This window comes from Thamnophis elegans, chromosome 2, assembly GCF_009769535.1.
Source record: "Thamnophis elegans isolate rThaEle1 chromosome 2, rThaEle1.pri, whole genome shotgun sequence".
Lineage (NCBI taxonomy): Eukaryota > Metazoa > Chordata > Lepidosauria > Squamata > Colubridae > Thamnophis > Thamnophis elegans.
The window spans coordinates 147,254,818-147,385,307 of NC_045542.1; the positions used below are offsets into that span (position 1 = coordinate 147,254,818).

At 43.9% G+C, this 130,490-nt stretch overlaps 6 protein-coding genes across 19 annotated transcripts; 3 read left to right on the forward strand and 3 right to left on the reverse strand.

Annotated features, from left to right (window-relative positions):
• Window positions 1-10,345: 10,345 nt before the first annotated feature.
• LOC116502901 (cholinesterase-like) lies at window positions 10,346-19,689 on the forward strand. The gene is made up of 4 exons (XM_032208905.1): window positions 10,346-10,539; window positions 14,583-16,047; window positions 17,410-17,573; window positions 18,911-19,689. Coding segments are annotated over exons 2-4 (1,620 nt in total). The 5' UTR covers window positions 10,346-10,539; window positions 14,583-14,593; the 3' UTR covers window positions 18,913-19,689.
• An 11,562-nt stretch (window positions 19,690-31,251) lies between these two features.
• Window positions 31,252-40,028, reverse strand: LOC116502900 (cholinesterase-like). The gene is made up of 4 exons (XM_032208903.1): window positions 39,921-40,028; window positions 33,367-34,831; window positions 32,662-32,825; window positions 31,252-32,128 (listed from the first exon to the last, which is right to left on the reverse strand). Coding segments are annotated over exons 2-4 (1,620 nt in total). The 5' UTR covers window positions 34,821-34,831; window positions 39,921-40,028; the 3' UTR covers window positions 31,252-32,126.
• A 4,498-nt stretch (window positions 40,029-44,526) lies between these two features.
• LOC116524046 (cholinesterase-like) lies at window positions 44,527-47,092 on the reverse strand. Its single transcript, XM_032239143.1, has 3 exons — window positions 46,177-47,092; window positions 45,010-45,107; window positions 44,527-44,568 (listed from the first exon to the last, which is right to left on the reverse strand). Exons 1-3 carry the CDS (start codon window positions 47,075-47,077, stop codon window positions 44,527-44,529), a joined length of 1,041 nt encoding a protein of 346 aa, XP_032095034.1. The 5' UTR covers window positions 47,078-47,092.
• A 6,422-nt stretch (window positions 47,093-53,514) lies between these two features.
• Window positions 53,515-90,435, reverse strand: LOC116502897 (cholinesterase-like). Of its 12 annotated transcripts, XM_032208892.1 has the most exons (7): window positions 90,295-90,420; window positions 87,796-89,326; window positions 79,699-79,861; window positions 77,981-78,039; window positions 60,682-60,836; window positions 56,919-56,968; window positions 53,515-53,829 (listed from the first exon to the last, which is right to left on the reverse strand). In XM_032208892.1, exons 2-6 carry the CDS (start codon window positions 89,298-89,300, stop codon window positions 56,958-56,960), a joined length of 1,893 nt encoding a protein of 630 aa, XP_032064783.1. In that variant the 5' UTR covers window positions 89,301-89,326; window positions 90,295-90,420; the 3' UTR covers window positions 53,515-53,829; window positions 56,919-56,957. The 12 variants fall into 12 exon arrangements, 10 of the variants coding, with proteins under 10 accessions (XP_032064783.1, XP_032064792.1, XP_032064787.1 ...); XR_004254617.1 differs by lacking the exons at window positions 53,515-53,829; window positions 56,919-56,968 and adding an exon at window positions 69,794-70,228 and having other exon boundaries at window positions 60,779-60,836; window positions 90,295-90,435; XM_032208901.1 differs by lacking the exons at window positions 77,981-78,039; window positions 79,699-79,861; window positions 87,796-89,326; window positions 90,295-90,420 and adding exons at window positions 65,186-66,701; window positions 69,794-70,111.
• On the forward strand, window positions 84,117-113,259 carry RPP21 (ribonuclease P/MRP subunit p21). 3 transcript variants are annotated; one of them, XM_032208942.1, is made up of 8 exons: window positions 84,117-84,269; window positions 93,396-93,477; window positions 95,630-95,727; window positions 101,686-101,734; window positions 102,926-103,026; window positions 104,877-104,959; window positions 107,713-107,859; window positions 111,810-113,259. In XM_032208942.1, the coding sequence occupies exons 4-8, from the start codon at window positions 101,687-101,689 to the stop codon at window positions 111,953-111,955; spliced, it is 525 nt and encodes a 174-aa protein (XP_032064833.1). In that variant the 5' UTR covers window positions 84,117-84,269; window positions 93,396-93,477; window positions 95,630-95,727; window position 101,686; the 3' UTR covers window positions 111,956-113,259. The 3 variants fall into 3 exon arrangements, with proteins under 3 accessions (XP_032064833.1, XP_032064834.1, XP_032064832.1); XM_032208943.1 differs by lacking the exons at window positions 84,117-84,269; window positions 93,396-93,477 and adding an exon at window positions 93,847-93,916; XM_032208941.1 differs by lacking the exons at window positions 84,117-84,269; window positions 93,396-93,477 and adding an exon at window positions 95,227-95,465.
• LOC116502899 (SCAN domain-containing protein 3-like) lies at window positions 98,839-100,936 on the forward strand. Its single transcript, XM_032208902.1, has one exon. It carries the CDS (start codon window positions 99,077-99,079, stop codon window positions 100,925-100,927), a length of 1,851 nt encoding a protein of 616 aa, XP_032064793.1. The 5' UTR covers window positions 98,839-99,076; the 3' UTR covers window positions 100,928-100,936.
• Window positions 113,260-130,490: the final 17,231 nt, after the last annotated feature.

The window sequence follows — 130,490 nt, forward strand, 5'->3', positions numbered from 1 at the left end:
GACAATTAAATTAGTTAAAAATATTGTCCCTGTACTCCCAGAAGCATAATTTGTAACATTGGATTTTCCCCCTTACCAGAGAGAGACTCCTTGTGGAGTACTGTGAAGCCGTTACCACGACAACTCCACTGCACTGTACAGTAGAATCCATTTTAAGGCAGTACAGTAGAAGCCATTTTAAGGCACAACAGACTGTAACTTAACAGAACACACACTCCGAGGCGTGTTAGGGGTGTCTCATCTCCACAGTATTTTTTTCCAGAGAATAAGTTATCTGTGTACTAAGTTTCGTTGAAATTGCTTGTGGCGTTCCAGAATTATGCTGGAACACACACACATACAGCCATTTATATAAAGAGAGAGATGGAAATAGTGACTTATGACAATTTTTCAACCTTGTGACTGTTGCAATATCCCCATCATCATGTCATCAAAATTCACATGCTTGGCAACTGGTGTGTATTTAAAATGGTTGCAATGTTTCAAAATGAATCCATGCTGCTGTAGCCAGCTTTTCATTTGTCAGCTTGCCTAAGGTGACCAGATGTCCCGATTTCAGCGGGACAGTCACAATTTATAACAGTTTGTTCCGTGTCCCGGGGCGTTTTTAAAAAGTCCCGATTTTCTGGCTTCATGTTGAAAGCCCAGTGGATTTGCTTAAGAAATCCTAACCGGGGCAAGACAAAAGACACTCTGTCTAACTAACCTCTCTCTCTGTCTCAGTACTTCCATTGAAGATATTAAAACGTTAAAGCAACAAAACGGACCCCCCCGCCCCTTTTACCTCATTTTATAAGAAAAAATGACCATGTACCATAGAGCTGCAGGAAATACTTGGCTAGAGAAGCCACGAGTGTTACTTCCTGGATTTTCCGGAGGGGAGGGGCACGGAGGTTGGAGGTCGGCTCGTGTGGCAAAGTTTCTTTGAAAAATATTTCCCTGACTAATTTCACCATTTTAATTTGCTCAGTTCTTTGTATTAACATCTATATAATTCTGGATTGACTTGGAGTGCTCACTTGTGCCTGCTGGTAAGTGAGCTGGGTTTTTTCTTTTATTTTTTAATGTATTTTAAAATAATATTTTATTTATTGTCCATAGGATTTTTTAAAAGTTTTATTCTGTGTGGATTCTTTTTTTAAATTGTCTTAGACTATTTTAAAAAAGATTCTATCCAAAATAAATTGAAGTGAAACCATTTTTAAAAATTCTATGCACAATACTTTGAAATGTTTTACTTCAATTTGTTCTGTGTGGATTCTATTTTTAAATTGTCTTAGACTATTTAAAAAAAGATTCTGTCCAAAATACAAAATACCAGCTGCAGTTATTCACTTAAGAACTGTGGCAAGAAAGGTGGTATAGTGACCAAAGTTACAATGGCATTGAAAAAAGTGACTGATGACCATTTTTCACACTTAGCAACCATTTTCACATTTAGCAACCATTGCAGCATCCTCATGGTCACGTGATCAAAATGTTGATGTTTGGCAAGAGTTACAATTTATATTTGTAAATTGTAGTTATGTTGAAATAAAAAAAATTACAATACTATTTTTGCGTTATATGAAAATTTTTGTTGCTCCGTATAAAATTTTTAATCAAGCCCCCCCCCTAGGTCAAAGGTGTCCCTCTTTACCAATCTGAAAATCTGGTCACCTTAAGCTTGCCACACACTATTGGAGGTAGGGGTGGGGGGGGAAGAAGCTTGGAATGTGGGACCAGACAATAACAACAGATCATCCCATGGGAGCCAAGTTCATCCCAACAGGTGCTGGTCAAAGATGTGAAGGAATTACCAGAGAGACACCAGAATGCCTAATTCAGGGATATCAAACTCAAGGCCTGGGGGCCAAATGCGGCCTGGGGGTATTTAGATCTAGCCATGGAACTGCCCTGGAAACAGCAAAAGACCAGCCCACACTGCTTCTGCCTGTAAAAACAGGTTCCCAAGCTCCATTTTCAGTTGCCACAGCCTCCTGCGACCATTTACCAGTGAAAAAGGAGCATACTTGGCTCTCCCAAGTTCCGTTTTCACTGGCAGAGGGTTGTAGGGGGCCGTGGCAGCCAAAAACAGAGCTTGGGAACCTGTTTTTGCTGGCAAAGTGCTGGGGTCACCACAGGGACCATTGACAGGAGTGTCGTTGAACTGGCCACACCCACTCTGGCCACGCTCACCCTGGCCCCCCGAGGTCAAACAAACCCTGATGCGGCCTTCAACAAAATCAAGTTTGACACCCTGGCCTAATTGGACAATGTGACCTGTGACACGGAGGAAGGGAGAATAGCTATTTTTTAATTATACGAAAACCATGGGAAATAAGAGTTAGCTTTGGTTTCATATGTGCCGAAATTATGTACTCAGTAAAATTGTTCTTAGAGAAAGATCTGATCGTTTCAGAGTGCTGACTTGGTTGGGTTTATCAGTAGGAATCTTTTTTTTAACAGCTTATTTATATGTTTTTGCATTACATACACAAATGCTTAGTGAACAGCGTATTATCTGGATCAATTTATTTTTATACAATTACACATTTCCCACTCCTAATTTCTACCTCTGCTATCCTCTGCCATGCGCAAGATGGTGTCCTGTCGCGTTTGAGGAGAGCTTCGGGGAGATGATTGTCCTTCTCGTGGGCTTGTAGGGGTACCCTATCCCATCGTTGGTTCCAGGTCTAGCTATGAGAACTTCCTGGGACCTCGGGGATACCCTTGAGCTGCGATTTACTGCTTCGTAGCCAGAACATCGTGAGTGAAAGTGGGTGGCTGGTGGTGAGAGGAGAATGAAGATCATCAGCGGATGCCGGTGTGGGTGTGGTCAGCGGCTGCGGTGGGACGCCTGGCTTGGGATCTCTGCAGCCAGCGTTGATGTGCTAATTTCTACCTCTGCTATCCAACCATGTATAAAACAAGTCCCATGTTTGAAAATACTCTGTATATTCTTTTTCTTTAATTTTTAGTGTCAGTCTGTCCATTTCTACGCAATCTAATTTTTAAAAAAAATTATATCATCCTCTGTAGGTGCTTCTTCATTTTTCCAGTACTGTGCAAATATAATTCTTGCTACTGCGAAGACATATAGCATTTTTAACATGTAACATATATATTTTTAATTACATCATCCTCTGCAGACGTTTCCTCATGTTTCTAGTACTGTGCAAATAGAATTCTTGCTGCTGCCAAGACATATAACAATAAGTATAAGTTAGGTATTATGACTAGCAAAATATTTTTGGCTTCAAATCTATGTGTTGTTTTAACATTATCTCCAACCAGACATGTATTTTATCCACTATTTTTTGCTTTTACACATGTCCACCATATATCCCCGGTGTCTGGTTACATTTCCAACATCTAGCGGACATGTTTTTAAACATCTTTGCCAATCTTGCCAGTGGTAAATGACACCTATAAAACATTTTATATACATTTTCCTTATTGGCAGTTGCCATTGTCAATTTACAATCCCCTCCCCCAAAGTTTTTGCCATTTGTCACCAACAACTAGACTAATGTGACCAGACGTCCCGCTTTTGGCGGGACAATCATGATTTTTCAAAATTTGTCCCGTGTCCCACTGTGTGTTCAAAAAGTCCCGATTTAAAAAGGACGCCGTTAAATTTTTTTTATTATTTCTCTGAAGTGTCGTTCCCGATGTGGCCTTTAGAGGGCAGTGGTTTCCCTCCCTCCCTCCCTCCGCTCAGCTTGCTCGCAGCCTTCCCTCCTCTCCTGCTCTTCCGATCATATCTCCCTTCCTTTCGATCTGGTTGCTTTTCTCCGGTCTCCTTTGGTGAGGGGGGGAGGGGGGAGAAGATCTGTCATTTTTCTTCCTTTAAAAAAAGGGGGGGAAACCCAGGATTTATTGCAAATAAAGAAATCCACCTCAAATGGATTGGGAGGCGGGATGGGGGGATTCTGCCTTCATGTTGAAAGCCCAGTGGATTTGCTTAAGAAATCTAACCAGGGCAAGACAAAAGACTCTCTCTGTCTCATTACTTTCATTGAAGATATTAAAATGTTAAAGCAAAACGGACCCCCCACATGCCCCCTTTACCTCATTTTATAAGAAAAAATGACCCAGTACCATAGAGCTGCAGGAAACACTTTGCCTAGAGTAGTAGCAACTGTTCCTTCCTGGATTTCCCAAATGGGAGGGGCACAGAGGTTGGAGGTCGGCTCGTGTGGGAAAAAATGGTGGCTCCTCATTTTTCTTTGAAAAATATTTCCCTGGGACTATTTCACCATTTTAATTTGCTCAGTTCTTTGTATTAACATCTACCTCATTCTGGATTGACTTGGAGTTCCTGCCTGCTGGTAAGTGGGCTGGCTTTTTTCTTTTCTTTTTTTAATGTATTTTGAAATATTGTAGGTTTTTAAGAATGTGCACCTGCTGTTTTTTATTGAAAACAATATGTGTAACACTATGATGTGCCATGGAAAAATCATTGAATTGATATTTACCAGGAAAGCAAATATGAAGCCTTCCTGTGGAGCAAAAGTTACAATGGTATTGAAAAAAGTGACTGATTACCATTTTTCACACTTAGCGACCATTTTCACACTTAGTGACCATTGCAGCATCCTCATGGTCACGTGATCAAAATTTTGATGTTTGGCAACAGGTACAATTTATATTTGTAAATTGTAGTTATGTTGAAATAAAAAAAATATTACAATACTATTTTTGCGTTGTATGAAAAGTTTTGTTGCTCCGTATAAAATTTTTAATCAAGCCCCCCCCCCCCGGTCAAAGGTGTCCCTCTTTACCAATCTGAAAATCTGGTCACCTTATTGATATATCTCCCAATCTTTTTACAGTAATGGCAGAAGACTTTACTATCTACATAGGGAAATCCCTAAACTAAATTCCATGTGATGTTTTAAATAAAAATGTACTACATTCCTCACATATTGGATATTGGACCACTGCTATCATGTCACCCCTAATCCTTTTTATTAAAGTAGACCAGGGACGTGCAGTCACTAGAGGCAAGGGAGGCGTGGCCTCACCAGTCATGTGGAAAAGGAAAGAATTTTAAAGAATTTTTTAAAAATAAAGCCAAGGTAGTTGCTGCCAGATTCACAGTGACTTGGACCAGTGCTTTGTGTTAACCATAGGAGGAGGCCAGAGAACTAGGGCCTCTTGTGCATAAGGAATTTTTCACCTTTTAAGAGTTAAGCAAGGGTTAACAAGCAAAAAATTCCTTATGCAAATGAGGCACGTATTCTCTCGCCTCCTGTAGAGGGCATTTTTAGAGGCTTTTTAGAGTTCTCTGGGAGCAACTAGCTCAGTCTGACAGAGCTCTGGCCTTTCATGAGGGCAGGGCAGGGCAGGGCAGGCAGAAGCAGAGTTGAAATCATCTCTGAAACAGCTGGAAAAGGTGCGTGTATGGGGAGGGGGGAGGAATTCAAAAAGTTTGATTGGAAGGCAGCAGGGGAAGGGGGGGTATGGCAGAGGAGCTGGTTTCAAGCCTTTGGAAAATATATCCAATCCAACTTCTGTGTTTGTGTTTGAGAGTGAGTGAATGAGAGAGGGATCCAAGTTCTCTGTGTGTGTGTGTCTGTTTGAGAGAGGGGGGAGGGAGGGAGAGAGGGAGGAAGGAGGGGGAGGGAGAAGAAAAAGAATGGGAAAACTTATTTTGCAAGGGGGAAAAAATGCTGTCGCTTTAAATCAGAACTGAGCATGCCTGGCTGTGGAATTCTGGGAGTTGAAGTCCACAAGTCTAAAAAGTGCCTCACCAGCTCTAAAGCTGACCGCATGTCACTGAAGTAGACATACCCAGTTCCTACAACCGTTTTTTTATTAAATTTTTTATTTATTTATTTATTTTCAAAACAAACATATTGTAAAAAGTATATCAGCTGGTTACAAAAAGCTTTTGTGCATCTCCTCCACCGTCATCAAATGTAATTCATATTAATTCAAATATCTTAACTCAAAAAATTTACTATATTAACATCATCATACCTCCACTTTTATTTGACTACAGTTATTTAAACATCCTTCATCCTTAAGTATACCAAGATTCAACCCATAACCATATGCTGGCATTTCATTTACTTATTTATAAAATCCTCCATTAACATTAAGTCCTCATATCCTGTTTTAGCTAAACATCCATAATATTTAATACCAAAGTTTTATAATCCTCCATGTATATAATTTATTATCATTATCCTTTCTTTATTTAACTATATCCTATATCATAGCATTTTCCCCCTAATAGTTAAGATTTAACTGTATATAGTTTTGTTTTTTTATTATAATTATTATTGTTATTAATAATCTTTATATATAGTCCAAAAATATTTCTAACCTTCCCTTCTCATATCCAATTATTACTTATCATAACAGCTCAACATTGTATACATTACTATCGTTATCAATTTTTATTTAACTATACCTATTACCAATGGATTTAACTAAGTTTAGCTAATTTTGAATTATACTCTTCCATCTATCAACCTGTATCTCTCCAATAACAGAACAGTCTTATATCTGCTGCCATTTGTGGATCCAATTATCCAAACATCTTTTTGAACGAGTCCATACGAAGAAATCTTTGCACCTTCTTGTTTGTGGTATTCTCATATAATGTTGACGCCCTCTTTTTGTTTCCTTTATCAGCTTGTCTTTAATTCTCAGCAGTGGTATCAAATGTTTTGCAAATAGTATTTCATAGTCCATAAATTCTTTGATATTTTCTTCTCCTTCTATGCCCTGTCCTTTGAAGTAAATTTTCTCTCCATTTAACACCTCTTCAAATATTCCATTCTTTCCTCCCTCAGAAATAAACCAATTGTCACGAATATCAACAAGCTCAAATTCTTTATCTGTTTTCCATTTCAATTTTTTGAATTTCCATCTTATTTTGTATTTGATAAACATCCTCAGTTTTTTCCTCACAATTTGTTGCCAAAAAAACCAAATAATCCAATTTTCTCTGAATTCTGTCCTCTGTATCAAATACCCTCTTCAAAGCTGAAAGGGGGCGGAGCCTGGATGCCATGACGAGACAACGTGCGATTTCAAAGTTCTGAGATCGTACTCGATACTTTTATTGTTGGGGGGTTTCTAATGAACCTAAATCATCCCGAAGAGATGGTGAACAGGAAGATTACATCTTGCTGATCTCGGGGATATCGCAAAATCTCTGAGAAAAGCAGGTTTAAAGTCTTCGTCTGGAAGTAAAAATTCCAGTCTTTTAAGGCTGACAAAGTCAGGGCAATTTGAAGGAGAAGTTTTTTAGCTGGTAAGAAACTTTTATTGTTTAAAGAAAAACGGACTGCCTAAAAATTTTTAAAACTAATTTAAATTAAAGAATAGAAGAACTTAGCGGCAATTTTGATCTTTCTAATGGTTTTGGACAGTGGTTATCTTATTTTTAAAATGTTATTCACATGGATTGATTCTAAGTAAACCTTTTCAAACGGATAGATTACTCCAACATTTCTTCTGACTCTCTGTAAGTTAATTCACTACAATTTGACTGATCACATCTTGACACTTTTATTGCTTGGCTATTCTGGCTTAAGATCTGATAAGATTGTACAGCTATTCCCTTTGTAGTCTGCTTTCACTTGCAAATGGTTCAGAGCTTTTAAGGAAAAAATACAACTGCATATAAACATGGCGTCTCTGCCTGCAACGGTTTTTTATATGTTTTTGCCGCCAATCCCCAATCATCTTTGTTGCTCTTCTCTGCACTCTTTCTAGAGTCTCCACATCTTTTCTACATCGTGGTGACCAAAACTGGATGCAGTATTCCAAGTGTGGCCTTACCAAGGCATTATAAAGTGGTATTAACACTTCACGTGATCTTGATTCTATCCCTCTGTTTATGCAGCCTAGCACTGTGTTCGCTTTTTTGGCAGCTGCTGCACACTGCTGGCTCATATTTAAATGTTTGTCCACTAGGATTCCAAGATCCTTCTCACAGTTACTACTGTGAAGCAAGTTATCACATATACTGTAGCTGTGAATGTTCTTTTCTTGCCTAAATGTAGAGCCTTACCTTTTTCACCATTGAATTTCATTTTGTTAGATAGAGCCCAATGTCCAAGTCTGTCAAGATCCTTCTGTATCTTAAGCCTATCTTCTGGAGTGTTGACTATTCCTGCTAACTTGGTATTGTCTGCAAATTTTATAAGTTCCCCATTTATCCCCTCATCCAAATCATTGATGAAGATGTTGAAGAGTACTGGGCCCAAAACAGAGCCTTGGGGTACTCCACTGCATACTTCCCTCCATGTAGATGCAGTTCCATTGAGATCTACACGTTGAGTGTGGTTGGTCAGCCAGTTACTGGGTACTTATGTGGCCACCATCTTCACTTTAAAAAACAAAAAACAAATTCCCTTCTCTTAATGACTGTGTGATTCACTTAACAAATGCAGGGATTCATTTAACAACCTTGGCAAAAAAAGGTCATAAAAGACAGCCCCTTTGCTTAGCAATGGAAACTCTGGAGCCAATTGTGGTCATAAGTTGAGGACGTTCTGTTTTCTGAAGGTAGTTCTGCTTGGAAAAGAACACTTTTCTTTTCTAGGAAATATGGACATGGGGTGTATTTGAAAAAGGCTGGCCATAGGTGGAGGACAACACAGTGGTGAAATTCAATTTTTTTCTGTGGGCGTGGCTTGGTGGGCGTGGCAGGGGAAGGATACTTCAAAATCCCCATTCCCTTCACACTCAGAGGCCAGCCAGAGGTGGTATTTGCTGGTTCTCCTAACTACTCAAAATTTCTGCTGCCGGTTCTCCAGAACCTGTCAGAACCTGCTGAATTTCACCCTGGGACAACATCATCTTTTTCTGCATTCAAGAAGCATGTTCCGCTCTTCCTTTTATAGTAGTGAGTGTGCAAGCAGAAAGTGCACACCTGTCCAGTGCCTCTTCAATTCCTTGCATCCTTGCAAATCATTCTTGCTTCCACCCTATGGCTCCACTTCTTCCACCAATTATTTTTACTTTTTAAACTCTCTCTTTTTCAGAATATCATCAATTCTATCCAGTCAAGATCTTCCTCTCAGAGCATCTACTTCTCTTTTATGTATTCATTTTGCAGTTTGATCCCCATTCATATGACCAAGCTCAAACACATTAAAACTTTGCTTGGAATTGCCAAAAATGAGCCCTAACATTTCTAATTTATTTTTTATGTAACAAAAAGGAGTTTTTACATAATTAAAGACAACATAGAATTCCGCAGAAGCCAAAATCCACACTGGGGAATGGTTGGAGAATGTTTACAGAAGGAAAGTAAATAGACTTGAACTTTTGGACAGAGCAGGATCTGATTTGAGCAGATTGATTGTGAAAGTAGGACAAGATTCCATTCTTTATAGAAGAAGAAGAAAAGAGAGACGTACAGAATTACAAGCAGAAAATCAGAATCAGTTGTTTGAATTTGGTTGTGGCTGGAATTCCCATAGACAATTTATCGTTACCTCTAGGGTGATTCAAATGTACAGGTAGTCCTTGACTTACAGCCATTCATTTAGTGGCAGTTCAAAGTTACAACAGCACTGAAAAAAGTGACTTATGACCATTTCCCCACTTATGACCGTTGAAGCATCCCCATGATCATGTGATCAAAATTCAGATGCTTGGCAACTGGCTCATCTTCATGACAGTTGCTGCGTCCTGGGATCATGCGATCTCCTTTTGCGACCTTCTCTGAGAAGGAAAGGCAAAGGCAAGCCATGTTCACTTAACAACCATGTTGCTAAGTTAATAAATGCAGTGATTCACTTAACAACTGTTGCAGAATAACAGAGTTGAAAGGGACCTTGGAGGTCTTTTAGTCCAATCCCCTGCTTAAGCAGGAAATCCTACACCACTTCAGTCAAATGGCTATCCAACATCTTCTTTAAAACTTCCAGTGTTGGAGCACTCACAACTTCTGGAGGCAAGCTGTTCCACTGATTAATTGTTCTGTCAGGAAATTTCTCCTCAGTTCTAAGTTGCTTCTCTCCTTGATTAGTTTCTACCCATTGCTTCTTGTTCTGCCCTCAGGCGCTTTGGGACCGTGACAAGAAAAGTTGAAGAAGGGGGAGGTGGCAAAGTTCAGTTAACAACTTTCTCATTTAGCAACATAACTTTTGGGCTCCACTGTGGTCACAAATCGAGGACTACTTGTAACCCCCGCCCCTTTTATTTGGAGCGTCTTTTGAAGATGATGAAAAGACACTTCCACTTGTATATTTGTGGAGATTGTGTGTCCTGATCTCTTTGTGCTGGGCTGCCTTTTGCCCTGCAGTGTCTGGTCTTGGTGATTCACTAACTTTGGAAATTAGCAGCTTGGCTTGTTAGGGGAGAGGCTTGCACACATCCACCCCACCCCCTCACCCCCATGCAGCCTGAAGGGGAGGAGAGCAAGCAGAAGATAAGGAAGAGGAGAAGAGGAGGCAACAGGTTCTTTCCCTGACAGACACTCTGGCAGGAGAACACCAAGGAGCAAGGACAAGGACAGTCTTATTTTCCTGGACGGACCGACCATCAGCTAATATCCAGTCCCAGCTAGTGCCGATGAGAAAGCAGGTATGATACGGCAAGAATGAGTATGTTCTAATTACTCACCGGTCAGAGTTGAAGTTGGGAAAGCAGCTGGGAAATAAAAGCAGAGAAAGATATAAATATAATAAAATGAAAGTAATAACAAGAGAAAATGTGGAATGTTTGAACAATTCTGATAGATTGCAACCTAATGAGCATTATTGTTAGAAATACAAGTTGAATGAATGAATGAATGACTAGCTATGATTGACTTTACTAGTTTCATTTGTATTAGAATGAATCAAACCCAGGTGCCACACTGTTCACACATTGATTTGATATATTTATAAAAGAAATTAAAGACTTGAAGAAATGAAAGCAGAGAAAGAAAAGAGGTGTTATTCTAGATTTGTGTTTGGCAGACATCATTAGGTAGGCTACAGTGGTGAAATTCATTTTTTTTTACTACCGGTTCTGTGGGCGTGGCTTGGTGGGCATGGCAGGGGAAGGATACTGCAAAATCACCATTCCTTCCCCACTCCTGGGGGAAGGATATTGCAAACTCTCCATTCCCTCCCCACTGGGACGAACCAGAGGTGCTATTTACCGGTTCTCTGAACTACTCAAAATTTCCGCTACTGGTTCTTCAGAACATGTCAGAACCTACTGGATTTCACCCCTGGTAGACTATCTCCTCAGACAGCAAGGATTTGGCCAGGTGGGAGACAGCAATGGCAACCATCTGGCTATTTGTTTTGGGCGAATCACATGATCTTAAGGCCCCTTCCAATTCTGTTAATCTGTATCTGTATCAATCTAATGAATCTTGCTACCTCATGTAGAGGACACTCTCTTCTAAATGCTAAGGTTACACTAGCATTGAAGAGAGATGGTAGAGAAAGAGAGAGTAGAACTGCATAATTTTAGTGCTTGATTACTTAACCCATTTTCTAAAAAAAAAGAAGACCTGGTAAGAAGATCACTTACCTGGAACATTTCCTTGTTTGGATGGTGAAGAACCGAAAGGCACACAATCTCTTTGAGCTTGTGGGTACAAATGAATGGGCAATATTAGTGCACGGAGAGCCAGGAGAATGCAGGTAGTCCTCAGCTTCGGACCACAATGCATCCCAAAATTTCCACTGATAAGCAAGAGAGTTGCTAAGTGAGTTCTGCTCCATTTTGTGACTTTTCCGCCACAATTGTTAAGTGAACAGTTGCTCAGTTAGTAACCTGGTTGTTAAGTGAATCTGGTATCCTAGTGACTTTGTTTGTCAGATGGTCACAAAAGGTGATCACATGACCCCGGGACACTGCCACTGTCATAAATATATTCCAGTGGCCAAGCGGACGAATTCTGACCAAATGACCATGGAGATGCTGCAACGGTTGTAAGTGTGAAAAATGGTCATAGGCCACTGTTTTCAGTGCTGTTGTAACTGCAAATGATCAATAAACAAATAGCCGAAAGCCAAGGACTGCTTGTATCTCCTTTATACCGATTTCTCCTGGCATCGTTGAAATATCTGGGTCTTCCAGAATGCTTACATTAGGTTTCCATAATGCAGGATGGATTAGGAGGGATAAAGGGAAGAGGAAACAAACTTTAGGCAAGTTCTGTGAAAGGCGTTTTTATCTGGTCTTGAACTTGTCCATGATCAGTTACAAAATGGAAAAGACTTGTATGGAAGTAAATGATAACAAGACACAAAGTGTTACAAACAGTCCGGAGATCCTTAAACACAAATGGAATCTCCTCTTATTTATTGTATTCATTACATGTTTATTCCACCCATCTCCCCTACAAGGTGACTCTGGGTGGCATAATTTTATTGAGACAGATGTTTACTCTTGACACAACCAAGGAAAGGGTTTTGAAATGCTATGAGAATAGGATAGAGTGAGAAAAGGCAGAACCAGGAATTAATAAGAGGAAGAACCCGGATCATTAAGCAACCGTACTTTATTTGCCAAGAGTTGGACACAATTGAATGAATACCATCATTAGCATCGTCACTTTATTTGCCAGAGTTCATATTTGCCACTGAGACAAATTGACTTGATTGAATGTTGGCAGGTTGAAAATGTCAAGTGGAAAATTGGTGCCCTTGTATCCTTGATAAGCTAATCTTTACACTGCCATTGTCAAAGAACCTTTTGTTCTCTTCATTCCCCAACTCTTCTGGTTCTTTGAGGGTTTTTTTTTTTAAAACCTGAGCCACGAATTTCTTCCTCCCTGTTTCTCTCCCTCTGGTTGAAAGTTCACAATATCACAGAATTTTATTGATTGATTGGTTTTCTCAATTTATATAGTCCCTCATCACTTTATGTGGCTCTAGATGGCTTATAATCAGATGATTAAAAGCACAAAATACACCATGGAACCCCAAAATAAAAACACATTGCAGGTGAGCATCATCTAATCTATCATCCATACAACCAGAAGATGACCACAGCCACAGGCTTGAGCATAATGTGATACTTTGTAATCAATATCACAAAAGGCAATGGGGCCCATCTGACCTCTGCGGGAAGGTATTGATTGGATGAGTGCCATTGTGGTCCGGGACCAAGACTAGTTGAAGCCCAATTGAACACACCAAGGTGGAGTTTGAAACAACACAACTTTGGTAATGAAACATCGGCAAGAAAACCACCAAGCTCAGAGAGCACCAAACACCCCACAACACAACTCCATTCTGTGCAGGAGAACATACACTTACTGCTCCATTGCGCTTTATAGGACTCTCTGAGTGGTTTACAATATTGGCATATGGCCCACCCCCAACAATCTGGGTCCTCATTTTACCAATCGCTAAAGGATAGAAGGCTGAGTAAAACTTGAACCTGTCAGATTCGAACTGGGCAAAGTTACTGCATTCTAACCACTGCGCCACCACAGTTGTTAACATAGGAAGGTTTCCTTAAAAACCTGTGTAACCTCATTGTTTACAGCTAAGTCTTTTATGCCCCTAAACCACAAAACCCACAACCGAGATGCCACCGTTTCATTTTATGACTAAGACTCCTATAGCACTTGTTTTTTTTATTAATTAAATTTGTTTGCCATCCATCTCTCTGTGTGCACACATCTAGCTGTAAGTGCGCATAGGTTAACCACAAATTTTTACAATATAACTGTCATTCTGGAAATTCTTATGTTCTCTTTCAGTAATGCTTTAGCAATATTTGCAAGCCTGTGGTTTTACTTCCTCCTGCATGCCATGTCCTAAAGTAGACCTGGGAGTCACACCAAGCAAGCCAGAATATTAAGCAAAGCCAGATTATTTCACCAATGCAAATCTATTATGTCAACATGTATTCCACAAGGCTTATTGATTAATAATATATATCCATGGTTGCGAATTGTTCTTAGTTTAGCACCAAGGCAGACAAAGCTCTTCTTGTAGGCTTTGCCAGCTGACACTCCCTAGTTAACAGTAGCCAAATCATGTGTTTCCTGCTAGATCAGACAGGCCAGAGAAACCACTGCGGGGAGGTGCTCTCATAAGTAACCACTGGGGAGACCATTGGAGAGAGATGGTCTTATAAGTAACCAAGTCTTAAATAACCCGTCGACAACCTGTGCTTTGAATTGTACCCAGAAGCACACAAGAAACCAATACAGCTCGGAAACCAGTGATGTCTCAGATGTTCTGGGTAATTGGCACCAGTAATTGCTTGCACCAAGATCAGCCTGAGGTTAAAGCATGTTGCAGTAGTCCAATCTGGAAATCACAAGGGCATGTGAGCAGGTCCAGGAATGGGTACACTTGACACACAGCCCCAAGTTCCGCAAAGGTCCTTCTAGCAATGACTATTGTCTGCTCTTATCTGTCCAACATGACCTCCAGATTGTGTACTGGGTCTTTCTGAGTCAAAGCCACCCATCTCAAACCGAAGATAGAAGGTATCTTGAACAAACCCACAGCTGCTCAGTCTGGCTTGGGTTGAGGTGCATCAAAACCAATTTAAGCTTTCCAAAATATATATTCAAATGGATTTCTGTATTCATATACTCAAATTAGGTTGCGTGACACAGGAAGAGTTATATCCAGTTAACCATTTTGTGTTTCTGATTCTTGCAGATATAGCTACTATGCTTTGTTTCCTCTGGTCACGTTTGAGCTTTTTCTTCTTCCTCTCATTGGTTTGCAAATGTGCTTCCGATAATGACGCTCCAGTAGTGACCAGCAGTGGCCCTATTAAAGGCAAAACGGTCTTGACTAGATCTGGTTCCGCGAGTGCCTATCTGGGAATCCCCTATGCGGAACCTCCAGTGGGGAAACTCCGTTTTCAAAAGCCAGTCCCACGTCAGCCATGGAGCGAAGTATTGGAGGCCACCCGTTTTGGCAACTCTTGTCCTCAGACTGATATTCCTGGCCTTCCTGATAAAGACATATGGGTCGCCAACACACCTCTGTCAGAGGACTGTCTCTTTCTTAACATCTGGGCACCCCACCCTCGACCTTCAAGACCAGTGCCTGTCCTTGTATGGTTCCAAGGCATGGGCTTTATCACTGGCACAGCCTCGCTAGACATGTACAATGGAGCGATCTTGTCTGCCACAGAGAATGTCATAGTGGCTTCCATGAATTATCGCTTGGGGGGTCTAGGCTTTTTGTACTTGCCCCCCTACGCCCCGGGAAACATAGGCTTGTGGGACCAGCATTTGGCCCTCAAGTGGCTGAAGGAAAACATAGCTCTCTTTGGGGGAGATCCAGCTCAGTTGACTCTGGTTGGGCAAAGTGCAGGAGCAGCTTTGGTGGGTTGCCATCTCCTTTCCCCACTGAGCCAACCCCTTTTTGCCCGTGCTGTGCTTCAGAGTGGCGTTCCCAATGCCATTTGGCCCTGGAAGAGCCCCCAAGAGGCCCACAATGATGCGATCATGCTCAGCAAACAAGTGGGGTGCGCAAGAGATAATGACAGGGCTGTGGTGAGCTGCCTACAGGAGATAGACTTTGGACACGAGAACTTTACACATTTGACCTTGTTCAGTTCATTGACCACAGATGGCGTTTTCCTCCCAGGCAAAGTCCCAAATCTGCTGGACACTGCAATTCTTCAGGGAAAGCCAATTCTTACTGGGGTCACTGATGATGAAGGTTCCAGTTTTGTATTGCTTATGTATCCGAGCACAAAAACAAACGGAGGAATATTAACATGGGAGCAGCTTCTCCAAGGTGTGGCAGTAACTATGCGAAGAGGGACGACAAAAGAAGTTGCGAACACCGTCGCCCAGAAATTCAGTGATGCTAATCAAGGGCAATACCGTTTGGCATTTTCTCAGTATATGCGAGATTATTTCATGGTGTGTCCCTTGGTTGAATTTGCTGCGAAGGTCAGGAAAGCTGGGAAGACGGCGTATGTTTACTCCTTCAGTCACCACCCTTCTGGCTCTGGATGGCCTGAGTGGGTAGGGACACCCTACGGAGCAGAGATACCTTATGTCTTTGGAACCATGGCGTCAGTAACAAACCGATCCATCACAGATGCTGAGGAAGCATTGAGCCGTCAGATGATGAGATACTGGGCACAGTTTGCCAGAGGCGGGTAAGGAACTGACCCCTCCAGCCCATAAAACACAGTCATTGCTCGTCCTTTTCATGAATTGGACTTGTGCTTTGTGGCAGTCATGGAATGGATTAATCTGAATGAACCCGGGGGATCATCTCTCGCCAATTTCTCATTTTCCAGACAGCAATTATCCTCTGTACAATTGCAGAGAATAATTCAAGTCTGGCGGCCCATTCAGTAGCAATAGCACTTAGATTTTTATGTATTGCTTCATAGTGCTTTTACAGCCCTCTCTAAGTGGTTTACAGAAGAGCCGAGGTGGCGCAGTGGTTAGGGTGCAGTACTGCAGGCCACTTCAGCTGACTGTTATCTGCAGTTCAGCGGTTCAAATCTCACCGGCTCAAGGTTGACTCAGCCTTCCATCCTTCCGAGGTGGGTGAAATGAGGACCCGGACTGTGGGGGCGATATGCTGACTCTGTAAACCGCTTAGAGAGGGCTGAAAGCCCTATGAAGCGGTATATAAGTCTAACTGCTATTGCTATTGCTACAGTGTCAGCTTATTGCCCCCAACAATCTGGGTCCTCCTTTTAGCAACCTCAGAAGGATGGAAGGCTGAGTCAACCTTGAGCCGGTCAGGATTGAACTCCTGGAGTGATCAGTGAGTTAGCCCTGCAGTACTGCATTCTAACCACTGCGCCATCACAGTAACATAAGGTTAAGGAAAGGTTTTCTCAGCAGTTGTCTGTTGCTGATATGGAGTGCCATTAATTCCCCCCACCCCCCACTGTAGTATTCCAAGCAGCAGCCAGCAGCTGAGTCTTGTAACTATTATATTTCCCATAACGATTGTGTCAATTGTATGGTAACAACATTGCTGTGGTTCTAGTACCAGCAGTAACAAGCCAGAAGAACATGGGACTTCAGCAATGGGACACAATGCTCGCTGCTTGGTCAGGAAGTCCACCTGATGACCATCTCGGTTGGGAATTGTCCTCAGATCTTGTCCTGTTTCTTTCCTTATGGCCTGTCATGGCGAAAGGTAGCGATCCCTTATATTAACGTTTGGAGGAATGATAGGGAAAACTCTGAGTAAAGTTTGTGGAGAACAAGGGAACTATGGTGCTCACACCTGATGATTCTTGGGACTAAAAGTACCCACTTTGTGAGCACCATATGGTAGAAAGAAAGAAAGAAAGAAATGGAAGGAAGGAAGGAAGGAAGGAAGGAAGGAAGGAAGGAAGGAAGGAAGGAAGAAAGGGAAAAGAGGGAGGGAGGGAGGGAGGCCTTATGATTTGGAAATAATTATTTGATCTCAGTGGACTCCAATGCCTGTAATTCTTGTAAATAGACAAGAGATTGTTTGTAATCCTACCATAATTTCTCAATTGCCTTTGTAGGACTCCAACAGGGTCAAAGCCAGATGAGGTACAATGGCCACTCTATGACGCCACAGAACAGAATTTCTTTCACATCAGCACAGCAGCTCCCCAGCTCAAACGGCTGTCACCTGCCCCACTCTGTGACTTCCTGGCTACGCTTCCTGCGAACGACACACAACCGTGTGAGTTGAGGTCTTTGGGGAAATAAATTCTCTCGCTGTAGAGCAGCATGGCAATGAGCAGGAGGAGGAACATCTGGTTTGTGAGGACACTGTAGGAAAAATGGCTAGAATAGTATATTATAATATGGACAAGATAAACTGCCTAGGAACAAGTAGGCGGTAGTGGATGAAGTGTCTGTTTGATGCCATGACCAAGTCCCACGTGTTCATGGAGCTCCCAGTTCCACCTGTTTCACAAGATCTTTGTTATGAGGATGAAATGAAGGGATATGATCTTGCGCTCCTGAATAAGAAGTGAAGTAGGAGGATAAGGATGGTCCATGACTTACGACCACAATTGGACCAGTGATGGGATTCATTTTTTTTTTACTATCAGTTCTGTTGGTGTGACTTTGTGGGCGTGGCAGGGGAAGGATACTGCAAAATCCCCATTCCATCCCCAGCCCGCCAGCCTACTTTTGAGCTCCGTTCTCCTGTTCAGGGCAACAAAAGAAGATCAGCTGGGAGGCTGGGAGGCAGGGGGGGAGGCAGCCTATTTGCTGATTCTCCAAACTTCTCAAAATTTCCGCTAATGGTTCTCCAGAACCTGTCAGAACTGGCTGAATACCCCCTCTGAACTGGACCAGAATTTTGATAGCTGAGCAAGGTGGTTGTTAATTGAATTGTTTCCGCTTTTATTGCCTTTTTGCCACAGTTGTTAAGAGGATCACTGCAGTTCTTAAGTGAATTGTGTGATTTGTAATTGAATCCAGCTTCCTTCATTGACTTTGCTGGTCAGAAGCCAGCTGGGAAGGTTGCAGATGTTGATCATGTGACCTAGGGATGTTGCAATCATCGTAAATACATGCCAGTTGCCACGTGCCCAAATTTTGATCACACAGTCGTGGGGTTGGTACGATGGTAATAAGTGTGAGAACCTGCTGTTTTTCAGTGCTGCTGTAACTTTGAGTAGTCTTTAAAGGAATTACTGTAAGTCGAGGACTACCTATAATCATTAAGAAGTAAAATAGCAATGAATCTTATTTTCTCTCTTCCTGCTTCATGAATATGGATGGCCACCAAACCTGGTACATGGCTGACTACTTACCTTATCCATATTTTTTTTAACCTTTTTACTTCATGTGAGACAAAAATGCTTTTGCTATGAGTCAAAAAGCACCTGAAAGCAGCTGGCAATAATATAAAGGCTAACCAGACCTGTTAGTTGGTGTATTTCAATTAAAGCCGCTATTTGGTCAGTGAACTAAGTTAGTCTGTTATATGAAGTATTGTTTGGTCCTCTGACTTGGTAAACTTAGTTTCTTACACTTTCCCCTTTATTTTTTTTCCATTGGCAGAGAAATCTCCAGAAGTCCCGGACTCATGCATTGGGAAGTTGAACCAGGAATATAGAATATGGCGTATAATACCAAGAATACAAGTTGAATCAAGATATGAGCTCTTTAGCTGTCAAGATATTGTTTAGCTGTTATATGGGAAGAACTAAAAACACAAGGAGGGGTTGGGAATGATTGGCTGAGCCTCAGTTCAACAAAAATCACTGAGTGCTTTGCAATGGTGGCAGGTGTGGCTCAGCCTATGCCAACTCCACTTCTGACCCTGTCCCTTTAGGTGGTATAATAGGAAGGCAATAGAGTAGATATATTGAGCCATGGGTGCAAGTACATCCATCTGATTTTAGAAGTATAGTCATAAGGCTTTGGACATCTTAAGGAATAACCCATATATTCTTTCTTTGTATGAAGGGGAATCCTAATTAATTCCCATTTTCTGGAAGGAAGGCTGTGCTATATATAGATACAGTCTCATTAGAAAGAGGCCAGTTTAAAATGGGAGGTGGTATGGAAAGTGTGAATACATCTATAAGTATGGCTGAGTGTTGTCCATTTGGGTCAGCTTCACATCTAATATAAAACACTTACTGTTACAGCTGTAAAAACTGTGGGCCATTAGCATGAATGCCATTGCATCCATGTACCACTAGAAGTCAGTTGGGCAATGCCACTTTTTTCCATCATCTCCATTATATCTTAATGCTGTCCATATCATCATTATCATCTTCATCTTCCTTATCATTTACTGTTCTCATCACCAGCACCGCCATCATCAAAGCCACCAATGATAACATCATATTCATGAGCTGTCATCAAACTTATCAATAATGACCTTTTTTTCCAATCAAATTTCTTTTGTTTTTTCCTTTCTTGGAATGGATTTTCCTTTTAGCCTCTTTCTACAAATGATAAATAAAGTGCATACTAAAATTAAAAGGAAACGATATCATTATTTTTCTGTGAAATCTCTTAAAAACTATATCGAAATCAAAAGATTTATTACTAGTCTGTTAATTATAATAACAACACATTACATTACACACCAGTGGTGGGATTCAAAGTTTTTTATGACCAGTTCTGTGGATGTGGCTTGGTAGGCATGGCAGGGGAAGGATACTGCAAAATCCCCATTCCCCCCCCCCCCCGATCAGCTGGGACTCGGGAGGCAGAGAATAGATGGGGCCGGGTCAGTCAGAGGTGGTATTTGCCAGTTCTCTGAACTACTCAAAATTTCCACTACCGGTTCTCCAGAACTGATCAGAACCTGCTGAATACCACCACTGTTGCGCACTATAATATCTCTCTCAATGTCTATGGAGATTCTCAGTCATCCTGTTCATGGTGGTCCCAAAGGTGCTTTTTGAAAAGTCAACTGGACTTTCTGGTTTTTATTTGAAGATGTTTCACTTCTCACCTTCCATTCACCTTCCATTCCCCCCCATCCGCTCAAAGCTGAAGAAGCTTCTTGGATGAGAAGCAAAACATCTTCAAAAAAAAATCCAGAAAGTCCAGTTGCCTTTTGAAAAATCCCTTTTGGGATTCTCTCTCCTCAGTTAATAGGGTCTGTTCTGTTATCAACCAGCACACTTTGGCCTATTATCTTACCACAGATTCTGTGACGTATACAAATTATATTAACTACCACAGCTTAACTACTCATGTATCTCTATATAAATTAAAGATCCTTGGTCACTTATTGGTAATCAAATCCTTGTCTTCTATACAATGAAAGTCAAGTCCTTTCTTAGTTTTTTCTCTCTGAAGGAATCTTAATTTGACTGAAATTACTGGAAAATTTGAAGTATAGTCTGCCATGACATATATGGGTACTAATCAGGGGTGGGTTCCTGCCAGTTCTAACTTCTTCTATAGAAGAGGTTCCACAAATCTACAGTGCATTTAGAACCGGTTCCAGCTCCCTCCCCCCGCGTGTCCACACATCATCAAGATGAAGAGTGAGAGGAGGAATTCTGGGAGTTGAAGTCCACAAGTCTTAAAACTGTCAAGTTTGAACACCCCTGGGGGTTTTATCTAAAGGGTTAGGGGTGCAAGGGTCTTATAACTTGACAGCTTTAAGACTTGCGTGCCTCAAATGCCAGAGTTCCTGAGCCAACATTTTGGTTGCTAAGCAAGAGCGTTGTTAAGTGAATTTCACCACATTTTATAAGTTGGCTATGCCCACCCAGTCACATGGCTGGCAAGCCACTCCCACCCAATCACATGGCCGGCAAGCCACTCCCACAAAGCAGGCCACATCTACAGAAGAGGTTCTAAAAAGTTTTGAAACCCACCACTGGTACTAATGTACCTGTCTTGGCACTTATCTAATTTTTCTACATTGCCAGAAAGTAATTGTAAGGCTAAAAACCTACTAAGCAATCTGCAATCTCTGAACATCAATTTTATTTACCAAGAAGAGGTCCCAAACAAATAGAGTAAGTAATTTTTGGGGGGAAGTACACCAGAAAAGAAAGAAGTCCAAAATAAACAAGGAAAGTTTGAATATATTGGTACATAGCGGATATGATTTCATTGATGTTGGGAAGAAAGGGCAAGCCAGCTAAACACCCAAAGATATAACACATTGCACAAAAAGGATCTGTAAACAAAAGAAACTATTATTTCCAGCAAATGTGATGCATTAGAATTTGAATGTCAGAGTTGGAAAAAGAACAGTAGTCAGAACTTTTCTTATCAACCAGGGAAGAACTAAACAGGAGTTGAAATTATTTTACAGGGTCTTATTGTGTGTCACGCTTGCAATTAATTAATCCTTCGACTAGTCTCAGGTGAATTGAAAATAAACTCAAGAAACTTGATGGCAGACCAAAGTCCGCTCACAAAATAGACAGCTTGATATCTGAGCATCTATCAACCATAAAACAAGAGGTGCTGAAGGGCGATATAGAGGTTTATGCAATATTCAAAAGCATTATTCCTACCAAGGATTAAATAATTGGTCTACCTGGTCAGTTTATCCTGGGCATGTGCACAATTAAACAGCAGACAATTAAAGAAAACAATTGACAAAATGCTCAAATGTTTGTGTCACCCACACCAAACAATCATTTTACGTCAGCTCCAGTGGCCTCCAAGACTCCCATTGACTGTCCCCAAAGCTGAGGAAGTCAGCTAACCATACTGGGCAGCGGTGGGATTCACTTACCTTCCTTACCAGTTCGCAAATGTGAGCGTGAGTGCGTGTGTCGGGGTGGTAGGCAGAGCCTCCCGCAGCTGCCGCTACCAGTTCGCCTGAACCAGAAAAAAACGGCTGAATACCACCTCTGATACTGGATGATGGGCTCTTTGGACTACCAGATTGGAAGCTCTACTACAATGCAGCTGTATTAACATGGGTGAGGAAATGGATAACTCTTAGACATAGTGGATTACTGCTTCTAGAAAGCTTGTTTCTGGAATAGTAAAAACAAAACTAATAAGCAATCAAATTGTAATAGGAAACAAATAAAACAATATATATCGTAAAGATAAAAGCAACATGGTTATAGTCACAAGTGGGAAGAGATAAGTACTAGGAAGGAAGAGAAGAATAATATTAATACAGTCTTACTAGGTAAATATGACAGTGTTGTGGGAATTAGTTGTTTAGCATAGTGATGGCATTTGGGAAAAACTGTCCTTGTGTCAAGGGGGATTTTCCTCCCGTTCCTTTTATTTCTTTATTTATTTAAAAAAAGTTGCTTTTCTTGTATTTCCTTTGCTCGTTTGTTTGGTTGAGGGGGGGGATGAATGGAGAAAAAAGAGAGAGAGAGAGATCTGGGAGCTTGAATTGGTGCGGCTGGAATTGGGGCTGCGGGATGGGGAGGGCAGTGTCTTTGTGTATAATTTGGAAGAGGCGGGGAGGGGATGGAGGAGATTTCTGTCTCTCCGCTGCTCTTCTCTCGTCTCCTTCTGTCGGATGGGGTTGGGAGTGGGTGGGTGGGGGCGTACGATCCCCTCTTATTTTTTTAATCTATCCCTTTCCTTGTGGGAATTAGTTGTTTAGCATAGTGATGGCATAGTGATGGCATTTGGGAAAAACTGTCCTTGTGTGTAGTTTAAGGTGACCAGATTTTCAGATTGGTAAAGAGGGACACCTTTGACTGGGGAGGGGGGGGGCTTGATTAAAAATTTTATACGGAGCAACAAACATTTTCATACAACGCAAAAATAGTATTGTAATATTTTTTTATTTCAACATAACTACAATTTACAAATATAAATTGTAACTGTTGCCAAACATCAAAATTTTGATCACGTGACCATGAGGATGCTGCAATGGTCGCTAAGTGTGAAAATGGTCGCTAAGTGTGAAATATGGTCATCAGTCACTTTTTTCAATGCCATTGTAACTTTGGTCACTAAGCCCATTATACCACCTTTCTTGCCACAGTTCTTAAGTGAATAACTGCAGCTGACTTCACTTCACACTGGATGCACAAAAAGAGCAGTCAAAATGTGTGTGTGTGTGTGTGTGTGTGTGTGTGTGTGTGTGTACGTACGATTTTTACCAGCAACAAAAGGCTAGCAGCTAGCAGGGTCTTTTATATGCAGCTGTTAAGTGCTCGGTTACAGCAATTACGAGATCTCAGGAGGAATGGGGGAACCTGGGGAGGGGGCGCAGGGGAGGGGGATCAGAGATCGCAAGATAGGAAAGGGATAGATTTTAAAAAAAGAGGGGATCTTACGCCCCCACCCACCCACTCCCAACCCCATCCGACAGAAGGAGACAAGAGAAGAGCAGCGGAGAGAAGGAAATCTCCTCCATTCCCCCCTCCCCGCCTCTTCCAAATTATACACAAAGACACTGCCCTCCCCATCCCGCAGCCCCAAATCCAGCCACACCAATTCAAGCTCCCAGATCTCTCTCTCTCTCTTTTTTCTCCACTCATCCCCCCCCCTCAACCAAACAAACGAGCAAGGGAAATACAAGAAAAGCAACTTTTTAAAAATAAATAAAGAAATAAAAGGAACGGGAGGAAAATCCCCCTTGACACAAGGACAGTTTTTCCCAAATGCCATCACTATGCTAAACAACTAATTCCCACAACATTGTCGTATTACCTACTAAGACTGTATTACGATTATTCTTCTCTTCCTTCCTAGTACTTATCTCTTCCCACTTGTGACTATAACCATGTTGCTTTTATCTTTACGATTTATATTGTTGTATTTGTTTCCTATTACAATTTGATTGCTTATTAGTTTTGTTTTTATTATACCAGAAACAAGCTTTCTAGAAGCAGTAATCCACTATGTCTAAGAGTTATCCATTTCCTCACCCGTGTTAATACAGCTGCATTGTAGTAGAGTAAGGTGACCAGATTTTCAGATTGGTAAAGATGGACATCTTTGACCGGAGGGGCGGGGGGGGGGGATTAAAAAAATTTTTTTTCACTTAACAAATGTGGCAAGCAAAATTGTAAAATGGGGCAAAACTCAATAAATTTCTCACTTAACAACATAAATTTTGGGCTCAATTGTGGTCGTGCATTGAGGACTACCTGCACTTATCTTCAGTGTTACTTCATTCTGCTGTAGCATTAAATTTCATATAGAACAAGCTTGTTCTTTCAGAATTGTGGAATTGTTATATAACTGTCTACCTTTAGAAAAGTTTCTCTTGAGTTAAACTCAGCTCCTATAATTTTATTGATGTGTCGTAATTTTCTTAGCAGTAGTATGGAAATTGTCATTGTTACTTTTGGACAATTTTTAATATTTTCCTATTAAATATACAGTACTGAGATTCCCAGGTGGATTCCCCTCCAATTATTAGCCAGGTTCATCCCTGCTCATCGTTTTGAGAGCAGGCAAAAACAGCCAGGTTACATCCCTACAAATTGAAAGCTCTCTCCCTCCCTCTCTCTCTATCTCTCTCCCCTCCCTTCCTCTCTCTCTGTCACTCTGTGTGTATGTGTGTGTCTGTCTCTCATTCACTCACTCACTTAATCACTCACCCTGTGTGTGTCTCTCTCTGTCTCTCTCCCCTCCCTTCCTCTCTCTCTGTCACTGTGTGTATATGTGTGTGTGTCTGTCTCTCACTCACTCACTTAATCACTCACCCTGTGTGTCTCTCTCTCTGTCTCTCTCCCCTCCCTTCCTCTCTCTCTGTCACTCTGTGTGTATATGTGTGTGTGTCTGTCTCTCACTCACTCACTTAATCACTCACTCTGTGTGTCTCTCTCTCTGTCTCTCTCCCTCCCTCCCTCCCTCCCTCCCTCTCTATCTCTCTATCTCTCTCCCCTCCCTTCCTCTCTCTCTGTCACTCTGTGTGTATATGTGTGTGTGTCTGTCTGTCTGTCTTTCACTCACTCACTCACTTAATCACTCACTCTGTGTGTGTCTCTCTCTGTCTCTCTCCCTCCCTCCCTCCCTATCTCTCTATCTCTCTCCCATCCCTTCTTCTGTCACTCACTCACTCACTTAATCACTCACTCTGTGTGTGTGTGTCTCTCTGTGTCTCTGTCTGTCTTTCTGTGTGTCTCTCCCTCCCTCCCAACATGCAGATGGGCTCCGGACCAGGGGAGCCTCTTCCTTCTTTTTAACCAGGTGATCTTCTAAGACTAAGACATAACAAAGAACCTTAATTACAGGCTGAACAAAAGAGCCCATCCGGGAAGACCAGTAACATGAGGGCGATCCCTCATGTTACTCAGACCAGCTGAGCCTCCCTGGACATCGCAGCAGCAGCAGCCCCAAGTGCGCCAATCTCGGTGTTTTTCACATGGGGGCGTGCTACAAGAAGAGGGAGTGAGTGAAGACCTTTTCTAGCCGGCGCAAATGGGGCGGGCTGCAAGAGGGAGGGAGGGAGTCTGGATTGCTGCAAGGCAAGTCTTGGGAAGTCCTTTGTGCCGGCTAGAAAAGGTCTTCACTCACTCCCTCTTCTTGCAGCACACCTCAATGCGAAAAACACCGAGATTGGCGCACTTGGGGCTGCTGCTGCTGCGACGTCCAGGGAGGCTCAGCTGGTCAGCTGGTCTGAGTAGGCTGAGTAGGCTCAGGTTCAGGTTCTCAGGTTCAGGTTCTCAGGTTCAGGCTCAGGTTCTCCGGGCAGAGGGGGAGCCGCACCCCCCTTTGCTGGGCAGCAAAGCTCGCTGAGATATTAAGCTTTGCTGCCCAGTGCTGGCAGAGGGGGCAGCTGCCCCTCTGCTCGGAGCACCTGAGCTGGGCACTGCATTACCCCTGCCCTGCCCCCTCCTCTGCCGCCGTGCTTTTGAGGAGCCATCGGGCCTTTTTTCCTGCTCCCGCCCCTCCGCCGCCTTCCTACTGGCTCCCATAGCCTCAAGGCTCCTCAAAAGCACGGCGGGAGCTTTGCCTGCTTCACCTCAGCTGCAGCGCCAGGCAGCAAATCTGGCGGTGCTGTTAGAGGAGGAGGAGGCAGCAGCAGTTAGTCCGGTGGTGGCGGGGGCTTACCTTCAGTCCATTCGCCCTGTGTTCATCAAAACAAATCACTGCAGCTGTGCGGGAGTTGAAAAGTGCTGCAAGGTGTTGCGAGCGGCAGCGGATGGGCGGGGGAGCGAGCGATCAAAGAAAGCGCCAAAATTAAAGCGGGATCTGTTGACAACGGCCCGGGACGTGGGAAAAATTATGAAGAAGCGTGCCTGTCCTGCCAAATGCGGGACGTCTGGTCACCTTATAGTAGAGCTTCCAATCTGGTAGTCCAAAGAGCCCATCATCCAGTATCAGAGGTGGTATTCAGCCGGTTCTTTCTGGTTCAGGCAAACTGGTAGCGGCAGCTGCAGGAGACTCTGCCTACCACCCCGACACACGCACTCACGCTCACATTTGCGAACTGGTAAGGAAGGTAAGTGAATCTCACTGCTGCCCAGTATGGTTAGCTGACTTCCTCAGCTTTGGGGATAGTCAATGGGAGTCTTGGAGGCCACTGGAGCTGACGTAAAATGATTGTTTGGTGTGGGTGACACAAACATTTGAGCATTTTGTCAATTGTTTTCTTTAATTGTCTGCTGTTTAATTGTGCACATGCCCAGAATAAACTGACCAGGTGGACCAATTATTTAATCCTTGGTAGGAATAATGCTTTTGAATATTGCATAAACCTCTATATCGCCCTTCAGCACCTCTTGTTTTATGGTTGATAGATGCTCAGATATGAAGCTGTCTATTTTGGGAGCGGACTTTGGTCTGCCATCAAGTTTCTTGAGTTTATTTTCAATTCACCTGAGACTAGTCGAAGGATTAATTAATTGCAAGCGTGACACACAATAAGACCCTGTAAAATAATTTCAACTCCTGTTTAGTTCTTCCCTGGTTGATAAGAAAAGCTCTGACTACTGTTCTTTTTCCAACTCTGACATTCAAATTCTAATACATCACATTTGCTGGAAATAATAGTTTGTTTTGTTTACAGATCCTTTTTGTGCAATGTGTTATATCTTTGGGTGTTTAGCTGGCTTGCCCTTTCTTCCCAACATCAATGAAATCATATCTGCTACGTACCAATATATTCAAACTTTCCTTGATTATGTTGGACTTCTTTCTTTTCTGGTGTACTTCCCCCCAAAAATTCAAATACAACTACTTACTCTATTTGTTTGGGACCTCTTCTTGGTAAAATAAAATTGATGTTCAGAGATTGCAGATTGCTTAGTAGGTTTTTAGCCTTACAATTACTTTCTGGCAATGTAGAAAAATTAGAAAAGTGCCAAGACAGGTACATTTAAAGTGACCAGATTTTCAGATTGGTAAAGAGGGACACCATTGACTGGGGGCAAGGGGGGGGGCTTGATTAAAAATTTTATATTTTGTCAAAAGGTCACACAAGGCGATTACATGAGCCCAGGACATTGAAAGCATCATAAATATGAATCTGTTGCCAAACATCAAAATTTTGATCACGTGAGGATGCTGCAACAGTCGCTAAGTGTGAATAATGGTCGCTAAGTGTGAAAAATAGTCACTAAGTGTGAAAAAATGGTCGCTTAGCCATTGTAACTTTGGTCACTAAATGAATTGTTTGAAAGCTAAAGCTAGCTTGCATTATAATGCCTTATGCTAGCTTACATTTTCAAGAGAGAGAACCTAAATTCATTAGAATTGAAATAGAAATGAGTAGAGTAGAGTAGAGTAGAGTAGAGTAGAGTAGAGTAGAGTAGAGTAGAGTAGAGTAGAGTAGTTTATTAGCCAAGTGTTATTGGACACACAAGGAATTTGTCTTCAGTGTACATAAAAAAAATAAAATAGAATACATTCATCAAGAACCATAAGCTACAACACTTACTGATAGTCTCTCTCTCTTTCTCTCTCACACACACACACACACACAAACACACACACACACACACACACAGTCCTCCTCTGGATTCAATGGGACTTTTAGAAAATCCCCCCTCCTGTGCACACACTCCGTCTTTCTTTCTCTCTCTCTCTCCCCTCCTCTGGATTCAATGGGTTTAATAGCAATAGCAATAGCAATAGCAGTGGACTTATATACCGCTTCATACCCCCTCCTCACACACTCCTTCAGCCTCTTTCTCCCCTCTTTCTGGATTCGCTCTGAAGTTTTTAAAATTACCTCTTCTGTAGAGACCAGGTTATCAGACACATGAGACATATGCTGTGTTTCTATGGCACAGTAAGCCCCTCCTCAAACAACATGTAATGCCAGTTTAGAAGCCCCGAGCAGCTGAGGCAAAGTAGCAGTCCGGGGCGGGGGCGGGGGTGAGGCTAGCTTGGACAGCCTCGGAGGCAGCTGCTAGCTAGCTCCGAGAGAGAGAGGAAGAGAGCGGGGGGAGGGAGGGGCTGCTCAAAGCAACAGAAAAAGAAAAAATCCGTGAGGGAAGTCCGCGGTCTCCACATGGAGTAAGTCTTCTCCTCCCTCAGCCATTGACAACAGCTCCCAGGGACGCGCGGGTGGGAATGTGCTCATCTTGAAGAAGAATATACGTTCCTAGTTGCTAGGAGAGCCTTGGCGGCTGGAGGCTTTTTCGTAACTTTTAAAAAAAATCGGGACTTTTTAAAAAAAACCTGGGACGCAGGAAAAATTGTGAAAAAGCATGACTATCCCGCCAAAAGTGGGACGTCTGGTCACCTTAGGTACATTAGTACCAGTGGTGGGTTTCAAAAATTTATAGAAACTCTTATGTAGGTGTGGCCTGCTTTGTGGGAGTGGCTTGCCAGCCATGTGATTGGGTGGGAGTGGCTTGCCAGCCATGTGATTGGGTGGGCATGGCCAACTTGTAAAATGTGGTGAAATTCACTTAACAATGCTCTTGCTTAGCAACCAAAATGTTGGCTCGGAAACTCTGGCATTTGAAGCACGCAAGTCTTAAACCTGTCAAGTTATAAGACCCTTGCACCCCTAACCCTTTAGATAAAAACCCCCAGGGGTGTTCAAACTTGACAGCTTTAAGACTTGTGGACTTCAACTCCCAGAATTCCTCCTCTCACTCTTCATCTTGATGATGTGTGGACAGGCGGGGGGAGGGAACTGGAACCGGTTCTAAACGCACTGTAGATTTGTGGAACCTCTTCTATAGAAGAGGTTAGAACTGGCAGGAACCCATCCCTGATTATACTCATATATGTCATGGCAGACTATAATTCTGTACTGCAATGTGCTCTACATGGGGCTGCCCTTGAAGAGTATTCGGCGACTTCAGCTAGTCCAGAATGCGGCCGCGCAAGCGATTGTGGGTGCACCTCGTTTCACCCACATAACACCTATCCTCTGCGAGCTGCACTGGCTACCTGTCGATCTCCGGGTACGCTTCAAGGTGCTACCTGTCACCTACAAAGCCCTTCATGGTAGTGGATCTGGGTACTTGAGAGACCGCCTACTGCCAATTACCTCCACTCGACCAATTAGATCCCATAGATTAGGCCTCCTCCGAGTTCCATCTGCCGGTCAATGTCGACTGGCAACCACGAGGAGGAGAGCCTTCTCGGTGGCAGCTCCGACCCTATGGAACAATCTCCCCATGGAGATTCGTACCCTCACCACCCTCCAGACCTTCTGCACAGCCCTCAAAACCTGGCTATCCCGTCAGGCCTGGGGTTAAAGACCGTAACCCACCCGAATTGTATGAATGTTGTGCTTTTAATGATGTACTATCTTATGTGTTAATCTGTTTGTTTTCCCCTCCTTTCAAATTGTAAGCCGCCCTGAGTCCCCCCAGGGAAAAGGCCGGCATATAAATAAATAATTAAAAAAAATTCAAATTTTCCAGTAATTTCAGGATTCAGGATTCAGGAGTTTATTTGTATGCCGCCCTTTTCCCTGGGGGGACTCAGGGAGGCTCACATCCGAAAGGGAAAAGGGGAAACAGACTTTTACATATACGACAACACATAATTAAAAGAAAACACAACATTCATACCATTCGGGAGGGTACAATCTTAGCCCCAGGCCTGGCGGGATAGCCAGGTTCTAGTGGCTGTGCGGAAGGTCTGGAGAGTGGTGAGGGTACGAATCTCCACGGGGAGATTTCAGTCAAATTAAGATTCCTTCAGAGAGGAAAAACTAAGAAAGGACTTGACTTTCATTATATAGAAGACAAGGATTTGATTACCAAAGTGACCAAGGATCTTTAATTTATATAGAGATACATGAGTAGTTAAGATGTGGTAGTTAATATAATTTGTATATGTTACAGAATCTGTGGTAAGATAATAGGCCAAAGTGTGCTGGTTGATAACAGAACAGACCCTATTAACTAATGAGAGAGAATCCCAAAAGGGATTTTTCAAAAGGCAACTGGACTTTCTGGATTTTCTTTGAAGATGTTTTGCTTCTCATCCAAGAAGCTTCTTCAGCTTTGAGTGGATTGGGGGGAATGGAAGGTGAATGGAAGGTAAGAAGTGAAACATCTTCAAAGAAAAACCAGAAAGTCCAGTTGACTTTTCAAAAAGCACCTTTGGGACCACCATGACCGGGGTGACTGAGAATCTCCATAGACATTGAGAGAGGTATTATAGTGGGCAACAGAGGTGGTATTCAGCAGGTTCTGATCAGTTCTGGAGAACCGGTAATGGAAATTTTGAGTAGTTCGGAGAACTGGCAAATACCAGCTCTGACTGGCCCCGCCCAATCTATTCTCTGCCTCCCGAGTCCCAGCTGATCGGGAGGGAATGGGGATTTTACAGTATCCTTCCCCTGCTATGTCTACCAAGCCACATCCACAGAACTGGTCATAAAAAACTTTGAATCCCACCACTGGTGTGTAATGTAATGTGTTGTTATTATAATTAACAGACTAGTAATAAATCTTTTGATTCCTATATAGTTTTTAAGAGATTTCACAGAAAAATAATGATATCGTTTCCTTTTAATTTTAGTATGCACTTTATTTATCATTTGTAGAAAGAGGCTAAAAGGAAAATCCGTTCCAAGAAAGGAAAAAACAAAAGAAATTTGATTGGAAAAAAAAGATCATTATTAATAAGTTTGATGACAGCTCATGAATATGATGTTATCATTGGTGGCTTTGATGATGGTGGTGCTGGTGATGAGGACAGTAAATGATAAGGAAGATGGAGATGATAATGATGATATGGACAGCATTAAGATATAATGGAGATGATGGGAAAAAGTGGCATTGCCCAACTGACTTCTAGTGGTACATGGATGCAATGGCATTCATGCTAATGGCCCACAGTTTTTAAAGCTGTTACAGTAAGTGTTTTATATTAGATGTGAAGCTGACCCAAATGCACAACACTCAGCCATACTTATAGATGTATTCACACTTTCCATACCACCTCCCATTTTAAACTGGCCTCTTTCTAATGAGACTGTATCAATATATAGCACAGCCTCCTTCCAGAAAATGGGAATTAACTAGGATTCCCCTTCATACAAAGAAAGAATATATGGGTTATTCCTTAAGATGCCCAAAGTCTAATGACTATACTTCTAAAATCAGATGAATGTACTTGCACCCATGGCTCAATATACCTACTCTATTGCCTTCCTATTATACCATCTAAAGGGACAGGGTCAGAAGTGGAGTTGGCATAGGCTGAGCCACACATGCCACCATTGCAAAGCACTCAGTGATTTTTGTTGAACTGAGGCTCAGCCAATCATTCCCAACCCCTCCTTGTGTTTTTAGTTCTTCCCATATAACAGCTAAACAATATCTTGACAGCTAAAGAGCTCATATCTTGATTCAACTTGTATTCTTGGTATTACATGCCATGTTCTATATTCCTGGTTCAACTTCCCAATTCATGAGTCCGGGACTTCTGGAGATTTCTCTGCCAATGGAAAAAAAATAAAGGGGAAAGTGTAAGAAACTAAGTTTACCAAGTTAGAGGACCAAGCAATACTTCATATAACAGACTAGCTTAGTTCACTGGCCAAATTGTGGCTTTAATTGAAATACACCAACTAACAGGTCTGGTTAGCCTTTATATGATTGCCAGCTGCTTTCAAGTGCTTTTTGACTCATAGCAAAAGCATTTTTGTCTCACATGAAGTAAAAAGGTTAAAAAAAATATGGATAAGGAGCTCAAGAGCATATCCCTTCATTTCATCCTCATAACAAAGATCTTGTGAAACAGGTGGAACTGGGAGCTCCATGAACACGTGGGACTTGGTCATGGAATCAGACAGACACTTTATCCACTACCGCCTACTTGTTCCTAGGCAGTTTATCATGTCCATATTATAATATACTATTCTAGCCATTTTTCCTACAGTGTCCTCACAAACCAGATGTTCCTCCTCCTGCTCATTGCCATGCTGCTCTACAGCGAGAGAATTTATTTCCCCAAAGACCTCAACTCACACGGTTGTGTGTCGTTCGCAGGAAGCGTAGCCAGGAAGTCACAGAGTGGGGCAGGTGACAGCCGTTTGAGCTGGGGAGCTGCTGTGCTGATGTGAAAGAAATTCTGTTCTGTGGCGTCATAGAGTGGCCATTGTACCTCATCGGGCTTTGACCCTGTTGGAGTCCTACAAAGGCAATTGAGAAATTATGGTAGGATTACAAACAATCTCTTGTCTATTTACAAGAATTACAGGCATAGGAGTCCACTGAGATCAAATAATTATTTCCAAATCATAAGGCCTCCCTCCCTCCCTCTTTTCCCTTCCTTCCTTCCTTCCTTCCTTCCTTTCATTTCTTTCTTTCTTTCTTTCTTTCTACCATATGGTGCTCACAAAGTGGGTACTTTTAGTCCCAAGAATCATCAGGTGTGAGCACCATAGTTCCCTTGTTCTCCACAAACTTTACTCAGAGTTTTCCCTATCATTCCTCCAAACGTTAATATAAGGGATCGCTACCTTTCGCCATGACAGGCCATAAGGAAAGAAACAGGACAAGATCTGAGGACAATTCCCAACCGAGATGGTCATCAGGTGGACTTCCTGACCAAGCAGCGAGCATTGTGTCCCATTGCTGAAGTCCCATGTTCTTCTGGCTTGTTACTGCTGGTACTAGAACCACAGCAATGTTGTTACCATACAATTGACACTGGAGGGGTCAGTTCCTTACCCGCCTCTGGCAAACTCTGCCCAGTATCTCATCATCTGACGGCTCAATGCTTCCTCAGCATCTGTGATGGATCGGTTTGTTACTGACGCCATGGTTCCAAAGACATAAGGTATCTCTGCTCCGTGGGGTGTCCCTACCCACTCAGGCCATCCAGAGCCAGAAGGGTGGTGACTGAAGGAGTAAACATATGCCGTCTTCCCAGCTTTTCTGAGCTTCGCAGCAAATTCAACCAAGGGACACACCATGAAATAATCTCGCATATACTGAGAAAATGCCAAACGGTATTGCCCTTGATTAGCGTCACTGAATTTCTGGGCGACGGTGTTCGCAACTTCTTTTGTGGCCCCTCTTCGCATAGTTACCGCCACACCTTGGAGAAGCTGCTCCCATGTTAATATTCCTCTGTTTGTTTTTATGCGCGGATACATAAGCAATAGAAAACCGGAATCTTCATCATCATTGACCCCAGTAAGAATTGGCTTTCCCTGAAGAATTGCAGTGTCCAGCAGATTTGGGACTTTGCCTGGGAGGAAAACGCCATCTGTGGTCAATGATCTGAACAAGGTCAAATGTGTAAAGTTCTCGTATCCCAAGTCCATCTCCTGTAGGCAGCTCACCACAGCCCTGTCGTTATCTCTTGCACACCCCACTTGTTTGCTGAGCATGATCGCTTCGCTGTGGGCCTCTCGGGGGCTCTTCCAGGGCCAAATGGCATTGGGAACGCCACTCTGAAGCACTGCACGGGCAAAAAGGGGTTGGCTCAGTGGGGAAAGGAGATGGCAACCCACCAAAGTTGCTCCTGCACCTTGCGCAAGCAGAGTCAAATGAGCTGGATCTCCTCCAAAGAGAGCTATGTTTTCCTTCAGCCACTTGAGGGCCAAATGCTGGTCCCACAAGCCCATGTTTCCCAGGACGTAGGGGGGAAAGTACAAAAAGCCAAGACTCCCCAAGCGATAATTCATGGAAGCCACTATGACATTCTCTGTAGCAGACAAGATCGCTCCATTGTACATGTCTAGTGAGGCTGTGCCAGTGATAAAGCCCATGCCATGGAACCATACAAGGACAGGCACTGGTCTTGAAGGTCGAGGGTGGGGTGCCCAGATGTTAAGAAAGAGACAGTCCTCTGACGGAGGTGTGTTGGCGACCCATATGTCTTTATCAGGAAGGCCAGGAATATCAGCCTGGGGACAAAAGTTGCCAAAACGGGTGGCCTCCAATACTTCGCTCCATGGCTGACGTGGGACGGGCTTTTGAAAACGGAGTTTCCCCACTGGAGGTTCCGCATAGGGGATTCCCAGATAGGCAGTCGCGGAACCAGATCTAGTCAAGACCGTTTTGCCTTTAATAGGGCCACTGCTGGTCACTACTGGAGCGTCATTATCAGAAGCACATTTGCAAACCAATGAGAGGAAGAAGAAAAAGCTCAAATGTGACCAGAGGAAACAAAGCATAGTAGCTATATCTGCAAGAATCAGAAACACAAAATGGTTAACTGGATATAACTCTTCCTGTGTAATGCAACCTAATTTGAGTATATGAATATTCAAATCCATTTAAATATATATTTTGGAAAGCTTAAATTGGTTTTGATGCACCTCAACCCAAGCCAGACTGAGCAGCTGTGGGTTTCTGGACCTGCTGGTTCAAGATGCCTTCTATCTTCGGTTTGAGATGGGTGGCTTTGACTCAGAAAGACCCAGTACACAATCTGGAGGCCATGTTGGACAGATAAAAATGAGTTTAAATGTATTCTTGTATCTATGTGATGCTGTTTGTACAGCTGTTCAGTTTATGTTTTACTAAGGCAAGCAGTAAACATTTCATAGATATTTAATATATTTCTTATTTGATACCCTAGGAGAGAGAAGGAAAACTGTCCCTTCCCTGCAATCTATAGGTAGTCCTTGACTTAAGACGATTAAGCCCAAAATTTCTGTTGCTAAGAGAGACAGTTGTTAAGTGATTTTACCCCATTTTACAAACTTTCCTGCCATACTTTCAGTTGTTAAGTGAATCACTGTAGTTGTTACGCTTATAACATGGTTGTTAAGTGAATCTGGCTTCCCCATTGACTTTTCTGGTCAGAAGGTCACAAAAGGTGATCACAGGACCTGGGACACTGCAACCATCATAAATTCATGTCAGTTGCCAAGTGTCCAAATTTTGATCACTTAACCATGGGGATGCAGAAATAGTTGCAAATGTGAAAAACAGTTGTAAGTCATTTTTAGTGCCATTGTGACTTAGAATTGTCACTAAACATATGTATCATGCCCCTGTTGGAGTCTGAATCAGAGGGGGAATATGAACAGCTGACAGAGAGCAGAAGAGTGGCTCCGTAGGCTGTAGAGGAAACTGGGGAAGGGCAAAGTCAGGCTGGGCAGAGTAGGGGAGAGGTAGAACAAGGGAGAGAGAGCTCAGATGAAGCAAGGTCCACCCTCTCCTCATCCTAGGGCACGTAGGGAAGAACAGAGACAATAGCAACATGGATTGCATGGCTTGCAAGGGAGGAAAGGGCCCTGATTCCCTTCACAAGGCACACCTGGGGATGGAGTTTAAAGGAGAGGAAAATGGGAGGGATGATTTGGGGAACAAATGCTGAGATCATCTGGTGCTAACTGCTTATCTGAGTTCCTGGCTTCCTTCCAACTGGTTTGACTTAGTGCTGTGCTGCTTCACTTCTGGACACTGTTCCCTCTAAGGTGCGCGGGTGCGCAGCCGCACAGGGGGCAACAAAACACAGCGTAGCAGTTTCCAACTGCCCCGCAGTGATCTTTAGCATGATGGACTTTAGTCTGCAGGACACACCCAGAGGAGGGCGGGCCTTTGGCCAACAGAAATGTGGGCACCTAGGGTTAAGATTGGGCTCCTTCCGCCGGTGTGTGGCTGATTGACAGGGAGGCCGTTCCCTCCTGGATCAAAGTTACTGAGGAGGGAAGTGGCGGCAGCAGCAATGGCAGCAGCCAACTCTCCACGGGATGTGCAGAGCAGGCTTCCGTTGCGGTTTGTCAGTTAAGCTCCCATGGCTGGCTGGGCTCCCCGCAGTTGGCTCCACTTCCAAGATGCAGGTGTGTGGGAGGCGCTCGCCACGCAAGCAAGTGGAAACCTACGCCGGGTGTGCACATGTTGTCTGAATCCAGCCTCTGCGTTCAGAGCATTGGGGCTTGAGGTTTTTTTCGCAGGAAGGGGGAGTCAAGCTGGTGCTCCGCAGATTTTATTTGATTTTATTTCTCGAAAAGAAAAAGAAAATAAAGGCTTCTTGGTCCACCTGGACCGGAAAGTCAAAATCCGGAAAATTAACCTTGTTTAGGAAAGTTTTGCACTGATGGAAAAAGAGTGTTTTCCAGTGAAAGTTTTTTCCCTACTTTTCCTTGTTTGCTTTTTTGGCCTCTATTCCTTCTCTTCTCTCCTCTTTTCTTTCTTCCTTTTTTCTTTCCTTTTTCTTTCCTTCCTTCCTTCTTTCTTCCTTTTCTCTTTCTCTCTCTTTCTTTTTTCTGCCTCTTTTTCTTATCCTCCCGCCCTCCTCTCCCCTTTCTTTTTCTCTTTCTCCTCTTTCCTTTTTTGTCGCTCTCTGTCTCTGTCTCTCTCTCCCTCTCCCTTCCTTCCTTCCTTCCTTCCTTCCTTCCTTCCTTCCTTCCTTCCTTCCTTCCTTCCTTCCTTCCTTCCTTCCTCCCTTCCCTCCTCTCTCCTCTTTGTTTGTTTCTTTAAGTGTCCCAATTGCTAATCTACATCAGTTGGTAATTTATTCATAATTTGCTAATATCACTGCAGACTATTGGATAGTAAGGGGGAAAGTATAGTCCTCAACTTACAACAGTTCACTTAATGACTAAAGCTACATCAGCACTGAAAAAAGTGAATTACAGCTGTTCTTCACACTTATGATCATTGCAATAGCAATAGCAATAGCAATAGCAATAGCAGTTAGACTTATATACCGCTTCATAGGGCTTTCAGCCCTCTCTAAGCGGTTTACAGAGTCAGATATTGCCCCCAACAACAATCCGGGTCCTCATTTTACCCACCTCGGAAGGATGGAAGGCTGAGTCAACCCTGAGCCGGTGAGATTTGAACCGCCGAACTGCAGATAACAGTCAGCTGAATGGCCTGCAGTACTGCACCCTAACCACTGCGCCACCTCGGCATCCCCATGGCCACATGATCAAAATTTGGATCTTTGGCAGCTGCCTCATATTTATGAGGGTTGCAGGACCCTTGGGCTCACCTTTTGCAACCTTCTGCCAAGCAAAGTCAGCAGGAAAGTCAGATTACCTTAACAACCAGGTTACTGATTTAACCACAGTGATTCACTTAACTGTAGTAAGAAAGGTTGTAAAATGTGGCAAAACTCACTTAACAAATGTCTCACTTAGCAATAGAAACTTTGCGCTCAATTATGGTCGTAGATTGAGGACTACCTCTATAGGGAGATTTCTTTACTTAATGGATATTTACATGGTAGAATTGAGTTTCAAATAACACTGATTTCGTTGTCTTGGGTGACATCTATGAAAAAAATTCAGGTGCTCAGGCATGAAAATGTGCTGCTCAAACACTATACTTTTCCGCTCACACTGAAAAAAAATTAGAGGGAACATTGCTCCTGGAACTCCTTGTTTTGCTTGCCCTGCCAGATTAATTATCTTATCTTGCCTTGTTGGATTTATAGTTGGAAGTTTTCTGCTTACAACATTTGAACTGAAGTATTTTCAGTCAAAGGTGGTTACTATTTTGTGGAAGAGTTTTTCGCCAGACCGGAGAGTTGAAAGGGACGTTGGTGGCACAGTTGGTGTAAATAAAGGGACTCATACTGGTTCCCTGGCTCTGTTGCCTTTGTGCCACGCCCTGGGTCATCACAAAATGGTTGTTAATCAAGGATTACCTGTAGTTGGAGGCTTGGCAGTAGGCTTATGTCAAAGGAATTAAAAGGAGTTGTAATGGATCCTTCCAGAACAGAGCTGTCAAACTCGTGGGCCGCGGGCCAGATATGTTATTCACTGGCCATGCCCATCCCTGTTTTAGTGAAGGAGGGAAAAGTCGCAATACATCACATGGTGACAATGTGACGACGTGAGGTTGATACCCCTGTTCTAGGCAATCCCATTATGAGTCAGTTCCTTAAACTCAAAACCAGCCACTGTGTTAAAGCCGGAGCTACACAAACAACAATTGCAGAGGAGAATTGTAATTGAAGTGTCATAATTATTTTTGGAAAGGATAGGGTTATAAACATACCGTAAGCTATGAAGCAACAAGGAAACCATACTATCAAACTAGCATTGAGAGTAAAAATAATGCATTATATAATGTGAAAGTAAAAACAGTAGACAGTAAGATTGTGGCGAGATCTAAGGTCATCCCTTCATCTGCCTTCAAGAATTATATACAATACAATACAATACAATACAATACAATACAATACAATACAATACAATACCAGAGTTGGAAGGGGCCTTGGAGGTCTAGCCCAACCCCCTGCCTAAGCAGGAAACCCTACACCACTTCAGACAAATGGCTATCCAACATCTTCTTAAAAACTTCCAGTGTTGGGGCATTCACAACTTCTGGAGACAAGCTGTTCCACTGATTAATTGTTCTAACTGTCAGGAAATTTCTCCTCAGTTCTAGGTTGCTTCTCTCCTTGATTATTTCCACCCATTGCTTCTTGTTCTACCCTCAGGTGCCTTGGAGAATAGTTTGACTCCTTCTTCTTTGTGGGAACCCCTGAGATATTGGAACACTGCTATCATGTCTCCCCTAGTCCTTCTTTTCATTAAACTGGACATACCCAGTTCCTGCAACCGTTCTTCAAATGTTTTAGCCTCCAGTTCCCTAATCATCTTTGTTGCTCTTCTCTGCACTCTTTCTAGAGTCTGTACATCTTTTCTACATCATGGCGACCAAAACTGAATGCAGTATTCCAAGTGTGGCCTTACCAAGGCATTATAAAGTGGTAATTAGAAAGTCATGTCAACAAAAGTGACGCTAAACAAGAGTGTCCAAACTCTGCAATTTTAAGACTTGTGGACTTCAACTCCCAGAATTCCACAGCCAGAATTCTGGAAGTGGAAGTCCACAAGTCTTAAAGTTGCCAAGATTGGACATCCCTGTTCTAAAAGTATCATAGTAAAATTGGTTTCGGTCCATTGTCCTCATTACTGGGACACCTGGAGAGAAGCCTTGAATAGCGAACTGAGGGATGTCCTGGATGGTACCCACCAACCACCTTTTCTTCCTTACTTGCTGACAAAAATATAGGGCAAACATTGTGAAGGCAAGAGGAAGTATGGCGATTGTATCTTGACTTGTGAAGAGGCTTCGTTTGGCTTGATCTGGTTTTCCTTTGCTTTCTCCAAAATACCCTAAAACTCCCAACTGGCACACAAACCTGAAAATAAGACAGCAGCAAATTCATCTCATTCCACCTCTTCCTAGGGCAACATTCTTGGGGTAAACCCCACCCTCCTTTCTGCAGCATCATGTGCCCCCCCCATAAACAATTCAATATCCAACTTCCAGAAGAAGACAAACGCCATTCAGGACGGCCTTACCTGCCCAGCTCTGTCCCTGCAGGCTCTGCCTTGTTTTGTGTGATACAACTCTGAGAAAAACAGAGAGAAGTTTGCTCCCTGTTGTTGTTCCTCCTTCTGCCCTTTGGTACTGTTTGCTCCTGCCTCTTACCTGAAATGGCCCCTAATAAGCCTCCCACCCCATGATATCTGTAAAATGCCTTTTCTGAATGGGATAGCTGTCTCAGATCCTTTTGCAACTGGGGTTAGCTGCCTCAGATCACCTGGTCCCATCCCATGAGGCATTTAAACCAACACTTTGAATTAGACCAGGAAGCAATGCATCTCAAAGAGCAGAGGTGTGACATGCACTGCTCTTGGAGTGTACATAACTGCCTAGGCGACTGCATTCTGTGTCAATTGAATCTTCTGAATACTCTCCAAGGGCAGCTCTATATAGAGCTCATTGCAGAAATCCAATCTGGGAGGTGACTAGAACATGAGTGATTGTAAGCAAGACCTACCAATCCAGGAATAGGTGCAACTGGCACACAAGACAAAGCTGTGCAAAAGCCCTCCTAGCCACAATTGCTATCTGTTCATCGAGCAGGTGCCATGAGTCTAGGAGGACCCTGGAATGGGCTTTAGATTGTACAGCTCTATGCAGAGTTGGGATGTAACAGGCAAAACATCTCTTCAAAACTGTTTTGTAAAGCAATTTGTCCCGCTCCCCCCACTTCTAAATCTTAAATAGATACTCAAATACAGATTAACATAATTGGAAGGGACCTTGTACATCATATAGTCCAACTCCCCACCCAAGCAGGAGACTGTCAGGGTTCAAAATAGCATCCCCAAAAAAATCAATATCCAAGGCAAAGTATTTCTCAAAGTTCCAATTTATTAAGAGAACTATGTTGGCACATCTGGGAAAATCTGAATCTGAAAGCTTCCCAGTTTCCCCCACCCAGTTGAAAGTTCAAGATCTTGCCCCCCACACCCACAAGTCCATCACATGGTCCAATCTTCCACTCCATGCTGGCAGTTTCACCCATCCAGTTCCAGTCCAGTGCAGAGGTGCAAAGACAAAGGATGACCTTGGCTTTCTAGAAAAAAATTCTGGTTTCCTTTCCCTTTTTGGCTCTCACGCTTTCATTCAGAATTTTCTCAAGGGGAGGGAGGAAAGGAAGGAATTGAAGCAATGGCCAGGATTGTACGTTCTTGCCTTGAGAAGGGCTAAGCTGAAATTTCTCAGAAGAATTTTCTACAGACAGTCCTTGACTTACAATCGTTCATTTGGTGACCATTCAAAGTTATAACACCAACTAGCTGATAACCCAGTGTTGCCTGGGTATTTATGCCTGGGTGTTGCCTGGGTATTTAGAGCCGAGGTGGCGCAGTGGTTAGGGTGCAGTACTGAAGGCCACTACAGCTGACTGTTATCTGCAGTTCAGCGGTTCTAATCTCACCGGCTCAAGGTTGACTCAGCCTTCCAACCTTCTGAGGTGGGTGAAATGAGGATCCAGTCTGTGGGGGTGATATGCTGACTCTGTAAACCGCTTAGAGAGGGCTGAAAGCCTTATGAAGCGGTATATAAGTCTAACTGCTATTGCTATTGCTATTGCTATTTATCCCAATCCTATATTAGACAGGATTGGCGCTGTCAAGTGCAATGTAAGTGTGGAATGGGCTGTCCTCCCTCCTTCCATGAACGTCACTGCAATTCCTGAAGAGGTGATGGCAAGAGCAACTTCTCCCTGAGCTCTGATATCAGCGACAATTAAATTAGTTAAAAATGTTTTCCCTGTACTCCCAGAAGCATAATTTCTAACGTTGGATTTTCCCCCTTACCAGAGGGAGACCACTTGTGGAGTACTGTGAAGCCGTTACCACGGCAACTCCACTGCACTGTACAGTAGAATCCATTTTAAGGCAGTACAGTAGAAGCCATTTTAAGGCACAACAGATTGTATCTTAACAGAACACATAGCCCGAGAGGTGTTAGGAGTGTCTCATCCCCACAGTAATTTTTTCCAGAGGGTAAGTCATCTGTGTATTAAGTTTCATTGAAATTGCTTGAGGCGTTCCAAAGTTATGCTGCGAAACACACAAACACACACACACACACATATGGAAAACAGTGACTTATGACAATTTTTCAACCACCTGACTGTTGCAATATCCCCATCATCATGTCATCAAAATTCACATGCTTGGCAACTGGTGGGTATTTATAATGGTTGCAGTGTACCAAAATGAATCCATGCTGCTGCAGCCAGCTTTTCATTTCTCAGCTTGCCACACACTATTGGAGGTAGGGGTGGGGGAGGAAGAAGCTTGGAATGTGGGACCATACAATAACAACAGATCATCCCATGGGAGCCAAGTTCATCCCAACAGGTGCTGGCCAAAGATGTGAAGGAATTACCAGAGAGACGCCAGAACGCCTAATTCAGGGGTATCAAACTCAAGGCCCGGGGCCGAATGTGGCTTGGGGGTATTTAGATCTGAGCCATGGAACCGCCCTGGAAACAGCAAAAAAAACAGCCCGCAGTGCTTCTGCCCGTTAAAACAGGTTCCCAAGCTCCATTTTCAGTTGCCACGGCCTCCTGCAACCCTTTACCAGTGGAAAAGGAGCTGGTGGGGGCATACGCGGCCCTCCCGAGTTCCGTTTTCACTGGCAGAGAGTTGTAGGAGGCCGTGGCAGCCGAAAACAGAGCTTGGGAACCTGTTTTCACTGGCAAAGTGCTGGGGTCACCACAGGCACCACTGACAGGAGTGTCGTTGAGCTGGCCACACCCACTCTGACCACGCTCACCCTGGCCCCCCCGAGGTCAAACAAACCCTGATGCGGCTTTCAACAAAATCAAGTTTGACACCCTGGCCTAATACGACAATGTGACCTGTGACACGGAGGAAGGAAGAATAGCTATTTTTTAATTATACGAAAACCATGGGAAATAAGAGTTAACTTTGGTTTCATATGTGCCGAAATCATGTACTCAGTAAAATTGTTCTTAGAGAAAGATCTGATCATTACGGAGTGCTGACTTGGTTGGGTTTATCAGTAGGAATCTTTTTTTAACAGCTTATTTATGAAAATGTCATGAGTTTTGTTTTTATTATACCAGAAACAAGCATAACATCCTAATTGGGGATCATGGCTTTCTAGAAGCAGTAATCCATTACGTCTAAGAGTTATCCATTTCCTCACACGTGTTAATACAGCTGCATGGTAGTAGAGCTTCCAATCTGGTAGTCCAAAGATGCCATCATCTCTGGAAATAATAGTTTGTTTTGTTTACAGATCCTTTTTGTGCAATGTGTTATATCTTTGGGTGTTTAGCTGGCTTGCCCTTCCTTCCCAACGTCAATGAAATCATATCCGCTACATACCAATATATTCAGACTTTCCTTGTTTATTTTGGACTTCTTTCTTTTCTGGTGTACTTCCCCCCAAAAAATTCAACTACAACTACTTACTCTATTTGTTTGGGACCTCTTCTTGGTAAATAAAATTGATGTTCAGAGATGCAGAATTGTAAGTTTTTAGCCTTACAATTATTTTCTGGCAATGTAGAAAAATCAGATAAGTGCCAAGACAGATACATTAGTACCCGTATATGTCATAGCAGACTATAATTCAAATTTTCCAGTAATTTCAGTCAAATTAAGATTCCTTCAGAGAGAAAAACTAGGAAAGGACTTGACTTTCATTGCATAGAAGGCAAGGATTTGATTACCAATAAGTGACCAAGGATCTTTAATTTATATAGAGATACATGAGTAGTTAAGATGTGATAGTTAATATAATTTGTATAAGTCACAGAATAAAAGGCCGGTTGATAACAGAACAGACCCTATTAACTAATGAGAGAGAATCCCAAAAGTGATTTTTCAAAAGGCAACTGGACTTTCTGGATTTTCTTTGAAGATGTTTTGCTTCTTATCCAAGAAGCTTCTTCAGCTTTGAGTGGATGGGGAGGAATGGAAGGTGAGAAGTGAAACATCTTCAAAGAAAAACCAGAAAGTCCAGTTGCCTTTTCAAAAAGCACCTTTGGGACCACCATGACCGGGATGACTGAGAATCTCCATAGACATTGAGAGAGGTATTATAGTGGGCAACAGAGGTGGTATTCAGCAGGTTCTGATCAGTTCTGGAGAACCGGTAATGGAAATTTTGAGTAGTTCGGAGAACCGGCAAATACCAGCTCTGACTGGCACCGCCCAATCTATTCTCTGCCTCCCGAGTCCCAGCTGATCGGGAGGGAATGGGGATTTTACAGTATCCTTCCCCTGCTATGTCTACCAAGCCACATCCACAGAACTGGTCGTAAAAAACTTTGAATCCCACCACTGGTGTGTAATGTAATATGTTGCTATTATAATTAACAGACTAGTAATAAATCTTTTGATTTCTATATAGTTTTAAAGAGATTTCACAGAAAAATAATGATATTGTTTCCTTTTAATTTTAGTATGCACAGTGATTTTTGTTGAACTGAGGCTCAGCCAATCATTCCCAACGCCTCCTTGTGTTTTTAGTTCTTCCCCTATAACAGCTAAACAATATCTTGACAGCTAAAGAGCTCATATCTTGATTCAACTTGTATTCTTGGTATTATACGCCATATTCTATATTCCTGGTTCAACTTCCCAATTCATGAGTCCGGGTCCTCTGGAGATTTCTCTGCCAATGGAAAAAAATAAAGGGGAAAGTGTAAGAAACTAAGTTTACCAAGTCAGAGGACCAAACAATACTTCATATAACAGACTAGCTTAGTTCACTGACCAAATTGTGGCTTTAATTGAAATACACCAACTAACAGGTCTGGTTAGCCTTTATATGATTGCCAGCTGCTTTCAAGTGCTTTTTGACTCATAGCAAAAGCATTTTTGTCTCACATGAAGTAAAAAGGTTAAAAAAATATGGATAAGGAGCGCAAGAGCATATCCCTTCATTTCATCCTCATAACAAAAGATCTTGTGAAACAGGTGGAACTGGGAGCTCCATGAACACGTGGGACTTGGTCATGGCATCAGACAGACACTTTATCCACTACTGCCTATTTGTTCCTAGGCAGTTTATCATGTCCATATTATAATATACTATTCTAGCCATTTTTCCTACAGTGTCCTCACAAACCAGATGTTCCTCCTCCTGCTCATACATAAGCAATACAAAACCGGAACCTTCATCATCAGTGATCCCAGTAAGATTGGCTTTCCCTGAAGAATTACAGTGTCCAGCAGATTTGGGACTTTGCGTGGGAGGAAAACGCCATCTGTGGTCAATGAGTTGATCAGGGTCGGAAGAAGGCGGGGCTTAGCAGTGAGAAGACGGAGTTTCAGGCTATTCCTGAAATTACCCTATTCCAAAGGAAATTGGATGGGTCGTTTCAGACCCTAGCTGTCCCGGAGAGACAGTGAAAGGTTAGGGGAGATCCAGTGACCTCAGAGACGTTCGCAAGTCTCTCGGGGGCTTGGAATTTAACCCCTTTTGCCAGTTCCTTCTGGATTAGCTGTAAGCTAACCGAAACTGCAGGTTGCCCCTAAGAATAGTGGAAGTGGCTTCAACTGGTAAGCTGATTTTATTACTCAAAGAGATACGGTCCGCATTAAAATTTAAGCTAATTGAAATCAAAGAACAGAAGAATCTAGTGGTGAATTGTTTTTTTTTTTTATGGATTTATGGACCAGCAACGGTGGAGTTGTTGTTGTTGTTGTTGTTGCTGCTGTTGTTGTTGTTGTTGTTGTTATTATTATTATTATTATTATACAATTGTATCACAGCGGCCAGTTGTTTCGCCGGATTTGGCATTGGTTACTAGTCGGGCCCCACCCGGGGGCCTAGGACGTCGTAACGTATTTTCGTAATATGCGTGCAGATCCAAGCAGTGCGGCTTTTTGCATTTGACTGATGGTGATTTTGTCAATTTTTAACTGCTTTAAATGTAATTCCAGTGCTTTTGGTATAGCACCCAGTGTGCCAATTACCACTGGAATTATCACTGCTGGTTTGTGCCATAGTCGTTGAATTTCGATTTTTAAGTCCTGGTATTATTATTATTATTATTATTATTATTATTACAGTCAAATGAAAATGGATATATGATGATGGTGACATGTATGAATATTTGAGTTAAAATGCTCGAGTTAACATGAATTATGTTTGTTGACTGTGGAAGAGATGCACAAAAGTCTATTTGTAACCAACTGAAACACTTTCTATAGCATGTAAAGAAAGATGTTGTATTTCTTTTAAATTAAAAATTAAAAAATTTTAATAAAAAAAATGAGTTGATCAGGGTCAAATGAATAAAGATATCATGTCCAAAGTCTATCTCCTGTATGCAGCTCACCACAGCCCTGTCGTTATCTCTTGCACACCCCATTTGTTTGCTGAGCATGATCACATCGTTGTGGGCCTCTTGGGGGCTCTTCCAGGGCCAAATGGCATTGGGAATGCCACTCTGAAGCACAGCACAGGCAAAAAGGGGTTGGCTCAGTGGGGAAAGTAGATGGCAACCCACCAAAACTGCTCCTGCACTTTGCCCAACCAGAGTCAACTGAGCTGGATCTCCCCCAAAGAGAGCTATGTTTTCCTTCAGCCACTTGAGGGCCAAATGCTGGTCCCACAAGCCCATGTTTCCCGGGGCATAGGGGGGCAAGTACAAAAAGCCTAGACCCCCCAAGCGATCATTCATGGAAGCCACTATGACATTCTCTGTGGCAGACAAGATCGCTCCGTTGTACATGTCTAGCGAGGCTGTGCCAGTGATAAAGCCCATGCCTTGGAACCATACAAGGACAGGCACTGGTCTTGAAGGTCGAGGGTGGGGTGCCCAGATGTTAAGAAAGAGACAGTCCTCTGACAGAGGGGTGTTGGCGACCCATATGTCTTTATCAGGAAGGCCAGGAATATCAGTCTGGGGACAAGAGTTGCCAAAACGGGTGGCCTCCAATACTTCGCTCCATGGCTGACGTGGGACGGGCTTTTGAAAATGGAGTTTCCCCACTGGAGGTTCCGCATAGGGGATTCCCAGATAGGCAGTCGTGGAACCAGATCTAGTCAAGACCGTTTTGCCTTTAATAGGGCCACTGCTGGTCACTACTGGAGCGTCATTATCGGAAGCACATTTGCAAACTAATGGGAGGAAAAAGAAAAAGCTCAAATGTGAGCAGAGGAAACAAAGCATAGCAGCTATATCTGCAAGAATCAGAAACACAAAATGGTTAACTGGATATAACTCTTCCTGTGTAACGCAACCTAATTTGAGTATATGAATATTCAAATCCATTTGAATATATATTTTGGAAAGCTTAAATTGGTTTTGATGCACCTCAACCCAAGCCAGACTGAGCAGCTGTGGGTTTCTGGACCTGCTGGTTCAAGATACCTTCTATCTTCGGTTTGAGATGGGTGGCTTTGATTCAGAAAGACCCAGTACACAATCTGGAGGCCATGTTGGACAGATAAGAGCAGACAATAGCCATTGCTAGAAGGACCTTTGCGGAACTTGGGGCTGTGTGTCAAGTGTACCCATTCCTGGACCTGCTCACATGCCCTTGTGATTTCCAGATTGGACTTCTGCAACATGCTTTAACCTCAGGCTGATATTGGTGCAAGCAATTACTGGTGCCAATTACCCAGAACATCTGACACATCAGTGATTTGCGAACTGCATTGGCTTCTTGTGTGCTTCTGGGTACAATTCAAAGCACAGGTTGTCGACGGGTTATTTAAGACTTGGTTACTTATAAGACCATCTCTCTCCAATGGTCTCCCCAGTGGTTACTTATGAGATCACCTCCCCGCAGTGGTTTCTCTGGCCTGTCTGATCTAGCAGGAAACACATGATTTGGCTACTGTTAACTAGGGAGTGTCAGCTGGCAAAGCCTACAAGAAGAGCTTTGTCTGCCATGGTGCTAAACTAAGAACAATTCGCAACCATGGATATATATTATTAATCAATAAGCCTTGTGGAATACATGTTGACATAATAGATTTGCATTGGTGAAATAATCTGGCTTTGCTTAATATTCTGGCTTGCTTGGTGTGACTCCCAGGTCTACTTTAGGACATGGCATGCAGGAGGAAGTAAAACCACAGGCTTGCAAATATTGCTAAAGCATTACTAAAGTAGAACATAAGAATTTCCAGAATGACAGTTGTATTGTGAAAATTTGTGGTTAACCTATGCGCACTTACAGCTAGATGTGTGTACACAGAGAGATGGATGGCAAACAAATTTAATTAATTAAAAAAAAACAAGTGCTATAGGAGTCTTAGTCATAAAATGGAATGGTGGCATCTCGGTTGTGGGTTTTGTGGTTTAGGGCATAAAAGACTTAGCTGTAAACAATGAGGTTACAAAGGTTTTTAAGGAAACCTTCCTATGTTAACAACTGTGGTGGCGCAGTGGTTAGAATGCAGTAATTTTGCCCAGTTCGAATCTGACAGGTTCAAGTTTTACTCAGCCTTCCATTCTTTAGCGATTGGTAAAATGAGGACCCAGATTGTTGGGGGTGGGCCATATGCCAATATTGTAAACCACCCAGAGAGTCCTATAAAGCACAATGGAGCAGTAAGTGTATGTTCTCCTTCTGCGCAGAATGGAGTTGTGTTGTGGGGTGTTTGGTGCTCTCTGAGCTTGGTGGTTTTCTTGCCGATGTTTCATTACCAAAGTTGTGTTGTTTCAAACTCCACCTTGGTGTGTTCAATTGGGCTTCAACTAGTCTTGGCCCGGGACCACAATGGCACTCAGGGACGTGCAGTCACTAGAGGCAAGGGAGGCAGAGCCTCACCAGTCTCCTCAGGAAAAAGAAAGAAATTTAAATATATTTTTTAAAATAATTAAAGCCAAGATAGTTGCTACCAGATTCCAGCTCACAGTGGCTTGGTGTCTGCTTAGTGTTAACCAAAGCAGGAGGTGAGAGAACTCGGGGCCTCTTTTCCATAAGGAATTTTTCACCTTCTAAAAGTTAATAAAGAGTTAAAAGGCAAAGAAGTTCAGATGGAAAAGAGGCACTAATTCTCCCGCCTCCTGATCTGCAAGCAGCCAATCATGTCTTCTTGAGCACGCTTACGTTGGGCGGGGCGTGCTTCAGAGGAGAGAGGAGTGGGAGAGAAGGAGGAGGCTGGCTCTTTGCTGCAGACCTGAGCGCTTAGCGGCTCCCGCGATGCAAAGTGCCCCACCATCCCCGATGCTGCCGCCCGCTGCCCCGGCCTGCTTCTCCAGGCTCCGCCGCTGGAAGTCCTGGATTGCCTCTGGGGTAAGGCTGGGTGAGAAGCAGAGCGAAGCAATAGCAATAGCAATAGCAGATTTTTATATACCGCTTCATAGGGCTTTCAGCCCTCTCTAAGCGGTTTACAGAGTCAGCATATTGCCCCCAACAACAATCCGGGTCCTCATTTTACCCACCTCGGAAGGATGGAAGGCTGAGTCAACCCTGAGCCGGTGAGATTTGAACCGCTGAACTGCTGATCTAGCAGTCAGCTGAAGTGGCCTGCAGTACTGCACTCTACCCACTGCGCCACCTCGGCTCATACATCGCGGCTTCCGCGATGCAAAGCTTCTCTGCGGCCTCCCGGCGCTGCGCAGAGGCTCTCATAGGAGCACGTGTTAGCGGCCAGTGGCCTGGAGCGGCCCCAGTTGTGAGACAAGGGATGGTGGCGGCAGCGGCAGCGGCTACTTTAAGCACTCCCTTGTCTCACAGCCGGGGCTGTTCCGGGCCACCGGCTGCTGACACGTGCTCCTGTGAGAGCCTCTGCATAGTGCCGGGAGGCCGTGGAGAAGCTTTGCTCCGTTTCTCACTCAGCCTTCCCCCAGAGGCGATCCGGGACTTCCAGTGGCGGCGCTTGGAGAAGCAGCGGACGCAGGCAGGGACAGCGGGGGGGGCAGCGGGGCACTTTGTATCACGGGAGCCACCAAGCGCCTTTGCTGCAGACCCGGGCACTTGGTTGCTCCCGCGATGCAAATTCCCCCCCCCCCGCCGAGGCCGACCGCTGCCCTGCTGAGCTGTTTCACAAAAGGATGCCCAGCTGAGCCTCACCAGATATAAACCTCACCGCACGTCACTGATGGCACTCATCCAATCAATACCTTCCCCCAGAGGTCAGATGGGCCCCATTGCCTTTTGTGATATTGGTTACAAAGTATCACATTATGCTCAAACCTGTGGCTGTGGTCATCTTCTGGTTGTATGGATGGTAGATTAGATGATGCTCACCTGCAATGTGTTTTTATTTTGGGTTTCCATGGTGTATTTTGTGCTTTTAATTATCTGATTATAAGCCACCTATAGTCACATAAAGTGATATGAGGGACTATATAAATTGAGAAAACCAATCAATAAAATTCTGTGATATTGTGAACTTTCAACCAGAGGGAGAGAAACAGGGAGGAAGAAATTCGTGGCTCAGGTTTAAAAAAAAAAAACCCTCAAAGAACCAGAAGAGTTGGGGAATGAAGAGAACAAAAGATTCTTTGACAATGGCAGTGTAAAGATTAGCTTATCAAGGATACAAGGGCACCAATTTTCCACTTGACATTTTCAACCTGGCAACATTCAATCAAGTCAATTTGTCTCAGTGGCCAATATAAACTCTGGCAAATAAATATAAAGAAAAGAACATTCACAGCTACAGTATATGTGATAACTTGCTTCATAGTAGTAACTGTGAGAAGGATCTTGGAATCCTAGTGGACAACCATTTAAATATGAGCCAGCAGTGTGCAGCAGCTGCCAAAAAAGCCAACAGAGTTCTAGGCTGCATAAACAGAGGGATAGAATCAAGATCACCTGAAGTGTTAATACCACTTTATAATGCCTTGGTAAGGCCACACTTGGAATACTGCATTCAGTTTTGGTCGCCACGATGTAGAAAAGATGTGGAGACTCTAGAAAGAGTGCAGAGATGATTGGGGATTGGAGGCAAAAACATATAAAAAACAGTTGCAGGAACTGGGTATGTCTAGTTTAATGAAAAGGATTAGAGGTGACATGATAGCAGTGGTCCAATATCCAATATGTGAGGAATGTAGTACATTTTTATTTAAAACATCACATGCAATTTAGTTTAGGGATTTCCCTATGTAGATAGTAAAGTCTTCTGCCATTACTGTAAAAAGATTGGGAGATATATCAACCATCTAACAGATAGTCTTAATATTTGTTTTTGAATGGGGATGGCACTATCACTTGTGAATAAATTGTGATGATTTGATTTAGAACTTCATCATCCATTTCTTCTTTCTCTCACTCAATTCAGGTATCTCCCTCTGGCAGTTACTTTATCCTAGCATCTGTTCCAGTGGTGGGTTTCAATTTATTTTACTACTGGTTCGCTTCTGTACATGTGCTTGCACGTTCATGTGATGCTTCTGCGCATGCACAGAAGCGTCCGGTCGTCCGGGTGGGTGGGTGGAGCCTCCCATCACCACCACTACTGGTTTGCCCGATCTGGAGAGAACTGGCAGAACCCACCTCTGATCTGTTCTCCTCAACTTTGTATGCCATTCTTTCATTTTGTTAAAAGACAGGTTTTTATTTTTTTAGGCCTATCCTGCTCATCCATTCCTCCTGTAAATCATCGTTTCTATCTTTTTGAACATTGCTATGTGTGACTTTTCTGTCCTCTTGTAGCAGTATGTTCAGCTCAGCCTGCTTCTTAGGCCATTCTAAAACGTGTGTCTTTTATTACATTTGAGATCTATGGAATTCAGACTGAAAGCAAAAAGAATGGAGATGGGTCTTGCCAAAATAACTTTCAAGAGAAACATTGGGAGTTTGGGATATGGGAAGGTGATGGAGATGGTTTCAGGAAGAAGTTGCTATGGGGCAATATTTGAAAAACGCAACTCTTAATGCTATGAACCTGCTAATTGGGCAACAAAAGGATCTACCTTTCCAAATCAGGACACATGAATTCCAGTAACTGCTAGAATCTGAGATCGAAACTGTTTTTAGCACATGAGGAAACATCTTTAACTAAAAGGCTCACATGCTAATTTAGCTATCTTGCCTAAACTAGTTTCCCCATACCAGGATATTTGTCAGGCCAGCCTCCCTCAGCAACCAAGAAAAAAACCACTTAACTCCATTTTGCAGAATTAAGAGTACTTTTACTGGTTATGAGAAGATAGCAGCTAAGCAAAGCAAGATCTGAGGCAAAAGTGCACGGGATCATAGATTAAAATGACCAGATTTTAAGATAGGTAAAGCGGGACACCATTGACGGGGGGGGGGGAAGGGGCTCAGAGCACCTGAGCTGTAAAAAAAAAAAAGAGGGCTGTAAAAGCACCATGAAGCGTTACCCCTGCCGCCTCCGCCTCCTCCTCCTCCGCCATGCTTTTGAGGAGCCATGGCCTTTTTTTCCCTGCTCCCGCCCCCTCTGCTGCCTTCCTACTGGCTCCCATGACACGGTGGAGGAAGAGGCAGCGGCGGCAGGGGTAACGCTTCATGGTGCTTTTACACAGCCCACTCTGAACAGTTTACAGGCTGGAAAGGGGAGGGAGGAGAAGAAAGGAAGGAAGGAAAGAAGGAGGATAAGTTAGGGAAGAAAAGGAGGAGGGAAGGAGGGAGGAGAAAGGGAAAAGAAGGAAGGAAGAAAGGAAGGAAAGAAGGAAGGGAAGGTAGATAGGGAAGGAAAGGAGGGAGGGAGAAGGAAGAAAGGAAGGAAGGGAAGGTAGATAGGGAAGGAAAGAAGGAGGGAAGCAGGAAGAGGAAGATGGAGGAAAAGGAAGGAAGAAAGGAAGGAAAGAAGGGAGGGAAGAGGGGAGGGAGGCAAAAGGGAGGAAGGGGAAAGGGAGGAAGGGAAGAGAAGGGAGGGAGGGAGGAAGAACCCGGCTTTCCCGAGAACGGTCTGCTCCGGGCCTGGGAGGGTGAACCAAGAAGTTTAGACGGAACTTCGCTGGCAGTTGCAAAGCAGCCTTCCCCCGATTGCCTTCCCCCAATACCCCCCAACCCTTTTAAAAGCCACTCCCATCACCGGCCTCTCCCAACCGGATTCCCGCCTGCCTCCCCTTGGCTCACCCGGACCAGGTTGCTGATGGCGTGGACAGACTGGAAGACTGGCATGGCTGCAGGGAGAGCAGCGCCCAAGAGAAGCGGGCCCCCAAAAAACAACTTCCGACGGCTGAGCCGCTTGGCCCGGACCGAGCACTGGAAAATCGGGACTTTTTGAACATGCCGCGGGACGTGGGACAAATTTTAAAAAATCAGGACTTTCCCGCTGAAAGCGGGACGTCTGGTCACCTTATCATAGATATCAATACGTCACCCAACCCCCTCCCCCTAGTAACCCCATTCCATAGTCCAATCCACAAAACCCTCAGGTGTCATGTGAGTTCCCTCTTCAAAAAGCATCATCATGTTGGTATGCAGGACAGTTGGCCTTGGCGCCTCCAATCACTATCTCCAGCATGCGCAGTAGATGGTGAGAACAAAACTCCCTTCTACAATCTCTCCTGTACTTAAAGCTTCCCTTCCCAAATACCATGTCCCCTCTCCCCGTTTCAATGACAGCGGAAAGCAAGTGGCGAAGCAGAGACTGACAATGTTTTAGAATAAATTGGATTGCAATAACCTGCCCATTAAATCAGTCCATTTACAGGTGAGCCATATAGCAAAGTTTCCAGTCAGAAATTCCTGTTTGCTTTATTTTGCTTTTCCCTATTGCATCAACTTCTTACATTGTTGTGAGAACAACAGGATTGTTATCCAAAGAATTTAGACAGTATTTATTAAAAGAGGTTAGCGTATTTATTAAGAGATAACAAATTACTCCTAACAGTTTATTATTTTACAGCAGAGATTATGTGGCTTTTTGCTGGCTCCTTATTCTTCTTCTAAGTTCCCACCGAAAAGAACAAGGGATCCTTCTGGAAGGTTCTCTCGCACAGCTTGTCATCATTTCCCTAGGTCTTGATTTAGTTTTGATTGGTTCCTGAGAGAAATAAACAAACACATAAATGCTATTTTGAAGCCAACAAAGCTATAGTTAGAGCAGGTCTTTAAATGGTGCCAGGATGCTCTTCTGTGTAGTAAAGTAGAATAGCAGGGTTTATTTATTTATTTATTATTTGTATCCTACCATATTATTTTACAAATAATTCAAGGCAGCAAAACTATCCATCACACCTTTCTCCTCTTTCCCCCACAACAGCAACCTTGTGAGGTGATCTGAGGTTAAGAAAAAATGATTGGCTCAAGATCATCCTGCTGGCTTTCCTGGCTAAAGTAAGATTAGAACTCACGTCCTCCTGACATCTAGCCTGTTGCCTTAATCTTAATAAGTCCATCCAAAGTGCTCTCTGTTGGCATCATATGCTAAACAAGAAACAATACAATACAATAGCAGAGTTGGAAGGGACCTTGGAGGTCTTCTAGTCCAACCCCCTGCCTAGGCAGTAAACCCTATACCGTTTCAGACAAATGGCTATCTAACATCTTCTGAAAGACTTCCAGTGTTGGGGCATTCACAACTTCTGGAGGCAAGCTGTTCCACTGATTAATTGTTCTGTCAGGAAATTTCTCCTTAGTTCTAGGTTGCTTCTCTCCTTGATTAGTTTACACCCATTGCTTCTTGTTCTACCTCAGATGCCTTGGAAAATAGTTTGACTCCCTCTTCTTTGTGGCAACCCCTGAGATATTGGAACACTGCTATCGTGTCTCCCCTAGTCCTTTTCATTAAACTAGACATACCCAGTTCCTGCAACCGTTCTTCATATGTTTTAGTCTGCAGTCCCCTAATCATCTTTGTTGCTCTTCTCTGCACTCTTTCTAGAGTCTCCACATTTTCTACATCGTGGCGACCAAAACTGAATGCAGTATTCCAAGTGTGGCCTTACCAAGGCATTATAAAGTGCTATTAACACTTCACGTGATCTTGATTCTGTCCCTCTGTTTATGCAGCCTAGAACTGTGTTGGTTTTTTTGGCAGCTGCTGCACACTGCTGGCTCATATTTAAATGGTTGTCCACTAGGACTAGGAATCAAAATGCAGCACCCAAAGCAAGTAATCAAGGATTGCTGCAATGTTTACAGTTAACAGTGCGCACTGGACAAAATTCCCTCTAGAAATTTCCTCAGAAAATAGTGGGAAGAACCTTTGTAGGTGTGCTCATATTTATACATTTCAAAATGGAGGGGGATTTATATGCATGCATATCAGAGGTGGTATTCAGCAGGTTCTGACCAATTCTGGAGAACCGGTAGCGGAAATTTTGAGAAGTTCCGAGAACCAGTAAATACCATCTCTGACAGGCCCCATCCGCATCTATTCTCTGCTTCTCGAGTCCCAGCTGATCGGGAGGGAATGGAGATTTTACAGTATCCTTCCCCACAGAACCGGTAGTAAAAAAAATTAAATCCCACCACCACTGATGCATACATATTGATAAGTAATAACATAACCAATCTCAAGTTATTTCCTGCCCTTCTGTTATCTGAAGAAGACAATGGTCTTAGAAGAAATATTTGCATCTTGAAATTTAGGGTTTTCCATGGGAATATTCTGACAAAGGTCCCTTCCAACTCTGTTAATCTGTAATCTGTAAAATGTATCACAAGTCACTATGAGCTACAAGGACACATTCCTTATGTCTCCATTTGTCTATTAAACAATCCTCATCTGAAATGCTCATTTGCCGCAGTTTCCCTGTCCTGCTTCCTCTTCTTCATCACTATGTAATCTTTTCTACAAGTTATTCTTAATGGCTCATTCATTTATTCTTTATGCCCAAGATCTACATTTGTTTATGATGGGAGAAATCCTCCAGGTTCCTCTTCCACAAAGGCTGTTGGTCCCAGCTTGGAGAGCTCCCACTCCAAACAGCGAGGCTGAGCCACAAAATGGAAATGGAAATGGAAAGTTTATTTATAGGCCACCCTTTTCCCTGGGGGGACTCAGGGCGGCTTACAATTCATGGGGAGGGGAATACAAACAGTGAGACATAAAACAATACATAATTAAAAATAGAACACAACATTCATCATTCGGGTGGGGACGGATTACAATCTAACCACAGGCCTGACGGGATAGCCAGATCTTAAGGGCTGTGCGGAAGGTCTGGAGGGTGGTGAGGGTACGGATCTCCACGGGGAGATCGTTCCAAAGGGTCGGAGCTACTACCGAGAAGGCCCTCCTCTGCGTAGTCGCCAGTCGACACTGACTGGCAGATGGGATTCGGAGGAGGCCTAATCTGTGTGATCTAATTGGTCGCGAGGAGGTGATTGGCAGGAGGCGGTCTCTCAAGTACCCAGATCCACTACCATGAAGGGCTTTATAGGTGGTAAGTAGCACCTTGAAGCGCACCCGGAGATCAACAGGTAGCCAGCGCAGCTCGCGGAGGATAGGTGTTATGTGGGTGAACCGAGGTGCACCCACAATCGCTCGCGCGGCCGCATTCTGGACTAGCTGAAGTCGCCGGATGCTCTTCAAGGGCAGCCCCATGTAGAGCACGTTGCAGTATTCCAGCCTTGAGGTCACAAGGGCACGAGTGACTGTTGTGAGAGCCTCCCGGTTCAGGTAGGGTCGCAACTGGTGCATCAGGCGAACCTGGGCAAATGTCCCCCTGGTCACAGCCGACAGGTGGTAATCAAAGGTCAGCTGTGGGTCCAGGAGGACTCCCAAGTTGCGAACCCTGTCTGAGGGGTATAGTGTTTGACTCCCCCCAGCCTGAGTGATGGAACACTTGCCAAATTATTGGGAGGGAAACACAACAGCCACTCGGTCTTATCCGGGTTGAGTACCAGTTTGTTAGCCCTCATCCAGTCCCTAACGGCTTCAAGGCCCCGGCCCATCACGTCCACCGCTTCATTGAGTTGGCACGGGGCGGACAGATACAACTGGGTATCGTCCGCGTATTGATGGTATCTTATCCCGTGCCTCTGAATGATCTCGCCCAGCGGTTTCATGTAAAAGGGCCACTTATTTGAAAAACTGATTTATTTAGAAAAAAATTCTAGTCCCCCCACTTTTTGAAATTATCCAACTTGATTCTGATTGACAGCTATTAAGCATTGAATTCTTACCTCCTGTCTTCTTTCTAGTCTGATGAAACAGAATCTCCCTTAGCACACATCTGCAAAACAAAGAAAAATGAAATATTCAGGTAAGGTCAGTGGTGGGTTCCTACCGGTTCGGACTGGTTCAGTTGAACCGGTAGTGGAATGGCGGCCTGGGTCTCTGGAACCAGCAGCAACCCAGGTGTCAGTGTTCCAAATATCATCCAGAATTAAATCAGAGTTCGAGACATAACTTTTATCAAAGTTCCGACTTAATAAAGCAGATATTTTGGTACAAACTGTGGAAACCCGAATCTGAAAGCTTCCTGAGTTCCCATTCAGTTGAAAGTTCAAAACCTTGCCCCCACACCCACAAGTCCATCACATGGTCCAATGTTCCTCTGCCACGCTGGCATTTCCACCCATCTAGTTCCGGTCAGGTGCAGAGGTGCGGACACAAAAGATGACCTTGGGCTTCTAGAAAGGAATGTTTTATTTTGAAAACAAACACATTCTACTCAGTATTCCCCCCTCTCTATTCCCCACTAATGAAACAGCATAGAAAAAAAAATAATAGAAAGTGTGGCAGGCCAAAGATCCTAAAAGGAATATGATTGCAGGCCTGACACCAGGCCTGTCACACCCCTGAACTGGTTCCCCAGTCGCCACTGTTGCCGCCACCATATTGTTTTTCAGTTCTGTGCATGCGCAGAACAATTTCTATTGAACTGGGCATGCAAATTGGCAGTAGCCCAGCCGGAACCCACCCCATCTTATCTCTAAAGAATCTGAATCTTGAGAGGCAAATGACTTGGGTTTTGTAATTTGTTAACTATCATAGTTACTTTGTATTTTAATCTGATTTATATTCTTTCTTTTAAAGTGGTGTTCAGATTTATTAGTTTTTAACATTCCTAAACTGGTAAACAAGCTGGAGACTAGCTCCTGATAAGAAAAGTTTGTTAGTATAAATTGGGGTCTGGCTTATCCCTTCTGTGAACCCTTTCGCCTTATAATTTATGCCCCTTCAGACCTCATTTTAATAAACATGTATGCTATTATCCTGTCCAATCAACTTTCCTCTTTCAGATTTTTTTGTTAACTATAAAAGGGGATGTAAGATAAAGTTCGGGGGTCCCTCTTTGAATGAGGGGAAAAACCTTTTGTCTGAATATACTGATAAATTGTAATAAAATAATCTTCCTTGTCTTGGTTTATCTCATTGGGGACTAGGCACTAGCCTGAAAAAGCCATATCTGGCCTTCAATCTAGCAGTTGGATTCTGAGGATTCCATGAATTCACGGCATAATATGTCAAACCTATTGTTCGTCACACTGTCAGCCAGATGTTTAGAATGGATTTGACATTTTTTGTCCACCTATTCAGCCCTTCCCGAAGAGCTGGGAGAAGCAGAAATTGTTTGATGATGTTAAAGGTACCGTTGCAGGATGTAAGCTGTTCTAAGTAAAGCTGCAATTAGGACAACACACAATTTCTTTTTCCACAGTCGCTCAACTTCAATTCGCAAGTCCTGGTACTTTGTGATTTTTTTTTCTTGCTGTTTATCTTCGATTCGTGCATTTTTTTTATGGTATTTGGTATTTATTGTACATTTATAGGCCGCCCTTTTCCCTGAGGGGACTCAGGGCGGCTTACAATAAAAGGGGGAAAGGGGAGTGTAGGACAAATACAAAAAGAAGTGTGAACGAGAGTAAATTAAACAGTAAAACACAACATTCACTCGACATTCGGGAGGGGCGAGAGTAAAAACTTATCCCCAGGCCTGACGGGCTAGCCAGATCTTGAGGGCTGTGCGGAAGGCCTGGACGGTGGTGAGGGTACGAATCTCCACGGGGAGATTATTCCATAGCGTCGGAGCCGCAACAGAGAAGGCTCTCCTCCGAGTAGTCGCCAGTCGGCACTGACTGGCGGATGGAATACGGAGGAGGCCAGCTCTATGCGATCTGATGGGACGCAGGGAGGTAATTGGCAGAAGGCGGTCTCTCAAATAGCCAGACCCACTACCATGGAGCGCTTTATGGGTGGTGAGTAGGACCTTGAAGTGCACCCAGAGATCGACAGGTAGCCAGCACAGCTCACGGAGGATCGGTGTTATGTGGGCGAACCGTGGTGCGCCCACGATCACTCGCGCGGCCGCATTCTGGACTAGCTGAAGTCTCCGGGTGCTCTTCAAGGGCAGCCCCATGTAGAGCACGTTGCAGTATTCCAGCCTAGAGATCACAAGGGCTCGAGTGACTGTTGTGAGGGCCTCCCGATTCAGGTAGGGCCGCAACTGGCGCACCAGGCGAACCTGGGCAAATGCCCCCCTGGTCACAGCTGAAAGATGGTGGTCGAAACTCAGCTGTGGGTCCAGGAGGACTCCCAAGTTGCGGGCCCTGTCTGAGGGGTATAAATTTTGTCCCCCCAGCCTGAGTGATGGTACGTTGGTCAAATTTTTGGGAGGAAAACACAACAGCCACTTGGTCTTGTCTGGGTTGAGTATCAGCTTGTTTGCTCTCATCCAGTCTTTAACGGCCTCAAGACCCCGGTTCATCACATCCACCGCTTCATTGAGTTGGCACGGGGCGGACAGATACAACTGTGTATCGTCCGCATATTGGTGGTATTTTATCCCGTGCCTCCGAATGATCTCACCCAGCGGTTTCATGTATATGTTAAATAGTAGGGGGGATAAGACCGAACCCTGCAGCACCCCATAAGTTAGGGGCCTCAGGGACGATCTCTGCCCCCCCACCAACACCGACTGCGACCTGTCCGAGAGGTAGGAGGAGATCCACTGCAAAACAGTGCCGCCCACCCCTATCTCCCGCAGTCGTCGCAGAAGGATACCATGGTCGATGGTATCGAAAGCCGCTGAGAGGTCAAGGAGAACTAGGATGGAAGCGCGGCCTCCATCCCTAGCTCTCCAGAGATCATCGGTCAATGCGACCAAAGCAGTTTCTGTGCTGTAACCGGGCCTGAAGCCAGACTGGAAGGGGTCTAGATAGTTAGCTTCCTCCAAGGTACGCTGAAGCTGGAGGGCCACCATTGAAGGTATTGCAATGTCAATGAACCATACTTTTTTCTTTTCAACTATTGTTATGTCAGGTGTGTTGTGGGTCAAGTGCCTGTCAGTCTGAATTCTGAAGTCCCACAAGATCTTGACTTTCTCATTCTCTAAAACATACTGAACCTGATGTTCCCAGTGGTTTTTGCTGTACTCAAATTCAAACTTTTGGCACAATTTCCAGTGAATGATCTTAGCAACGCGGTCATGGCATTGTAGGTAGCCAGTTTGTGGAATTTTGCTGCACCCACTGATCAAGTGGTCGACTGTCTCCCGTTTCTCATATATGATGTTCCTAGTAGCACAGTTTTTTGCAGTTCCGCTGGTGTTATTGCAGAAAGCTGCGATTTCTTTATGTGTTTTGTAAAATTCTTGGACATAGTACCAAGTGCCCCGGATATCACTGTCATCAAGGTATTATCATCATCATCATCATCATCATCATCATCATCATTATTGCTGTTATCTTTATGTGAGCAACTAGGGCATACAAAGTAATTTCCTGAGACACGACTAGAGAGCTAACTCTTGGGAGGTTTTTCCAGCCCCTGCAAAAAGTGACCAAAAATAATTTTAAAAGATTTTTAGAGATCGCTCTGTGAGTGAGGTGGTTGACCTTTAAATTTGATCTTGTAAAAAATAAATATAAATAAGATTTTTAGAAATAACTTGTTCATCAGCCACTACTGCCATCCAAAGGCAGGACAAATAGCCAAACTTACGTGACTTTGACAAATGCTTCTTTAGAAAACTGCAGTGGTGGACAGGCTCTTTCTCTGTTTCATGGGATGAATCACTATTAAGAACGAAGAAATTCTGCTCCGTGGCATTATAGAGCGGCCACTCATCCTTGGTGGCCACCAACCCATCAGGATTCCTATGAAGGAAGAAAAGGATACAGATTTTCCAAAGAGTCGAGTCGTTTAAATATAAGGAAGAATCCAAGTCACCAACCGTCAGGAGTTTAGTTTAGTTTAGTTTAGTTTAGTTTAGTTTAGTTTAGTTTAGTTTAGTTTAGTTTAGTTTAGTTTAGTTTAGTTTAGTTTAGTTTAGTGTCATTGCACATTGTACAACCAAATTAAATGCCATCCGTCTTCAGTGTACATTATAACTATAAAAATAAAAACAAAAACACACATCCTTTACATTCTATATAATTGAAATTGAAAAACCCAATATTGCACAATACCATAGAATTCAATATAGTTACTGCCCTCAGATAGAAGCTTTCCTTGTTTTTATTGGCATATACTGTCGGCCAGATGGTAATAGTTCAAGAAAAGGGTGCCCAAGATGAGATGGAACTTGAAGAATGTTTTGAACTTTCTTAAGGCAGCGGAAGCTATAAAGCTTTTCCAAAGAGGGGAGAGGGCAACCCATGATCCTCTGGGCAATGACGTTAACTCTCTGGAGTGCTCTCCTATCTGCCACTGCAATTGGCAAACCATACACAGGTGCAGTAAGTTAAACAAATCACTGGTATAAGGTCTTCTGCTTCAGCAGGGGGTTGGACTAGAAGACCTCCAATGTCCCTTCCAGCTCAATTTTGATTATTCTGATTATTATTATATACTTTATTTATTAAATATGAAACTCAGTCAACTGAACATTTAAAAATGTATCACAAATACAATATATGTATATATATAGGCACGCACACCATGCGCACACACACACACACACACACATATCGGCTCATCACAAGAGACCATCCAGACAGAAACCCAATATTTTTATATTGGCTAGCTGATGAGAGCTAAATAGCTTGAAATAGATCTATACTAGTCTCCCTTTATTTATTTATCAGCACAAATACAAATGTAGCAAAGGCAACAGTAAAAATATTGGGTTTCTGTCTGGATGGTCTCTTGTGACGAGCCGATAGACAGAGAATGGAAGCAGTAAACGTCCTCCCATATTTGGGCATACCAGGGGTTGTAGGTAAATACATACCTATTCCCTGGCTCAGCTGATAAGGAGAAGAACTCTGTGGCTTAATGGTTAACACATCTGCCTAAGATGCAATACAGCACAGGTTCTAATCCCAGTAAGGGTATGGCTAGCTGATGAGAGCTAAATAACTTGAAATAGATCTATACTAGTCTCCCTTTATTTATTTATCAGCACAAATACAACATATATATATGAAAACAAATATATATATATATATATATATATATATATATATATATATATATATATATATATATATATATATATACACACACACACACATACATACACATATATATACACACATACAAATGTTCTCCCTTTGTTTCTGTTGTTTTCCAGTTCAGCCAGAGTCCAGTTGATGATTCCAGCTGACTAACATATCACTCGAACTGCCCATGTATTAATGGCTTTAATTATGTTTCCAGCATTCAGCTTTGATTTTAATATTTTGCGGACCCTCCTGATGTATTCCTTTTGTGTTGACCATTTAAGATGTTATCTGCTTCCAATATGCCTAGGTAATTATAACCATCATCCTTTGCTAATGCTTTCACTATATTTCCATTTCCCTAATCTATTCCTTCTGTTTTTTCCATTTTTCCTCGTCTCATGGATAATATAGCACATTTTTGAAGCCCAAAGTTCATATTGATGTCACTGCTGAACAGTTGAACTGTGTTAAGTATTGATTTAAGTTTAGTGGGGCTTTCCGCATACATTTTTAAGTCATCCATGTATAGTAGATGATTTATCTACTATTTTTTGATTATTGATTATTGATTTGACTATTGATTTGACTATGGATTATTATTATTATTGTTGTTGTTGTTGTTGTTGTTGTTGTTATTATTATTATTATTATTATTATTATTATTATTATACAATTGTATCACAGCGGCCAGTTGTTTCGCTGGATTTGGCATTGGTTACTAGTCAGGCCCCACCCATGGGCCTAGGACGTCGTAACGTATTTTCGTAATATGCGTGCAGATCCAAGCAGTGCGGCCTTTTGCATTTGACTGATTGTGATTTTGTCAATTTTTAACTGTTTTAAATGTAATTCCAGTGCTTTTGGAATAGCACCCAGTGTGCCAATTACCACTGGAATTACCACTGCTGGTTTGTGCCATAGTCGTTGAATTTCGATTTTTAAGTTCTGGTATTTTGTTATTTTTTCATGTTCCTTCTCGGCGACCCTGCTATCACCATCATCATCATCATCATCATCATCATCATCACTATTATTATTATTATTGTACAATTGTATCACAGCGGCCAGTTGTTTCGCCGGATTTGGCATTGGTTACTAGTCGGGCCCCACCCAGGGGCCTAGGACGTCGTAACGTATTTTCGCAATATGCGTGCAGATCCAAGCAGTGCGGCTTTTTGCATTTGACTGATGGTGATTTTGTCAATTTTTAACTGTTTTAAATGTAATTCCAGTGCTTTTGGAATAGCACCCAGTGTGCCAATTACCACTGGAATTACCACTGCTGGTTTGTGCCATAGTCGTTGAATTTCGATTTTTAAGTCCTGGTATTTTGCGATTTTTTCATGTTCCTTCTCGGCGACCCTGCTATCACCTGGTATTGCGATGTCTATGATTGTGACCTTATTTTTCTCAACCAGTGTGATGTCTGGTGTATTATGCGCCAGTATTTTGTCGATTTGTATACGGAAATCCCACAAGATCTTGACCATCTGATTTTCTGTGACTTTTTCAGGCTGATGTTCCCACCAGTTTGTTGCTGTTTTAATATTATAATTTTTGCACAAATTCCAATGGATCATTTGTGCTACTGAATTGTGCCGCAATTTATAATCAGTCTGCGCAATTTTTTTACAGCAGCTGAGTATGTGATCAACAGTTTCGTCAGCTTCTTTGCAAAGTCTGCATTTGGCATCATCAGAGGATTTTTCGATTTTGGCCTTAATGGCATTTGTGCGGATAGCTTGTTCTTGCGCAGCCAGGATTAGTGACTCTGTTTCTTTCTTTAATGTACCTGTTTTTAACCATAACCAAGTTTGTTCCCTGTCCACTTTATCTTTTATTTTTTCCAGAAATTGACCATGCAGTGCTTTGTTCTGCCAACTCTCCATTCTTGATTTTATCACATCTTTTCTGTATTCTTGTTTTGTCTGTTGGGCCTTCAGTAGATTTTTGTTCTTTACTTCGATTAATAGATGTTCTTGACTTTCTTTTAAATAATCAGCCAGTGCACGTTTTTCTTCTTCAACTGTTTGCTTCACTTGTAATAATCCTCTGCCACCTGATTTTCGTGGCAGGTATAGTCTATCAGTATCACCACGTGGATGTAAACTGTAGTGCATTGTCATTAGTTTCCTGGTTTTTTCGGTCCAAAAGGTCCAAATCAGCTTGTGTCCAGTTAACTATGCCAGCTGTGTATCTTATAACTGGTATTGCCCAGGTATTTATGGCCTTGATTGTATTTCCACCATTCAATTTAGATTTCAAAATTTTCCTAACTCTGTTGGTGTACTCTCGTCTGACAATAGTTTTTACTTCTCCATGCTTGATGTTATCCAACTGCAGAATGCCTAAGTATTTGTAGGCTTCATTTTCTTTGCATTTAATTAGTTGGCCATTGGGCATTTCAATTCCCTCAGATGCAGTGATTTTGCCCCTTTTTATGGATACAGTGGCGCATTTTTCCATGCCAAACTGCATTGAAATATCGGTGCTGAATACTCGGACTGTATTTGTCAATGATTGGATTTCTATTTCTGACTTTCCATAGAGTTTCAAATCATCCATATATAGTAAATGCGAAATTTTTTCAGCTTTTTTGGCTGTTTGGTAGCCTAATTTCATTTTTTTTAAGATTACTGATAGTGGGATCATTGCGATGATGAAGATCAGAGGTGAAAGTGAATCACCCTGGAAAATTCCTCGCTTGATATTAACCATTCCGTAGCTCTCATTCCCTACATTCCCTAATATTATTATTATTATTATTATTATTATTATTATTATTATTATTTATTCATTAAACATGAAACTCAATCAACTGAACATTTAAAAACTTTTAAATATTAAATTATTATTATTATTATTATCATCATCATCATCATCATCATTATTATTATAATCATCATCATTTGTATTAATGATGTGACCTGTAAACATACACAAAGGAATAGTGTGCATTAATTTTTGGCTGCATTACTTTAGATATAAAGTGCATTTGTTGAATGGAAAGGCTTTCTTTGGAGTTAAAATAAAAATTAGAAATAAAGTGAATTACTTACCCAGTTCTGGCAAACTCTGCCCAGTAGTGCATCATCTTATAGCTCAGCCTGGCTTCAGCCTCTGTGTACGTTTGATTGACAGGAAACACTGATTCAAGGGTTCCAAAAATATAAGCAATCTCAGCATCATGATGTGGTCCAGTCCATTGAGGCCAAGATGAGCTTGAAGGGTGATGTGCAAATAAATAGGCATATACAGGAAGCCCTGTATTCCTGATATTTCCTGCAACTTCAATCATTGGGCATGCAATGACTAAATCTGTAAAGAGGTTGCACAGAGCAGAACGGTATCGTGCTGGGCCATCATTTCCTTCACTGTACCTCAGGGCAATACTTTGAACAACTTCATCAGTTGCATTTGGCACCAACATTCTTATCCCTTTCAGAAGCTGCTCCTCATTGATGAGACTTTCCTTACTCTCAGAGAAAAGATCGTGGATAAATGTGCTCCCTTCATCAAACACTTTTCCTATGAGGACAGGTTTGACTTGAATTTGCCCCTCCTCCATGAGCTTTTCTGGATCACCAAGCAAAAAGTCCCCATCTATGATAGGCCTGAATGGTACATTTAGAAGGCAGTCCTGGTTCAAGACCAAAGAGCCTTGATGCTGAATAAGTTCAGAAACATTTTTTGTTTGCAGACAATGCATTATACTGATATTATTGTCCTCGGAACAACCTAGCAAATGAACAAATTTCAGTGATAACAGTTTGGCTTCCTCAGGAGACCTCCAAGCCCAGAAGGCATTGGCTGTTCCACTCTGCATCACCGCTTGCGCAAAAAGATCCTGGCTTTTTGGCGCGAGAAGATGGAAATTCACAGAAGCTCCTCCAGCACTGTGGCCAAAAAGGGTCACCCGAGAAGGATCTCCCCCAAAGGCAGCTGCATTCTCTTTTATCCACTTCAGGGCCAGCTGTTGGTCCCATAAGCCTAGGTTCCCTGGCACAATTGGGGGCAAGTACAGAAAGCCCAGAGCTCCCAAGCGATAATTGATGGTGACCACAATTACATTCTCAGTGGCAGCCAAAGATGCCCCATTGAACAAGGGCAGAGAAGACGTGGCAGCTGCATATGACCCTGAGTGTATCCAGACCAAAACAGGCACTGGTGAAGAAGGTTGTGGGTGTGGCACCCAGATGTTGAGGGAAAGGCAATCTTCTGACCGTGGTGTTTTAGGATGCCACACCATTGCTGCAATGTCGTCGTGAATAAATTGAGGACAGGAATTGCCAAATCTAGTGGCCTCCAGTGTTTGCTTCCATGGCTGATGTGGAAGAGGTTTCTGGAGACGCAACTTCCCCAGGGGAGGCTCAGCATAAGGAATGCCTAGATAGGCTGTCACAGATCCAGGGCCAGCCAAGAACGTCTTGCCCTTAATAGGGCCATAGCTGGTTATGACCACTGTGTCCCCATTAGAAGCAGAACTAGAAGCCAGTGGAAAGAGGAGGAGGAGGCAGCGTAAGAGTGACGAGAATAGCAGACAAGGCATTGCAACAGTAGGACTAGTCAGTGGACGTGGAAAAAATTGGAACCAATATGAGATTATTCCTCTTACTGTACAAGTCCACCTAATGCCAATTCATCATTGATTTACTGTGATGGTGGGGCTCCCTTTTTGTTGATGACACTAATGGGGAGCAGGGAGTGACTTAGTCACCTTTCTCCTTCTCCATGAAGAGTCTCCAAGGTTCCAGAAGAACCGCTTAGAACTCCTCGTTACCGATCCGCTAGTTCAGCGAATTAAGTTTTGACACAGAATGGCTAGTAAATTTTCTCTAGGGTTACCAATACACTTTTGTTATATATTGTTTGTGTTACATGTTGTTTATGTTACACATTTTATCTTTTTAACTTATTCCAAAATCCTTTTCTGGAACTTGGTGTACCAATCCCTAATATGGTTAAGATATAAATAAATGAATATAAATAACAATGTAAAGTATCCCCAAATCAACATTTTTATTTCTCCAATCCTGCTTTAAATAATCCAAGCATACAGCTGAATATCTCTCTCTCTCTCTCTCTCTCTCTCTCTCTCTCTCTCTCTCTCACACACACACACACACACACACACACACACACACAAACAGTATTTTTTCTTATTTCAGTATAGGATTTTCCATCTGAGACCAGCCTATTTGTAGACCACCATAGTTTAAGACAGTGCTTTTTAACATCTGAACAAATTTCCAGATTTTTTTTTTAACGAAGATATAAAACTGAAGTTGTTCTGTTCAAAACATTCCCAAATCCCCAAACCCCATTAATTAGCCTTTCAGGAGTGCCTGAAAAATGATTTCCCCAAAAACTATGGGAAGCCCAGCCTGAGCCTGTATAATGGTTACATTACCTTTAGGTGAATATTTTTCTCTCACAAGGTTGCTTATATTTATTTCTTAAGATTTTTACATTTGTGATATTATTTAAATAGTTGATTGTAGAAATCATAATCAGTCAGATGGGTGGCCTTATAAATTTGTCAAATCAATATATATTTTTCTTTATACAGCCATCCATCTCACAAAAACAAACCCTGATGGAGACACAGCGATCAATAAAATTAAACAATATAATTTCCACAGTGGAGAAAGTCATTGAAAAACTAAGCTTTTTGCCACAGTAGTCCTTTCATACATGGATACTGTGGGAAAGAAGAAGGGGATATTTTGGGGAATATTAAAAAGGCATATTTCTCCTAAAATATATTTCTCCTGGCCTGAACAAAACAAAATAAATTATTGATCACTGTTAATTTTAATTCATTCTTTTTTTAAAAAAATGTCATTGTCAATTTTAATTGGGTTTGGGATATTCTCTTTATTTATTTTTAACTTTTGTATTATGTGTTTCTTTTAATGTTGTACGCCGCCCTGAATCCTTGGGAGAAGGGCGGCATATAAATCTAATAAACCTAAACCTAAACCTAAATTAAAAATGGGAAAAATCTTAAGGGAGACAATAACCAGCACCAGTCTCCCTGCCCAAAACAGAAACTGAGGAGGCCAGTTTATAGAAATGAAGATTTGGTAATCCGTTTAGAAAGACTGGGTCTTTCAGATGTTCAGATGTTAAAAAGTAAAGAGCACAGCCTTAAACTGGTTAACTGTCCTCACTGTTGGGAAGTTTCTCCTTAATTCCAGGTTCCTTCTTTTAGAATAGAATAGCAGAGTTGGAAGGGACCTTGAGGGTCTTCTAGTGCAACGACCTGCCTAGGCAGGAAACCCTATACCATTCCAGACAAATGATTGTCCAATCTCTTCTTAAAAACTTCCAGTGTTGGAGCATTCACAACTTCTGGAGGCAACTTCTTCCACTGATTAATTATTCTAATTGTTAGGAAATTTCTCCTTAGTTTTAAGTTGCTTCTCTCCTTGATTAGTTTCCACCCATTGCTTCTTGTTCTACCCTCAGGTGCCTTGGAGAAGAGTTTGACTCCCTCTTCTTTGTGGCAACCCCTGAGATATTGGATCACTGCTATCATGCCTCCCTTAGTCCTTCTTTTCATTAAACTAGACATACCCAACTTCTGCAACAATTCTTCCAATGTTTTAGCACCCAGTGCACATGCACACGCTGGCCAACTGAGTTCCCTAAAGCCTCCAGAGTGCAAAAAACTGGCCCTATGGGCAAACCAGAAGTTTGGCAACGGACTTCTGGTTTGCTCATAGAGTTGTTTTTTGCCCTCTGGAGGCTTTAGGAAAGCCTCCTGAAGGTGCCTGAAGTCTCCAGAGGGCCTCCTGGTGGGGGGAGGGGAGGCTTTTTTGCCCTCCCCAGGCTCCTATAAAGCCTCTGGAGCCTGGGGAGGATGAAAAAAGCATGCAAAAAATGGGGCGAGCGCCTCTCATGCACACATGTGCACTGCGGGGACCACCCGTTGCATTATTGGTGTGGCACACCTGCACATGCGCTCCCCCCACCTATGGCATGTGAGCCAAAAAAGGTTCGCCATTGCTGACATATACTGTATCTGTGCATTTCGTTTTTCTTACCTAAATGTTTTCTTGCCTAAATTTTGTCTGACATTCCCTTTTCCTGCCAGCTGTAACGTTAATCAGCTTTGGGCATTTCTAATCTTGAATTTGGTCGCAGCACACATAATCCTCGACTTATTACCACAATTAAGCCCAACCTTTCTGTTACTAAGCAAGACAGTTAAATGAGTTTTGCTCTATTTTACTATCTTTCTTGCCACAGTTGTTAAGAATCACTGGAACTGTTAAATTAGTAACATGGTTGTTAAGTGAATCAAGCTTCCCCACTGACTTTGCTCAGCAGAAGGTCCCAAAAACGTGATCATATGACTCCCAGGACATGCAACTGTCATAAATACATGCCAGTTGCCAAGTATCTGAATTTTGATCCCGTGATTGTGGGGATGCTGCAATGGTTATAACCTGCCTGGAATCCCCGAGAGTGAGTTGAACAGGCATACAAAATTACAAAGTTTGGTATTTTGACTGAAGGGATTGTGGTCTCTTTGCATATGGCTAGCCTGGAATAGGAGTAACAGGCTAGAAAAAAACCAAAAAATTCTAGTCCTTTCCTAAAAATAATCTTCCAGTTCTAAATGGGGGAAAAAATGATATTTTAAAATTCTACAGACTTACCTGCTTGTCAGATTGAACAGGACTGCTTGTAAATATCACCTTCTGCTTATTCCAAAGGGGGGAGCAGTTTCTTAGATGATCAGAATGTATTCTGATATCACACGAATAATGATTATGAAAAGAGAAACTTTATATATTGCAGGGATTTGCATTGACCAACTGGATTTTGCACATAAAGAGGGAGGAATCAGCAAATATTGGCAAAAGGTTTCAAAATCAAAGCGGTGGAAAAACAGAGAACTTCAATCAAAGGGGGTACAGAGGACAGTTGCTATCTCTGGTGTGCAACCTGCAGCCTTGAAAAGAGCCATTACAATATCTGCCCAGATTTCAAAGCAATTAAAGAACCTGAAAACAAATAACAAATATCTGAAGTGTTCTTAAACTCAGGTGCTGATCAGGTTCAGTTTCCTTGCTTCTTCCTGGGTATTGCTCCTATTGAAAAAGAAGGATGAATAACTAAGCGTGTTACTAAAAGTTAATAAAATTCATATGCTTTCATATAACTTTTTCATAGAATCATCAGGCTGGAAGGGGCCTTGGAGGTCTTCTAGTTCAACTTCACACACAAGCAGGAGACCTAGGCTTATACCATCCCAATCAAATGGTTGTCCAGTCTGATTTTTGAAAACCTGCACTAATAGAGCAACCACAAAAACAAGAGTCAAGCTATAGCACTGATTACGTTTCTTACCGTGTTTCCCCAAAAATATGACATGATCTGATATTAAGGCTAAGCCACATTTTTCTGGTGGGCAAAAATATAAGCCCTCCCCCGCAAATAAGCCCCCTGAACAACCTACCTCTGGCCAGGCAGAGCACCGCTCACCAACATAGCGGTATCCCAAAGGTCCCAATGGGCGGGGAAGGCAAAGATTATTGCGTTGTTTGGCGCCTTCGGGATACCGCTAGGTTGGTGAGCAGCGCTGTGCCCAGCTGAAGAGAGGGGTTGCCGGGCGGCTGCTCTCTTGCGAGCGGGCTCCCAAAGAGCCAGGCACAGCCTCATGGGCAAATGGCTGTGTTGTGCGTACGCTCTATGGTTGTACGCTCCACCAGCAGCTGGCCCACAACCACAGAGCATACGCCCAGAGCGGCCACTGCCGGAAGATTCGGTTTGGATGCCGCCAAAAAAGCCATGCAGCAGCGGCAGCGGAGGTACTCTTCGTCTGCAGAGAGAGCTGGGCCAGGGCATTGTAAGGCTGGGAGGCACACGAGCGGGAGTGGAACAGCCACTCGTGCAACCCCCCTCTCCAGCCATGCAGAGTATCTTTCACTGGTATTTCGAAGGTGCCAAGCCACGGGAGCTGGGCGGTGGCGAACAGGCGCTCACACTGCTTGGCGATACCCCTAGGACAGTGAATGGTGCTTTGCCCAGCTGGAAAGGGGTTTGCCGGGTGGCTGCTTGTGAGCGTGGTCTCTTCATGGCTGTTGTGTTGCGCTACTGCAGCGCAGCACAGCCATTCGCCCCTGAGGCTGTGCCCGGCTCTTTGGGAGCCCGCTCGGAAGAGAGTAGCCACCCGGCAACCCCAAAACAATAAACCCTCCCCTCATAATAAGGCCCAAGCCATATTTTGAGGGTAAAAAGAAAATAAGACCCTGTCTTATTTTCGGGAAAACACAGTACTATTGAATTTCATTTTGTTGGATAGGGCCAATTGTTCAAGTCTGTCAAGATTTTTCTGGAACTTGAGCCTATCTTTTATAGATAAAGAAGAGGAGGGGCCAGCCAGTGGTAGGATTTGCCAGTTCACCAAACTGCGCAGAATCGTAACAACTGGTTCATTCGAACCAGCTGAATCCCACCCCTGATACATGGAGGGAAGGAAGCTGTGGGATACCACAAGGTTCCGTCTTAGGTCCAGAAGTCCGAAAATGGGCCCATTTCTGGTCTCTGGAGGTCCATTTTTTGCCCTCCCGGAAGCTCAAGGAAAGCCTCCGGAACCTGGGGAGGGCAAAAACTCTCCCCTTGCTGTGGTACAGGAGGCTGAGTAGGCCACGCACACCATAGCCACGCCCACCCAGCAACCAGGCAGAGAACCGGGTGCTTAAAGTTTTGAATCCCATTCCTGAATCTACCCATTTGTTAGATTTAAGGAGCTCAGCCCTATGAAAAAAAGACATTTGAGTCTTAAGGTTGTAGCAAAATTTTGCAGTCAGAATTCCTGATTGCTTTATTTATTTATTTTCTTACTACATCAAGTTCTTAAGTTATTGTCAGGATAACAGGATTTTTATCCAAAGAATTCAGGCGATATTTATTAAGAGGTTATTTATTACGAGATAAGTAATTACTCCTAAGAATTTATTATTTACAGCAAAGATTTGGTAGGTTTTAGTTGGCTCCTTAATCATCTTCCAAGATGCCACCTAAAAGAACAATGGATCCATCTAGAAGGTTCTCTGGCACAGCTCATAAATTTTGAAGAAAAGTCTTGATTGGTTCCCGAGAGAAATAAACACATAAATGCTATTCTGAAGCCAACAAAATTATAGCTACAGCAGGTCTTCAAATGGTCCTTTAAGATTGGAAGCCTTCCACAAAGGGGTTCAACCTAAGTGGCAGCCCTTCCTGGTAGGCCAGTTCAAGAAACAAGCAATGCAGAGATTCCAGGATGCTCTTCTCTGTAGTAGGATAGAATGGCCGGTTTTATTTATTTATTTATTATTTGTATCCTGCCTTTATTATTTTTATAAATAATTCAAGGAGGTGAACATATCCAACACAACTGTCTTCTCCTATTTTCCCCAACAACAACATTGGGAAGTGAGTTGGAATGAGGGAGCATGGCTGATCCAAGGTCATCCATCCGGTTTCATGGTTAAGGTAGGACAACAACTCACAGTTTCCTGATATCTAACCTGGGGCCTTAATCTTAAACTTAAAAGTTTACCTAACGATCCAATCTGAATCAATCAATGGAACCAAGAGTTTAATCTTCCGGGTTTTTGGACTCTTGCTGGAGCCCACATTCTGGGAACTTCACTCTTGCAGAATGTGTCTTTGGGCTATTGTATGTGTGTTATTTGGGCTATTGTATGTGTGTTCTCTGCCTGGTTGTGTGTGGCTTTTTAGTTATCCATCTAAGAAGCTCTCTCATTCCCATCTTATGCTAAACAAGATGGGGTTTGTGGAATCAAAATTCAGCACCCAGATCAAATAATCAAGGCTTGCAGCAGTCTTGATTGCTAACAGTGAGGGGCCAGAGAAATTCCCTCCAGAAAATAATGGGAGGAATTCCTGCAGTTAAAAGGATGCACTCATATTTACACATTTCAAAATGGAGGGAGAAACGATGCATGCATACATATACATAAGTAATAACATAATATATCTCAAGTTACTTCCTGCCCTTCAGTTATCTGGAAAGGACAATGGTCTTAGTTAGAAGAAATATTTGTATCTTGAGATTCAGGTTTGCCCATGGGAATGTTCTGATAAAATTCATTACAAGCCACTGTGGGTGACAAGGACACATTCCTTATGTCTCCATTTGTTTATTAAATAGTCCCAATCCTCTGAAAATTGATTCCCCCCACCCCACCCATGCTGAGTTTCATTCCCATGCTTCCTCTTTCCCAGCTCTGTGTAATATTTTTATATGTTACTCTTAATGACTCATTCATTTCTCTTCCGCAAAAGCCGTTAGCACCAGCTTGGAAAGCTTCCACTCCACGCAGCGAGGCTGAGTCACAAAAGTGCAACTGTTTAGAATGCCAATGGGAAGCTCTTATTTAGAAAAAAAGTCTAGCCCCTTTCTGAAATCATCCAACTTGATCCTGCTGTTAAGCATTGAATTCCTACTTTCTTCCTAGTCTGAATCACCTTCGGACTTTTCTGCAGAACAAAGAACAATGAAATATTAAGGTAAGGTGGACATTTTATCTCTAAAGAATCTGAATCTAGAAGTTGGATTCTTCCATGGGTTGGAGCAGGGGTGGGTTCCGGCAGTCGCTACTGACGGTTCGCTCATGGCTTCGCGTGCACGCTTGATAAAATTGCTCTGCACATGCACAGATGCAAAAAGCAAGATGGCGGCATCTATGGCGCTGCCCGGAGAACCGGTTCCGGTTCTCCAGGCAAGCCTGGGTCGCTGTCGGTTCCAGTGACCCAGATCACAAAACCATTATTGATTCGGCCAAACCGGTCCAAACTGGTAGGAACCCACCACTGAGTTGGAGGTATAATATATATTAAATATGTCAAATCTATTATTCGTCTCATAGTCAAACAGAAGTTTAGAATAGATTTGACATTTTTGGTCCAGCTATTCAGTCCTTCCTGAAGAACCTGGGAGAAGAAGATATTGTTGGATGGTGTTAAAGATATTATTGCAGGATGTACCATATTTTTTGGAGTATAAGACGCACCGGAGTATAAGACTCAGCAAGGTTTTGAAGAGAAAAATAAATTTTAAAAATTGCATTCTGCAAACCTCCCAAAAACAGCCTGTTTTTTTTTTGTGAAAACGGGTCCCTTCCCCCCCCCCAAAAAAGGCATGAATAGCCTTTAGGCAGCTTGCAGAGTGCTCCTGGGGGGTGGGGGGCAAAAACGAGCAAAAAATGGCCCATTTTTTGCAAAAGCAAGCCCATTTTTTGTAAAAAAAAGAAAAAGGGCATGGATAGCCTTTAGGAAGCTTATAGAGCAGTGGTCCCCAACCCCCGGTCCGCGGACCGGTGCCGGGCCGTGGAGTACCTGGCACCGGGCCGCGCAGCGGCCGGGGGACATGAACAGCTGCCCAAAGGTCCGCGCGCACGCTGGTGGAATCCCCGGGCGCTGCTGGTACCGCCGCCACCGCCGCCCCCTGCGAAACCCAAGAGCGGCTCTTCTCCTGCTAGGCGGCTGGCTGAACAGCTGCCACCGCCGCGCACCTTCCTGCCTCAGCCGCTCCGTCGCTTCCAAGGAACGGCGTCAGCGGCGGCAGCTTTACTTCTGAGGTGCTGCACACTTCCCCAATAGTCGTCACAGCCCAGGTAAGAGAACGGGAACTTCCCGCCTGGCTTCCAGCCCGCACCGAAAGGGGGCCGTTGGGGTTTTTTGTGGAGCTCGGAAAGACGCGCGTCAGCTGTGCGCGTCCGCCTCCTCGGGGCCACTTTTGCCCAAGCGCCCGAGGCAGCCAACCCTGGTAAGCAGGTGGTGGTTAACTGGCGCCTTTGCTGCAGGTTTTTCTGGAAGGGGCCACTGCCGCTGTCCGGAGGTGACCTTGAGCTGCTCGCTCGCTCTATGCGGGGCTGGTGGGGCTGTGACGCTCGGAGGTGGTGCGTGTGGGAGTGAGAGGCGCGGGGACTGGCTTTCTCTGGACCGGCTTTCTCCGGGGGGGGGAGGCGAAGGACCAGGCTGCAGCGCAAAGGCTCCTGGGCCGTGCACAAAAGCTCCTGGGCCGTGCGCAAAGGCTCCAGGGAAGAGAGCCCCGTGCGCCCCTGCGCGCGCTCAGCGGGCCACGGTAAAATTATCAAAGGCTGACTGGTCCGCGGCGATAAAAAGGTTGGGGGACCACTGTTATAGAGTACTCCTGGGGGCTGGGGGGGGGTAAAATTGAGCAAAAAAACAGGCCGCTTTTTGCTCATTTCTGCCCTTCCCCAGTCCCCAGGAGCTCTCTAAAAGCTTCCTACAAGCTATGCACGGCCATTTTGGTGAAGGGGGCAGGGTTTCAGGAGTAAAAAAAAATGCTGTATTCAGTGTATAAGACACACCCAGATTTTCAGCCTCTTTTTTTGAGTGAAAAAGGTGTGTCTTATACTCCGAAAAATATGGTAAGCTATTCCAAGTAAAGCTGCCTTTTGAAATTGAGTAATAGGGATTTTGTCAATGCCAATGGTGGTCAGGTGGTGATGCAGATATTCTGGGATTGATTATTATTATGGCTATTGGTGTTATCTTTACGTGAGCAACCAAGGTTTACGTAGAGCTCTCCTGAGACATAGCTAGAGATCTAATTCTTGGGATGTCATGAAAGATTCTTGCATTACCAAATGTATCACTAGGGTTATAAAATTGTCCAGTATAAAATAAAATTATGTTTTTTCAACCTCTGTGAGAAACTGACCCCCAATTTTTTTTTAAAGGATTTGTAACGGTCTCTCTGAATGAGATGGGTGGTCTTTAAATTTGATCTGTAAAAATAAATAAACATAAATAAGATTTTTAGAAACATATTTTTATCAGCCACTACTCCTGTCCTATAGAACAATTAATAGCCAATCTTATGTGGGTCTTCAGCCTTTGAAAAATGCTTCTTTAAAAGAACCGCAATGGTGAACAGGTTCTTTCTCCATTTCCTGGGATAAATCACTATTAAGAACAAAGAAATTCTGCTCTGTGGCATTATAGAGCGGCCACTCATCCTTGGTGGCCACCAACTCAGCGGGATTCCTATGGAGGAAGAAAAGGATTCATCGATTTTCCAAAGAGACAAGTCTTGATCTGAGAAACTGCCCTTTAGTGCCCCCTGCTGGTTGGAGACTTGGCACAGGGTTCCTGAAGGATTTTAAATATCAGAAAGGGTGCAAATCACCAATCAGCACGATTGGTGATAAAGGGCAATTTCTCAGATCAAGACTTGTCTCTTACCCCCTTCCTCAGTCCAACATGATCCTTGATCAGCTTCTGGTTATGAACAGTTTAACTTTGCTCCTTGCATAGAACCAAAGAGGAAGAAGAACTTTACTTCCCTACATTCATTAAACTAACTACTACACAGATCTACAACTGGTATGAGATACATAGTAACATAGCAATAGCACTTAGACTTATATACTGCTTTCCAGTGATTTTACAGCCCTCTCTAAGCGGTTTACAGAGTCAGCATATTGCCTCCCTACAATCTGGGTCCTCATTTTACCCACCTCAGAAGGATGAAAGGCTGAGACAACTTTGAGCCTGGTGAGATTTGATCTGCCAAATTGCAGGCAGCCGGCAGTCAGCAGAAGTAGCCTGCACTACTGCACTCTAACTACTGCGCCACCATGGCTCATAGCTACAAGAAGGACAATATGGGTAGTCCTCAACTTACAGCCGATTGCTTAATGACCATTGGAAGTTACAATGGAGTTCCCCAGAGCTACTTAAGACTCATTTTTGGAGTTATGATAGACACAGACGCCTACACCCACCACACACACACGCACACACACACACACACACACACACACAATGTGATCACATGATCATACTTTTATTGTTTCACAATGACTCACCTTTACCACCATTGTCACAGCAACCACAGCAACCAAAGTTCAACATCTCTAGAGTTGAAACTTTAGTATCTCTAGCGATTCCTTCTGGCTGATGTAGTTTAGATTGGCAGCCAAACTTTCTGAGGGGAGGGGCAGGGCTGCTGATCCAAACCTCGGTCACCTCCTCCTTGACTCTTGAAATCTGCCAATCCCAATCCAATCCCCCATTCCTCACACCCTGGGCACCTTCCATCTGGTGAGTTTCCCCTTCACTACTAACTCCCTTGCAAGCCTTTACTTGTTCTTCTAATGGTACAGTAACACTGTTTGTTCCTATCTCCCATTCACCTTCTTCATTCCGCTTGCAGAAGTAACATAACCCTGGAATGTGTGTGATACCATTGAAATTATAAAGGATGACATAATTAAGAATCGTTAGAAATGTGAGGGTTTTTCCCAGTACAATTGGGATAGTGGACTTACAGGTTGACTTACAACCATTCGTTTAAAATCGGTTCAAGTTTACAATGGCACTGAAAAAGAGACTTACAATTGGTCCTTGCACTTACAACTATTGCCGCATCCCCATGGTCATGTGATCAAAATTTGGGTGCTTGGCCGCTGGCATGTATTTACAATGGCTATAGCATCCCAGAATCTCATGATCAGCATTTGCAACCTTCCCAGCTGACCTTCGACAAGAAAAGCTGGATTCACTTAACCATATGACTCACTTGACGTGTAGTGATTTGCTTAACAACTATGGCAAAAAGGTCATTAAATTGGGGATGACTCATTTCACAACCACCTTGCTTAGCAACAAAAATGTTAGCCTCAATTGTGGTTGTAAACGGAGGATTTATCTGTATTAACTTGCCCCTCTAAACATATGCAAAGGAATAGGATGCATTACTTTATGGCTGTGTTACTTTAGATATAAAGTGCATTTGTTGAATGGAAAGGCTTCCTTTGAATTTGAAATACAAATTTATAGAAATAAAGTGAACCACTTACCCAATTCTGGCAAACTCTGCCCAGTAATGCATCATCTTACGGCTCAGTCTGGCTTCAGCCTGTGTGTAGGTTTGATTGACAGGCAGCACTGATTCAAGAGTTCCGAAAACATAAAGAATCACTGGAGCACATCATGATGCTGAGATTTCCTTCTTTTCCTTTTCTTTCTCCTTTCCTTTCCTTTTTCCTTTCCTTTCTCTTTTCCTTTCATTTCTTCTTTGCCATTTCCTTTCCTTTTTCCTTTCCTTCTTTTCTATTTCCTTTCTCTTTTCCTTTCCTTTCTCCTTTCCTTTTTCCTTTCCTTCTTTTCTATTTCCTTTCTCTTTTCCTTTCCTTTCTCCTTTCCTTTTTCCTTTCCTTCTTTCTCATTTCCTTTCCTTTTTCCTTTCCTTCTTTTCTATTTCCTTTCCTTTTTCCTTTCCTTTTCTTGTTTCCCATTTTCTTTCCTTTCCTTCTTTTCTATTTCCTTTCCTTTTTCCTTTCCTTTTCTTGTTTCCCATTTTCTTTCCTTTCCCTCTTTATCATCAGTCACTGCTCCCTTCTGTTGGAAGAAATATCCATCTGGTTCACTTCCAAGCAGGGAGAAAGACATTGGAAACACAGAGGCTGATTGGAAAGATGGTTTAATGGAGCAGAACCATCAAGCACATGGTCCTGGTACAGCTGACCACATGGAGTTGAGAGAGAGAGGTATACAGGAGGGGATTCAGCTGGTTCGGGCTGGTTTGAACCAGAATTTAATTTTACATCCAGTTCAGTGAACTGGTAGTTCCGACGACCAGCTGGCCCCACCCCACCGTGCCCCTCCCCCTCCCAGGAGTCCCCACACACCCCATTCTGGCTCCCAGGTAAGTGCATGGAGGCCCCCTGGGAGTGAAAATGGGCCTTGGGCGGCCGTGCTGCCCCCCCCATGCCCCATTTTGGCCATAGGAGGACTCCCTGCAGTCTCCTGTGAGCAAAACCGGGCTGCAGTGGGACTGCGCTGCCCACACCCATGGTCCGTATTTGCTCCCAGGAGGCTACAGGGAGGCCTCCAAGGACCAAAATGGGGCATGGGGGGCAGCGCACCCCCCGTGACCTATTTTCTTCTCCCAGAGGGGTGCAGGAGGCCGAGTGCTGCCTGTCACACCCCCTGTCCATGCCCACAATGGCCATGCCCACCCAGCCAGTCATTAGGGCAGAGAACCAGTTGCTAAATTAGTTGAATCCCACCACTGGAGGTATATACACCTTCTCTTGGGCTTGGCATTTGAGCTTCCTGTTCCTTTGCAAGAGTATGCATTCTATTGGTTATTGTCAGACTCCCATGGGGCTACGCAGGGATCATAGTTGGGGTTGTCTAAGCTCCCAAGTTTGGTTCAAGCTTGCTGGGTGATGATGTAATGAAGAGGCTTGTGCTCTGAACAGGTGTTGGGCAATGCTTATTGTGTCTTAATGACTTTGTCTTGATTTGGATCTTGAGTGTGGGCTAATCCTATCACCCTGAGGCTGAAGGTCTTTTGTCTTGTAGATAGGTTGGCCCAGTCTTTCTTAATGGGCACCAACTATCTGCTGGGGGCAGTGAGCTGAGCCTGACTTTCTGTCTCCCTTAAGATTTCTCTTTCTCTTTTAGGGGAAATATAATATTCTGCCTTTTTAAATATTTCTGAAAATATTTCATTCTTCTAGGAGGGGTGACTTCCCTCACTTCCAAAGGCAGGGCTTACGGCCGAACTTACGTGGGTCTTCAGCGTTGAAAAATGGCTCTTTAAAAAACCACAGTGGTGGACAAGCCCTTTCTCTGTTTCCTGGGATGACTTGGTATTAAGAACAAAGAAATTCTGCTCCGTGGCATTAAAGAGCGGCCACTCATCCTTGGTGGCCCCCAACCCAGCAGGATTCCTAAGGAGGAAGAAAAGGATACCGATTTTTTAGAGAGACAAATATTGATCTGAGAAACTGCACCCAATAGAAACTCCCAAAGGGGACTCTGAGGTGGAGGTGGGGATGCCCTTGAGTGCCCCCTGCTGGTTGGAAACTTGGCAGCAAGGTTATTAAGGCTTCTAAACATACAGGTAGTCCTCAACTGACAACAGTTCATTTAATGACTGTTTGAAGTTACCACAGAAAAGTGACTTAAAACCATTTTTCACACTTACTACCGTTACAGCATCCCCCATAGTCATGTGGTTTATATTTGGATGTTTGACAATTGACTCACATTTATAGCAATAGCACTTAGACTCATATACCGCTTCATAGTGCTTTTATAGCCCTCTCTAAGCGGTTTACAGATTTAGCATATTTACCCCAATAATCTGGGTCCCCACTTTACCCATCTCGGAAGGGTGGAAGGCTGAGTCAATCTTGAGCTTGGTGGGGTTTGAACTGCTGAACTGCAGCTAGCAGTCAGCTGAAGTAGCCTGACGTAATGCACTCTAACCACTGGGCCACCTCGGCTCTGGTTGCAGCCTCCCAGGGTTGTGTGATCTCATTTTGCAACCTCCTGACAAGCAAAGTTAGTGGTGAAACCAGATTCACTTAACAAACGTGTCACTAACTTAACAACTGCAGTGATTCAATTTAACAAATGGGGCAAAACGCATTTAACACATTTCTGACGTAGCTACAGAAATGTTGGCCTCAATTGTGGTCGACTACCTGAAATAAGAAAGGATCCAAGAGTCCAACCAGAAGGAGACTCTAAAGTTCTTCCCCATCCCTCCCTCTGATCCATGATCAGTTTAGCTTTGCTGGTTGCACAGAACCAAATTTGAAGAAAAACGTTATTTTGCTACTTTTATCAAACTAGTTGCTGTACAGATCTGCAACTAGTAGGGGTTATATAGTAAGATAACTACAAAGGAGACAATATGAGTAGTCCTCCATTTACAACAGGTTGCTTAATGACTATTGGAAATTATGGGGTTATTTCTCAGAGAAACTTACAAACCATTTTCAGAGTTACGCTGACACCACACACAAACACACACTGTGGGGTCATATGATCATATATTTGGTGCTTGACAACCTTTACCCACCATTTACAATTTCCCACAGTCGTGGGAATGTGGTTTGCAATGTTTTTGTCAATTTCTGGCGTTTACTTCCAGTTTCTGACAAAAAAATTACCATTGGGGAAAATGGATTCACTTCACGACTGCCACACTGGCTTATCATCATAAAAAAAAAAACAGTCATAACTTCAAATCCAGTCGTATGATGCTTTAACTTAAAACCACAACTATGACCATAAATCCAAGGTCAAGGATTACCCGTTAGCGTACTGTTAAAAATTGAAACTCAATGGGCTGGAATATCAGCGTCTGGAGCAGTCAGCGACTTTCAAAACGTGTGGACTTCAACTCTCAGAATTCCCCTTGCCAGCATGCTAGCTAAGACAATTCTGAGAGTTGAAGTCCACACATTTTAGAGTTGCTGAGGTTGAGAAAATCTCTCTGGAAGCTTGTCAGACCTGAAAGCCATCTTTTACTTTTTGGATTTCAGGCCTGCCACACTTTCTACTCTGGGAAAATGGGAAGGGGGGTTATACAGAGTTGGGTGATGGGTAGCCATAATAACATTCTTTCTCAGAAAGTCAAGCTCGCTTTTGCCCCTGCACCTGGACAGATGTCGATGGCAGGAGTCTTGCTTCGTGGCAAGGAAGGATTGGACCATGTGATAGACTTGTGGGTGTTGGGACAAGGTTTTGAACTTTCAACTGGGTGGGAAAACCTGGAGGCTTTCAGATTTGGGTTCTCCCAGATGTGCCAACATGACAGCTCTAATAAAGTGGAACTTTGAGGAAACTCAGGCCTTGGTGTCTTCTTTCATTGGGGGTATTTTTTTGGAACTCTGACAGCTTCTTTACTATCACCCTCACCTATACCAACAGTTTCCTTAAAGGGACAGATCATAATCAACCAATGGAACAGAAATTCAGAAATTGTGGGAGCTTCATCACTGGAAGTTTTCAAGAAGGGCCTGGATTGCCATTTGTCAGAAATGATGTAGGGTCTCCTGCTTGGGCAGAAGGGGGGGGGGGTTGGAGCGGGGGTGAAATTTAAAAAAATTTCCCTACCAGTTCTGTGGCCATGGCTTAGTGGGCTTGGTGGGGGTCATGTGACTGAGTGGGCATGGACAACTTGATGTCACTCACAGCAAAGTCGGGTGGCACCACCCCACCAAGCCACGTCCACAGAACCGGCAGAAAAGTTCAGCCAAGCCTTCTAGCGTTCAACCAGGCTGCTTCTCACCTCCTTCTCCTGTTTGCTTGGGCTGGCTGGTTGAAGCAGCACTGCAGCCGAGGCTCCCATGCCAACATTGGTGCTTCGCAGCAAGTAGAACTTTAGACAGGCCATTCAAGCCTCCACTGGCAGGGCAGCTGCCTGGCACAAAACCTCACAATTTTTCTCCTCCTCAGTGTCATCCCCCCTGCTCAAGCTGTGGTGGGGTCCAAGGGAATTATTTATTTGTTTGTTTGTTTGTTTGTTTGTCTGTTTATTTGTACGATTTATAGGCCACTCAATCCCGGAGGACTCCGGGCAGCTTACAACAAAGGAAAAGAAATAATACAAATGAAAATAAAAACAAGTTAAAATCAACACACATACATTCGTTATGATCAGGGCTGGACCTCAACAATGAGGTCAACAGCCCCAGGCCTGCCGGAATAGCCAGGTTTTAACAGCTTTTCTGAAGGCCATGAGAGTGGGTAAGGTCCGGATTTCTGGGGGTAGTTCATTCCACAGGGTCGGAGCGGCTACAGAGAAGGCTCTCCTCCGGGGAGCCGCCAGCCAACATTGTCTGGCTGACGGCATCTGAAGGAGGCCCACCCTGTGTGATCTCACCGGCCGTTGGGAGGAATGTGGCAGTAGGTGGTCTCGCAGGTATACTGGCCCTAAGCCATGTAGGGCTTTAAAGGTAATGACCAACACCTTGAATTGCGTCCGGAGACCAATAGGTAGCCAGTGCAGCTCGCGGAGGATAGGTGTAACGTGGGTGTACCTAGGTACACCCAATATCGCTCGCGCGGCTGCATTCTGGACTAGTTGCAGTCTCCAAACACTTTTCAAGGGTAGTCCCATGTAGAGCGCGTTGCAGTAATCCAGCCTTGAGGTGACTAGGGCATGAGTGACCGGAATCATTCCTGCCCTGGCGCAGTGAATTCTGGAAGGCTGAATGAAGTTTTCAACTGAGCGAGGAAGCACTGCAGAGCCAGGCCCTTCATACTTGCATCCAGCCCACTGGAATTCCCTGTGCCGGGGAAGATTCAGGAATGATTCCCACAGATTCCCCTGCTGAGGAGGAGAAAAACCGCTTGGGAGGTAGCTAGGCAAGAAGTGAAGGAGGACTCACCAGGCAGAAATCAGCTGGGCCACATGGTTGAGGCAAGCGAAGGAATCAGGGAGCAGGAGCAGCTATGCCTCGGGCGTGAGTCTAGGCCGGCAAGGCGCGAAAAGGAGTGAGTGGAAGGGGAGGGGCCAGTCAGTGGGATTTCTCGGTTCTTCCAATGGCACATAATTGCCACCATTGGTTCTGTAGAACCTGTCCGAACTAGCTGAATTTCACCCCTGGGTTGGAGCAGATGACCTACATGGTCCCTTCAAACTGTTAATCTGAATCTCAATAATAAAACTTTTACAAACATGTGCTATATTCACAACATAGTTCAGATTCTAGCTTTTGACATACATTCTCAACCATAGTGGCCAAAGTTCAATATCTGGCTAGATTAAATCTGTGTCTCCACCTTGCTGAACCAAATCCAGCTCAGTTCTTCATACTCACATCAGACTCCTGAAATCTGCCAATCCCAATCCCCCCCCCCGCCCCAATTCCTCACACCCTGGACACCCTCCATCCTGTGAGTTTCCTTTTTATTACTTAACTCCCTTGCAAGCCTTTGTTCATTCTTCTAATGGTACAGTAATGCTCTGTTTCTTATTTCCCTTGTTGTGTATTCAGCATATATAGTTGTGTTAAGTCCTGCTAAAGTGAGACTAACCTTTAGATGACCCCAACTGTTAATGCCAAATGTTTTGGAGGGAAACTTGAACATTCATATTTGGGCGGGCTTTTTTTTAAGTATTATGATTGGTTAAGACCCTGTGGGCCTAGAGTATAAATTACAGGCATTTGCCTGCTGTTCCTCAGTTCCAGTTTTTGAGTCAATAAATGCTGTTGTACTATGCTGGCCTGTATCTTGCCTACTGAAGCCCACTACCCCACAGTGGCGATGAAGGTGGGAGGCTGCAGAGGAGAGAGCTGCTGCTAACCAAGAGACGGAAATCACTGTGCATCAGACCGGGTAAGAGCTCGAGTGGGACCACCCTCCCTGTCCTGCCAGTAAGTCACACTGGAGGCCCAGACATACCTGAGGGATCCGTCCCCAGAACTCCTAAGTGCAGCCCAGCTCCAACCGCAGTAGTACAGGCATTAACTAGCACCATAGGGGCCTTCTCAAAATGGCTAAATTGGGAAGACTCAACGAGTTTGATATTATTCACCCAGCACAGTGGAGCTCGTACGTCTCCTGAGTAGACAACTAACTCTGGGCTAACCAGGTCATGGATAATGGCCTGAAGGCAGCCAACCTGCTATATGCCTGTGGACACGCCACATTTCATATTGCTGAAAACCTGATAGCATCGGCAAGTGTAGAGACAGTGGCCTACGCAGACCTCAAAAAATATATTAAGGGAACATTTTGAGCCTAAACTCCCAACCATCGCCCGGCACCGTGCATTCAAGCAATGTGAACAGAGATCCAGCGAATCTGCAGCAGAGTTTGTGGCAGTCCTTCCCCAAGCACCGTGCCAATGTGAGTTCCCTGATCTGGAAGACTGTCTTGGAGACAGGCTCGTTTGTGGCTGCATAACAGTGAATTACAAAAGTGCCTATTTGCAATGGCAAAACTGACTTTCCAGTTTTTCCATGGTGAATAGGAAGGAAAGGAAGGAAATCATGGTGATGGGGCCATGAAGACTCTCCAACCACTAAAAGCACACATCTCCCCCACCCCAGAAATCCAAGAGACCACCAAAAGCTCGGAGGAGGTCAGTGAGAGTGACGAAATTGACTTCTTGCGGAGAGAGACACCCAGCCATGTTCCAAGAGCCGAGGTGGCGCAGTGGTTAGAGTGCAGTACTGCAGCCACTTCAGCTGATTGTTAGCTGCAGTTCGGCGGTTCAAATCTCACCGGCTCAGGATTGACTCAGCCTTCCATCCTTCCGAGGTGGGTAAAATGAGGACCCAGACCGTGGGGGCAATATGCTGACTCTGTAAACCACTTAGAGAGGGCTAAAAGCCCTATGAAGCAGTATATAAGTCTAACTGCTATTGCTATTGCTATTCCACAGAATGAGCAACTTCCCCACAGAGCTGCGCAAGCTGTGGGGATAACATGAAGAGCAGAGTGCAGATTCCGCGCAGCAGTATGCCCTGCCTGTATAAAGCAAGGGCACATTGCCAGAGTTGCAGAGGTTGTCAGTGAGAAAAGGCCCCCAGGACAGAACAGAGTTGAATACTGCTCGGAAAGGCATAGCATCCAACACACAGGGGCCCAACACCCCATCGAAGAAAAAATAAGTCTCTAAATAAAACATCAAGGGATCCCATGCTCCATGGAGCAAGATACTGGACTGGCCATGTCCTTTATCACAACATTTGAACACATTTGCAAATGTAGCCAACTGCAGGTCCCGCTCAAACCATCAAGCTTAGTGCTAATAGGCTTCCAGAATTGCCATGTTCCCGTAAGGGGTGAGGCTACCATGAGAGTACAATTCAAAGAGTTCAAGGGTCCCCTCAATGTAATGGTCATAAAGGGGCTGTGCACCAGTGTCATAAGAGTGGACTGGTTTCAGGCCATGGGCATCAGTGTAACAGGCATCTATCGAACCCAAATAGTCAGTCTAGAAATGGTATGCCAACAATACATTGATGTATTCAGCACTGAGCTGGGACAATACAAAGGGGCACCCATTTCAGACAACCTCAATCCAGCAATAACTCCAATCCAATTAAAACTGCATAGGGTTCCCTTTGCATTGAAGGCTAAAATTGATGCAGAACTAGACAAGCTGGTGCAGCAGGGAGTGCTCCAACTTGTGGGCTATAGTCATTGGGAAACTCCCATAGTGACCCCAGTTTCGCATCTGCACAGACTACAAGTGCACCATAAACAAAGCACTACAGCAGCCTGCTTAACCAGTACCAGTGATAAGCCACATCCTCACCTCGCACCAGGGAGGCCGAATCTTCGTTAAGCTAGACCTCACCCAGGCTTACCATCAGCTACTAGTAGACTACACTACTGCAGAAGCACAAACAATAGTCACACACAGAGGTGAATTCCAAGTATGCCGCTTGCAGTTTGTGGTAAGTGTAGCACCAGGGTTGTTCCAAAGTATTATGGAACGAACACTGAAAAACATTCCCGGTGACTGCCCATACTTTGACAACATCCTGATCGTGGAGGAATCAGTGGCAGTCCTGGCAGAAGATCTCCGCACAGCACTCCAACGTTTCTGCAAGGCAAGCCTAAAACTCAAGTGGGAAAAGTGCCAGATCAACATGTAATCCAAAGAATTCCTGAGTTTCTGCATCAATGCTGCTGGAATCCACCCATCTGAAGCAAAACTAAAGGCAATTCAGCAAGCCCCCACACCAAAATCCAAGGGGGAGATTCAAGCATTCCTGGGCTTGATCAATTTTTACCACTCTTTCTTACTTCATAAGGCTTCCCTGGCAGAACATCTACACCACTTACTGGACAACAAACACCCTGGGTCTGGTTGAGCACTCCAGACAAAGCATTTAAGGTGGTAAAATCACTGCTACAGAGACCCAGCCAGGCTCTGAGTTCCAGCAATACGCTCCTCAAAATAATGAACTCCACAAAGGATGTGTGCTATGGGGCAGCAGGGACATCATTCCACTCAGTCTTCGCTCCAAGGTGCTGGATTCCCTACACAAGGGGCATCCAGGAATTGTTTGGGTGAAGGGTCTAGCCAAGAGCTACTTGTGGTGGCCATTCCTGGACAAAGATATTGAGAATCAAGTAAGGAGCTGCCAGGCCTGCCATGAAACCCGACTGGAGATGCCACAAACACCAGTGCACTGATGGGAGACAATGCAAACCACATGGTCTCCTGTGAACATTGACTTTGCAGGTCCCTTCCAAGAGTAGATGTAGTGGACATTTATTCCAAGTGTTTGGAAGTGGCATCAGTCTCATTGATGAAACAACCAGGGTCATCCAAGAGTTGCGCTGACTGTTCACCACACATAGTCTGCCAGATGTAATTGTGTCCGACAATGGGGCACAATTCATGGCAAAAGCATTTCAGTCATTCCTCAATGCCAACATGATTCGGCATATAACATCCACTCCATTTCACCCAGTGACCAACAGACAGGCTGAACGAGTGGTCAGGACCACTAAGGAGGTGCTCAGGCGGTTGACGACTAGGGACTGGATCCACCACCTGGTGAACTTCCTCCTGTGCCAATACATAACTCCCAGCACAACAGGTCACAGCCCAGCGGAACTCAATCAGCGCCACCAGCTCACAGTGAAGCTCAACTGACTTCACCCAGACAGAGTAGCAATGGAGACGGCTCAGCCTAACACCCCCCCCCCAAGAAATGACAGCTGGGTGACTTGGTCTGGGCTGAAACAGAAAAACTACCTATATTAACATAATGTACAAACATAGACAAATGAACAGTGTGAATTGCTTTATTACTTTAGTTATAAAGTGTGTTTGTCAAATGAAAGGCTTCCTTTGGATTTAGAATACAAATTTATAGAGATAAAGTGAACCACTTACCCAGTTCTGGCAAACTCTGCCCAGTAATGCATCATCATACGGCTCAGTCTGGCTTCAGCCTCTGTATATGTTAGATTAAAGGGCTGCACTGAGTCAAGGGTTCCAAAAATGTAAGGAATCTCAGCAGCATGAACTGCCTCAATCCATTGAGGCCAAAATGACCATGAGGAGTAATGTGCGAATAAATAGGCATATACAGGACTCCCAGTTTTCCTGAAATTACTTGCTGCTTCAATCACTGGGCATGCAATGATCCATTCTGTAAAGAACTGGGTCAGAGCAGAGCGGTATTGTGCTGGGCCGTGATGTCCTTCACTGTACCTCCGTGCAATAGTCTGAATAAAATCTTCAGTTTCATTTGGCAGCCAGAGTTTTATCCCTTTCAGAAGCTGCTCCTGACTGATGAGAGTATCAACAACGAAAAGGTTAATAATGGCGGCAAGCAGGGCTGCTTCATCAGAGGTTTTTCCAATGAGAACAGGTTTTACCTGGATTTTCCCCTCCTCCATGAGCTTTTCTGGATCACCAAGCAAAAAATCCCCATCTACAGTTGGCATAAAGCGAAAATTTGGAAAGGTGCTACCTTTCCCCAACAGAGATTCTTCGTGCTGAATTAATTCAGAAACATTTTTTGATTGCAGACATTGCAGACAATGCACTATGCTTCTAATATTTTTTTCTAAGCAACCTAGTAGATAAGCAAATTCCAGTGAGTTTTGTTTGGTCTCCTCAGGAGTCTTCCAAGCCCAAAGGGCATTGGCTGTTCCGCTCTGGATCACCGCTTGGGCAAAAAGATCCTGGCTTTTTGGTGTGAGAAGATGGAAATTCACACAAGATGCTCCAACACCCTGGCCCAAAAGGGTCACCCGAGAAGGATCTCCCCCAAGGGCAGCTGCATTCTCTTTTATCCACTTCAGGGCCAGCTGTTGGTCCCATAAGCCTAGGTTTCCCGGAGCAGCTGGTGGCAAGTACAGAAAGCCCAGAGCTCCCAAACGATAATTGATGGTGACCACAATGACGTTCTCAGTGGCAGCCAAAGGTGCCCCATTGAACACATCCAGAGAAGACGTGCCCATTAAATAAAACCCTCCATGTATCCAGACCAGAACAGGGACTGGTGAAGAAGGTTGTGGGTGTGGCACCCAGATGTTGAGGGAAAGGCAATCTTCTGACAGTGGTGTTTTAGGAGAAAATATACCTGCTTCAGGGTAATCCCGGGAAATAAATTGAGGACAGGAATTGCCAAAATTGATGGCTTCCAATGTTTGACTCCATGGCTGATGTGGAAGAGGTTTCTGGAAACGCAACTTCCCCAGGGGAGGCTCAGCATAAGGAATGCCTAGATAGGCTGTCACAGATCCAGGGCCAGTTAAAAACTGCTTGCCCTTAATAGGGCCACTGCTGGTTATGACCACTGTGTCCGCATTAGAAGCAGAACTGGAGGCTAATGGAAAGGCGAGGAGGAGGAGGCAGCACAAGAGAGACGGGCCCAGCAGACAAGGCATTGCAACAGTAGGACGAGTCGGTGGACCTGGAAAAAGTTACAACCAATATGAGATTATTCCAATACTGTATAAGCACACCTTATGCCCATTCATGAATACTTTATTGTGATGGACATGGCTTTTTGCTGAGGACACCAAAGATGAGCAGGGAATGACTTAGTCATCTCCATGATGTATCTCCAACATTCTAGAAGAACAGCTTAGAACTCCTGGTTACCAATCCCTTGCTCAGCAAATGAACAGTTTTAACCCAGAATTGCTAATAGATAACAGAAGAACAAAGTTGGAAGGGACCTTGGAGATCTTCTAGTCCAGGAGGTATCTAACTCAATTTCATTGAGGGCCGCATGAGGGCTGTGGTTGACCTTGGGGTAGCTGATTTGGGCCTCTTCCCTCTTAATGTGCTCAACCACTGAAAAGTTAATTAGCTTTGGGCCTCTCCCCTCTTGCATTATCCCATAGTATAGGTAGTCCTTGATTTATGATCACAATTAGATGATCCAGAATTTCTGTTGCTAAGCAAGACAGCTGTCACGTCAGTTTTGCTCCATTGTGCAACCTTTCTTGCCACAGTTGTTAAGTCAATCATGTGAGCCGTTAAGTTAGTAACACGGTTGTTAAGTGAATCTGACTTCCCCATGGCCTTGCTTGTCAGAAGGTTACAAAAGGGGAACACATGACCCTGGGACATTGCAACTGTCATAAATACATGCCAGTTGCCAAGTGTCTGAATTTTAAGCACACAAGCATGGAGACACTGCAATGGTCAGAAGCTGCTTGGAATCACTAAGGGTGGATTGGATGGTTCATATAAAATTTCTTAAATAAATAAATAGATTCATTATGGCTGAAGTGGTTGTTGCCTCTTTATGCATGTCTAGCCCGAAATACAATTAACTGGCCAGAAAAACAAAAAAAAATTCTAGTCTTTTTCCAAAAATCATCATCTAGTTCTCTGGGAAGAAAAGTATTTTTAAAACTTCCAGAGACTTACCCTCTTATCAGATGTAAAAAGAGACTACTTGTAAAGATCAGCCTCAGTTCATTCCAAAGAAGCAAGCAGTTTCAGAGATGATCAGACTTTATCCTGCTATCGCACAAATAACGATCATGAAAAGAGAAACTTTATATATTGCAGGCAGGTGCATTGACCAACTAGATTTTGCATATAAAGGGGGAGGAAACTGCAAATATTGGCAAAAGGCTCCAAAATCAAACAGCTGGAAAAATATAACACTTCAATCAAATGGGGTTCAGAGGACAGTCGCTATCTCTGGTGTGTAACCTGCAGCCTTGAAAAGAGCCATTACAACATCTGCCAAGATTTCAAAACAATTAATGAACCTGAAAGCGAATAACAAATACCTGAGACGATCCTAAACTGGTTCTGATCAGAATCTGATGAGATTCAGTTTTCTTGCTTCCTGTTGTGAATTGTTCCAGTTGAGAAAGAAGAACCAAGAACCATAATACACCTCTTTTTATTAAATTATACTCTTTCATTATTTAATCATTCAATATTTCAATGTGTCATTTCCGTGACCCGTCAAAACCGCGGTCCACAAAAGCGTGATCGACGAAAGCGCGCATTTGATGTCATCACAGCGCAACGAAAAAAATTAAAAATTGAAATAAAAATAAAATTAAAGCAAGCCGATTCACATAAAGGTAAGGGTTAGGGTTAGGGTTAGGTTAAGGGTTAGAGTTAGGTTTAGAGCGTTAGGGTTACGTTTAGCGTTAGGTTAAGGGTTAGCGTTAGGTTTAGCGTTAGGTTAAGGGTTAGGTTTAGGGTTAGGTTTAGGGTTAGGTTTGGGGGGGTTAGGGTAAGGTTTTCGCTTTATTTTTACATTTTTCGATCACAGCGCGATGTTTTCGTCGCGCTGTGATGACGTCAAATGCGCGCTTTCGTCGACCGCGATTTTGTCGTCCGCGGTTTTGTGGTGGAACCGTCATTTCTATGCCAATCACCTTATTCTAAATATCATACCTTTTAATCCAAACAGAATATTATTAATCATATTTATTACTTTTAACAAGCTTATACAATTCTAATAATAGTGCAAACATTCATGCTAAATTGAAATCTTCCATTATTTGCTTGTTCAATTTATAACCCTTCATTATTTGGTTATTAAATATTTCAGTATGTTATTTTTATGTCAACCACCATATTATTAAAGTGTACTTAATAGTAGCCATCATTCAAATTCCAATTTTCCCTCTTATTATTACTTCTCCTTATTATATGAAAATGTGTATTTTATTAATCCCCCTCTCTCTAGTTTCCACCCCTATTTGAACTTTGATTATTCCACTACTCTATTTAAACACATTCCCTTTCTAAGCATCATTTCTGACCCGCTTTAAAGCTTTAATTGTTTCTTTCTTAGCTTGCTTAAGGATTTTTTGAAATGAGTATCAGATCATTAGTATTTCTTATGTTATTATTATCACACTCTGATGCTAAGGAGTTAGACATCCTACTCCCCCTCCCCACCTGAAAAGAACTTTGTTCCAACTGCCACTTGGAGTGGAGGTGGGCATGGCAGCACATCCATGTGGACATGGGCATCTCATCTGGCCTGCAGTCAGGGAGTTTAGACATTCTATTCCCCCTCCCCAACTGAAAAACATTCTGATGCTAAGGAGTTATACTGAGGAAAAGAAGGGGATAAGATAGGAGAGGCCTCTGTGGGGCAAGACTGCATGAAATTGAGTGAGCATGCACACACATGCATTTTTGGCATGCCGTAAGAAAAAAGCTCACCATCACTGAGATATACTCAATACAATACAATACAATACAATAGCAGAATTGGAAGGGACCTTGGAGGTCTTCTAGTCCAACCCCCTGCCTAGGCAGGAAACCTTATACCGTTTCAGACAAATGGCTATCTAACATCTTCTTAAAAACGTCCAGTGTTGGAGCATTCACAACTTCTGGAGGCAAGTTGTTTCACTGATTAATTGTTCTGTCAGGTAATTTCTCCTCAGTTCTAAGTTGCTTCTCTCCTTGATTAGTTTCCACCCATTGCTTCTTGTTCTACACTCAGGTGCCTTGGAGAATAGTTTGACTCCCTCATCTTTGTGGCAACCCCTGAGATATTGGAACATTGCTATCATGTCTCCCCTAGTCCTTCTTTTCATTAAACTAGACATACCCAGTTCCTGCAACCGTTCTTCATATGTTTTAGTCTCCAGTCCCCTAATCATCTTTGTTGCTCTTCTCTGCACTCTTTCTTGAGTCTCCACATCTTTTCTACATCGTGGCAACCAAAACTGAATGCAGTATTCTAAGTGGCCTTACCAAGGCATTATAAAGTGGTATTAACACTTCATGTGATCTTGATTCTATCCCTCTGTTTATGTAGCCTAGAACTGTGTTGGCTTTTTTGGCAGCTGCTGCACACTGCTGGCTCATATTTAAATGGTTGTCCACTAGGACTCTCACAGTTACTACTATTGAGCAAGGTACCACCTATACTGTACCTGTGCATTTCGTTTTTCTTACCTGAATGTTGAACCTTACTCTTTTCACCATTGAATTTCATTTTATTAGATAGTGCCCAATGTGCAAGTTTGTCAAGATCCTTCTGTATTTTAAGCCTGTCTTCTGGAGTGTTGGCTATTCCTGCCAGCTTGGTGTCATCTGCAATTTTGACGAGTTCCCCATTTATTCTGTCATCCAAATCATTGATGAAGATGTTGAAGAGTACTGGGCGTAAAACAGAGCCTTGGGGTACTCCACTGCATACTTCCCTCCATGTAGATGCAGTTCCCTTGAGGACTACACATTGAGTGGGGTTGGTCAGCCAGTTACGAATCCATCTGGTGGTGATGCTGTCCAACCCACATTCTTCTAACTTTATCTAGTAGTAGATTATGGTCTACCTTATCAAATGCCTTACTGACGTCCAAGTAAACTATATCGACAGCATTCCTCTGGTCCACTAATTTTGTCACTTTGTCAAAGAATGCAATAAGATTAGTCTGGCATGATCTGTTTTTGACAAACCCATGTTGGCTTTTGGCTATTACCGGTACTTTGTTTACTTCTAGGTGTTTGCTAATTCGTTGCTTGATTATCTTTTCCAGAATCTTTCCTGGTATTGAAGTCAGGCTCAGTTGGATCTCCTGCTGTGATATTAATGTTTAGCATCAGTCAGGTCAATGGCAGGTACATTGATTTTTATAAACTCTTTACATAAGCAATCTTGTGTTTTTAGTTGATTAATGTTAGACTATGATATTCCCCACGACGCTCTATGTAAACAAAAGTTGGAGTTTAAAGAAGCAGGATAGAAAAAGTACTAATGCCATTGAACTTTATTTTGGAAGTACCATGGGCAGCCAGGAAAAGCAACAGAATAACAGAATTGGAAGGGGCTTGGAGGTCTTCTAGTCTAATCCCCTGCTCAAGCAGAAGAGAGGAGAACCTTTGGCATGTATGCCAGAGGTGGCATGCAGCGCCCTCTCTGATGACACGCAAGCCGTCGCCCCAGTTCAGCTCCAATCTGCATGCACGCACGCCTCCCACTGGCCAGCAGGCCTTTGGGTCTCTGCCACGCATGCACAGGGGGCAGGCTGCACGGAGGGCATGTGTGCATACGCAGCAGGTGGGCTACACACAAGGGGGGTGCATGCACAGAAAGCAGGGCATGTGGGGGCACACACGCATGCAGGGGGTGCTTGCGGGAGGCACACACGCATGTGGGGGCAGGGCACGTGCGGGAGGGGGGTATGTGTGCGTACGCGGGGAGCAGGGCATGTGCAGGGGGACGCACATTGCAATTTGAGGGTTTGGGCACGCACACACATTTGCAGGTATATGCCCACGCTTTGGCCACTCGGTCTGGAAAAGGTTAGCCATCAGATTCCTATGGGGATTGTGTAGGGTTTATGTAGGGGTCATAGCTGGCTCTATAGGCAAAAGAAGAAATGCAAATCCTAGGTCCCAAACATCCTTTATGTCTGAGCTAATTTTATGAGTCTTTTGTTTGCTGCTTATATGTTTCTTGTCCCAGTCTTTCTGAATGGATTACCAAATTGCATTTCTAAAAGCTGGCCTCCTCGGTTTCTGCTTGGGGTAGGGAAACTGGGGCTGGTTTCTGAATAGGCTGGCAAATCTTTTATAATGGGTACAAAATATCTGCTGAGGGCTATTAAGAAAGACTGAGTCTGCTTTCTGCCTTTAAGAACATGTTTCTCCTGTGCTGAGTTTCTAAACTAACATTTAAATATATATATTAATCACTGTCCATCTTGAATACATAGCACAGGGGTGTTCAAACTTGGGAACTTTAAGACTTGTGGACTTCAACTCCCAGAATTCCCCAGCCAGCCACAAGTCTTAAAGTTCCCAAGTTTGGACACCTCTGACATACCAGAAAAAGAAAGTTGAACGTTCACAATGTTGATACCGTATGGAACAAAACAGGTTGGGAAGAGGACATGTAGCATCCCAGGCAATCCTGCAGACTTTGCTCAAACATCCCTTATATGCCATGTTCAGGATAGAAGGAAGTGAACTACCAATGATCTTTTCTACCATCCTCACCACTCTCTGCCACCGCCTTCCTCCCTCTCCGAAGCAAGTAATGCTTCCAAACCAGACACAACACACTAGTCCTGAAACCTTGTTTAAGAAATCTGGAAGGACTTCTCCAAGTTGTCACCAGGCGTCCACACTGACTCGCACGAGCCACATTTAATTAATGCATTCGAGTTTCTTACTTCGTGCGGAAGAGGGCGCTCTGCCATGCAAAAATCAGAGCCGAAACCGAAAGATCCGATGGGTTTTATTTTACTTTATTTCAATCTACTCCCTTTTCTGGTCTTTGCGTTAAGTTTGCGCAACACGTGTTTCCTAGGAAGAAAAATACGGGGCATGCGCAACTGCGCGCGGTACCCAAAGCCCTTACTTGTTTCGGAGCCCGAATGCTACCTCCCTGTTGTAGTTCAATTCAATGGAATGAAAAAAGGCACTACACTTCCCAGAAGCCTTTGTGCCACGAAACCGGGGGAGGAGAATGCACTGCGGTAGCTTCGCTTGCTAAGAGCAACGGACTCAGAGAGGCTCTTTGCGCGGGGATTAGAAACCGATTGTATGGTACTTTAATCAGTTGGACCAGTGCAATCGCAGCGCTTGAGCTTCAGCCGAGAAAGGTAAAGACGGATGTGGGTCATCAGAGGCTAAGTCCAAAGAAGGGATATTAATAAGAGCCTTGTATCCTCTCTGCTTTCTTTATATATTTTATGGAGTACGCAGGAATGGAGAGGATTCCTTAACAGAGTTTTGCTTTGCTTTGTTTTGTTTCTGAAACTATCAGGTCTCTTCCTTTTTCCGCGATCAAGAGTTCATCCTCCGTCTACTAAAAGAGTGCACTTGAGCAAGAAGAAGAAGAAAGCTAGTCTCCAGATCTCACAGGTGAGTGAACGGAAATGAATGATCCAAAGACGTAGCCTTTTGCCACCCATGAGATTGCACGTTATATATAGGGCTAGGGAAAAGACTGGCGTTGGGATGGATGCAAATATGGGTAAGAAGGGTCAAAACAGTATTGTGAAAAAGGTCTATAGGTGGGAAGACACACCAACATGTTCTTGCACATCTAAGATCCCTTTAGGAGAACCGAGTTGCGTCTCTATTTAACTTTTTTTTTTTACTCTTAAAAAAAATGCAGAGTTAATGGATTGTAACAATTCATTGGGAGGTGGGATGTAGCATCCTTTAATTTTGCTATTACAAATCTAGGGAAGGGGGAAGTGAGAGAAACAAAGCAATGTGATGTTTCTCATGCTGGCTACCGCAATTGAGGGAGTTGAAATCCACACATCTTAAAGTTGCTGAGGTTCACTCATGTTTCTGACATATGTACAACATTGCAGGAGGTGTTGCACTTGCTAGAAATGTGTTTCAAATTGCAGTTTGAGGTGCTGGTGCTACCTTCAAAGCCCTACATTAGGGTTCCCCATGGCCACAGTCTGGTACCAGGTCGCATCAAAAAGACTTACGGTTTTTCTAAATAGATCTATCAATCAATCATAGGGCTTGAAGGGACCTTGTGTCAGGGTTCCAAATAGCATCCGACATTAAATCAGAGTCCGAGGCAAAGGATTCCTCAAAGTTCCAATTTATTAAGAGAGCTATGTTGACACATCTGGGAAAACCGGAATCTGAAGCTTCCTAGTTTTCCCCACCCAGTTGAAAGTTCAAGATCTTTCCCCCACACACACCCACAAGTCCATCACAAGGTCTAAGCTCCCACTGCCATGCTGGCAGTTCCACCCATCCAATTCCGGTCAAGTGCAGAGGTGCCGAGACAAAGGATGACCTTGGCTTTCTAGAAAGAATTTTATTATGTCTACATATCATCTAACTCCATACAATTCCCCCCTCCCATTTTCCCACAATAGAAAATGCATAGTAGAATAATAGTGTGGCAGGCCAAAGACCCAAAAGAAAAGATAGCTGCAGGCCTAACATCTTGGTGGTCTTCTAGTCCAACCCTCTGCCCCCAAGGCAGGAGTCCTTATTCCATCCTGGACAAATGGTAATCCAATCTTTTCTTGAAAACCTCTAATAATGGAGCACCCACAGCTCCAGGAATCAAGCTATGCCACCAACTAATTATTCTCTCTGTCATGGCTTCTTGTCCTGTCCTCAGAGAATAAATTGATCCCCTCTTTCCTGTGAACAATGCTTCAAGTATTGAAAGACAGCTATCATATTACCCTAAGCCTTCTTTTCGTTGAGCTAAGCATACCTAGTTCCTTAAGTGTGCATTATATGGTTTAGCCTCCATTGTCATCCTTGCTGCTCTTTGCACTCTTTCTAGGGCCTTAGCATCTTTTTTGTATTGGGATGACCAGAATTGGATGCAATGTGGCCACACTAGTGCAGAATAGAGTGGTAGTATCACTTCCTGTGATCTTGGATGTTATCCCTTTTTTGATACAGTCTAGGACTGCATTGGCTCTTTCGGCAGCTGCAGGACACTGATGGCTCATATTTTACTGGTGGTCCACCAGGACACCTAGATTTTTTTCACAGACACTACTGTTGAGCCATGCACTGCCTATTCTATTCCTGTTCATTTGGTTTTCCTGTCTTAAGTGCAGGACCTTCCTTTTCTCACCACTGAACTGCATCTTGATGGATACAGTCTAATGCTGAAGACTGGCAAGATCCTTCTGAATTTTGAATCTGTCTTCTAGAGCAGTGGTCCCCAACCCCCGGTCCGCGGACCGGTGCCGGGCCGTGGAGTACCTGGCACCGGGCCGCGCAGCGGCCGGGGGCCATGATCGCTGCAGCGGCCGGGGGCCATGATCGCTGCAGCGGCCGGGGGCCATGACCCACCGCCCCCCTGTGTCCAGCGCCGCCCTTCTCATTCCTTTTCAGCGCTTCAGCGCCATACTGAACTGCGCCTGCGCAAGGCTACGCTACTAGCGCTGCCTACGATAGCCCTACGTAGCTGCGCAGGCGCTCTTAGTTTTTTTTTTTCAGGAATCGGCCAGTGTTGAAGCACTGAAAAGGAATGAGAAGGGCGGCGCTGGACACAGGGGCAGTGGGCCGCTGGTGATGTCAGAGTGCCACCAGCGGCCCAGTAACGCCCCCTGTGCCAGTTAGCCCTAATTTGCATACAGAAACTCGTTTTAACGGAGAACGGCGGGGGCCATAGAAACAAGATATGCAGGTATGAGATCAGTGTCCCCCGCACTACCAGCCTGTGCTCATGGTTAGTGCGGGGGAAATAAGTGATCTGTTCCTCAGCCCCTGGACTACAAGTCCAAGCATGTAAGAGTATTTTACATACTGAGAGTTGAAGTACTTTTGTCCAAAAGTAAAAAAAAATGAATAACAAATGCCCGCAAATATGCCAGTTAAAAGTCACATGGCTTTTTTCTTGGCGTTTTTTCACTTCTATAGACTTCTATGACAGAATAAACGCCAAGTTTTTCCCCAAAAAAACGCCATACCCTCAACATGCTGGCGTTTTGGAAAACATGCCTTTGAGCGCAAAAATGCTGAAAAATGCCAAAGGGATTTTAAAAAACACCAAAGGAAAAAACGTGGATATGGTTTTTTGTGATTCCCTATTGAAGAACAGCTAACATCTGGCCGCCCATTTTTTTGACTGAAAAAACATCATGCGGCAAAATGGGCATTTTTTTTGGCGTTTTTGCTTAAAAAAACCTAGTGGAGTTCTGACCTTATAGTATTTTGTGCTACTATCTCTATTAACGTTACTGGAGTAACCCATATTTAGGTCTCTCCACTATTGCTTATCGTCCGTGTATGCAATATTAGAGTCCCAGTCATGGATGATATTGTCAGCACCATCTGTGGTGGGATGAGAGAGCACCATTGGGGGATGGAGCAGTTTGGTAGACTGCTACCCCCACCCATAGCCCATATACTCCGATTCGCACCTCCTTTTCCAGTTTACAAGCAACAGCCTGACGGTAGATCAGTTTACTGAAATATGGATTACTTAAAGGGGTACTCCGGGCTGGGATTTTTTTTACATTAATAAAATACTTACCTAGACAAGTGTTCCCCAACTAGGGTAACTCCAGCTATAACAAAACTACAAAAATGGGTCGGTACATTTTTTGGGGGGGAGGGCAAGCTGATGTTTTGCATCGGGCCCATGAGCTTCTAGCTATGCCCCTGCGCTCTTCTCGCTTTTCACTGGTACTTTCTCATTTTTACAGTGGTTGGTGTAGGTGTATATTGTTTTTGCTCAAATTTAACCCACAAATTAGCGAAACAGATGTCGTTAGAAAGTTTCCTTGGGAAAAAGAAAAGGCCCAGTGAAGAGACAGAAGAAGAGCCTTCAGCATCAAAGAAACATAAAACTTTTAACAGACAATACAATGAGTCCTACTTGAAATATGGATTTATCGGGATAGGTGATTCCCACGCGCCAACCCCGCTCTGCATAGTTTGTGGTGAGCGGCTCTCTAATGAGGCAATGAAACCCTCAAAACTGCTTCGCCACTTGAATGCCAAGCACCCTGGATTAAAAGACAAACCCCTGCAGTATTTTGAAAGAAAAAAAAGGGAACACGAAGGACAGAAGATATTTCTGAGGGCCACCACAGCAATAAAGGAGAATGCTCTGAGAGCATCATATTTGGTGGCTAACCGTATTGCTAAGGCTAAAAAGCCATTCACTATCGGTGAAGAATTGATCTTGCTCTCCACTAAAGACATTTGTCGTGAACTTTTAGGAGAGGCTGCTGTAAAAAAGGTAGCAAATGTGCCTTTGTCGGCTAGCACCGTGACTAGGCGCATTGATGAAATAGCTGAAGACATTGAGACACAATTGTTGGAGAGGATTAATACATCACCGTGGTACGCACTACAGGTTGATGAATCTACAGATATCGACAACAAGGCAATACTACTTGTTTATGTGCGATATCTTTATCGGGAGGATGTGCATGAGGATTTATTATGTGCACTATCTTTGCCAACCAACACCACAGGAGCAGAACTGTTCAAGTCACTGGATGGTTATATATCAGGACAACTAAAATGGTCCTTTTGTGTCGGCATATGCACAGACGGAGCTGCTGCCATGACCGGACGGCTGTCTGGTTTAACCGCTCGGATTAAGGAGGTTGCACCTGAGTGCGAATCTACACATTGTATCATTCACAGGGAAATGCTGGCAAGCCGAAAAATGTCACCAGAATTTAACAGTGTATTTAATGATACGGTTAAAGTTATTAACCACATCAAAGCAAACGCCCTTAACTCGCGTCTATTTGAGCAGCTTTGTGAGGAGATGGACACAGAGCACAGATGCCTTCTCTTATACACAGAAATAAGATGGTTATCCAGAGGCAAATCACTATCCAGGGTGTTTGAATTAAGAGAGCCATTGCAAAGATTTCTCTCAGAAAAGAAGTCACCACTGGCAGCACATTTCAGTGACAAGGTATGGCTTGCAAAACTGGCTTACCTGTGTGACATATTTAGCCTGCTCAATGAACTCAATCTGTCCCTTCAGGGGAAAATGACAACTGTTTTCAAGTTGGCTGACAAAGTAGCTGCATTTAAAGCCAAACTGGAGTTGTGGGGACGGCGTGTGAACAGAGGCATTTTGGACATGTTTCAGACATTAGCGGGGATTTTAGGAGAGACTGAGCCTGAGCGTTCATTCTCCCAGTTGGTGCACGATCACCTGTCTTTGCTTTTAGAAGAGTTTGAGCGCTACTTCCCAACCACAAAAGACCCACGAACTGGTAAGGAATGGATCCGCGACCCATTTGTCAACAAACCAGACGAATGTAGCATGTCTGTACAAGAAGAAGATCAACTGCTGGAGATTGCAAATGACGGCGGCCTTAAAACTGCATTTGAGACAACAACTCTGCCGGTGTTCTGGATTAAAGTCATGGCGGAATATCCTGAGATTGCCACTACAGCTCTTAAGTCCCTTTTGCCTTTTCCAACATCCTATCTGTGTGAAGCGGGGTTTTCTGCAGTGACAACAACCAAAACAAAACAACGAAATAAACTGGACATAAGCAAGACACTTCGGGTGTCATTGTCTCCTATTACCCCCAGATGGAACCGTCTCGTTGCAGAAAAACAAGCTCAGGGTTCTCATTGATTCACTAGATTCTAGTGACGCCCCCCCCACCCCTGCGCGCGCTCAGCGGGCCACGGTAAAATTATCAAAGGCTGACTGGTCTGCAGCGATAAAAAGGTTGGGGACCACTGTTCTAGAGTGTTAGCAATTCTTTCCAGGTTTGTGTCATCTGCAAATCTGATGAGTTCCTCTTCTATCCTGTCATCTAGATCTCCCTCCCTCCCTCTCTGTCTCCCATCCATCCATCTATCCATATATATCTGATTCCCCTCCTAAAGAACAGTTTGAGACAAGGCTGGCCCCTTCTCTCATGGAAACTATGGTAATAAAATTTGGATTTATCTGGAAGGACTTTGGGATCAATGACACCAAAATTAATTACTGTAATTTATTAATATAATTTAATATTTGTTACTGTTGCTTTATTTGTATTATATTGTGCAATTGCATAGAGTCTGTTAAGGATTAAGATGGGGATAAATCTCAGAAATAAACAAACAAAATTGGCAAATCCAGATAGCCATATGGTAGCATATAGAAAGCTTTGAAATGTTTGACACTCAGAATCCTTTGACCACTTAATGGTTATCTAAAGTTTTACTAGATCAAAAAGATCAGGACATCTGATATTATGATATCCGTCAAACTCTAAGAATCCAATCCATATATGCAAAACTTTTTAAAGAATTACTGTTGTTCATAGCCCTTTTTTGCATGCTGTTAGTTGTTTTGTCACTTAAACATTTAAGATATCTTTATCACTTCATTGTTTTTACCAGCATGATAAAGGACAAAGAAGCCTTTCAGAGACTGAATTTCCTCTATCAGGTGAGAAGAATTTCCTAGCATATGAATTAATTTCACTGGGCTATTTAAAATGGAGGTTGTAATGGGAAGTGACTCTTAGCTATGCCTCAGTTTCCAGTTTGCTCACAAATGCATGTGAAATTCATGTTTTTCTCTTGGGTACAGTCAGAAAGACAATTCCTTTAAAGCTAATGCATGGTCTCTGGAATTTTTTCCAACCTCTTTCCCAACAGCGCCAATAGGAGACATCTATTTTTTTATGTAATACAATTGTTCATGTACCTATTAACTAACTGCATTAGTTGCTTGGGTTCTCTATATGTTTCTGCTGAATGCTATATATGCGAACTAGGAAGCACAGAGTGTGCTGCCTATATATCAAGCTTGATCACATGACCAAGAGGGAGGAGAGGTTAAGAATGGAGCAGTTGGTCGAAATCTATAGGATTGTAGTGGGGTATTTTTCTTCTTCTGGATTCTTCACAATCCTAAACTTGTTTCCCATCTTTTCCCTCCTCCCATCCCACAACAAATTTGAACCTGTTTTCACATAACGATCTTTGGAGATGCGTGGACTTCAACTCCCAGAATTTTCTAGCCAATAAACCAGGGCATCTACCTACCTACCTACCCACCTATCTATTATCTATCTATCTATCTATCTATCTATCTATCTATCTATCTATCTATCTATCTATCTATCCATCCATCCATCCATCCATCCATCCATCCATCCATCCATCCATCCATCCATCCATCCATCCATCTATCTTATCTATCTTATCTATCTTATCTATCTTATCTATCTCATTGACTTTCAAGGCAGATTGCCCACAATATAAAAGTCATAATGGGGAAATAATGAATTTAACCCTCCCCAAAATGGGGATCACCAAGGATGAGCCACATGCCCAAGTAGTGAGAATCAGCGAAGACTTTCTCAAAGACACAGTCTTTCAGGATCTGGCCAATCAATGTCGTAGTAAAATAAGACACCTCTTACTTTAGTGATCACATTATGCTACTCGAGCCAAGAAAATTGATGTAGCATTTAAGATGCGCTAAGATTCTTTACATGTTTTACAACCAAGGCCTTAATAGGATCGGGATGATTCCTCATAAGATTTTGTTATGAAGCAGCTGGATTGTGTAGGATGCCTTTAGCCTGGATATCTCTAGGAGGCTGTAATGATGTTTTTCTTTTTTATACAGGCAGCCCATTGTGTGCTCGCCCAAAACCCAAATAACCAAGAATTGGCACGTTTCTACTGTCACACCCAAAACAACATCAGCCGGCGGCTCGTCTTGAGACAGTGAGTAGCCATTGTTTGGGGAAGGGGGTTACAAGCAGGGTATAAATTCTAGGGTTAAGATACTGTTTCCAGTCTAGCAATGAATGGAACATTTTTTTCTTCCCATTTTTGAGCCTATTTTCTCCCTGATGCCCATTTTAAAATGTACTTGTAATCTGACATGTATTATTAATACTTTATACAGATAATCCCCAGGTTACGAGCTTTCCCTTAGCGAACGTTCGAAGTTACCTGATAAGCGTCCCCTAGAGTTAATTGAGCAAGTCCCAATATTGTGAATATTGCAGCACCATGGAAGTTGTTTGCTGTTACGAATGACTGCAGAGGCTCTGCAACATTCACCCCGCCTATTCCCCCACCACTACCAACCGGGTCTTCACAGGCACTTCACCTGTGGGCGATTCACTTACCTTGCAAAGATCTCCTCTCTCTATTGCAGTTTCTTTACCTGCATTTGCAGAGAACAGAGGCCTAACATACCGCGAGATCAAACAAGATCAATAGTGTGAGATCTTGTACTACTGATCACATGTAATCTTGCACTTTAGGCCTCTATTCTCTGTGAATTGAGGCCTGGATGTTTGTAAATGGCGGGAAGGCTTTGGTCCTTCAGGCCTTCTGTCCGTTTGCCGTTTCCTTGCTGAATGCTGCAGGGAGATTATGTTCCTGTAGGCTTCAGCAGCCCTTTGCAAAAATAGCAGTAGACTTAGCAGTAGACTTATATACCGCTTCATAGGGCTTTCAGCCCTCTCTAAGCGGTTTACAGAGAGTCAGCATATTGCCCCCAACAATCTGGGTCCTCGTTTTACCCACCTCGGAAGGATGGAAGGCTGAGTCAACCCTGAGCCGGTGAGATTTGAACCGCTGAACTGCTGATCTAGCAGTAGCCTGCAGTGCTGCATTTAACCACTGCGCCACCTTGGCTCTTTGTTGGCACCAGCAGAGTTTGGGAGGTGCAGGCATGTCCCTCCGAAACCCAGTACCTATTGGCAAAGGCTTTTTGCAAACGGCTGCCGAAGCTTACAGGGACACAATCTTCAAGCGCTTTACCAACACTGTGTACGGCGTTCTGTGGTTGCTTTCTCACCTGAGATCAGCTTGACGAGACCTCTGGTGCCAAGAAAGCAGCCACAGAAGGCCTTATAGGCCTACTTTCTTGCTGCCAGAGGCCTTATCAAGCCCTTTGCTGATGAGAAAGGAGGGAAAGCAGGCAAAGGAACAGACTGGAGAGGAGACAGATCTTCATAAGGTAAGTCACCCAGCGTGGCAGGATTTGGGAGAAGAAATTGTGGGGACGTCAGGGGAGGTAGAAGGAGGTCTCTGTGGGTCGGCAGAGGCCATGGGTAGTCAGAAGTAGGTGGCCTATTCCCTCACTACCCCCCCCCACCATGGCCTTCCCCACCTCAAGGTTCCTCATGTGGGTGGGTGTGGTCATGGTAGGCATGGTCTAGTCGGCCTCCTGCACCATGGCGGGGGGGGGGGCACGTGGTTTTGCCTTCCCCAGGCTCCAGAGGCTTTCTTTGAGCCTCTGGGAGGGCAAAAACTGCCTCCCCCAGGCTCTGGAGGCCTTCCTGAACTTCTGGGAGGTCCATTTTTCCCCCTTCCAGAGCCTCTGTGCAGGCCCTGTACTTACCTCACATCCAAAACAAGCCACGTGGAGACTTCTGGGAGGGGAGGGGAGGGGAGGGGAGGGTGGGATTTGGAGGTTCTTTGAACTGGCCATAACATTAGCTACGGGTTCTCCTGAACCCGGGCGGACCTGTAACAGCCCACCCCTGGTATAGATAGACTTCAGTGAACAAGGGCAATTGAGTGCTGCAAATTCATCGATCACTTGATTATGTGTGCAGGGACCCTTCCGTGAAAAGGACCATCTGCAAATCCTGCTTCTCTCTTCTCGTGCCAGGAGTCAGCTCAACTGTTCGGCAAAGAAGTTAGTATTACATTCTTTCCCTCTTTTGCAGTGCTGCCTGGATGCTTATTGGTATTATTCTTGCTCTAGAATCTGATATGGTTGACACCCCTTCCCCATGGGGTAAATGGATGCTAGGATTGAGGTGGAGAAGAGGGACTTTGGGGGGTGGGGAAGAGGAATGACCTGCATTTCCTAGTTTGATTTCTTTCTTTTCACCCAGTGGCTACAAAGCCACATCTTCGCTTGTAGCCTCACATTTCAACTCAACAGCATTATAAGGCTTAAAAAGGTGATGGCTGGAAAACCTTCCCATTGTTGCATGTCTTCAGAGCCAACATTTTTGTTTCACAAGTTGTTCACATTCTGTGTGTCCAACCTTTTGACTTATCTGAGCCTAATTGAGGAATGAGGGATTTTCTTGGGCTAGATATAACATATATAATATACTTAATGTATAGTGTGTGTGTGTGTGTGTGTGTGTGTGTGTGTGTGTGTGTGTGTGTGTGTGTATACACCCCTAACACGCCTCAGGGTGTATGTTCTGTTACGATACAGCCAGTTGTGCCTTAAAATGGCTTCTACTGTACTACTGTAAAATGACTTCTACTGTACAGTGCAGTGGAGTTGCCATGGTAACAGCTTCACATAACTCCACAAGGGGGTTCCCTCTGGTAAGGGGGAAAATCCAACATTGGAAATTATGTTTTGTCCGGACATTTTCAACAAGGCTTTCATTATTTTTGAGGGCAAATGTATGGCTTCTGAGGGCACAGGGAAAACATTTGTAAGTAATTTAATTGTCGCCGAAGTCAGGGCTTTTCCTGTCTAATACAGGATTAGGATAAATAAATACCCGGGGAACACGGGGTTATCAGTTAGTTGTATATAATATTAAAAGTTTACTATCTTATAGGGTCACATGATTAGCTGTCCAGGGCCACATAGGGCCTGTGGGCTGCGGATTGCACGTGCCTGTTCTAACACATACTATACGGTCTTTTTGATGTAGAATCCATGAAATGAAGTTGCCAAGGAAACTTTTGGAGCTTGGCTAGTGATTTGGTTACAGATAGTTCTTGACTTACGACTACAAATGAGGCCAAAATTTCTCTTGCTAAGGCAGTTGTGAGTTTTGCCCCACTTTACGACCTTTCTTACCACAGTTGTTAAGTGAATCACTGCAGTGGTTAAATTAATAATACTGTTGTTAAATGAATCTGGCTTCCCCATTGACTTTTGCTAGTCAGACGGTCGCAAAAGGGGATCACATGACCCTGGGACATTTATTGCCCAGCAGCCAAATTTTGATCATGTGACCATGGGGATCCTGCAATGGTTGTTAAGCGTGAAAAAGTTGCTCTTTTCAGTGCTGTTAAATGTCAGACCTGCAGCCATTTTTTTGGGGGGGGGGTCTTTGGCCTGCCACACTTTCTATTATTCTGCTATGCATTTTCTATTGTGGGAAAATGGGAGGGGGGATTGTAAGGAGTTAGATGCTATGTAGCCATAACAACATTCTTTCTAGAAAGCCAAGGTCATCCTTTGTCTCGGCACCTCTGCACTTGACCGGAATTGGATGGGTGGAACTGCCAGCATGGCAGTGGGAGCTTAGACCTTGTGATGGACTTGTGGGTGTGTGGGGGGAAAGATCTTGAACTTTCAATTGGGTGGGGAAAACCAGGAAGCTTTCAGATTCAGGTTTTCCCAGATGTGCCAACATGGCTCTCTTAATAAATTGGAACTTTGAGGAATCTTTTGCCTCAGACTCTGATTTACTTTTGGATGCTGTTTGGAACCCTGACATTATAACTTTGAACGACCACTAAATGAATGGCTATAAGTCGAAGGCTACCTGGCCACTCTCTGAAATGCTGAAATTACTGCAGTTGTTAATTAACACAATTGTTAAGTGAATCTGGCTCCCCCATTGACTTTGCTTATCAGAAGGTGGCACATAACCCTGGGACAATTGTCAAAAATACATGCCAGTTGTCAAATGTTTGAATTTTGATCACATGACCATGGGGATGCTCAAACTGTTATAAGTATGAAAAACCGGCTCAGGGTTGACTCAGCCTTCCATCCTTCCGAGGTGGGTAAAATGAGGACCCGGATTGTTGGGGGTGATATGCTGACTCTGTAAACCGCTTAGAGAGGGCTGAAAGCCCTATGAAGCGGTATATAAGTCTAACTGCTATTGCTATTGCTATAACAGTCCTAAGCCTTTCTTTTCAGTCCCTTTGTGAGTTTGAACAGTCACTAAACAAGTGGTTGTAAGTCCAGGACTACCCATATGTTTGGGGAATACAGGTAATCCTCGACTTATGACCACAGTTGAGCCCAAAATGTATGTTGCCAAGTGAGAAATGTGTTGGAGTTTTGCCCCTCATTACAACTTTTCTCACCTCAGTTGTTAAGTGAATTGCTGCAGTGGTGAAGTTAGTCACGCGGTTGTAAAGTGAATCTGCTCTTCCCCGTCAACTTTGCTTGTCAGAAGGTCGCAAAAGGGGATCACATGACCCAGGGACATTGCAACCGTCATAAATATGAGTCAGTCAAGCATCCAAATGTAAATCACATGAGTTCGGGGATGCTGCAACGGTCATAAGTGTGAAAAACAGTCCTAAGTCACTTTTTCCAGTGCCGTTGTAACTTTGGATGGTTACTAAGTGGACTGTTGTAAGTTGAGGACTACCTATTGTGGGAATGGAGGGCCAGCCTTCTTTTTCCAGACCCCTTGAGGTGATTCGTTCTTCCATGTTTCCAACCAGAACGCCGCCATCAACGTTGGACTGTCGTGCAGTGCCTGAACTGTGGCCTAAGCAAGCGTTTCCTCAGTAAGCCTGACTACAAGTTGTGGTCGGAGCAGCCTGAGGCGTTGCTGGAGAACCAGACACCAGCCGCTGCAGGCACCAAAGGTAAACCAATGCAGAGAAAACTCTGAAAGAGAAGAGCAGCTGGGGATGGAGGAAAACAGTCGTGATTGCTTTGGGCCTGAAGGTCCCTCCTGAACAGGGGTGTCAAACTCGAGGCCCGCAGGTCATATCTAATGGAATAGGCAACACTCCAGAAGATAGGCTTAAGGTGGCTTGGTGAGTATGGCAGGGCAAGGATACTGTAAAATCCCCATTCCCTCCGCACCCCACTAACTTGCTCTCCAGCTCCGTTCTACTGTGCAGGGCAACAGAAGACCCAGCACTATCTAAATTCAATGGTGAAAAGAGTAAGGTTCTACATTTAGGCAAGAAAAACAAATGCACAGGTACAGTATAGGTGGTACCTTACTCAATAGTAGTAACTGTGAGAGGGATCTTGTAGTCCTAGTGGACAACCATTTAAATATGAGCCAGCAGTGTGCAGCAGCTGCCAAAAAAGCCAACGCAGTTCTAGGCTGCATAAACGGATCGAATCAAGATCACGTGAAGTGTTAATACCACTTTATAATACCTTGGTAAGGCCACACTTGGAATACTGCATTCAGTTTTGGTTGCCACGATGTAGAAAAGATGTGGAGACTCTAGAAAGAGTGCAGAGAAGAGCAACAAAGATGATTAGGGGACTGGAGGCTAAAACATATGAAGAACAGTTGCAGGAACTGGGTATGTCTAGTTTAATGAAAAGAAGGACTCGGGTAGACATGATAGCAGTGTTCCAATATTTCAGGGGTTGCCACAAAGAAGAGGGAGTCAAACTTTTCTCCAAGGCACCTGAGGGCAGAACAAGAAGCGATGGGTGGAAACTAATCAAGGAGAGAAGCAACTTAGAACTGAGGAGAAATTTCCTGACAGTTAGAACAATTAATCAGTGGAAAAGCTTGCCTCCAGAAGTTGTGAACACTGGAAGTCTTTAAGACGATGTTGGATAGCCATTTGTCTGAAATGGTATAGGGTTTCCTGCCTAGCCAGGGGGTTGGACTAGAAGACCTCCAAGGTCCCTTCCAACTCTGCTATTTTATTATATTCTATATCTAGACTGCGGGGTGCTTAAATCTGACCCACAGGGCCAGTCTGGAAATAGCAAAGTACCAGCCTGCAGTGTTTCTGGCAGCCAAAATGGCAGTGTTGTCATTTAGGCCAGCAGAGTGTTGCACGAGGCCATCCAGGCCGAAAACCGGATGTGAGCCCCTCCACGCTCCACTTTAGCCGGCAGTGTGCTACAGAAGGAGTCCACCCCCACCCCCACTATCCCCCAGGCTGGCCCGCCTGCAATGGTGATTCGGCCCTTGAAAAGAATCCAGTTTGACATCCCTGCTCTTGAGCAACCTCAGTTGCCTCAGAGCTAAACCCACCATCTTAGTTGCAACTGCAAGAGTTGTGGTGACCACAAATTTGAAGCAAATTTGACAGAGGGAAGGCTTTTCAAATTTCATCCTAGTTTTTCAGGAGCATCAGAGTGTTCCTCTATGTGAAATTTATTTTAGGACCTATTTATTTTCCTCATTGATTTTCAGCAACTAGACCTAGAAGGAAAGAAAAAAAAAACAGTTTGGTATCATGGTTAAGGCACATGAAAATGGGAAACTGTGATCTCCAGTCCGGTCTTAGGGGCAAAGCCAGCAGGGTGTCCTTGGGCCTGTCATTCTCTTAGCCCTTGGAAGAAGAAAACAAAGGGAAACTACTTCTGAGGAACTTTGACAGGAGAGAAACTGCAAGATCTTGTCCGGTCGCAATGAGTCAACAGTGACTCACACAAAAAAGTGTGGAAGGAACTCAGAAAATAAGTTTAGGGAGGACATACAGCTTGATCTTAAGGGGCCCATTCCTTCTTTTGAATATTATTGTGCAAAACTTTTTTTAAATTTGCCTCTTCAAAATCTTGGTGCGTCTTATATTCTGGTGCATCTTATACTCTGAAAAATACCGTATATTGAATTTTTATTAGCTGAAGGGCAGAAATGGAGAGAGAACCAGTTTAGTATACAATACCGATAGTCCTCGGCCTACGCCCACAATTGAACCCAACATTTCTGTTGTTAGGTGAGACATTTGTTAAGTGAGTTTTGCCCCATTTTATGACTTTTCTTGGCACAGTTCCTAAGTGAATCACTTCAGTTGATAAGTCAGTCGCCTTGGCTATTAAGTGAATCTGGCTTCCCCATTGATTTTGCTGGTCAGAAGGCCGCAAATGGGGGTCAATGACCCTGGGACACTGCAACCGTCATAAATATGAACCAGTTGCTATGTGTCAAATTTTGATCACATGATCAAGGGGATGCTGCAAAGGTTGAAAAACGGTCATAAGTCACATTCTTCAGTGCTGTAATTTTGAATGGTCACTAAATGAACTTTTGTCAGTCAAAGGCTACCTGTAAGTCTTAATGGGCCTAGACTAGGAATGGGGGATATCTAGTCCCACTTTGGGCCAGACCCTTCCTCTCTCTCTCTAGGCCCCAGGAAAAAGGTACTTGTCAAAAATGTCACCAAGAAAAATGGGTCCACGCAACTACGGTTGGTTTGAAGGACCACAACAGCAATAAAAGCAAGATAGCTGAGATAATTGGCTAATTATGAACATTCATGAGCACTGATATTTGTAAGAGACAACATTAGAAGATCTTGCAACTGGATGATAGGAAAATGGCCAAGAGAAGTGATGATGTGAGAACAGGATGTTTGAATCTCTAGGGCAGGGATGGGGAAGAACGGCCCTTTTATGACTTGTGGACTTCAACTCCCAGAATTCCTGAGCCAGCAAATCATAAAAGGGCAATGGTTCCCCACCCCTGCCCTACAGATAGAGACTATTGTCCATGGACTGAAGCGAGTTAAATTGGACTAAGCACTTTTTCTTCTATCTGCCCTATCTTCCTCCCTCCTTCCCTCTCTCGCTAGTTTGAATCCCAAATAACTCAGAACAGTGTTAAACTTGGTTGAGTAGCTGTTGTGGCCCAGCAGGAGCCGTTGGAGCTGCAAACAGACTCCGATAGCGAGGGACCTTATGAGTCGGCTCTGGAAGATGTGGAGGACCCTGGACAGGGTTCAGATTCCGAGCAGGGACCAGAGAGGCTGGTTGGCCACCAGGAGGTGCCTGAGGCATGGAGCAGCGGTGAAAGCCAAAGGGAGTTTGTCCCTGACGTCAGGCCCTGGAGCAGTGGGGAGGAGCTAAGGGAGTTGGTCCCAGACACCAGGCAAAGACGGGCAGATAAGCGCCGGCAGCAACTACGGAGATACAGAAGATAATTGGGGCCAGGTGGTTGTGATTAGGCTCCTCCCAAGAGAGTATATAAGAAGAGACTTTGGGAGGAGGCTGTTTGCAGGAGCTGGAGAAGCTTTTGTGTGTATTTCTTGTCTGTGGAAGTCTGGGTTGCTGCCAAAGTCTTGTGGTGTGTTAATTTACTATGAATAAATTGTCTAGCAGTAATCTTGTGTCGGCATGACTCACCTACAGAGGGGGGTCAGAACAAGTAGCTAAGCAAAGAATGAAGTTCTGGGTCAATTAAAATAAAATCTGTGAGGACTGGCCAAAAGGAGTTAAACTAAGGATAAACTCTGAGTGCTTCTGGATGGGAGGGATTAATTCACAGAAAAAAGAAAATGAGATGAGAAACCAAAATTTCTATTCCTGCATCACAGTTGTAATATTTCCAGTCAGAATAAATGCCTTTCAGCCATTCTGTATTATCCATAAAGTCCAGTCAAAAGAATATAATTTTGCTGTAAATAAGTCCTAAATGCATCCAGGGTCTGTGGTTCCTTGTTCTAGGTTAGCTAGGGAAATGATTTGTGTTGGAACTGGGAGGAAGGAGAGGAATCACAAAAGATAAAGGGACAATTTTCATAGAATTAGGGCAAGAGAAGGGCAGGCAGCTGTTTAGCAATTGACATCCGCAGACTTGTCTTGAAACCTTCTCCTTGTGTCACATTTTTAGGCCAGACCCCCAATCCAGCACAAGGGCCACACAAGGCCTCCCAAATGGGAAAGGCAACAGTCCCAACTTCCAGTCCGTGCAGCCATCTTGCCTCTGAGGAGATCACAGCGGGCACCCAATCAATAGGAGCAAAGAATGGGAAGTGACATCTGCCTTGGGATTATTCCATTTCCAGATAGACCAGGCGGCTATAGCCCAGAAGTGAATCCCCTGCCTTGGATGGAAGAAGCCAGCAAGATGACGTTCAGTACAGAGGAAGTCAAAAATATACTTTCCAAAAGTTCAACTTGCTACTTGAAGAACTTCAATGAGTTGGTGATCTTAATCTCAGGATAAAGTTGGCATCCTTGCTGTTCAAATCCCTTGGGTGTTTTATTTATATTTTAGTTCTTAGTTTTAACATGGCTGTTTTTGACATGTTAATTGTTTCATATATTTTTTTTGCTGTACAATGCTGAAGTAGCTTCTGGTGAGATGAGCAGCCACACATAATTTAATAAATAAATATACAGTCTGTACAACTAGAGAGCAGAAGAGCAGCCTGCCCCAAGAAACTCTTGAAAGTTTCTTCAGTGTATCTTATTTGTGTTTCATTTGTTTGTTAAATGTATTTGTTGCCTATTTCACTGTGGGGCTATTCCACCATCGCTGGCTAAGAATGTGCCCCCTTTTCCACCTCTGTGACCAGAGGAATGCCTCTTTTCCAATACTGCTGGTTGCAACTTCGGTTTCTGCCACTCTTTAGCTAGGTGTATGTCGGATCTGAAGCACCGCTGATGTTCCGGTCAGAAGAACTTAGGGAAAAGGCAACAATGGAAAGAAAGTTTCAGTCTCATATCACTTTTGCGTACCAGATAAATACAGGAAACTGGAAATAAGTTTGTTTTTAAAACACATGTATAGTACTTGCATTGTGCTTTCTAACAAGTTGGCTGGATTCGCTTGGGGGAAGTGCTAAAGCTAAAAGTGTATATACTTTGGTTTTAAAACTATGAGACTGTCAACCCTTCAAGGTCAGGAAACAACAAGTATTGGAATTTCTACTTTTGTTGTTAGGTATAATAGCATTTGAATGCCTGCCAGTTTCCCTTTGCAGCCTCTTTTGCCATACAGAACCAATGTGGGTTTACTCTGAGTTTCTTCTATTTATCTCCCAAGGCTGAGGTGTTGCATACATTTATCTGCTAAAGCTTTTTGTACTATATTCCTTTGTCAATGTTATGTCTGCCATAGAAACTTGGAACAATGTTATTGACTTGAAGTGGATAGATATGGATATCCAGGGAGACTTATTTCTTTGGACAGGAAGCCAATAAATGAAATGCGATCGGCCAGGGTGTTGGGAGAAGTCAAATCTGAATTTTGAAGTTTCTCAATTCCATCTTGGTTCTGTTCTCCTTTATTTACAGCACAGCATATAACCATCATCAGTATCGTCGTCTTCTTTCTTTTTCATTTTTGTATGTATGTATGTATGTATGTATGTATGTATGTATGTATGTATGTATGTATGTACTGTGTTTCCCCGAAAATACAACACATCCTGATAATAAGGCCATGCCACATTTTTCTGGTGGGCAAAAATATAAGCCCTCCCCTGCAAAAAAGCCCCCCTGGACAACCCCCCACCTCCAACCAGGCAGAGCGCCACTCACCAACCTAGCGGTATCTGTTGCTAAGTGAGACAAATGAGTTTTGCCCCATGTTATGGCCTTTCTTGCCACAGTTGTTGAGTGAATCACTGCAGTTGTTATGTTGGTAACATGGTTGTCAAGTGAATCTGGCTTCCCCATTGACTTTGCTTCCCAGAAAGTTGCAAACAGTGATCACATGACAGTGACAATGTAACCGTCATAAATATGAGTCCGTTGCCAAGTGTCTGAAATTTGATCACATGATCTTGAGGATGCCGCAATGGTTGTAAGTGTGAAAAACAGTCATAGGTCACTTTTTTCAGTGCCTTTATAACTTCGGTCACTAAACAAACTGTTGTAAGTTGAGGACTACCTGTAGTTTGTTGAGTCATGGCTTTTGAGATAAGCAGAGCCAATTTTTACTCCATTTTTAGGTAAGCAGGAAGCAAGCTGACCAGTGGTGGGATTCAATTTTTTTTACTACTGGTTCTGTGGACGTGGCTTGGTGGGCATGGCAGGGGAAGGATACTGCAAAATCCCCATTCCCTCCCGATCAGCTGGGACTCGGGAGGCAGAGAATGGATGGGGGTGGGGCCAGCCAGAGGTTATATTTGCCGGTTCTCTGAACTACTCAAAATTTCCGCTAACGGTTCTCCAGAACTGGTCAGAACCTGCTGAATACCACCTCTGAAGCTGACTTGCTGAGAATTGTAAAACTCATCTGAAAAAAGAGTTGAGTCAGATAACCAAGAGCAAGAATCCATTCCAGAAAATTCATAGCAGTGTGGGGGAAAATTTTTCATCATGCAAGTACAATCTAGACCATAAAAGGGCATTTATTTTGTTTGGACTCTGGCAGTCATCTATTTTCTCGGTTAGCAAAACATTCAGTCCCAAAGAGTAAACAAATCTAAACAGATTCTCCTTGTCTCTGAACTTGCTGAGTGAGGGAGAAGTTGATAAAGCAAATTCACCATGGTACTCGGTTCTTACAGCTTGTAGGCTTAATAAAAAAGAATATACAATTAGAATTCCAAGCTGCACCAAGGGGAACAAGTGCAAAATTGCAAATTTGGGAAGTCATACTAGACACAGAATGAAATCCAGGGTAAAGTCAATGCTGTGGTGAAATGTAACTCTGCATAGGAACTAGATAGACTTTCATATCACCGAGAATACTCTTATGTTTAATGGATTTACAAATATGCTTTGATTAATCAGATTTTCATTATTCCTCATTGCAGAGATCAGGATGATGACAAACTGGGGAAAAAGTCGTATCTCCAAAAGCAAGTAATCTAAAAGCCCCCCAAAAATATCATCATAATTTATGAAATCAATTTCTCCCTAGCTGTGTTTTTATTATTCTTTATCTCATTTGTTGACAACTTTCCCTACTATTGTCCTTTTGTTTAGTTTAAGATCCCATAATTCCCAGCCAATGCAAGACCTTTATTAGATCTGTAGTCTAACATCTGGAGAAAACTGGGTTGAGGAAGTTGCCTCTGCTAATTGAAGCAACAGATTAACAGAGTTGGAAGGGACCTTGCAGGTCATCTAGTCCAACCCACTGCCCAAGCAGAAGACCCTGTCTCTGCCTCTTCCTAGGATCATTGTAAGAAGTTAGGTTTCTAAAAGCTAATATATTCTGCTCTGTAACTTCTTGGAACTCCTTTCATAAACTTACAGAATTGTGGGGTTGGGAAACATCCCAAAAGTTTTCTCTGGGATTCTTTGCATCCCAAAAGGCTTTCTAAAAGGCAACTGGACTTCAAGGTTCTTGGATGAAAAGCAAAAGATTTTCAAAGGAAAAAAAACCCAAGAAAATCCAGTTTCCATTTGGAAAAGCACCTTTGAGACAACCATGACCCAAATGATTGAGAATCTCCATAGATAAGACATCACAAAGATAATCTGTTCCAGCCTTCTGCAGTTTGCAAAAAAAACCCCAATCATTCGTAAGAAGTGGTTGTCCAATCTATATACTAAGATTCTTGTATCTCTAACCTTTAACTGGATGAAACAGTGTACCATAGGACAAAAGGTTTTGAACCAAGGTACCTCAACTGGTACCACATAGTAAAGAGCAGAGACTTCACCCTGCCAACAAAAGTGTGTATAGTCAAGGCTATGGTTTTCCCAGTTGCAATGTATGGCTGTGAAAGTTGGACCATAAGAAAGGCGGAGCGCCAAAGACTGGAGGCCTTTGAACTACGCTGCTGGAGAATTACTCCTGCGAGTCCCTTGGACTGCAAGGCGATCAAACCAGTCAGTCCTAGAGGAGATCAACCCTGACTGCTCTTTAGAAGGCCAGATCCTGAAGATGAAATGCAAATACTTTGGTAATCCTAATGAGAAGGAAGGACTCACTGAAGAAGAGCCTAATGCTGGGAATGACTGAGGGCAAAAGAAGAAGGGGACGACAGAGAATGAGGTGGCTGGATGGAGTCACTGAAGCAGTCGGCGTGAGCTTAAATGGACTCCAGGGGATGGTAGAGGACAGGAAGGCCTGGAGGAACATTGTCCATGGGGTCGTGATGGGTCGGACATGACTTTGCAACTAACAACAACAACTTCAACTGGACTAACTTATGGAATGTGTCCAATATCTGGGACCCATGACTCTTGTGGAATTGAAATTTGGCAAATTTTATAAAACGCTTTGCAACATAGAAAGGCTCATAAAACATTTTAAGAATAATGCAAAATGTGGTAAAACATTTCTTGTGATCAATTCCTGACGTTTGACTGTGGTATACAGTTCAGCATGGGCTACTTTCAAGGCAGATACATCTGTGAATATATACCTGATTTTTTTTTTCTAAGTACATTAGAAACTCTGCTATCATCAAAGGCACTGAATCTGGTAAGGAAATATCTCTGGATGGAGGAATGATCCAAAGGGTCACAAGTTGTCTAGTCTCTTTAAAAGATCTCCAGAGATGGGAAATCCATCACTCCTGTAGGCAAAATATTCTATTCTTATTCTTATACACATCAACAGGAAGTTTTTTTTTCTATATTTAAACAAAATCTACATAGCTGCAACTTCTGTTATTTCTGGTCTGAGTGTCTCTGACCATGTAGTTCCTTGCACATAAGGAACTTACTGCATGTACATAAATTTCCCTTTATGTAATTGAACTAATTGTCTCTCTGAAGTGACAGGAATTTTCCACCTTATTTATAGTGAATTCATTAAGGAAAAGTCTCTTGGTATGATTTTAAATATTTTTTTCTGGGGTTCCAGCCACCTGAACTATTATGGCACTTATGACAAAATACGAGATAAGATGATGATGATGATGATGATGATGACGACGACGACAACAACTCACTTTTTATTTCTTGATTGTTGACATCTACCTTCCCTTCATTTCTTGGCTTCCCATCATCTCTCCAATGCAATGAGTGAATGGTATCAGTCAGTTATCTGACTGACAAAATCTGGTTTCAAGTACTAAGGGGGCTGGTACGATTGGTACGACTCTTGTTGTGAACTGACTTCTGCATATTGGGCCTTTGACCATCATGACTGGCCTTCCGGCTCTCGCTGCTGCTGCTGATATTCAGACCTACTCTGCCTTCACGTCGTAACCAAAAGAAGAGAACTGGTGAGGGAGGAAACTGCTCGAGGGGACGGAATTGAAGGAGAGTGCGATTGGTGATTAGAACATCTCCCCCCTGTCTTTTTCCATCAGAGACAGATATTCTTTCCCCACCCTAGGACTTAACCTGGAAATAACATCAAGGGGATGGCTGGAATTGAACTTAACCATCAGACTTTCTTCACTATGGTTAGCCCCTTGACTCCCCCTGTTACAGCTGCTGCCCAGATCCACCTTGTCCCCTATCCTCCCCCCCCCCTTGGACGATATTGGTCTCCTTAGCGGAGCTCCCATTAAGGTGCTACCCTCCTCAGGAGAGGTGGAAGGCACCTCCGGACTATTACGAACTTAACACAGACGCTGTGAGCCTGCGCGACTTTTTCCTATACTTCTTTTAATCGGTATGTTGAGTGCATGGGATTGCTTGAGATGATATGAATGATCTCACTTTTTATTATTATATAGTTGTATTGGTGTTTTTAACTTTTTCAGTGAGGACTGTTTGTGTGAGAGTTTGGGTATGAGTGATTCGGAGGACCTGGCGGGGTATGCGGGGGCCACTGGGGTGGTTGGGGGGGCTATATCCACGGGAGAGGGTCGGAGCATTGTGGTCATAACAGGGAGAGGCAGATATGGCAGGGACTTTAGGGCAGGCCATCATCGGGGAAGGAGGGCTCGCTGTGTCATAGAGATCCCTCCTTCCGGCCCTAGGAGTCCCACTCCAAGGTCAGATGGCGCGAGTACTCAGGACCCTGGTCTCAGGCTGCTGTCGCTAAATGCCAGGTCTGTCGTTCATAAGGCCCCCCTCATCCAGGACTTGATAACTGATGAGGGCGCAGACCTGGCATGTATTACTGAAACATGGCTGGGCACAGAGGGAGGAGTCCCCCTCGTTGAGATGTGCCCAGCCGGATTTCAGCCGAGAGCCCAGGGAAGGGGTGGCGGTGTGGCTATTGTAGTCCGGGAGTCTTTAGTACCTCGTAGGATCCCTGCTCCGGAGCTTGTCGGGTGTGAGTCCCTGCTGGTGAAGCTGGACCTCAAGGGTCAAGTGGGTCTGCTGCTTACGTACCTGCCTCCCAACTGCGTTGCAGCAGCCCTCCCCTCGCTCCTCGAGTCAGTAGCCGAGCTAGCAGTTGAGTTCCCTAGACTTATAGTTCTGGGGGACTTCAACTTGCCTTCGCTCGGTGAACACTCTGATGGAGCGCAGGAGTTCATGGCTTCCATGACAGCCATGGGCTTGACTCAAGTAATCTGAGGCCCAACTCACTCAGCGGGTCACACGCTCGACCTCGTATTCCTCTCGGAGCAGTGGAGTTACGATCTTGGTCTGAGGGGTAATGAGATCATACCCCTGTCGTGGTCAGACCACTACCTACTGAGGCTAGACTTCCGGAGGCCAAACCCCCACCATAGGGAGGAGGAACCGACCAGCTGGTTCCGCCCCAAGCGACTGATGGATCCTGTTAGGTTCCAGACGGAGCTTGGGGTTATTCCTGATACCCTCGCCCACAGTTCGGCGGAGACCCTCGTCGCTGCCTGGCACTCGGCAGCTTCAGAGTCTCTAGACCGGATTGCGCCGCTACGGCCCCTCCGGGTCAGCGGCCCCCGGAGGCCTCCTTGGTTCACTGAGGAGCTCCGGGAGGTAAAGCGCCGGAGGAGACGCCTAGAGCACTCGTGGAGGTCCGATAGGTCCGAGTCGAAACGGGCACTTTTAACAGCATGCACCAAGGAGTATATTCGGACCTTAAGAACAGCAAAAAGAACATATATTGCCTCCTTGGTAGCGTTCGCCGAGTCCCGCCCAGCCGCCCTGTTTAGGATAACCCGCTCCCTCCTAAATAGGAGGGAGACGGGGGACTCCCTACAGGGTAAGGCTGAGGAGTATGTCCAGTTCTTGGCGGACAAAGTTGCCCGGTTTCGAGCGGACCTGGACTCCACCCCAGTAGATCCAGCCGAGACACAAGGAGAAGACTTGGCAAACCATCTCTGGGTTGAGTTTCAGGAAGTTGCCTCTGGGGATGTGGACAAGGCTATGCGAGCTGTGAGTGCCTCCACCTGCATACTGGACCCGTGTCCCTCCTGGCTGGTTGCCAACAGCAGTGAGGTGACACGAGGCTGGATCCAGGCGGTTGTTACCGCCTGTCTTCGGGAGGGGTACTTTCCCACCGCACTCAAGACAGCGGTGGTAAGACCCCTCCTGAAGAAACCGTCCTTGGATCCAGCTGTTCTTAATAACTATCGTCCAGTCTCCAACCTCCCCTTTGTAGGGAAGGTTGTTGAGAAGGTGGTGGCTCTCCAGCTTCAGCGTACCTTGGAGGAAGCTAACTATCTTGACCCCTTCCAGTCTGGCTTCAGACCCGGTTACAGCACAGAAACCGCTTTGGTCGCATTGACCGATGATCTCTGGAGAGCTAGGGATGGAGGCCATGCTTCCATCCTAGTTCTCCTGGACCTCTCAGCGGCTTTCGATACCATCGACCATGGTATCCTTCTGCGACGACTGCGGGAGATAGGGGTGGGCGGCACTGTTTTGCAGTGGTTCTCCTCCTATCTCTCGGACAGGTCGCAGTCGGTGTTGGTGGGGGGGCAGAGATCGTCCCTGAGGCCCCTAACTTATGGGGTGCCGCAGGGGTCGGTCCTATCCCCCCTACTATTTAACATTTACATGAAACCGCTGGGCGAGATCATCCGAAGGCACGGGATAAAATACCACCAATATGCGGACGATACACAGTTGTATCTGTCCGCCCCGTGCCAACTCAATGAAGCGGTGGACGTGATGAACCGGGGTCTAGAAGCCGTTAAAGACTGGATGAGAGCAAACAAGCTGATACTCAACCCAGACAAGACCGAGTGGCTGTTGTGTTTCCCTCCCAAAACTTTGACCAACATACCATCACTCAGGCTGGGGGGACAAAACTTACACCCCTCAGAAAGGGCCCGCAACTTGGGAGTCCTCCTGGACCCACAGCTGACTTTTGACCACCATCTCTCAGCTGTGACCAGGGGGGCATTTGCCCAGGTTCGCCTGGTGCGCCAGTTGCGGCCCTACCTGAATCGGGAGGCCCTCACAACAGTTACTCGAGCCCTTGTGATCTCTAGGCTGGAATACTGTAATGTGCTCTACATGGGGCTGCCCTTGAAGAGCATCCGGAGACTTCAGCTAGTCCAGAATGCGGCCGCGCGAGTGATCGTGGGCGCACCACAGTTCGCCCACATAACACCGATCCTCCGTGAGCTGCACTGGCTACCTGTCGGTCTCCGGGTGCACTTCAAGGTCCTACTCACCACCTATAAAGTGCTCCATGGTAGTGGATCTGGCTATTTGAGAGACCGCCTTCTGCCAATTACCTCCCTGCGTCCCATCAGATCGCATAGAGTTGGCCTCCTCCGTATTCCATCCGCCAGTCAGTGCCGACTGGCGACTACTCGGAGGAGAGCCTTCTCTGTTGCGGCTCCGACACTATGGAACAATCTCCCCGTGGAGATTCGTACCCTCACCACCGTCCAGGCCTTCCGCACAGCCCTCAAGAACTGGCTAGCCCGTCAGGCCTGGGGATAAGTTTATTTTTGCCCCTCCCGAATGCTGAGTGAATGTTGAGTTTTACTGTTTAATTTACTTTTGTGCACATTTCTTTTTGTATTGTCCTACACTCCCTTTCCTTTTTGATTGTAAGCCGCCCTGAGTCCCCTCAGGGAAAAGGGCGGCCTATAAATGTCTAATAAATACCAAAAATACCAAGTAGCATTAGTCACTTGTGCAAGTGGGAAATTGTGCAATTGCTGTCACCTTTTCGCTTGGCCCAATTATTCATGTACTGTAGATTCTCCAGTCTTTCTGGGGAAATCTGCTTGCTCAACAGCAAATTCTCAGATATGCCTCATCTTGGGTAGATACTTTACAGAAAGACTTCAGGTTAATGACTATCATGGAAAAAGGTTAAGGCATTTTGGATAAAAATATGGTGGATTATGCAAAATATCTTTAAAAGAAGGATAAAGTTTACTCCTCAGTTATTTTTACTAGGTATATGTACTGACTTTACAGTGGTAGAGACTAACTTGATTCTGCATCTAATAACGGCAGCAAGACTGTTGGTGGCGCAATACTGGAAGAAGGAAGACTTGCCTACAACTCAAGAATGGACATTGAAAGTTACAAACTTAGCCGAGATGGCTAAAATATCGGCATATCTTAAAGATCACTCAAATGAGAGATATAAACGAGACTGGAAAAAATGGATTGGCTATATACAAAATAAATATGGGACCAAGAAATTCCAGTTAGCCTATGCTTAAGATCAGAAATGATTTAAATTCCTTAAAGTTAGTTCAGCAAGAAGAAGCTAAGGTCAATGTAGAATGTTATTAATTTCTTTATTTCTTTTTTTTTTCTCAATAGATTTTAGACTGTGTTTGTTAGAAATCCATACCGTGGATGGGAAGTCGGGGGGGGGGAAGGAGGAGGGGGGTTGGGGGAGAGGGTGAAGGGAGGGAGGGGTATATATTAGGTTAGACAAGAATTTGGTGTTAAACTAGAATTATTTTGACATATAAAAAATTGTACTTCGATGTCTTACTGATTGAGGAATGATGAAATGTTTTGTCTTAAAAGAAATAAAACTTTTGAACTTTGAAAAAAAAAAGACTATCATGGAGGCTGCCATTACGTGATCAATCTGAGTTTACAACGTTTCTGTGTTATTGTTAAGTTAATGCTGAAGTCATTAAATGAAAGCCGCTGTTATTAAGCAAACCAATGGTTTGCTACGGATGCAGTTTTGCCAAAAACCGGAAGCAATTGCCACTTTCTGGCAAAACCATTGTAAAATGCAGTCAGGTGATCACGGGATGCTACAAAAGGCCATGAATGCATCTGTGTTGCTGAGCGCCTAACGTGCAGGTCATGTGACTATGGGAGGGCACCCACTGGGACTTTGGGTCTCAACCATAAATCCTCTTTTTCGGGTCCGTCATAACTTCAAATAGTCACTAAGAGACCAGTTGTAAGTTGGGAACTAACTGTATTGCAGGCAAAAAAGAAGCCAGCGGCCACGGAAGATATATCTCTTGCAGAATACAACAGTCACTACCTCTGTGTGGACATACGTGTGTGAGAGAGAAAAGGTGTGAATGTTTCAGGCTTTAAAGTCTTTCTTGGCCTTTATTTGGGTCATTTTCTTCAAGGACAGAGAAGGCAGCTGGAATTTATTGACATAATAATTCTCAACAGTCTGGGAAACGCAGCTCATTGTTCTATCAGCTTCAGTCTTTTTACTGCATTGTGATTTCAACATCTACTTTTAAATAGTTTAGAGTTTCCAAACGTTCATGTACTGTCTATATAGTAACATATAACAGAATAAAAGAGTTGGGACCTTGGAGGTCTTCTAGTCCAACCCCCTGCCTAGGCAGGAAACCCTATACCGTTTCAGACAAAAGGCTATCCAACATCTTCTTAAAGACTTCCAGTGTTCTGGAGGCAAGTTGTTCCACTGATTAATTGTTCTGTCAGGAAATTTCTCCTCAGTTCTAAGTTGCTTCTCTCCTTGATTAGTTTCCACCCATTGTTTCTTGTTCTACCCTCAGGTGCCTTGGAGAATAGTTTGACTCCTTCTTCTTTGTGGCAACCCCTGAGATATTGGAACACTGCTATCATGTCTCCCCTAGTCCTTTTCATTAAACTAGACATACCAAGTTCCAGAAACCATTCTTTATATATTTTAGCCTCCAGTCCCCTAATCATCTTGGTTATTCTTCTCTGCACTCTTTCTAAAGTCTCAACATATTTTTTACATTGTGGCGACCAAAATCAATATCATTGATTACATCTGACATTAAAGCAAATACAAACCTTCTTGTGGTCTGTTTAGGGTTTTTTTAAGCTCTGGGAGAGAGGGAAAAAAGTCAGATTATATCACAAACAGACATATTCTCTTTACCATTAATAACCACTCATTCATATATTACAAAATAAACTCTTTGGATTTTAAGAAGGTTCGAAATATTTCTCTATCTTAACCAGGATACTCCTTATGTATACCAAGGATCATGCTTTTTAAAATAAAAACATATATGGTTTTGTCTCTTATTGTGGTTTCATTGCTGTACTGCATGACTTTTTATAGGATATAATGGACCCATAGGTAAAGGTAAAGGTTCCCCTCGCACATAGTGCTAGTCGTTCCTGACTCTAGGGGATGGTGCTCATCTCCATTTCAAAGCCGAAGAGCCAGCACTGTCCAAAGACATCTCAGTGGTCATGTGGCCAGCATGACTAAACACCGAAGGCCCACGGAACGCTGTTACCTTCCCACCAAAGTGGTCCCTATTTTTCTACTTGCATTTTTACGTGCTTTCGAACTGCTATGTTGGCAGAAGCTGGGACAAGTAATGGGAGCTCACTCCATTACACAGCGCTAGGGATTCAAACCGCCGAACTGCCGACCTTTCTGATCGACAAGCTCAGCATCTTAGCCACTGAGCCCCTTCAATGGACCCATAATGCACCCACTTTAAGACTTGTTATCTCCCAGTTATCGCCCACTGAAGCATCGACCATATTAATACCTACCATCACTAACCAGAGACAACTTTTTAAAAATTAATGGTTAGTATTGAAAACAAATAAGTTTTCCCCTTCCTTTTTTTTTCATTTGTTCTTCAAGTGAGTGGCAACCACTTTAACAAATCCCTGAAGATTTCTTAGCAAGGTTTCAGGAGTGGTGTGCCCTTGCCTCCTTCCTAGGGCTGAAAGAGACTGACTGGCTCAAGGTCACCAGTTGGCTTTGTGCCTAAGGCAAGACTAGAACTCACCTCCCAATTTCTAGCCTGGTATCACTACTGTACACCAAACTGCCTCTTCCCCCCCCCCCGTCCCCCCCCAAAAGTATCCTAATTTTATACCAGTTTTCTAAATAAATATCAGTGAAATAGTTCACTAGTACTAAAGCAATTGTTTGCTCTTATTGGCAAACTTATTCACTGCCAGTGAAGACAATAGTTCCATCTGCACATAGGGGTTGTTTCTAATTTCACATGTTTTCCCACGATGCTCTTTGGGAAGTGGAGTGCGCTATCAGCTCAACACATGTTCCAGCGGAAATATGACGAAGAGAATTTTGCAGCATTTCCTCAAGAGCTGCAGAGCAGAAGGTTTCCTATTGGCAAAAACTTCTGCTTCATCATCTGCTTGAGTGCCGGGGGGGGGGGGGGTTGGACTAGACCTGCAAGGTCCCTTCCAACACTTTTCTTCCGTATCTGTATCTAATCTGTATCTGGAGATTCTCAACCATCCAGGTCATGGTTGTCGCAAAGGTGCATTTTAAAAAGGCAAGTGGACTTTCTTTGTTTTTCATGCTCATGAACTGAAGAAGCTTTTTGGGTGAGAAGTGAAATGTCTCCAACGAAAAACAACAAAGGTCCATTTGCCTTGTGAAAAAGCACTTTGGGAACTTCTGCTTCATCCCACTTCCCATCTCTTAAATGTTTCCCCTTCATCTTTCTTTTGCAGCCAGAGGTACCTTGCCCTCAATTTTCCTGTTGCCCCAATCAACCCTCAATTTTTGGAACGTCCGGAGACCTCACAAGAGCACGCCCTACTCTTGCATGTCTTCCAGCGCCTCCGAAAATGACATGAGAATGGAGCTTGCTTTTAGTTATTGGATGTTGATGAATGCCTGGGTATCACCTAAAATGTTGTGGGTTGTCACCTTTGAAATGTGTATTGTAAGTTCACCATCACGGATCTAGAAGCATTTGAAAGAGCAGGAGCTTTTCAGATACAAGCATGATGGAGAGAAGACTTGTGAGACTGAGAAGATGGATCCAAGCAAGCCTATGGATACATGTAGTCCTTTACTTATGACCACAATTGAGTCCAAAATTTCTGTTGTTAAGTGAGACATTTGTTAAGTGAGTTTTGCCACATTTTACAACCTTTCCTGCCACAGTTGTTAAGTGAATCACTATAGTTGTTAAGATAGCGACACAGTTACTCCAAGGTCCCTTCCAACTCTGTTATTCTATTCTAGTCTAAGTATGAACCAGTTGTCAAGCATCTGAATTTTGATCGCATGATCATGGCGATGCTACAAAGGTTGTAAGTGTGAAAAATGGTCATAAGTCACTTTTCCCGTGCCATTGTAACTTTGAATGGTCATTAAATGAACTGTCGTAAGTCGAGGACTGCCTGTAATAGGAACATATAGATGTAATATTGTTTCTTCATTCATTCAAAATTAAATATTTTAATGTTATTTCCCCCCCATAGGATTCCTGTAGGGGGAAATGAGCAAGGTACTTTTAGAAATTTAATTTGGTGGCGCTGTGTTTTTATTTCTGTATTGCTCTCTATGTGATGTTCATTTTCAGTTCATGTCTCTCCCCCAGCTAAGTCAGGGAAGCATATGGTTATTTGAATTAATATAAGTGAAACTAAATTTCCAGTTAGATTTTCACTCTTAATTTTTCTTAGAAATGAGTTCTGCACACATACAAGCCAAGGTACTATCATGCTGACATCTCTAGCTAATAGAACGGTGCCCTGTTTTATTTGCTTAATTTTCTTTCGGCTGTTGTGAACTTTGGAGAGCCCCTGCAGGAGTACATTTCTCCACATGTTTTCTTTAATGAAAAACCAAACAGCAGTGTGCAGTTCAGTTCATAGGAAACTTCTCTGAAGGACTTGGTTGCAACCTGGAAAACCTATCACACATTTTACTGTGGCGAATCCTTGTTAGCATAAACAGAATCGGCTGCTTCCTTATTCATACAATACTGTCCCTTTCTGGGAGCTCATCCTTCACCAGCCATTGACATATAGAGATAGTCCCCAATTTATGGCCACAATTGAGCCCAACATTTTCATTGCTACGCAAGTCATTTGTGAAATGAGTTTGGCCTGATTTTACGACCTTTCTTGCCACCGTTGTTAAGCGAATCACCAAGCAGAAAAGAATCCATGGGCGTGCTACAATCAAGGGTGGGCTGATCCGGGTTCGTCGAGGTTTGGCCGAACCTCTAGCAAAGATTCTACGTGGTTCAGCAAACCCCCAAATCCCACTCCTGGCTGGCCCTGCCCTTCCCACCCCGCCCCTCCCAGGAGTCTTTACATGGCCTGTTTTGAATGCCAGGTAAGTGCAGGGCCTGAGTGGAGGCTCAGGGAAGGCAAAAAGCAGGCCTCCCAGAGGCACTGGAACACTGGAAATGAGCCCATTTCCGGCCTCCAGGGAGCCTCCAGAGCCCAGGGAGGGTGAAAAATGGGCCTCTCAGAAGTTCCAGACGGTCAGAAATGGGCTTGTTTCCAGCCTCCGGAGAGCCTCTGGAGTCCAGGGAGGGCAAAAATCACCCCCCACCCACCCACCATGGTATAGGACAGTGATGGGCAACCTTTTTGGCGTGGTGTGTCAAAAATCGGCAAAAAATCGAGCATAACTCGCGTTGTGTGTCACTTCGACAAAAACATAATTTTGCGCAATTTATAGTTTAAACTACAAAAATATATAATTGCGATATAATTGTATTATATAATATGTATTATATAAGGCACGCACGCCTTACCTGTTAAATATCAAGAATATTATAATCTATCGTAAAGGCCAAAAACAGTCCATGCTGCGCCCTGATTGGCTGGACTGCCTGCCAGCCGGCCTGCAAAGCCTCGCTGCCTCCCGAAGAGCTGTCTGCCGCCGCTGCCTGCCTTCTGCGAAGCCTGCCTGCCTCCCAACTAGAAGCCCAAGGAGCCCAGGAAGGCCGCCTGCCGCGGCCTCCGCCAGCTGCTACCTGCGTTTCCGCCTGTTTCAAGTGCAGCCTGAGGAGCCCGGGAAGGCCGCCTTCGATGCCTCGCTCCCGACGCTGTCTGCATCTACCCGCCGCCTGCCACAACGACCCCGCAGGCTTCCGAAGTTTATGGGCCGCCTGAACTTTTCTATGGGCCTTTTCCCTGCAAGCGGACTCACTGACACTCTGCCCACCGGGCCCTGTTACAGTTAGAAGAGCCTGAGCCTCTCACTCAGCTCCTGGCTTGCAAGGCTGGGCCGCCCCACGCTCACCTGGACCTCCCGACGAGGAGAGCCCTTCCCTCACGACCGTGCGGGCTGGACTCGGATGATGACACAGAGAGCCTAGCCCAGGCCGCGCTCCACTCCCGGCCGTCCTGACCATATACGCCGTTTGTCTCTCCATTTCATGCCGCCGCGGCCTCCGCGCTCCCCTGCCAGCTCTTTTCCGCCGCCTCTGCCAGCTCTTTCCCCCCGCCTGACCTCCGCGCTGCCCTGCCAGCTCTTTTCCGCCACCTCTGCCAGCTCTTTCCCCCCGCCTGACCTCCGCGCTGCCCTGCCAGCTCTTTTCCGCCACCTGACAGCCGCGAGAGCCTTCCGACGTGACCACCGTGCGCTCTAGGGGGCGAAGTTCGGCCGCCGGGACTCTCCGGGGTTTGTTTCCTCCAGGCATACTCACCAGCACTTCCAACGAATAGGCCTGGTCCGAGGTCATCTGCGCATGCACAGAACTGGGGGGATGAATCGCATGAAATCCTGTGCGTGTCACCCCAAATGGCTACGCGTGTCAGCACTGACACGCGTGTCATAGGTTCGCCATCACTGGTATAGGAGAATGACTAATCCATGCCCACCATGCTCACAGTCACCCAGCAAGGCAGAGAACCCGTTGTTAAAAGTTTTGAAGCCCACCCCTGGCTACAATCACATGGAAATGCATCCCTTTTAAGATTTGACCTGGTGCTGTGCTGCCACGGAGACCAAAATATAACATATTTCTATGTTAGCAGTTAACATTGGAAAGGACCAGATCAAAAGGGCAAGTTTCCTCATTCATGAAGGGATTGTATGAATTGGTCAAATGAATGAGAGGGGGGGAAAAACCTGTATCTCAAAAGCGAAGAAGGCTGAAGTGCTCTTCTGGAGAAAGTGCTCAATATTGAGAAGGCTGATTCAACATCAGGTGCTTAAGCAGGCACTGTGTGCCCAGATGTTTAAGGTTTTAAAGATCAGTCCTGAGTATAACGGTACCCCTTACTCTAGTATGGCTTCTAGCAAGATCTTCTAGAGCCCTGTTGGTGCAGTGGTTAGAATGCAGTATTGAAGGCTAATTCTGCCGACTGCCAGCAGTTTGATTCTCACCGACTCAAGGTTGACTCAGCCTTCCATCCTTCCGAGGTCGGTGTTCTGACCCAGGCTTCCTTAGAAAGCAAAAGCAAATTCTTAGTCCCAACAAAATCTATTTTATTTACACAACTGTGAATTCCTTTCATTCACAGTCGGCAAGGCTTATCAAACAGTCTCTCAGAGGAATGTTTATCCACACGCACCTTATCCTGTTAGGAGCGCTGCCAGATAACTAGAGTCCAAACACAGAGCAAAAGCAAAACTTTGCACAGAATTTCTCACAGACAGAACTTTCCAGACCGATGAATGAATGGTTTCCTGCAAAAGCCCCCTCCCCGTTCATTCCTCTTTTGTTTCCTATGGGAGGGGCCAATCACTTCCAAGGTGTGGCTTTACTCTTGAGTCGCCCCTGCTTTCTTAGTTGTTCTTGTCTTCTGGCAGCTCTGCGCATGCACGCACTGGGAATAGGCTCCAGCTGTTCCTCTGCCTCATTGCTGTCTAGCTCCCTCTCTGCCTCAGATGCAGAGCCCTCGTCTGAGTTTTCTTCAGCCCTCAGGACTGGCCCATGTTCCTCTCCAACCTCCTCATTGTCTGACTCTGCTACCAGCTCCGCTGGCCACCGATGGACCACAGTCAGTAAAATGAGGGCACAGATGGTTGGGGGCAATATGCTGACTCTATAAACTGCTTAGAGAGGGCTGTAAAGCACTGTGAAGCACTATATAAGTCTAAGTGCTATTTTTATCTTCCACAATACCTATGTGCAATCATATGTGTGATAAGAGTAACTGCTAACACCAAAGGTTTATGTTCCTCAGAAACCAGCAAACACATGTCCAAACAATCCTGGCATCAGATGGAGAGAGATACAGCCTAGAAAGGGTTAACCTCATTTCTTAAACAGGAGACCTGCTGCTCCCTGATAAAAAACAGATCGAAAGCTATTATTTCTCCTCCACAAACGCCTGAGCCAAAATGATGGCAGCCTCCGAGTCTCTCGGTTCTAAAAAAAAAAGTCTTCCCATTTCCTGTTGTTGAATTTGGATTGCTATTTGTGTGTGTCACACTAAAATTGGTGTTACGCGTTCTGCTCTACTCCCAAGCTAGCGAGAAGTCATACCACAGCAAAACATAAACTCCTTGTATTTATGGCTTCAGAACTATAAACAGCCTAACTTGTGGTGTGCCATTCTTTCTCCAGAAGGAAATACCCATTATGTACACACACGGAATACGAAAAGCTCAAAAGCACGTAGGTGGCTAGCATTTTGGCAGATTGCAAATGAGGCCAAGATGTTGTAAGGCAGATGTATAAAGAGCTTTGTTTTGCTCAGAAACATTTTGTAATAGAAGCACACATGCTTGTAGCTCCATTACAGAGCCTTCTGTCCAGTATTAAAAGCATTTGCAGCATTGATCATTGCTGCGCCATCAGTGAGTCTGTTACTATAGACCCATTTGCCCAATAAAATCAAAATGTAAAAAGAGAGAAGAAGAAGAGGAGGAGGAGGAGGAGGAGGAAGAGGAAGAAGAAGAAGAAGAAGAAGAAGAAGAAGAAGAAGAAGAAGAAGAAGAAGAAGAAGAAGAAGAAGAAGAAGAAGAAAAATATATAGTTCAAAGCCCATTTTGTCAATTGAGGCATGTCTGTCGTAGCTGTGATATAGTCCAGACAAGAAGCCTACCAAGGAGTACCATCTATATCTTCACTGTAACATTAAATGAACAGAATTTTGTAAGTGTAAAAATATATCTCTTCTCCCCGCCCCTGCCCCACCCACTCATCTTTACAGTCCAAGAAGCTCAGTAGGATCCCTTCTGAGATGTTTGCCATGCCTCACTGTGGGCTTAGGTGCCTCTTATCTGACCATTGCCTGACCTGTGGCTCTTCCTCCTGTTTCCCAAGACCATTTTCACTGCCATTATAATGCCCTTCCATACTTTCACTAACAATGCAATGACAGCTGGAGTTGAGAGTGAAAATCACTGTAGGACTGTCAAATAATGTTGTGTACTTAGAATGAGCCTTCTCAGGGTTGCTACCAAAAAAAAATCTGAATAACCAGTAATTCCATTCTTCTATGACAGTGTTTCTCAACCTTGGCGACTTTAAGTCCTGTGGACTTCAACTCCCAGAATTCCCCAGCCAGCACAGTTGGGAGTTGAAGTCCACAGGACTTAAAGTTGCCAAGGTTGAGAAACACTGTTCTATGAGTTAACAATCCCAAGAAAGAATTTTCATATACAGCTACTTATCATTAATTTGTTCCAGAAGATGCGATGAGTACCAAAAACAATGAGTACCAAACAATTTTT

What these genes read in the sequence shown, in the direction of transcription:
- LOC116502901 (XM_032208905.1), top strand. Translation starts at nt 14,594, where the DNA reads ATGCTTTGTTTCCTCTGGTCACGTTTGAGCTTTTTCTTCTTCCTCTCA. An exon ending in GCACAGTTTGCCAGAGGCGG is followed by an intron (nt 16,048 to 17,409) that starts GTAAGGAACTGA and finishes TTGCCTTTGTAG; the next exon opens with GACTCCAACAGGGTCAAAGC.
- LOC116502897 (XM_032208892.1), bottom strand. Translation starts at nt 89,300, where the DNA reads ATGCCTTGTCTGCTGGGCCCGTCTCTCTTGTGCTGCCTCCTCCTCCTC. An exon ending in GCAGAGTTTGCCAGAACTGG is followed by an intron (nt 79,862 to 87,795) that starts GTAAGTGGTTCA and finishes CTTCCTCCTTAG; the next exon opens with GAATCCTGCTGGGTTGGGGG. An exon ending in GCAGAGTTTGCCAGAATTGG is followed by an intron (nt 60,837 to 77,980) that starts GTAAGTGGTTCA and finishes CTTCCTTCATAG; the next exon opens with GAATCCTGATGGGTTGGTGG.
- RPP21 (XM_032208942.1), top strand. Translation starts at nt 101,687, where the DNA reads ATGATAAAGGACAAAGAAGCCTTTCAGAGACTGAATTTCCTCTATCAG. An exon ending in CGGCGGCTCGTCTTGAGACA is followed by an intron (nt 103,027 to 104,876) that starts GTGAGTAGCCAT and finishes TTATGTGTGCAG; the next exon opens with GGACCCTTCCGTGAAAAGGA. An exon ending in CTCAACTGTTCGGCAAAGAA is followed by an intron (nt 104,960 to 107,712) that starts GTTAGTATTACA and finishes GTTTCCAACCAG; the next exon opens with AACGCCGCCATCAACGTTGG.
- LOC116502900 (XM_032208903.1), bottom strand. Translation starts at nt 34,820, where the DNA reads ATGCTTTGTTTCCTCTGGTCACATTTGAGCTTTTTCTTCTTCCTCTCA. An exon ending in GCAGAGTTTGCCAGAGGCGG is followed by an intron (nt 32,826 to 33,366) that starts GTAAGGAACTGA and finishes TTGCCTTTGTAG; the next exon opens with GACTCCAACAGGGTCAAAGC.
- LOC116502899 (XM_032208902.1), top strand. Translation starts at nt 99,077, where the DNA reads ATGTCGTTAGAAAGTTTCCTTGGGAAAAAGAAAAGGCCCAGTGAAGAG.
- LOC116524046 (XM_032239143.1), bottom strand. Translation starts at nt 47,077, where the DNA reads ATGCTTTGTTTCCTCTGCTCACATTTGAGCTTTTTCTTTTTCCTCCCA. An exon ending in TCATTTGACCCTGATCAACT is followed by an intron (nt 45,108 to 46,176) that starts CATTTTTTTTAT and finishes GTAATTCTTCAG; the next exon opens with GGAAAGCCAATCTTACTGGG. An exon ending in ATCTGGTTTGTGAGGACACT is followed by an intron (nt 44,569 to 45,009) that starts GTAGGAAAAATG and finishes TTCCATTGGCAG; the next exon opens with AGAAATCTCCAGAGGACCCG.